General features: G+C 33.4%; 12 protein-coding genes across 37 annotated transcripts in view; 6 read left to right on the top strand and 6 right to left on the bottom strand.

Annotated features, from left to right (window-relative positions):
• Positions 1–5,684, top strand: part of LOC148226684 (endoplasmic reticulum metallopeptidase 1-like) — a 6,688-nt gene extending 1,004 nt beyond the window's left edge. Inside the window, exons 2-12 of the mRNA XM_088204393.1 lie at positions 395–1,098; positions 1,154–1,377; positions 1,446–1,748; positions 1,813–2,045; positions 2,110–2,293; positions 4,166–4,296; positions 4,365–4,457; positions 4,517–4,742; positions 4,812–5,027; positions 5,145–5,332; positions 5,404–5,684. Coding sequence (XP_088060519.1) covers positions 395–1,098; positions 1,154–1,377; positions 1,446–1,748; positions 1,813–2,045; positions 2,110–2,293; positions 4,166–4,296; positions 4,365–4,457; positions 4,517–4,742; positions 4,812–5,027; positions 5,145–5,332; positions 5,404–5,571 — 2,670 coding nt within the window. The 3' untranslated portion in view covers positions 5,572–5,684. The remainder of the gene's footprint in view (positions 1–394; positions 1,099–1,153; positions 1,378–1,445; positions 1,749–1,812; positions 2,046–2,109; positions 2,294–4,165; positions 4,297–4,364; positions 4,458–4,516; positions 4,743–4,811; positions 5,028–5,144; positions 5,333–5,403) is intronic.
• Positions 5,685–19,679: 13,995 nt separating this feature from the next.
• Positions 19,680–35,806, top strand: RIC-3 (RIC3 acetylcholine receptor chaperone). 19 transcript variants are annotated; one of them, XM_088203436.1, is made up of 13 exons: positions 19,680–19,886; positions 26,918–27,265; positions 27,850–28,013; positions 31,080–31,217; positions 31,464–31,596; positions 31,872–31,969; positions 33,215–33,300; positions 34,008–34,358; positions 34,427–34,522; positions 34,636–34,761; positions 34,822–34,897; positions 34,970–35,028; positions 35,098–35,806. In XM_088203436.1, exons 7-13 carry the CDS (start codon positions 33,259–33,261, stop codon positions 35,230–35,232), a joined length of 885 nt encoding a protein of 294 aa, XP_088059562.1. In that variant the 5' UTR covers positions 19,680–19,886; positions 26,918–27,265; positions 27,850–28,013; positions 31,080–31,217; positions 31,464–31,596; positions 31,872–31,969; positions 33,215–33,258; the 3' UTR covers positions 35,233–35,806. The 19 variants fall into 19 exon arrangements, 16 of the variants coding, with proteins under 16 accessions (XP_088059562.1, XP_088059563.1, XP_088059564.1 ...); XM_088203437.1 differs by having other exon boundaries at positions 27,850–28,061; XM_088203438.1 differs by having other exon boundaries at positions 27,847–28,013.
• Positions 35,807–38,075: 2,269 nt separating this feature from the next.
• On the bottom strand, positions 38,076–38,727 carry ND-B14.7 (NADH dehydrogenase (ubiquinone) B14.7 subunit). The gene has a single exon (XM_088203440.1). It carries the CDS (start codon positions 38,693–38,695, stop codon positions 38,159–38,161), a length of 537 nt encoding a protein of 178 aa, XP_088059566.1. The 5' UTR covers positions 38,696–38,727; the 3' UTR covers positions 38,076–38,158.
• Positions 38,728–39,551: 824 nt separating this feature from the next.
• On the top strand, positions 39,552–41,805 carry cpa (F-actin-capping protein subunit alpha). Its single transcript, XM_088203439.1, has one exon. The coding sequence runs from the start codon at positions 40,347–40,349 to the stop codon at positions 41,232–41,234; it is 888 nt and encodes a 295-aa protein (XP_088059565.1). The 5' UTR covers positions 39,552–40,346; the 3' UTR covers positions 41,235–41,805.
• On the bottom strand, positions 40,298–55,281 carry LOC148226680 (murinoglobulin-1-like). Of its 7 annotated transcripts, none has more exons than XR_015812203.1 (24): positions 55,100–55,281; positions 51,998–52,212; positions 51,776–51,848; positions 51,546–51,714; positions 51,306–51,437; positions 51,080–51,243; positions 50,816–51,017; positions 50,628–50,753; positions 50,371–50,565; positions 50,074–50,307; positions 49,739–50,011; positions 49,435–49,666; positions 48,913–49,367; positions 48,555–48,843; positions 45,788–45,900; positions 45,306–45,719; positions 44,989–45,241; positions 44,445–44,585; positions 44,223–44,371; positions 43,936–44,163; positions 42,007–42,145; positions 41,807–41,939; positions 41,492–41,673; positions 40,298–41,429 (listed from the first exon to the last, which is right to left on the bottom strand). XR_015812203.1 is itself a non-coding variant. In XM_088203418.1 (24 exons), the coding sequence occupies exons 1-24, from the start codon at positions 55,177–55,179 to the stop codon at positions 41,271–41,273; spliced, it is 4,746 nt and encodes a 1,581-aa protein (XP_088059544.1). In that variant the 5' UTR covers positions 55,180–55,281; the 3' UTR covers positions 40,298–41,270. The 7 variants fall into 7 exon arrangements, 3 of the variants coding, with proteins under 3 accessions (XP_088059544.1, XP_088059545.1, XP_088059546.1); XR_015812205.1 differs by having other exon boundaries at positions 44,449–44,585; XR_015812204.1 differs by having other exon boundaries at positions 42,011–42,145; positions 44,449–44,585.
• A 2,947-nt stretch (positions 55,282–58,228) lies between these two features.
• On the top strand, positions 58,229–66,440 carry dila (centrosomal protein dilatory). The gene is made up of 13 exons (XM_088203286.1): positions 58,229–58,490; positions 59,468–59,597; positions 59,659–62,035; positions 62,104–62,193; positions 62,262–62,499; positions 62,564–62,767; positions 62,832–63,037; positions 63,101–63,314; positions 63,378–63,589; positions 64,410–64,522; positions 65,532–65,590; positions 65,652–65,794; positions 65,856–66,440. Exons 1-13 carry the CDS (start codon positions 58,344–58,346, stop codon positions 65,965–65,967), a joined length of 4,245 nt encoding a protein of 1,414 aa, XP_088059412.1. The 5' UTR covers positions 58,229–58,343; the 3' UTR covers positions 65,968–66,440.
• Rme-8 (receptor mediated endocytosis 8) lies at positions 66,070–83,816 on the bottom strand. The gene is made up of 32 exons (XM_088203285.1): positions 83,362–83,816; positions 81,073–81,416; positions 80,750–81,004; positions 79,942–80,088; positions 79,759–79,858; positions 79,507–79,688; positions 79,240–79,447; positions 79,016–79,171; positions 78,706–78,948; positions 78,461–78,643; positions 76,921–77,115; positions 76,642–76,850; positions 76,415–76,574; positions 76,063–76,347; positions 75,786–75,988; positions 75,425–75,710; positions 75,007–75,360; positions 74,750–74,941; positions 74,348–74,668; positions 74,084–74,275; positions 72,167–72,346; positions 71,942–72,109; positions 71,644–71,877; positions 71,347–71,571; positions 71,103–71,274; positions 70,926–71,038; positions 70,696–70,868; positions 70,409–70,634; positions 70,054–70,221; positions 69,837–69,983; positions 69,536–69,776; positions 66,070–67,300 (listed from the first exon to the last, which is right to left on the bottom strand). The coding sequence occupies exons 1-32, from the start codon at positions 83,698–83,700 to the stop codon at positions 67,221–67,223; spliced, it is 6,681 nt and encodes a 2,226-aa protein (XP_088059411.1). The 5' UTR covers positions 83,701–83,816; the 3' UTR covers positions 66,070–67,220.
• A 1,162-nt stretch (positions 83,817–84,978) lies between these two features.
• On the top strand, positions 84,979–87,615 carry LOC148226677 (ankyrin repeat, SAM and basic leucine zipper domain-containing protein 1-like). Its single transcript, XM_088203452.1, has 7 exons — positions 84,979–85,228; positions 85,306–85,434; positions 86,170–86,393; positions 86,458–86,711; positions 86,874–87,119; positions 87,183–87,390; positions 87,457–87,615. The coding sequence occupies exons 1-7, from the start codon at positions 85,030–85,032 to the stop codon at positions 87,589–87,591; spliced, it is 1,395 nt and encodes a 464-aa protein (XP_088059578.1). The 5' UTR covers positions 84,979–85,029; the 3' UTR covers positions 87,592–87,615.
• Positions 87,616–87,645: 30 nt separating this feature from the next.
• On the bottom strand, positions 87,646–89,946 carry Nubp1 (NUBP iron-sulfur cluster assembly factor 1). Its single transcript, XM_088203453.1, has 9 exons — positions 89,910–89,946; positions 89,624–89,719; positions 89,384–89,544; positions 88,923–89,024; positions 88,766–88,856; positions 88,550–88,621; positions 88,292–88,485; positions 87,817–87,988; positions 87,646–87,752 (listed from the first exon to the last, which is right to left on the bottom strand). The coding sequence occupies exons 1-9, from the start codon at positions 89,920–89,922 to the stop codon at positions 87,727–87,729; spliced, it is 927 nt and encodes a 308-aa protein (XP_088059579.1). The 5' UTR covers positions 89,923–89,946; the 3' UTR covers positions 87,646–87,726.
• On the top strand, positions 89,145–93,669 carry LOC148226675 (tektin-3-like). The gene is made up of 9 exons (XM_088203451.1): positions 89,145–89,309; positions 91,122–91,261; positions 91,332–91,571; positions 91,632–91,722; positions 91,777–92,016; positions 92,078–92,330; positions 92,397–92,527; positions 92,586–92,740; positions 93,459–93,669. The coding sequence occupies exons 1-9, from the start codon at positions 89,265–89,267 to the stop codon at positions 93,667–93,669; spliced, it is 1,506 nt and encodes a 501-aa protein (XP_088059577.1). The 5' UTR covers positions 89,145–89,264.
• Positions 93,670–93,730: 61 nt separating this feature from the next.
• Positions 93,731–94,662, bottom strand: Cox11 (Cytochrome c oxidase copper chaperone COX11). Its single transcript, XM_088203454.1, has 4 exons — positions 94,499–94,662; positions 94,253–94,408; positions 94,027–94,194; positions 93,731–93,968 (listed from the first exon to the last, which is right to left on the bottom strand). The coding sequence occupies exons 1-4, from the start codon at positions 94,592–94,594 to the stop codon at positions 93,810–93,812; spliced, it is 579 nt and encodes a 192-aa protein (XP_088059580.1). The 5' UTR covers positions 94,595–94,662; the 3' UTR covers positions 93,731–93,809.
• Positions 94,663–96,431: 1,769 nt separating this feature from the next.
• LOC148226673 (ras GTPase-activating-like protein IQGAP1) lies at positions 96,432–104,152 on the bottom strand. Of its 2 annotated transcripts, none has more exons than XM_088203449.1 (13): positions 103,989–104,152; positions 103,535–103,788; positions 103,390–103,467; positions 103,180–103,324; positions 100,703–101,779; positions 99,812–100,638; positions 98,594–99,456; positions 98,303–98,528; positions 98,069–98,233; positions 97,818–97,997; positions 97,478–97,748; positions 97,022–97,415; positions 96,432–96,950 (listed from the first exon to the last, which is right to left on the bottom strand). In XM_088203449.1, the coding sequence occupies exons 1-13, from the start codon at positions 104,023–104,025 to the stop codon at positions 96,587–96,589; spliced, it is 4,881 nt and encodes a 1,626-aa protein (XP_088059575.1). In that variant the 5' UTR covers positions 104,026–104,152; the 3' UTR covers positions 96,432–96,586. The 2 variants fall into 2 exon arrangements, with proteins under 2 accessions (XP_088059575.1, XP_088059576.1); XM_088203450.1 differs by having other exon boundaries at positions 103,535–103,782; positions 103,989–104,138.
• Positions 104,153–106,277: the final 2,125 nt, after the last annotated feature.

The raw sequence follows: 106,277 nt of genomic DNA, 5'->3' as shown, positions 1-106,277 counted from the left end.
AATATGCTTATTTACTTATAGTTAAATCCATTATTGTAAAAATAAAGTAAAATCAAAAAATCAGACGTTTAATTTAAGTAATTGGAATTTAAAAGTGTCATTTTTATTTATTTTTTTGATAAATTAAAGTGGAATTTTAATTAAAACTTTTGCTTCAATGCATTTTTTAGTATATTTACTTTTATTTTATTTTTATCAACCTATGGTTTTTATACATACTGTATTCAACGTTACCGAATAACCATTTAGCGAAAATTAACATAAAAATACATATTTCATTTACAATACTTTGTTGTATCTTAAACATGAATTTCCACACGTTTGAGGTTGAATTAAGCTATTTTTTTATATTTAAAAACGATTTTCTTTAAAATGTATTTATTTTACTTTACAGCACGTTCGGCAGCGTGGATTCCATCAGTCCAATCTTCCGTCTTCAATCAAAAGTAGCACAACCATCAAGGGCAAATTTATAAAAAAAAATCAAAATCCACTATCGTTCTATCACCTGGTCGGGGTGTTCATTTTTGTAATATGTTCTATGCTGGCTGTGGTCATCATAGAGAGAAAGTTGCCTGCCGATTTAAAAATCTCAGACGAAGCCTTCAATCCGGACAGGTTCATAGCGCAAAGAGCTATGAAGCATTTGATAGAGCTGACTAGTTTCGGCCCCCGTGTGAGCGGCAGCTATGAAAACGAAGTGTTGGCTGTGAATTTTCTCAAAAGAGAAATCAACAGAATAATCGTAGAAGCTATGGACATACATGTAATCAAAATGGATATTCAACAAGCGAGCGGCTCGTTTCCATTGCCATTTTTAGATGGTTTAACCAGTGTATATCGTAATATCAACAATGTTATTGTGCGAATCGGATCGAGAATCGATTCCGAACATTCGCTGTTGCTAAACTGCCACTATGACACCGTTATCGATAGTCCAGGTGCCAGCGACGACGGAGCGGGATGCGCTGTCATGCTGGAAATTTTGAGAGTAATGTCGAGATCGAACCGTCTTCTCAAGCATAACGTGATCTTTCTTTTTAACGGCGCTGAAGAGAATTTGATGCAAGCTTCCCACGGCTTCATCACACAACACAAGTATGTTAAGCTTTTTATTTTACTTGAAAAATACTAATCAAACTTTTATTATCAGATGGGCGAGAGAAGTTCGAGCTTTTATTAATTTAGAAGCTTGCGGTGCCGGAGGTCGAGAAGTTCTCTTCCAAGCCGGACCGAACAATCCGTGGATAATGGAGATTTATTCGCAAACTGTACCGTATCCTTACGCCTCTTCGCTAGCTCAAGAGATATTCGAAAGTGGCGTTATACCGGGAGAAACTGATTTTAGGATATTCAGAGACTTTGGAAAAGTGTCAGGTACTGTTCATTTTATAATATTGATTCATCACTTCCAAGATTATTATATCACATTCGATATATTTTAGGTCTCGATTTTGCTTGGAGTACTAATGGTTACGTATATCATACAAAATTTGATAATGTGAATCAAATTCCGCTCGGTACTTTACAAAGAACAGGAGACAACATCTTAGCTTTGTCATTAGGGATTTCTAACGGGTATCAATTATCTGAAACGCCTTCTATGGAAGGACAACCAGTTTTCTTTGATCTTCTTGGTGCGTTTGTCATACGCTTTCCAATATATATAGCCGGATTTGCCGGACTCATCATCTTATCAGTTGCCATATCAAATATTTACTTAAATATCGCGGCAGCTAAACGACGAGGTAATAATCGATTCAAAAAGTGCCTTGACAGATAAAATGTTTTATAACCTTTATGATTTTTCAGAATTCATTAACCCTAGTGTATATATGTCTAATTTGCGATCGGCTTGCATAATCTTAGCTATATCATGGTTGATAACCATAGCATCGTGTTGCGGATTAGCCGCTTTACTAACCGGAATCGGTAGAGCCATGTCATGGTATGCGCGTCCAATTTGGTTGTATACTTTATACGTATTGCAAGTGGTTTTTGTGCCTGCTGTATGTCTATTAATAATAACCTCAAAACAAAGAGTGGTAGGTTGATTAAACTTATTTAATTTTAATATTAATCTTTATTCTAATAATTGTATTTTTTTAGAACGCCGATTTCACAGGATGGACATTGGTACAGTTGTACATTGACGCTTTTAGTTTATTGTGGGCATCGTTATTGCTCTTGTGCATGGCAATGCGTATAAGATCAGGATTTGTAGCAATGCTATGGGTTCTTTGCCCGGCACTCGTTGGTCTTTTAAGACATTCGCTATTATCTCATTGGAATGGTGAGTTATGAATAAAATTAAATATTTTACATATAATAGAAACGCATATGTGTTTCGTGTTCGAAGGTTAAACTACCTAGTAAAAAACAATAGATGATTGATTAGAATCAGGATGTTGTGACAGTTATTTGAAAACAAATAATCATAAAATAGAATATATAACATGATAAGATACATGCATCATCATAAAAAATATGATTTATAATTAATAAAATAACAACATTTATTATGCAACAAATTAAATGGTCAGAATTTAAACAAATTTTGGGTCAGAATAAAAACAAAATCTCGATCAGAATTTTATTAACTGCCTGGTTATAATTATATTATCCAGGGTCGGAATAAGTATCAAATGATTAGAATAAAAATATAAGACGATCAGAATTAAAATAATGAATTGTCATAATTATATTATTTAGGGTCAGAATAAATATCAAATGCTTAAAATAAAATAACATACGGTCAGAATAAAAATATAGGAAGATTAGAATTAAAATTTAGGACGAGCATAAGAATAAAAAAAAATATAACATTTACAAATATAAATGGGCAATAAATTATTTATTTTAGAAATATCTTGTAAAATATCTCACTTGCACCAAAACCGTTGGACAGGTTATGTGCGAGCGAGCGTTGGTCAAAACATTGAACACCCCATGAATAAATCTCAATGAATCTATTTAATTGTATGTAGGACGCGAAGAAGCGGGAATAATGACAGATCGGCGGCTGAGAGCACACTTTGCTTGTTGTGTTGACATCTGACAATTTTGTGAGCCACTATACGATAACACTATTGCCAACTGAAAAAATGATTCTGACTATCTGTCAAAATAATTCTTACCATTTAATATAAATTCTGGCCATTCCAATTAATATTCTAACCATTTAATATATAATTCTGACCAATTAGTATAAATTCTTACCATGTAATATTTATTCTGGCTGCTTATAATCTGACCTTTTAATATAAATTCTGATCTTTTAATATAAATTCTGACCCTTTAATATAAATTCTGATCACAACCCTACAAAAATTCTGACCCAAAAAATATGAGCCAATTTATTACATCATGTAATATAAGTCGGTGACTAATACCCATAAGATCTGAGTTCGAATCCCATATGAACTTTGGTATTTTTCAATTTCTATCACATCTAGAAGATCGCAATTAGTGATTATTATATTATAAGAATTTCGATCGATCATCACAGTATATGTTTTCCTAGATTTTCCTAATCTCACGAATGAATATTGTGATGATTAATTAAAATCAAGCTAGATCATACATATTCGGTATAAAAATTCTAAGATTGAACTAATTCAGCTAATAGAAAATATTATCTGCCTTTGTTTGCAATTTTTTTGCAAGTAAATTTAGCAGATGTCCACTTGGAAATTGTTTACAATTGTTTACAATCGACAAAAATACATCAATTAGTATTAGAAGCTTTTAGTGAGTCTTGTAATTTCAACTATTTTTGTCGTAATGGTTATGGATGAAGACTACATTCTTAGATTTTGACAAATTGTATATTTTTTATGATCTCCCTCAATTAAGCCCCACTATTGTGTGTCTAAAGATTCCGTAGTGTCAACTCACCTAATTTCACTGATATTATATCTCATAACTTGAGTTTCAAAACTTAAATAAAATTTTATACAAATATAGTATCCATCTTGTTTTATATCAAACCATATATTTATAATGTAAATAAGTTATCTTAGTATAACTTTATGACTATATGATTATCTTGACAATGATAAATTGATGGATAATAAATATACATATTGTTTAAGACTTAATATGTTACGTAATAATATTATTACTCCTGCTCTTATAAAATATTTATTTGTGATTTTTTTTCTAGGTTGGAAACGACTCCTATTATTTTTAGCTGGAATCATGTTACCTTTTATCCAGACCTATTATTTAGTTATCGGTGCGGTTTATATGTTTATTCCTATAATGGGTAGAGCAGGTGCAGACATATATCCTGAGGTACTTACAATTTTTCTGTGATATATTTCAAGTTTAAATATTACTTATAACGTATGATTTTTATTTAGCTTATCGTTGCTGCATTGATAAGTCTACTGTTCTTATTGGTTCTTGGGTGGATAGCGCCATTATTCCTCGGAGCCGAATCACCGTGGAAATTAGTATAACTTAATACATTAACATAAAACTAAAACTAATATTAACAAGTTAATTATTTCAGGTGAAATGGATCGTTGGTGTTACATTAGTTAGTGTAGCTTTAATAATACTAACACCATTAGGATTTCCTTATTCCGGTAATACGATGAAGCCAGCACCGCAGCGTTTCATGATAATGCATACAGATAGAGAATTTGTCGGACTAGACGGCAAAACCTTGAGCAGGAGTTCTGGATTTTGGCTGGTTGATTTCGATCCTCACAGTCCACATTCTGTCGACGGTTATGGTGAATATACTACGGTAATACAATTTTAACTATATTTATGGTTTATGATGATTTTATTATGTGTTATAGTGCCATCAATGAGATCAGCTATTCAAATCGGACCTGAGCAATGCAACAAGGAACTGTATTGTAATATGCCATATTTATTGCCGGTGCAAGGATTGATTTCTCATACACATTGGCTTGAAGGATCTGCGCCACCTTTGCCTTATAAAGCTGTCTTAGAACTTACTGATAAACAACACGTCAATTTGACAATGAAAAGATTACATTTTAAAGTAACTGGTACATAGTCTTACATTGTACAACTAACATGAACATATTTTGCTACAATATCCATTATAAGACTATTTACTTTGAATTTATTCGATTTATAAAGTTGATTAATTTTTTAACACTTAGGTCCTGACCATATTGGATTGATGATATCACCGATATCTGGAGCAAAATTACACAGTTGGAGTTTCTTAAGTGGTCATACTCCACTGAATGGACCTCGTTGGTATAATAACACACGGGATTCGTACTTCGTCTATCTTGCCGCAGCTTCTGAACATGAGATTCCATGGCATTTTCATCTAGATCTATCAGTATTTATTTTAGTTAATGATATATAGAGTTTTGTGTACAATGTTTAATACATTTTTAATTAAATTTTTAGCATTCTTTTGAAGTCGAACCTGAGCAGTGGTTGGACATAAATGTAGTCGGACATTTCATGCACGGGGAGCACAAGTCAAACAAGGTGATCGATTCGTTTGTGGAAAAGTTTCCTTCTTGGACGGCAGTTGCATATTGGAGTGGCAGCTTTGTACATTATGTGTTTTAAATATAACGACAATAAATTTGATATTACCAACATATATCGGATGACAATTTTTTTACAGGTTATTATATTCAATCAATACGATTGTAAAGTAACATATAAATGTAAAAAATACCAATGGTTGTTTGTTGCCTTAATTTTTGCACATAGTAAGTTAGCTTATATATATATCGATGCCTGATGAAATTTTACATTCATATATGCCATAAAATTTGTACATATTAAGAAGACGATTAGTTTATCTAGTAAATTTTATCTTGAATTTTAAATTCGGATCTCGTAGTCACATTTTAATCATTGTAGTGTAAATAGATCAATTTTTGATCTTTATTACGTAATGTTTATTATTGAAATTAAAAAGTACTTCTACCGTTTATCAGATATATGTATATATATATATATATTTATTATTTGTTTTAAATTCTTATACATACCCATAAGTATGTGCACAATCCTTATGGTAATAAATAAAATGATTTTTATTAATAAATAAGATTTATTGTTATATAAAGTTACTCATATCCGGTTCTCTATTTTTGTTCCTTTTTATAGATTTATTTATTATTTGTTGATCTTTTTTTTCTTTATGTTTTTTAGAATTAATATTATTATAATTGTACAATGTACTAATGCAGTAATTGCTCAATATTTGCTATTATGTATTTTCTAGAGAGTAATGTGTTTTTTTGTTGAAAAATTATTAAATTTTAAAAGTACAAATTGTAATAATGTATGAATCGTACATTTAAAAGTAATATTATTTATTTTATTTTGGAAGTAATATATGAATATAAAATGATTTCATTAGTTCCTTCAATGACTATTTTTAATATATAAAATTGTGATGCTCTCTAAAACAATTAAATATCTTACACATAAAATTAGTATTATCTCAATATTTAAAAATTCATTTATAAATAATTCGAAAAAAGAAAGCCGTCCATTGTAAGTTCTATTCGAACATTTTCGGCTGTGCTTTTAAGTTTTTAAAAATATCGACAGTACAAACAGTAGTTTCTTATTTTCAGTATTGAAACGTAGATTTTAGCTTATTTAAAAATAATACTTATTACCAAACGTAGTTCACAAATTTTAGATTATATTGTACACAACCATCAACCAAATTAAAATATTTATTTATATATTTAAAACAGAACTATCATGACAATGTTCATGCTTTAATAAAGCTTTCAATTATTAATAAATAATAAAGATTTAAAAATTAGTCAAATTTGTAAAATGTACGTTTACAAAAAAAAAAATACCTTATTGTGATATACTTTGAATGTAATATATACTGTATTACTAATTATACGCTAGCCTGATAGAAACACTATAGAGCAAAGTTTTTACCATGATTTTCTGTAATTTAATAATTCAAAATAATTATTACTATTTAACCCTTTGGATGCTATACAACGGTACATCGATGTTTGTCATTATGTAAAATAAATGCTAACAAAGATCGCTGTCTACGTCATGATTCTCGAAAAAGTGAATTGATTTGTGAACTTGTTACTCCATTAGTATGACAATGGCATGAAACAGTCCTTGAATGAATTTAATTATAATAATGTATAGGAAGAATTGAAGAATTTGTGAAAAATAATTTTTAAAAACACCGTAGCATCCAAATGGTTAATACATAGTAAAATAATACACCTTTTAACATGAATTGTAAAAACTATACATCATTATATCCCACATTACAATAATATTTAATAATGTTTTTTTTAAATAAATTATTAGTACAAAACAATACATAGTAATTTTTTTGTTGTACCTATCAAAACTAGTCTTGCTAATGTAATGCCACAATTTTTTGATATTTGCATGGTATTATGGACCGTTCGTTGCCTGTGCATATTACAATCAGGTGATAATTGAAAGCAGTGCTTCAATTCATTAGCACCAAGATTCTTGGCACAAAACCTCGTGAGTTACTGTTATATGTGAAAAATCTTAATTTTTTTTCATTTATATCATCACGTTTTGAACAAAAAAAATTAACAATTAATAAACTAAGCAAAATTGAACTTTCAGTATGTCAATTAAAAAGTACTAGTCTGAACAAAGTTAAATCAATAATTATTTTTACACATCTCAAAATGTATGTAAATTATAGGCTATTGATAATTTGTATTCATTGAACACTCCTTAACAATTTGAGGAAGAAAACGATGACATCATTAACTTTGAATGATTTTTAAAATGGATATAAATATTTTTTTTAATAATTTTGTTGTTATTAAGCATAATCGTTGGATAAGTGCAAGTATATTGACAATGCTCACTAGTTGGAAGCAGGAATAGCGAATCAGCGTTTTCTGTTTCTCAATCTTAAATTAAGATATCTTGGCACATTGGTGGGCACTTGCTTCCACCTTATTATATTTCGAAATTATATTCCGTCCATTCAATGCAGTCATGATCTACATGTGCTCATCTTACAGTCCATATGAAATGTTGTATTTTTATATACATACTTTATGGCGTCAGGCTCCTGATACAACTCGTACAGTTTGTTGATGTACTGACGACGTCAAGTACAATCCTCGTAGGTAGGGTTCATGCTTTTATGTTTTTTCATGCTATCTAGAATATCTGTGTCACACAACACATAGTATTGAAGGTTTATAAATATAAATAAAATTCATCATTATTTTTATTGCTATCAATTAAATACTGGCAAGCAATATCGACATGTTTTTTTACACCTTTTACAAGTTTTAAGAGAAATGAGTGCACGCAGACCAAGACAAGTGTTAGAAAATATATTTCACTAGTTCATTATTGTTCGACGCTAGTTATAGTTAATTTGATGAAATCAGAATATATGTGAAATTCTTCAATTCAATATTGAATGACGCATATCTGCGTCATTGGCTCTTAACGATTATTTTACAAAAGATGCATAATTAATTCATCGGTCTGTAAAGTGTAATTAGGACTTAAATATAAGTACTTTATATTCTAGCCGAAAATAAATGTAAATGATATCATACTAAGTTATAAATCGATATCGAATTAGGGTTAAAAATATAAGCTTTCTATATATGGAGAAAATTGTCTGTTAAGTTTAATGTTATGGTAACAATTGAATATACCGCAACCACATAGGAGTACGTGCATAGACCCACTTAACATTCCCCTTTGTCTTTTAATCCATTATCTATTTATTATTATTGTGTGTATGTGACTGGCCATACTTTCGGTCAAATCGAGGCATTCGTCACATTGATAATTTTATACACGTTTTAGTGACTTCCGTCGATGACGATCATAAAAGGATTCGAAAAAGGTTGAAACAGTCAACGTACATATTGTAACGATGTATACAAACTTTATATAAAAACTTTATACTACGAAATAGGCTTCACAGGTACATCTAATTCATTCAACTTGTCTTTCATCCAACACCGTAACTATATCTACGATCTCTTGCGCGGGATTCTCAGGTAAACAATTTACTCCACACGTGACTTATTTAATAATCACCATTGGATTCATTATATTATATTTTCTTGTTTTTAATCCCAGTTTTATATCAATAAGCGTTAGTATTAGATACTTTGAGAAACAAAGTTTTATAATTAAAAAGTGATGAAACGTATATGACGTCATTCGGTAAAATTATGAAAATAATCTTACAGATCAATGCTAAACAAAATGGCAGACTATAAACTCTGTATTCGAAACTGTGTTCGTTAAGAGTTCCATCAATGAAAAGTCGCCACCAAAACATGAATAAAGCTATGTAATGTATTACAACACGTTTTCTATACATACTCCATAAATGATCAGAAAAATGGTAGATAGTATAGTAGAAAGTAAAGGCAAAGACATAATTAAATTATGTGTTTTTATAATAAAATAAATCGATAAAAAATATTCAAACAATTTACACCAGAAATCTTCAAACGATTGAGGACTGCGGTCTATTTAGTGATGGAAATTCAAAGTTTTGGAAATAATGATTAACTGTACTCAATATTATAAATGTTATTACTTTCAAATTTCAAAAGTTAACCGCTTTGCACCCTTCAAGTCGTTCATATGTCCGGCTCACATGACAGGGTGTATAATATATTTAGCAGCGTATGATTTTGAATACAATTCATAATTTATAGCACTACCGAGTTGGTCTGGTTGTTTATGCTAAATATCTTACTGCAGCTTTGTAGAGACATGATTTAGTTATTCTGGTGCTTTTAAAGTGTCTTTAAAAGCACCTATTAATTAGTTTATCTACTAATTTTATCACTGATATTATTTTTAGAATTTATATTCCTATTTATCAAACTTTTCAATGTAAATTTCCGTATAGCTTAGGTGGAAGTGTTTTAACCATATATACTTTCGTCCATGACTTGGGGTTGACATCAGTGGTAATCAATAAGATTTAATTTATGTGAACCTGGAGACGATTACCCTAGTTATATTGTTTATTGTGTTTTGCAATTTAAAATGTGCTCTCGGTGACTATTGAGCTAAGCTCGAATAAATGTTATAATAATACAAATCAAGAGACACGGCACACCTGAGAACATATAAACAAAATTGCAAAACTAAAAGATGCAGGTTTGGCGGACGGGTGGTGACGGGTGGCAATTTGACAGATTGGGCCGCCACAGTAGTATTTTTATTGAAAGTTTACAATTCATGTTAAATCGATGTGAGTGGTCAGCGGACGAGACACCGCCGGTCGTCAAACTCCCGTTATGGTCCGCCAAATAATGTGCTGCCCGCCGCCGCTGTTACGCCAATGTTGCCAAAGTGCCGCCTAATATTGGCCATAATAAATAACCCCCTCCCCTACACACAAGTATCAGTACTTTTAGTTACATTGAGTTGTGGACAAAATACTGGAGAATAAAAAACATCAATTGATTTTCGAGTTATCGTAACAACTTAATGAGTGCACCGAATGTTTATGTTATGTAAGACCCATCCGTTGATCGCACCTGTCTCAGTACAAATGTGCGTTGACGGATTTACCAATTCACGTCCATAATAAATTTAAATATATTCCAAGAAGTATCTCCGTCAAGACAATGACTCTCGGTGACGACTCGGCACGCATCGCAATGTCTTCCAACACCAATATGAAAAAAAATGTTTACGCTCCAAGCTGCCCAAATGCGCTTCTATTCGCTTCTAGCACATTGTTAATTCAATATTAAATCGGATAAGATTCGCCTGTGAATTATTGAATAGTAAAAAATACTACGGAATAAACATGAATAGTTTTCGATAATAAAACTCCCACTGAAATACTTTGTAATAAAACTGTGAAATCAGGTGAAATAGAGTTTAGAATATAATACTTTTCGTTTTGACAACCCTGTTGTTATAAAGTCACGTATGAGCTTACTCCGGAAACAGGACAAGTTGAAAATTTAATATTGTATTTGGCACCGCCGTTTTATTCGTCGATGTCCATTTTAAGTGAACAATTCCTTTCACAAATGGCAATCGATTGTCCGTGATCGATAATCTTTCAGTCCAATATGGTAATGTGCGAGAACGATCCTATTTTCTATCAGTTTCATAAATTCTTTGTAATATAAACTACCTCCGATACAGTTTTGTTTATAAACTATATACATAGATATTACAAAAGTGTCATTAATTTTAAAATTCGTCTGATGATCATCCTTTCTTGTGCGTGATTTCCTGGCGGTAAAGTGTCCGGAAGCTACTTAAAAGGATGATAAGATGACAATGACTTTATTCAGCATTTAAATATAGCAGTATATATGTATGTAGTCATTACAAATTTAAGACGTCAGAGGACATATCCAATTTTTAATAAATATAGATTTGAACTTAGAATATGAGTGCAATACATGAGGAATACAAATTTCAATATAAGTATAAACGAATGGCAACGGCACGCTTTACCATTTTTCTTCTCTGTGAGTCAGTGGTAAATTTATTAAAATACTCTGGTAACATATTATTTTCTAACTTATATATAAATACTAAAACATTCATCATCAATATTTCTTGAGCATTTAATCATTCCAATCTATCAATCATCCTTCTATAACTAGTAAATCTATTTTTATTTAAACTACTCTCAACGCCTTATTTTGTAATTTTTGCAATATCATTTGATTTTTTTTTATTAAACATATTTAAAATTGTTGCACACTAATACTAACTTTTTTTATATTATTCCTTAACATATTTTTATAATTAATAAACATACATTTAGTTTAATTACATTATTTTTAAACATATTTATATTATATTTAATTCATTATTGAAATTATCTACAACTTATTAACCATTATCGCCTATGTAATGTAAGTGTCGTCCGCTAACAGGTGTATTTTACATTTTTTTTAATATTATTGATTATATCATTAATATATAATAAAAAATAGCAAAGGTCCCAATTTAGACCCCTGTGGTACTCTGTGAAATAATATTTTCTCTTTGAAGTATGCACAATTTATTTTAACTTTTTTTTTTTAAATAATTATTGAATCATCTCAAAACTATAACACTTATACCGATATTCTATAGTCTATTGTTTCGAAAGCTCTCTTGAAATCTCTTCTTTTTGCGCTCTTCTATTGGCCAAACTTCGATTTTGATGTACTTCTTAGAAGTCGTAATATGCTAAAAAAACTTCGCGCGGTCTAATTAATTCTTAAGGCAACTTCTTCGGTGTGCAGCTGCGCACTGTACGATGTCTCTGCGGATGCGTATTATCAATTAGAGTAAGCGTGTTGCGAAAACGATCCATGGTTATTCATGTTACTTACTCGGATGGACGTTTATGTCAATCGTAGAATGGACGCAGTGCACGGTAACGGAACCACGTTTTTAGAAATAAATTTGCACAATTTGCAAGCGTTGTTCTGGTGAAATGGAAAACCAAACTGAGCACAAATCAGTTGTCAGCTGTCAAATTGGCTTTCACTGGAAAAAGTGTACGGAAAACAAACCTCTAAAAAGAACACCATTTAGATAATAAATACTAATAAGATAACTATTAAATAATAAATACCCCTTTTTTGATAGGGTTGCCATATCGCACTGAATGTAAATGCTATTTAATTTTCAAAATATGTTACTCCGTGTCGTATAACACAAAGTAGTTATATTATAAGCGAAACCATTTATTTTTAGACAATTAGCTTGATGTGAAGCGTTTGCCGACGCGATTAGTGAAAATTGCGCGACAAATCACGAAATGAAGTTATGGTTTTATTCGGACGTAAAAGTAAATTATTTCAGTGTCGTGTGTGCTGCGCTGGGCCTGGCCGGCGCGGCTCGCGTTTCGGCCAATGCGCGGGACGAAACAAAGCGGAAAAGAGGAACCGCCGCCGATTATCACTCATGGAATCCGATTGTCACTTCATTTGGTGACGAGCTCGCCATCAGGACGGTCGCGCTCGAGAGCCTTCGCTTTTTCCATCGCGCTTCGCCCAAATCGATTCGATATATTTCGTCACGAGCGTTTGCACGCCTATGTTAATTTCTCTATTTGAACTTGTACTATGCTCGTTTAATTGTTTGTTTAGACACATTATTGCACAATGCCCGTATATTTTCACGCTTTGCGGACGCGTCGCGCATTTTTTTAATCATCGTGAAACTATGGCCGGAAAAACGCAGTTTACAGCCGAGACCGGCGGTAATTTTGAAAGTTGAGTTTTCTCTTTTTCATCGACCGGAAGCAAAAGGTGAGTTTTCTTACTTTACAATAACTACTTTCTTTCAGCTGAAAATTTATAATGGTGGTCGAAAGAAGGCAAGATGTCGGCATAGCTGATTGTGACTAAAATTGCGGCTGTGCCACATCAAGCCAGCTTGAACCACTAACAATCTTCAGAAGTGTGTGCAATTTAAATCCGGTCGTTTTGATTTTTATAATATTTTCTGTATGTATAAACAAATATGATGTCAGCGAAAAAAATGGTAAGTTATCCGTCATATTGTTGGAAATGCTTATTCATAGAGTTTGCTCTAGTCTCAGTTTAAAATTAACGTACGTATTAATTTTTATTATCAGTATTGATGAAAATACTGTTTCGTGTTTGTATGTTGTGGCAAAATGTGAATATTGTCTTCGTGTATCTTTGTTTATACCTTTAGACAACGAATAAAGGTGTTGTTTGAAAACTGTAAGAGTAGTGAACATATAATAACGTTATACGAAAATTTGGATGGACAAAATCCTGACTTTAATTCAAAAATTGTATTTGGAATTGATTCATGCTTTGATGCAAAAAGTTTTTATAAAAAAACATTTACTGCTGTTCAATTTCCATTTCAATTTATTAAAAGGCGCTAGCCCAATGTGTTACAAAAAAATAAACAAAATCAAGAATGGCCCTTATACCAAAGAGTTTAAACATTTCATAAGCAATAAGGTGACTAGACGTCTTCCTCTAAAAATTATCGTCTTTTGTCCACCTCGGACAAAAATTTCTGAGATGACTTTTTTTAGCTCCTGCAGCTTACATAAATAAACAAAAAATACTAAACAAATTTTTTTAGAGCCCTGAACGCTGAATATTCGAGCAAAACTGTTTGAGATGACCTTTTTTAGTGTCCCCTATCGATATTTTTAAAATCTAGACACTTTATATCACTATGTCAGCTCAATCATATACACACACACTTTAACACAAATATAATAAAAAAAAAGGTGAAAAACTGACACGTGCGCATAACGAAGCCGAGCATCTTCGACATCTTATCTAAGTTTTTCTGCAATATGCATACTAAATCTCTAACTATGTTGTCAACGTCAACGTCACTCCCAATCTTCGACGGAAGTATTTCTGATTAAAACACTTCCGCTTAAATTACAAGAGGGTTGAATCTGATTTTACTGTTACCCTTCGAGTATTATTATGAAATTAAATAAACTAGTTGCGTTGTTAAAATATTTTACATTGTATGTATCAGTGGCGTACGATGGGTGTTAATATTGGGTGTGCTATAAAAAATAAAAAAAAGTACATTTTTTCATTTTTATTAGCCGAGGTTTTGACATGCCTAAACTGCCTTACAGCTTTTTCCCATATATAAATAAATAAATAAACATCAAACCTAATCTAAAATATTATTATATAAAAATATCAAATTTCCAATAAACATAAACTTATAATTATTTATATATAAAATCTAATCTTCTTTCTTTAATCATAAATTTTTCTATCACGCTGTCATAAAAAGTGCTCTTCTTTTTAATATCCATAAGGATCCCATTTTCTATTAAAATCAAGCTAAGGCCACATAGCCTTTCTTGGCCTTGGGTACTTCGATAACAATTATTAATTCGTTTCAGAGCAGAAAATGAACGTTCTGCTGAAGCAGTACTGCTTGGAAGAGTTAATATTAGTTTGCCTAATTTATCTATTTCCTGAAAACCTGACTCAAGATTATTTGTTTTCATAAATTGTACAAGCTCATGAACAGATTTCTCTGCAAATTTAGGTAAATGATAAAGAACAGCAAGCTCATTTTTTAAACTTATATAATCAAATAATGCTCCATAGAATTGTTGCAGTTTGGTAAGTAATTCATTTAGAAATATTTCTTTATATTGCTCATATTTTTCTTTCCTGTTCATGTCTGAGTTGTTGCAAAATTTCGGTAGCTTTCTTACAGCAATATAATATGTCAAAAGATTTGGATTGTAAAATGTTGTATAACACATCAGTTTTTCCAAAAAGGTTTGAAAATATGTGGAGAAGTTTTCTTGTTTCAAAATCTTCCAAAAAGCTAAGAAAACCTCGTGCTTTTATTACAGTGTCGGGGTGCCATAGTTCACAATTTTTCACGACGTCTCGAAAAAAGTCCGTAAATTCATTTCTGTATTTTTGCACTGTGTTACTTAACCGTGTGTATAATTCCATCTTGTAGGTGTAACAGAAGGAAGTCTTCTAGCTACAAACTCTTGTAAAGCATTTATTCGTTTGGAAGATTTCGAAAAGAATGCAGACAATCCATTTAAAATTTGAAAGAATGATTTGCACACTTTTATATTGGAAAGACCTTGTTGTAATGTTAAATTCAACATATGAGCATAGCAGTGTGTAAAATGGCCAGTGGATAAACTTCGAGTACTTTGGCTTGCAAACCATTAATATGCCCACTCATTACACTCGCCCCATCATAAGTCTGTCCAACTAATTTTTCTTGAATTTGAAATTCTTCAATTATATTTACAACGTGGCAAAATAAGCCATCGGCTGTTTAATCAGAGTTAACGCCTGTAAAACCAATAAACCGCTCGTAAACTTTACCTTCATAAACAAAACGCAAAACTGTCGAGAGCTGTGAGTTCGTCATTATATCTGAAGTTTCGTCAAGAATAATAGCGACAAAATTTGCTGAATTTACTTCTTCCTTAATATGATCTTTAATAACATCACCAATTGCTTCAATTATGTCATTCTGTATGGATAGGAAAGTACCACGAAACACCGTTGCAGTATTTAAATGAGTATCCAAAACAGAATCGTATTCTCGAAGTGCATTTAAAAATTCAAGGTAATTTCCTTTGTTTAGTGAATTACAGGATTCATCGTGGCCTCGAAAAGGTTGTTCTCGTTTTCCTAGATATACTACTGCGTCAATCATTCCTTTTAATATTTCTCTATTTTTATGAACTTGTTCATTATGTTGACTTATATTAGCTTTACGTTGAACGTCAATCATGACTTCAATTCGTTGTTTTCCAAACATTTTGAGAGAGAAAAAATGATTGAACGTGTGACTGCGCTCTTTTGTGTTTTTTCAGTGCCGTTATCAGATGACTAAGGTCAGCAAATCCACTTTTACTCCACACGCTTCTTTCTTCGGAAAACAATATTCATGGCCAACAGAACAATCTAGATCGAAGTTCGCAGCCTGTTAACCACTCAGTTCGTTCATATGATGAAAATGAAAAATGTCTTGTATATTCACATTTATTGTCTTTATGCTTCATAAATAAATTGGGAAGAGGTGGACGTGGTTTGGCAATTTTGATTATCTTCAATTTAATTTCATAACTTCTTTTTGAAAATGGATTATTCAGAATATCTTCAACAGTATTCTTCATCATTATTGGGGTAAATAAAAAAATATAATCTAGAATAGAAAATTAAATATTGATCATATGTAAATAAGATAATAAACTATTTTACGCCAAAATATAAAAAATGAGTGACCTGTTATTGTGATATAATGTAATAAAAAAGCAGCGACGGACGCAAGAGTTTTTGAAGTTGGCGCACCAAATTCGAGACCAATTTTACTACTGAGCGCTGCCAGCCGACAGATCGACTTCAGCCGTTAAATCTCGGAACAATTTACTTTAGTCGGCGGCCGCGCGCAAGGTCGGCGCGTTATATGTGTTGTTCCAAAACGATCGCTCGCGCGAAAACGTTCAGAGCGAATGACAAATACCAATGCATACTATACACTGCATATTAAAATTTTATAATTTTGCATACTACTGTATGCAAAATGATGTCGCTTTACGCCCTAAATTTTCTAAATTTCTAAATTTATATTTTAGATGGTTTTGCGGGTGTGCGCCGCACACCTAGCACACCCTGAATATACGCCCCTGGTATGTATACGAGTATTTATAAGACCTATTTAGGGTTTTTATAAGGAACAAACAATATAACCACGTAAAGTAAAAATACATAAACAGTTTTGTTTTTCGCCCACTCTCACTACACGATCTGCTTACAGATCGCTTCATATCTTGGCAGGTATCAACGAAGAGATGTCGTCATATATTATTATCGCCTATTCATCGTTTCTCCGTACCCATTTCGTATTTGTACAATACGAGTAAAAAACACTAACTTTATACCAGCATTTTAATAGATTTTTTTATCTAACGATTTATCGAAATATTTTTAGGTTTTTTATGCGCTTGATAAAAATAATTTTCATGACATTTTACACATAATTATGTACATGTGTATTTCGTTATATCATATACTTAATTATAATGCAAAGTTGCGACTGTGACTTTAGTGTTTATGTGCAACAATGGAAAAGTACTGAGTTACATTCTCCATTACAAGACAGAATCGACGACACCTAGAGGAGCGAATTTTTCATTTTCTACATAATGACTCAAACTATTTTGCATTTCGCAAATGTGTAAGCACTTTTAGTCCCAGAACACTATTGCGACTCTTTAATTGCAGCAAATTCATATTTCGCTCTTCCGTTTTAGACAAATTAAATATGCAGTCATTGACAAACTGCTATCCTTTGTTTCAGTTCCGAGAAAGAGTGATTAATTAACGTCGTCGAGCGTTTTGTGGTTTTGATATTCATCTCTTTGTTTTATTTCAGAGAAGACGAACAGTTTATTAAAAACTGATAGGGCTGTAGAATTTCAGTCCGAAGACTTTTAATTTTATTATAATAAATCTCCTGATACAATAATATAAATATTTATTGAGGAAAAGTATACGCTATTCTTGATTACAATAGCTAATATAATTATCATGTTAAAAAAATATTATATAATAAACAACTTTTTTTACTTTTTCACTCTTACCCTACTGAAACGAGTCTCCATAAAAACCCGTTTAGATCAATTGATCTTGCCAACATTAAAATTTTTTTTTATAATTTAAAGGGAAAGATAAGAAAAAATTCTCCTTTCCCTTTAAATAAAATATTTATCGCCAAAAATATTTATTAAGTCTTTCTAAAGGACCTAATAAATATTTTTAGTGTCAGTATCGTTTGCAGTTTGACAATGAAATAAAAAGGTGCTAAATAAAAATAAATTCCTTACGTATTTAAGCTGAGATGATATTTATCTTTTTCCGGAGTTTAATATTTTTTCTTTAGAATCAATATTAACGAAGAAACGATTTTTTAATCTTTGAACATTCGCCATTTAAAAAAGATAGAAATTGTCCCTCTATAAAACTACAGATGTTTCCCCCGGAACACGCTCATGCGTTACGATCTCTCAAAAACGTGTTCCATTGTTAATTGAAATATCTGCATATACATATATGTAGATATATTGAATATTCTGTACAGGGAATCGGAGAACTTTCTAATCAGACATTGATTTCGAGTGAGTGGTCCGAAGTGTGAAGAAGTGACTTCCATGATTTAAATTACGCCTGCAGTTTGTCAGATTTTTCTTCGATTAATTAATCCGAAGGAGAAATCCATCACTTTTGGTAAGGACCACAGTTGCATCTTAGCCTATGTATTACTTTAGGGCGGTCAGCCATAATAGCACAGTGATCATAATAAATCGTTTTGCTCGACAGTAATTATGAGTTTTCCCACGCGCTTCTATGATAAAGTTTTGCTTTGTTTTTTTATCAGGGTTGCCAATGGACTTTTCAATGGCTTGATCCCCGTTATTTGCTGAGATTATGGGGTGATTTCTCTATTAGTAGATGACTTTATATATAATAATTTCTTTCGAGTTTTATGTATTTTTTTTAATACATATAAGATATTCCCTATGAGCTGTATTATCTCAATATTAGAGAAGTTTCAATACCAGATATGTATGACCTAGCTCGATTTTAATTAATCACTATTCACTACGATATTCATCCGTGGGTCGTAGGTTGCGGATTCCTGTTATAAAACATTAGTATTTTTTTATATTTTTTCTTTTTTAAGATCAATATCATTGGAGATCTGAATATTTTAAGCATCCGCCATTTTGAAACAAGAGAGCTGAAAATTTACTCCATTTTAGTTATTTTTATTTTATTTAGTATTGTACTGATCGATTGATTATAATTTATTTATTAGATGAAACTGTTTTATGAAATACAAACAAGCGATTTATTAAAACTTAGATGCAACGTAGTTAAGTGCAAAGGGTCAATATCGCCCCGGAAAATTGATCGCTGCACTTTTCTCCGAACGTCGCGCATGCGCAAAATGCGAGAGCGTAGACTAGAAGCATTTTTCAGTTAATGGTCGATTAGTTTGATGTTATTTTTTATTTAATATGTTTTTAAAAAACAAAAGATATATTGTCGGTAGGCGATCGAGTTAAATTTCGTTCGTGTTCCCTGAAAGCGACGCCGCGCATGCGCAACGCACGCCTTGCGCCGAAAATAGGTCGCTCGCGTATCGCTGTCAGTGAGCTTCATGGCCGGCGGCTGACGACATGGCGACGAGGACTACGGGGGCGCTGGGCCCTAGAGGCGCGCCGGCCGCAAGGGCCGAGTCCCGCACGCTAGGCCCGCGCGGTTCCGCCATCGCCTTGACGGTAGTTGGCATCTGTTTGGCCATTCTTTGGCCGAAGATCTTCGCTCCGCAGCTTCCCTCCAGATCGGGAGAGCCAGGTAATGCGTTCACCCGAGAATTGCACCGTCCGAGTGTTTCTCTAGCGAAATCGTCGCGAGTCGCGCGAACGCCCACGTTATGGTCTATTTTTGAATCCAGGCAATCGGAAAAAAATATTTAACAAAATAAATCCACCATTTTTTATTTATACGCAATGTTTTTTAAGCGGTATACTACGTATTTAAATGTTTGTAAAAGAACGCCAACGTTCGATTCGGTGTCGTTTCATCTTATTTCGGGAGTTGTTTTCAACAAAAAAAATGTGTATACGATGCATGCATTTTAACCAGATTTTCCAAAAGGGTGCGCGGGCGCCATGTTTACTTGGCAATAATCGACGTTTTATTGGCCATAACATAATGATGATCGATTTACATCCACCCTATCTAAAATGCGCAGTGGCGAATGTTGACAAAATATTCTACATATAGAACTTTATTACATATTTTTTCTATAACTCTTCGTGCATCATCTAACGTGAAATGTAATTTTATTATACAAAAAAAATCACATGAGGTTTATTTGCGTTGTTCGTATCTTTGTTCAAAAACTGCATCATATGTATAAACTTTTCAGTCGGATTTGTGCAAATGATACGGCCAGAAAAATGCATGTTATTTTAAAAAAACGACCATTAACCAGCCAACTTTTGCCACCCCCGCCCCCTAGAAAAAGCTAAGATGACCTAAACCAGAAATTCTCAGGTCATCACTAAAAAGTCTAAAAAAAACAGTCGAATATATCTCAAAAATATTTTTATAACAATAGGTGAGAATCAAATGAAGCATATGTAAACCGAATTTTGACCAATAGGAGAGCGCAAAAAACCCACTGCTACGGCGCCGGCACTATTTTATTGCTTTTGACGTGAGTTTTTTTTTGACTTCTTAGAAATGATAATTGTTTTTATGCCCTCCTATTGACCAAAATTCAGTTTGAATACACTTTGACGATTAATCTTATATCAGAAGTCTGTAGTAATATCGGTAAGGATAGCTACCATATTTTAAAAACATAGTATACACTAAACAACTATAATCAAAACATACACATAAAATACTGTACTTTATTTCTTCAGCTTATTTTTCCTTGAGAGATGAGTTAGCTTAGTTTGTATTTTGGACTTCCCTAATAAAAGTTCTAAAACTATAATTATATCAAGTTGGGTTTGGTTAATTCGGGTAGATTAGGTTTGGGTTTGAACAGCAAATGAACGTTTCGCAACTGTTTAATTGGGTTTCATAAGCATTTTATGGTTTACGGTGTACATCTAATCCGTGCGACCTTTTAACTGTGAGGATTTTTTACACGCAAGAATTCACACACAAGATATATAAATTTTATCGATGTAGCGTATTTAGATCAAAAATAATTTCAATGTGCACAAATGTAGACAAATATACCGAGGATCTCTTTTTATAAGTATGGAATAAATACAAAGCAGATATATTATTTATTATTTAAAAAATAAAATATAAGTATGTATTATATTTACATATGAGTATCTTGGAATATAAACATTATCTTTGATGATAAAAAAACAGTCTCTATCTTTCTGTAAACAATTTTATACACATCCTTTATAGCCAAGATTTTCGCAGCGGGTTAATAACTCTTTTTCTGAATGTGTTGGCATGGGATTCACATTATCAAACCGTACTTCAGGAATCCTTATTTCATAATAATTAATTTGTATCTATATGTAAGTAAATAAATAATCTTTCCAACTTTATAAATAAATAAATATGGAACAGAGTAAACGTTTCAAAGTTCAATTGAATAAACAACTAAATAATGTTTATTAGCGCACTCGGTTAAGGAGCATGTTTTGGATTATATGCCTAAACCTCTCAGTTCTCCGACTAACAGTACCCTCACCAAATCGCAAATTTATATTTCTCGTGCCCTGCGTCGCACTGTGTTTCGGTTTGAACTTGTACAAAAATATACATAAACATTTTGTTGCCATTATAATAGGAGCCCAAAAAATAAGAAAAATATAAAATATGAAAAAAAAATTGTTATTTACTAATATTTAAGTCTTGTTGCAATCACGTATCAGCTTTATCTCATTAAAATATACTTTTTTAATAATAATTTGATTTTTCGAAATGAGTAGAAATTATTACTTTCGTCAAAATCATTTCGTTGATTAAATCTTCGCAAGTTTTTGTTAAAATGTATTTTATAAATCTTTGATCTTAGAGAAAAGAATCATCAAATTACATGTTATAAATAACACAAAAAATCGTAAAATGTTTAATAAATGTAAGATTACTTTTTTATATATTACATAGTATGTGATGTTTTCAATGAGCTGAATTAGTTTATTATTATATTTTATATTAGAGAGTCTTTATACTGCGTATTATGAACGCAATACTTAAAAATATTAACACAATATGCATCCATTAGATTAGAAAAATCTAGGAAAACCTAATCTATAATGATCGATCGATAAAATAATTACATAAAATTGAATAATTATAGACCTTCCAGACACGATAGAAATTTAAAAAAAAAACACTTGGTACGAGATTCGAACGTAACGAAAGTAACGTATATTACTATATGCATAATATGTAATGTCATATTAACTAATATAATACCAATTATTTTCTCACATACTTTTTTTATTATTGTAATAAGAGTAAAATTAGGTTGACTCATCAGCAAAACTTGATCTATAAAATGGCAAAATTTTATAACTTTATTTATCTTATAATTTAAAATATTTGTTTTTAAGATTTATTTCGTTAAAGGAAACATTTTATTTATATAAATTATTTAAAATTAAACAATTGCTTATGTCATAGCTGAACAAATATATAGTATCAATTTAGATCACGTCTTTAGATGAGTTATCGCGTCTTTAGCATAAAAGCTACGCTCGAAATATAAATTATCTAGCGAGCTACATACATACTAAAGTATTTTTATTCTTTTGTATATTAATCAAGGACAAAGCCATAATTTAAGAATGGAGGCGAGGGACTAACTTTAAAAGATAAAAATTCCACCTAAGACATAAATCGAGTAAAAATATTTTTTTCTTTTCGTGGATTTTTAGTTAAAAAAAATGTTAAAAACGCGGTTTATTTAGTTGAAATTTTGCATACTTCCATAAAAACATCCAATTTTACATTAATAAATTGTCGCAATTTATCTAATTAAGTCTTAAAGATTTAAACACTGATCGGAATGATTTTAAAATAAAATACATTTTTACTCTTGATGTAATACACACTACAATATATCATAAAAGCAAAATCTCGGAAGTCGATTTTTCGCTATTTCCTTCACGTTTTCTTTTATCTGCCATTTTGAAACATTCAGTTTGCATAAAACCCTTTTTAGAAGGACGTGCCATTTTAACACAAATAGTTTTATTGAAACGTAGATTTTTATTATCTTAATGTATATAAACTTTTTTATGAGATAAAAAAATCATAAAATTACCTGATTATATACAAATTTACTTTAATTGAATAAAAATAACGTAGATATTTTTTTGCAATAAATAACGTTTATTAAAAATAATTAGGCATCAAAATTAAATTGCTGTGAAAAGGGGATAATGTTTTAGATGCGCTGATATGTAATATATATGTTACATGAATAAGGTACGGATCGCATTTCTATTATATACGTATAAATGAGTTTTAGTATTTAAATAACTATTGGATTGTTTTGTGATTCTTTTGTAAACTCTGTTTTCGTTTTACAGCACTTACAAATTATAGACTGCCCTCCAGAGCATAGTCGATAATTGACCTCGACCTTTAAAACGAATCAATATTTTGAAAATATTAAAATCAACATAGCACCTTTGCTAAAAACTGATCAAGTTGATTCGCATGCTTTGGTGGTGTTTCCTTATTTATCGAATATCTTAGTAGGCCTTTACGTTCAATAAAACTATTGTGCATCTAATAATATTCGTTTACATGAATCATATCTAATAATTTCTATCGTTTGTAATAGGAATCTACTTAAGTCAGCGATGACCAAATCATGAAGCATTATGCGATTAGTAGTGGAGCTATATTGTATATATTAAAATATTGTTTCTAAAGAGCTTCATGTAAAACGCTGTCGTTACTTTGTTGCCACACTATTTTATTCATATAATTAACTACTTTAATAATAATTCATTTTCATAAATCAGAAAATCTTGACTGGGCTCTATTTAGATTAGAAATACTAACAAACAAAAAATGCTCATAAACGATTATTTTAGATTTAACAATAATTTTATGTAACTGATATATTCGTATGTATAGTATTATAATTAGTATAAACTATACAAATAAACAAAGAATGAGGCTACTGTACGTACGAATTGTTGGCTATTTGCACCTACAGTACGCCACTAGCGAATTTTGTTTTAAAATATGGTTGTAGTGCGATACATTAAGACTAAAATGTTCCAAGCATAGTGAATAAATACAGTTTCACTGACTTTGACCAGTGGAATTATAAATTAATTATTATAAACATTTTAACTGGCCTAGTTAGTAAAATTATATATAATATAACTTCACTGTAACAGTTGCGACTCGTTCATTTGCTGAAAGTTCTAAAACTAATTATAGTTTTAACTTAAACGAATTAATCTAATGGTTATATAGTTCAAACACTTCATTGGGTTAGGTTTGGGTTTAAACAGCAAATAGGCGTTTCGCAACTGTCAAATTGAGTTTCATAGACATTTAAACCTCTTGAAATACGTATTGATTTAAATTTTGTCACACCGTCAATTAACCAATGAATATGCTAGTTTTGTATATATTAGTGTAGCCAACGTAATGGACAATTGTTATACCAAATACATATAAATGCAAATAGCCAATAATTCATACCTAATGTAGCAGGGGATGGGGGGGGGGGTCAAAAATTGATCGTTTTTATAATATTTCGATTTTATTAAGATTCATAGTATTTTTAATTAAATAACATGCATTTTTCTAGACAAATTTAAGTGAGGAGACAAACGCCCCCCCCCCCCTCTCTTCAAATGACGCCCCTGTTTAGATTTCACATAAAATGGAAGAATTTTTATAACAATATTACGACTTAAAATAAGTGAGAATCGAATAAAGCATATAAACCGAATTTTGACCAATAGGATAGCCGTCGTAGTGGGAACGCTGCGATGGCGACGGCACTATTTTATTGCTTTTGACGTGAATTTTTTACTTCTGAGAAGGGATAATTGTTTTTGCGCCTTCCTATTGACCAAAACTCGGTTTGAATACACTTTGACCAATTCTTTAATATCTGAAGTCGATGGAAATATCGGTAAGGATAGTTATCTTATTTTTAAATCAATTGCAGATAAACTATGGAGCAATATGCGAGATGCGATGTATGTACTTCTTATTCCGCTTATTTTCCTCTGAGAGTTGAGTTGGGTTAGTTTGTATTTTGGACTTGAGCTAATGAAAGTTCTCAAAAAATATAATTAGTTTTAGAACTTTCATTAACTTAGGTTTGGACGTTTCGCAACTGTCAAATTGAGTTTCGTATATATTTTAGCGCAGCATATAATTTCACTAGCGGCTAGGAATTAAATTAATTTTCGATGGTAGAAATATATAGCTACTGGTGAAAATGTATTTGGACTTCACTAGTGAGAATATAGCTTCACTGAAAATACACATTCACTGTAACATTTATACATCGCAAGTAAATAAATAATGATGTATGTAATAGTTGAAATCATACAATTTTACTAGCACCTGCCAGATAAATTATATTTTTACTGATGAAAATACATACATATCTACAAGTTAAATTGTATTTCAATGTAATTTCATTGAAATGACATATTAAAAAAAATATTTTGGGAATATATTCGAGACTGTTTTTTTAGATTTTCGTTGAGATATAACCCGAGAATTTCTGGTTTAGTATCAGGGACGTCATTTAAGCTTTTCAGAGGGGGGGAGGGGCAAAAGTTGGCCAGTTAGTGATCTCTTTTTTTTAATATTTCGATTACATTAGGATTTATAGTATTTCATTAAATGACATTCCTCAAATGGGTTCAGTGATTATGAAAATTTCAAATAGCAATAATTTTGATCATAATTTTATTATCAATATACAAACATGTATATTTAATAATACGTCAATATATATAAAAAAAAATAATGACTTTAATTTAAAAATATGTTTTATAATATTTTACAATTATATTAGCATTAGATGCACATACATTTCATATAATTACACATTTTCGTACTTATAAATAGAGCAGGTATTAAAATTAAAATATATTTGACAATAAAACAATTTCCAATTAACAATTTTTATTTGCGCATTAATCCGGTCACCCTCTAGATCAGGCCTCGGCAACCTTTTTTGGCTGCGGGTCAAAATAATTAAAATGTGACTATTAAAAAGACTATTCGGGCAAGTGAATATTTTTGGTCCTAAAAACCATATACGTGGTCTAGTCTTGACATCGTAACACGTTAAAAAAATGATATTTGCAGAACTGAAATGGATCACTTCAAATCATCAAACGGGTCACTTGGTGACCCGCGGGTCATAGGTTGCCGAGCCCTGCTCTAGATAACGTGCCTGTACTGTAAATGCAAATAGCCAACAATTCATACTTACAATAAGTGCAAACAGCCACATCCATAAAGATATTGTATTATGGGATGTGTAGCTTATTGTGAGATCCTCTTCGTCTATAGAAATTGTTGTTCAACCTTTTGGTAGCTAATCTTGCATATTTTAGTAGTGTACTATACGGCGTGTGTGGTAAACGTATTAATATTATAATTCGTAGCATAAATCTACGAAATTGTCGATACAAAAGGTACATGATCGAATCTGCTAACGTCGGCGTCGAATACTGATTTACGTTAATTTTCTAAAACACGAACAGCTCTTTCGTTGAGGTCACAAAGCGTGTGTAAACACAAAGCGACGGTCCGTGAAATATTTGCGTTCGGCCGAAGGCTAACCCGTCGAAAAGAATCTCGTCCAACTGACATAAAAGGCTGTTTCCCTCCCTAAGGATGCTGCGACATATTCGCCGAAAACGACGTCACCGCCATAAACGTGATATCCGAGATATGCACGGTTATCCTGCAGAAACGCGACGGGAAACCGCTCGCGATCCTCGCTCCCGGGAAGCTCACCAAGGAGACGATCTCGACGTGCAGGCGAGAGGTCAACTCCACCTGCGGGATAGACATTGCCGCCTTCCTCGACCACAACGTGCGCCTGGGCAAGAGCTACAAGCACATCCTGGACGAAGTCAGGACTTACAACTCGTCCAACTGTCTCAAGGAGAACTACGGAGTGGAACCTTGGTCCTTGGGGATCCCGCACTCGGTCGGAAAGTTTTGGGTGCAGGACTTTGGTGCGGATATTTTCAATCTTGACTAACAAAACTCTTTGGATGGATTTATTTTTAAGAGATGTGTAGACGTTTTGGCCCGGACGTTGTCCTCCTTCCGATACGAGACGCTAACCAAAACGTCAACATATACACCGTGTGCGTTTTATTTAATCTTGTGCATTAAGGCGAAAAAATAAATCGCGCCTCCCCCGCCGCTGTTTGGCTCTGTGTGATCGTTCTATTTATTAACGATGATATATTGAAGGCTATTCTTAGATTTTAGACTAAACTTTGGATAAAAATAATCTAGATTTATATCTGCGCACGCGTGCCATATAACAAGTTTTGATCATTCGATCCATCCTCTTTTAACGCCTTTATTTGATTGACTGTGTGATTTATTTCTATATTAACTAATCTCATGATAATCTAGTATTTATTCTAATAGCCTCTACGCCCATCCTGTGTTGTATCATATTAATTAAGTACAAAGTACTCAAAACCCCATTATCCTTGATAATACTACCCTTGAGATAAGTGCGTTGAAATAATTATTCATTAAGCACCTTGCTCCAAGTTTGTTAACCTCTACGTTGTTTTAGCAGGTGTTCGACAGGAGCGTCCGCCTCATTTGCGATCGGCACCTTTGCATCCTGCGTTGAGAGAGAGAGGTCGCGCTATAACTCCTACGTTGCCTGCGAGCTCTGCCCCGATGGGTGCATATAAAGCCTCCGGCCCTGTGGTGCAGCGAGGTCCCAAAGAAGGAAGGGTAATGTCAACTCCACTAAATGTTTACTATCTCAGAGACGAAGAAGAGGTGCGTTTAGATTTTAAGGCTGTTGCCGATCTAACAGCTATAGTACGCTATTCCTGCGCTACATTTAATAATCCTCTGTAGAAGAATAATCACAATTATTGACACAAGTAATTTAATTATGTGAGAAGTATATAAACTTGTCAGAAATGTTTGTGCGTTTTTCGAAAGATCGGAAGTAGTGTTTACACATCGGCGCGCGGAATCCGCGCAGCGCGATGACATAAACCCGATAAACTTGACTTTGTGTGCAAAACGACCAGAAAGCTACCCAAGATTTTGGCAGTGGGCGCTCTTGCACCTGATCCGCCGACCGGCGAAATTGGCCCTTGCATCGCCGGTAACCCAGAGGCGACATTCGCGTATCTTCCCGTTCGTGGTCACCGCGTCCGCAATTCTGGGAGATGTCTATTTTCGGGACTCCACTCTACCTACTGGCCTCGATAGCTCTACTCTTCTTGGAGCGCGCCACGCTACCACTGGACTAATTGTCATGCCGACTGGCGAACGCGCGCGGTGAAACTTTACGCATAGGAATTTTCAAGAGTTTCACTTCGCGCGTGAGCCACTGACGGATTGCGGAAAATGCGCGGCTCGTCCTTTGGCGGATGTTTCCGAATGGAATATACGCACTGTCCCTCATAAACCAGCTCATCGCAGCTACCGCAGAAAACATCTTTCTATCCGATGAGTTCACTGAGATTTATTTATGAAATATTTTTTTAAATACGTTGAAACTTTGAAATATTTTAAAAAATCACTGAAGCTCGTCATCAAAGTAGCGTATATAAATATCATGTATTTATTACACTAATTTAAAAGCAGTTCTCATTATAAAAAATGTCGATCCACCCCAAAAAAAGAGCAAATATTTTTTAGACAATTCGTAAAAATGTATTTTTATATATTTTGCCTAATGTACTATATCTCCTCTAATAAATTTAAATGAATTGAATAATGTATTCCGAAATGATTTCATTGAAATGACATATTTAAAAACATATATTCTGGATAGATTCGAGACTGTTTTTTTTTAGATTTTCATTGAGAGATAACCTGAGAATTTCTGGTTTAGAATCAGGGACGTCATTTTAACTTTTTTTTTGGGAGGGGGGGGGGCAAAAGTTGGGCAGTCAGTGGTAGATTTATTGCATTTTTCGACTTTATTAACCCTTTGTGGAGTATCGCCGTACATGTACGGTGGTCGATCTTTATCTGTTTTGAGATACTTTAGATAGTTATATAATCGCATATATAACTGAAGAAATAATAAATATAAAACACTATATTATTATATTTTTTTTTAAATTTGATTTAATGTAAATGATTTCAATAGAAAACAATACTAATAAATTAAAGAGTACGAAATAAATAAATATAATTTTTAATATTTATTAAAAAATATTGAGATCCTCTGAATTGATATAAAAAATCCACAATAGCCGTATATTATTAAAAAAAAATAATAATACATGTTAATATAAAAAAGTAGTAAAATAAATCAAAGCAATGATACGTTGAGAATCATATAATTTAATATAAATGCAATATAAAATAATAGTAAAATTAATCACAAAAAAATGTGTATAAATTAACTCACTACTCAAAGGGTTAAAATTCATAGTATTTCATTTAATAACATGTATTTTCTGCCCCCCCCCCTTAAATAACATCCCTGACTGACTTTTCTAGTCATTTTTTGCAATAATTTATTCCAAGTAATCATTGTTAGTGAAGTTTCGCAATCGTCTTAAATATGCAGATATTTTTCATAGCTTTTAGTGGGCTGATTAGTTTTTAATTTTAATTTATACTAATTTGTATTATATAACTCTTTTAATACTATTGTAAGTATATATGCATCTGCGTTTGCTAACAATCTAGTGTTACTTAATATGTAATTGTAAAAATTTTGCAGTCACTCCGTACGCTTAAAAGAATCCGACTAGATTCCGTGTGAAGTTTCTAAGAAATATGTAAACGCTGCGTTCAATCGGTTAATTCATTAACTCAAAACATCCACGAATAGATCGCGTGCAGCGCGTACGACAAGATGACAACGATGCTTAAATTTAGGATTTTCATACGTAATAAAATGGCACGCGTTTTTCGGCGTGACATCATTGTTTGCGCCAATTTTTAGGTTTCGCTCGTTCAAGTTTCCTTTTTATCGTGTATTTTCATTATATTTACGTGTACCAAATTAGTATACACAATGACGACACAGACGTGTTTCAATGCTCATTCGAAACTAAATCCCTTAAAAGTATACCACAACTGCAATCTTTAAAAATGCGAAATTAATGCGTAGAACATGTACATAATTATAATAAATAGAATATAAACAAATATAACAATCGCCCTGTGTACTTACACATGCCGGTAACTCCCTCAGAGCGACCGATCAATCACAGAGCAGAAATTTAAAAGCACGTGGTGATCATTGTTATTATAAATATACTGTAGGTATTTAATTTTGATTTTGAAATTTAGTGATATTAATATTATTTAAAAGGCGTAACGTTTCTGCTGTACTTTTGCAAAAAATGTACAAAAACAAAGATTATCGGAATAATCAATAAAAAGTTGTTCTATTGAATATTTTTTACACAAAAAATCCGCGTAGATATAGATATATGCGACACAATGAACCGCAAAGTTGTATAGAAAAATCAATCTAGTATAGTTCTGCATTTATTAAAGTTTTACTAAAAACATTGAGAAGCGCCAATTCGATTATTTGTTTTAATAAACAATTATCTCGGGATTTATAACCTGTCAGGGCCAACTACAATGCAAAGTCAATGTACGTACTGGTTTAGGAAGCCAAAAGTGTTTGTTTAATGAAAAATAAAAAAATAAGTGCCCATTGAGTAGTCGTCAAATAATAAACAATATATTATATTTATCTGATATTAATAAGCATAGTGTGGAGCACCGTATCTAATATCGCAGCATTAGTGTTTTTTGTTAATAAATCAACTTTATGACGAATTTATTTTAAATTATGTATCTTCACAGCCTATGCCGATTGGAGGCATGAGACCTCCAATGGGTGGAGCAGGTGGAGTGATTCCTCCTCCAAAATCGTCAGTCGGATTTTTGATGCCTCTGTACACCTTATGCATAGTCATATTCTTCATGTACACCGTTTTTAAGGTAAATAATATTTATATAAAAAAGCGATTATAGTAGATAAACACGTAACGCGTGAAGTAAGCTGCGAATGAAATAATAAATATTTCATATATGGTTCTAAGCTTGACTAAATAAATTATGTATTTATATTCATAGATGTCTTTCTATTTATTATAACATACCGTCTATTTGTGTGAATTAAACTATTATATACACATTTTATTCATTGTTTTCAATGTTCTAATACTACCCTTTTACACTTTATAGATGATATTCAGAAGGCAAGAAGAGGATCCGTCTAACACATACGAAGCAATAAAGCCTGATCCGGATTTCAGGAGAAAAGTTTTCACCGAACCGAACCGAAACAACCGAAGCACACCGGAGAGCAACAAATTGGGTTCGTGTCACAGCTTCGTTTGAGTTCCTTCTTTTATTCTAATACTTTCTTAACACGCGCGTAAATCATTTGTAATTTGATTTTATCGCTGCGCAGGACACAAAGAGAGAGACGCGAGTGAGTTCATTCGATTGATCATTTATTTATGCTTTTATATAATATAATTCATATTCGTATCATTTATCTCACCGTCGCACATAATAATGATGATGTTTAGTATGTTCAATGATAACAATTACTCACCGTGCCATTCCATCCCGCCCCGTTTTTGTTAGGGGACGACGAGATGGACGTACTGAGGGCGAGACTGGCGGAGACCGAACGCGTCATGGAGAGGATCGTGATGCAAATGCGCGGGCCTCTCGCTCGCCAGGTCAGCCTTTTCGCAAGGCTCCTAGCCTTTTTCCATTAAGGAATCGTGAACAATTCCGAAATGACCAATTTTGAAGCTTACTTTTTATATATATATATACATATACTCTATCTCATATAATATAAACTTAAGTCGGTTTACTGTGATGACTAATTGGGTTTTTAATTTTTAGAGTAGTATACATATTATTGTATCACATTGGATAGTGTTGTGTTTTACTTTTTTTTTATCCTCTACGACAATATTGACCGACAGTAGCGGCTTGTTTTGTTGTGGCATGTCATTTATATTTATATATTATATACAAATACAGATTTTATTAAATCATATCAACGACCACATTCATGTCACATCTTTCAATCACAAGACCAGTAAAGTGTTATGCCGTTACTCCAAAAAATCGTAACTAGCTTAGTAGTCCAATCTTTCAATATTAAAATACTAAAAACTCAACTTACGTATGATGAGGTTTTATGGCATGCGAATAGCGACTTAACCAGTGTAGCATTTTAAGGTCTTGTGTTATTATAAGTTTTAACAACATTAATGATTGTTATTATGATATACAATTTTACAGAATTGATATTCCAAAAATACGTATAAAATAAATCTTTAGTACAAAATTCTCGAGTATTATGTAAAATTGTATTCTTAAGAAATTTAAAATATAAATATATGCATACTGTTTAATATAAAAACACGATAAATTTTATTTATCGAGTATTCCTGAGTAAAACTAAGATATTAAAAACAGTATCAATTCCTGGAATTATTGTTATTTCATTAAATTTACGATTACACCGACCTTGTTACGTATAAATGATAAATATAATTAATATTTCATAGTACTGAGAAATCCGATAACTGTTTATGAATTCAAAACAGAAGCTTTCTATTGATTTTTTTTTAATAACCATGCACTCCTGATAAAGATATCGTACATAATATTTTTATTAACTTTGAATCAAATAATCATGGCAACTTGCAGATAAATATAGTTATACCATAGAAACAATAATATAGAGAAGCCCAATTTAATTTATTTATTTCAGAACCGAGAAATAAGAGTCACTTTTTAGTTTTACACCCAAGTTTGTATGCATATATTTATAAATGTATTTAAACAAATATATTCATAGACAATGGATCTTATTTTTAAGCGCTTGTATATATGCATATGTATAATTTTTGATATTAAACGAAATGGGTGTCTTTTTGTTTCTTTTTGGCGGGCTACGGTTGCAGTTGTAAATGCCATCTCAGGTTTGGTAGCTGAAGTTCGGCAGCAGATGGAAGACTCACACCAGGTCGATCGCACAAACTTCACCCAGGTAGTGAACACAGCCATCTATCCGTGCCTCCAAGCATTTTATAATTCACTACCACTAAGAAGCATGTGATTTATCCTTTGTCAATAATTCGTCAATTTAACTGCAACGAAGCAATTAAAACGAATTAAGATAATTATCCAAGGAAGTCTACAGCCACAAATTAAATAAAAATTAACTATTAATTAAAATTAAAATAAATCTATGTTGTAAGCAATTATTTATTAACATGTTATGATTTAGACTTCAATATTTTTATTATTATTTTTTATTAGAATAATAATTGCAAGTATGCATCATTGAACAATTTATGCCGATTTAGCTACCAAGCCTGAATTAAAACGTTTTTTACTATTATTTAATGTTTTGTTTTCTAACGCTTCTTTTCAGCATGATTGAAATTATCAAAATCATTGAAGAATAGTCTCAACGATGACATACATTCATACACATTTTAATAACACTCATTTCAATGAATTGAAAATTTCCAAAATTCACTAATCGCAATCTGCCATGACTGAAAAGAAGAACACTTTTTTTGCAATCTTGATATTTTTAAAAGGCAAATACAAATATGTGTGCATATTTCCTCATTTACGTGCGTGAGGTAGCTGTGTTACTGTATTTATTTTACTTTTTTTATTTTAAAAGCTTTTTTATTTTATATCGTCTGCCGGCGGTCTTGAACGACAACTCTTCGAACGTTTCAGGATTCCTCTTGTCCCCTCACAAACGGTTCGGTGCAACACGGACAGACCAACGGTTCCGTACAACACGAACAAACAAATGGCGCGGTCCATCCTGACCTAACCAAAATCACCGACGAGTATCTGTCCAAGAGAGAGACTACGCCGCCGTCGTTCGAGGATTCGACGCCGGTATCCGAAAAGCCTTTTACCGCACCGAAAGAACGTTCAATTTCACCTGCTCCTGTAGCGGAGAAGGTTGCCGTCTCAGATGATAAAGTCGACAAAAATGAAATGGCTAAAGAGAACGAAGAGAATAAAACCATTGAGAGCGATCCTCAGATCGAGAAAGAAAAAGAGAAAGCTACCGTTAAAGTAAGACTTATACGAAGCTCGTTATAATTGTACAGTTCGTAAATTAATCTTATTATTTTTTATTCAAGGTTGTCGGAATGGAGATGACTGCTTCTTGCGAAGGTTTTCGTAAATGGTCGACTCGCACTCCGACACCCCCGATAGTTCAGGCGCCTCATCCAACCGTTAGTGATATTCTTTCACCATAAAACTAATTTAATTTATAATAAAGGCCTTTACTGTCTCGGAATTTGTATATTTAATTTGATTATATTTATATTTTTTTCTGGAAATTCAGGCGCCAATCACCGAAATTTCTTCAATTTATTTGGAAGGAGCGTTACCTCACCAATCGAGACTCTTGGTATCCGAATCGGAAACACATACAGAAGAAGCTTTAGATGGAGACGAAAAAGATGCACCTGTAAATAAATTTTATTAACTTCTCTTTATATTATTCGTCATTTAATACAATCATTTTTAGATCGTCTTGAGTGGAAAGATGACTTTATCTTTAATCAACGACGAATTGAAAGAGTTACTGAGAGATCTCGAAACAGGTGATTTAAAATAAGCATAAATATTTATACATCAGCATTATATATTCACAATTTTATTTATGTTTAAAATAGGTATCGATTTCGAAGATGATGAATTTACAACTGCCAGTGCTATGACAATGCCTAAACAAGTACGTGCATTTCATCTGCCTTATAAATTTTAATAAGATCAATATTAATCCTAGTAATAATTATTTTAGGAAGACACTACGGTAGCGTCTGGGGAGGAGGAAGAAGAAGAAATCGAAGAGGAAGTGGAAGAAGAGGAGGAGGAGGAGGAGGATGAAATTGAAGAGTTAGAATTCGACGATGAGCCAAAAGCCAAAATTATTTAAAAAAACCCTTTCCAAATAATTGAACAATTTTATAAATACATGTGATGATTTAACTATCATATACGTTTTAGATAAGTTTATACTAAAAATGTGACTATGCTTTGAACACTTTCATACCTATTTTAAAATCGATTACGACATGAGCTTCCGCCGAACGTTTTATGCTATTTTTCTTATCTCCGAACACTATTAGAGTGAACTTAAGTTTTACATTGCACAGTTGAAGCATTTTATTTTGCTAATTATACTTTAATAAAAAATCTTCTTCACCGCCTTTGAGTTACGTTTATTGGATAATTTCTCGTTAACATATTACTTATTTAACATAACGTGTATGAAACTTATGATAAGTTATAATTTAAGCTTTTATTTATTATCGACCGTCTACAACTAAGGCTTTTCCTATTAAATAGAAGGAAGAACATTAGAAATGAGCATTTTATATTTGCACGTAAGTAATGCATAATTATCGTTCTACGTATGATGAATGTAATAAAAATATCAAAAAATTTATTAACAATCATTAATTTGTATTTATTTTAACCATAGTATAAATAAATAAAATAGTCATCGACCGTGCTTTTTAATTTATACCATTCATCATAATGCCATAAGAATAAACGAGCGTAGTTTAGTAAATAAAATATAAAAATATATAAGGGCTGTTTGAAAAGTTCTAAAAGATCATAAAATTTTGGTTTCACAAATCCAGGGATGTCATTTCAGCTTTTTCCGGGGGGGGGGGGGGCCAGTTAGTGGTCGTTTATATTACTGAAATGCATTTTTATGGGGAAATGATTTCACTCCCCCTCCCCCAAATGACGCCCCTGTTTAAAATCCGCGTCAAAAACAATAAAATCGTGCCTACGCAGTTTTTTCATAACAATATTACGACTTGCAAGAAGTGAGAATTGAATGAAGCATATCTAAACCAACTTTTGGTCAATAGGAGAGCGCAAAAACAACTATCACTTTTCAAAAGGCAAAAATTCACGTCAAAAGTAATAATAATACGTGAATTTTTGCCTTCTGAGAAGTGATAGTTGTTTTTGCGCTCTCCTATTGACCAAAATTCGGTTTGAATATACTTAGACCAATAATCTCATATCAGGAATCCAAAGTAATATCGGTAAGGATAGCTATCATATTTTTTAAACATAGTGCGGAAGTGCAGACAAACCATGGAGTAATATGAGAGATGCGACATCTTTCTGTACTTCTTCTTCCCCTTCTTTTCCCCTGATAGATGAGTTGACTTAATTTATATTTTAGACTCGACCTACTGAAAGTGCTGTATGGGGCCCATTTATATTTAGCTATATTATGACCAAAACTTTGTGTTACTCTGGTAACACTTGCGTGAGGGACACATTCTCTAGCCGACTTTGGCGGACTCGCAACGGCCGGTCTGCCTGGTTCACCGAACATCGTTTATTGTTGCTGCCTATTTATATATAGATTTTCATTATGGCCAATACTTGGCGGCACTTGGGTAACACTGGCGTGACGGTTTCTCTCGACTGACAATCTTCGACGCGTTCGGTATGCGCGCCCCGTATATTTACTAACATGTAACAACTTCATATCATAATAAATTACTACTGCAGCGGCTCTGTGTCTAATTGCCACCTGTCACCATCCCGTAGCCAAATTATTATCAAACATTTAACTTCATTAAATCTCAATAAAAATACTACTGCAGCGGCTCAATCTGTGTCTACTTGCCACCCATCGTCAAAGTTCAAATTTTGAATCAGAAGTTGCATTAAGCTAGGTTTTGTTTTGAACAGCAAATGGATGTTTCGCAACTGGCAAATTGAGTTTCATCGACATTTTAGATCAGCATATAATTTCTTAATTTTTGAAACACCCATAAAATAACCAATACAAACTTTAAGAAATTTGTTTAATGTAGTAACAAAAACTCATTTGCACAGCTTATTGTGTCTGGATTTTCTAGGTAGATGCAACTCGCTCTAGTTATGGATATTTACCAGGAAATTGTTATGAGATATGTGTATTAAAATAAATACTTTGTTCCATAAAACGAATTGTTTGTGCATTTATGTAAGATAAATCTTCGGAAAGGGATTCGTTGCAGAGTTATTCATAAGTGTTTACTGTTTCGCCAATGCTCGCTCGCACCTAATCTGTCCAACAGTAATGCACAAACAATTCGTTTTATGGAATAATTATTTTATATATTGCTAAAATATCTATTTTACTGTCAAAGACAAAATGCCATATTGTGTAACATAATCATATGAATCCAAAAATATCGAAATCCCAGGAGGAGCCGGGTATTAAAATACTAGTCAATATAATCATATACGACACAAAAATCAATGACATTTTAGGCTTGTCTATTGCAAATATAGTCAATTAACTTAAATAATTGAGGAATAAAACAGGTTAATTTTGCAGCGCAGCTCAAAAGTGTTATGCAACAAGATAAAAGCTATTCATCATAAGAATTCGAAATATTTTCTACGTATACTATTGATTCAACTCTTAGTGCGAAATAAACTATTTTTTTAACCCTTTGTTGCCAAAGATTTCTGGATTTATTACGTAATAAAAAAATGTTTTTTTCGTCTGAAGTAAATACTTTAGTCCATTTGAGATATTAAACAAAAGCAGAAGATTGAATAATTTTTGAGACATAATTAGCTATTATTTTACCAATAAAATATTATTTTCCTTAAACAAAATATCAGATACCTTACTGAACGAAATAAACATTTTGAAAACGTTTGACACAAAAAATATTGTAAAATATACATTATTTAATGAAAAAAGGTCAGTTTAGGTATACGTTGGTGAGATAGAAAGAATAGACTATATGAATCAATTATAGCGTTTATTTACAATTAGAAAATAATAAAGGATAACAATCTAGCTATTTGCGGAGTCTATCCGTTGCTTTTCAACGCTCGTTGGGATCCGAAGTCCAGTTCCTGGGATACTCGCGGGTGAGTGTATAATCGTTGCGGTAAATGGTACCTATTTCTCTCCGCTTGGGCATGGGGAATATTTCGATTTTGTTGTCGACGCAAAGCTTTTTGGCCACGCCGATCACACCCAAAAGCATTCCGATCCAGGTGCCCTTCCAGCCGCACTTGAACACGGAGCCCCAGATGGTCCCGCAGGAGAGCCCACCTATGAAATAGTTTATGCTGTCGTCCTTTCCGCGCAAGTTGGTGGACAAGAACGTGGCGGTGGTGAAGAAGGTAGCGGTTCCGAAGACGGGAACCGACACGATGCAGAACCTGCCCAGGGCGTGCGCCACCGTCTTCGGTTTCGTGAACACCATGTAGTCCAGGATGCAGCCGGCGGCCGACAACCCGAACGCGATGTGATTAGTCGCCAGCAGCTTCATCGTAAGGTCCTGTCCCTCGGGAGACGCGTAATAATTCCATCGTCTCGGCGGAGTGGGAAAAATCCCTTGGGTGTAAAACTCCATTGCACAACCTGACAGCTGCCTCGCGCAGAGTTGCCACTGCAAAAAAATATTCAGATATACCATTCGTTTCGGTATTGTATTACAATATTATTTAGGTAGGTAATGATAACAAATATAATTTTATTATTATTTAATAATTATTTTTTCATTTTTAATAGCAAATTTAATATGTATTATTGCGATTGTTTTCTATAATATATGATACACCGAACAACATATCAACTAAATCAATAACTTCTGGCAAAACTACTATTTTTTATCATTTGGTTTTCTTTATTAAGCTCATCTAATTAAAATACACTAATATTGTATCGTAATTCCAAATAATTTCAATATAAACAGTTCAACATTTTGATTCTTTTTAATTATCTGAACGTAGGTTACAACATTGAACACATCATGAATAATTCTGAATTGATTTAATTGTAATTTGAAATTTAATTGTATGTATTATATGAACAATGACACAGCGGCGGCTTGTGTTGACATCTAATGCAAGTAATTGTACTTGTACAACATGTAAGCTCCATAAATGGACACCGCCTTGTCACCCGTACGCAAGAACATGCACTAGTCATTTTGTGTCTTGGATCAACTCCACCTTTTGTTCTGTTAAAAAAAATATTCACCGGTGGTCGTTTGTTTTTGCTGCTTTCACTATCTGTATTTAAAACTTTTGTACTGAGTAACAGAAACGTGTGAAATATTTTGAAACACAAGACGCCAAGCACATGTTATCAGTAAAACCAAACATACTACTATACAATTCTTTCAACTTATCCTTTAAGAAATCCTTCGGTATTTCAGGCTCGTTGGCCCTCAATGTACTAGTAAGAAATATATAAAAAGCTTCCTGCAAAATAATATATATTTGTCATATTTTTTTATCATAACAAAATGTTGACACTTCGATAAATGAGACATATTTGATATGAATATTTGATATATGTATGTAATGAAAATTTGTTACTACTGCTTTTATAATAAATTATAATTTAAAATGTAAACGTGAAAAGTACATACTTCGTAATTGCAATAATCTTCATCTGATTCCGATTTGAACATTTCAATCACGTATTCGTTATCCGAGAGAAGTTAACCTTCAAAATCAATTATATTTTTCAGCAACCGCTATAAATACTATTTAAACTAAAATAAGTTAATATTAAAATTATTTAACGAAGTAAAAATATTCAATATATTGGTTAAGACGAAAATATACTAAAATCATCTCTCTCTTGCGAAATTCTCTGATAAAGCGATATAACACCAGTAGCTCAACAAGTAAATTTGAATTATTATTACATGTAGTAGTTAGCTATGAATAATTAAAACGATATAAATGAATATTGTGAATATAAAATTAGTTATTTTTGCATGTGAATAGGTATAATAAACGGCACAGTAATGCATATTTCATTTGGCACATTAAGGGAAATACAAAGTTTCACAAAACAATAATAGTAATAATAAATAAATAAATTGAGGTTTTAGTAATTATTTGTATTTTATTTGTATCGGTACAAGTCGTTTTAGGGCGGTGACGTTCGCGAACGAGCGCTAGCGAGTTAGTGACGTCGCGGTGCGCTCGCGAACCCCCCCGGGGCGGTAGGTAGGTAGGTGTGCGGCGACGGCGACGGCGACGGCGACGATGGCCGACGGCGAGGACGAGGCGGCGCTCGCCGAGAAGGTGCGCATCGCGTCCGACTTCATCCTGCATTCGCCGCCGGGCGAGTTCAACGAGGTGTTCAACGACGTGCGGGTGCTGCTGAACAACGACGCGCTGCTGAAGGAGGGCGCGAGCGGCGCCTTCGCCCGCTACAACAAGGATCAGCTGACGCCCGTGCGCGTGCCCGGCTGCGAGCTGCAGGCGCTCGTCACGGAGCACAACGAGCTGGCGGGCGGGCGCTTCGTGGACCCGCGCGGCCGCCAGTCCTTCAAGTACGACCACCTGCGCAAGGAGGGGTCCGAGTTTCTGCCGCACGAGCCGCAGCCGGGGAGCGCGGAGGCGGCGGCCGAGCCGTGGCGGGCGGCGCTGGATCGCGAGGTGTCGGCGTACGCGGCCGACCGCTACCGCCACGGAGTCAGCGCCGTCTTCGCGCTCAAGCCCCCCTCCGAAGGCTCGCTGTCGCTGGTCGCCTGCCTCGAGGACCACCAGTTCCAGCCCAAGAACTACTGGAACGGGCGCTGGCGCAGCGTGTGGTCAGCGCAGCTCGACCCCGACGGCGGCGGCGAGCTGCGCGGCGTGCTCAAGGTCCAGGTGCACTACTATGAGGATGGCAACGTGCAGCTGGTCAGCAGCAAAGAGTCCCCCTCGCACCGCGTCGCGCCCGGCTCGGAGGCCTCCGTCGCCAAGGAGCTAGTGCGGCTCATCGCCGATGCCGAGTCCGCCTACCAGGCGGCCATCTCCGACAACTACAAGACCATGAGCGACACCACCTTCAAGGCGCTGCGCCGCCAGTTGCCCGTCACGCGCACCAAGATCGACTGGACGCGCATCGTGTCCTACGGCATCGGCAAGGAGCTCAAGAGCCAATGATGGACGAAGCGGAGGCGCCCGACGACGGACCCGCTCCTATTGCGCGACCCACGTCTCCGCGTTTCCCTCGACGCCGTCGGGGAGATCCAGATCCGCCTCCGAATCGACGACCGTCCAGTTCAGAAACCGCTCGTCGACCGCGCTCCGAGTGCCTCTCGAAGGCGCCCCGCCGCGGCAAGGCTCCACCGCGTACGTCTGTAACAGAGAACCGCGTCAGCTCCTCTCGCGCCTCGCTGCCGTCTCGCTCCCGAGCTCACCGTCGTTCGCGACGACCGCGGCCGTCGGTAGTAGTCGTAGATCTCGACCGTCGCGGACGACGCTCGAGTCCCGGAGCCGGTCAGCCTCGCGCCGTAGCACTCGCCCGGCGGCGCAGCACTCGTCGGAGACAGATAAACGTGCGTCGTTCGCGCGTCGTCTTCCTCTTCGATCCTTCTCAACACTGAAAAACGGTATTAAGCGTCGAACGAAACGCGAGTTATTGTTATATATCTAAATAAGCTAAACGTTCTTTATTTCAAATATATTTGTAAACTAATATGTTTATCGTGGAATTAAATAGTTATATTACTAACTCGTGTTTCTTTTCTCCATCAGTTGACTTCGCATACTAGACAGATCGGCGACGTAGCCGACGGGCGTTTCGATTTTCAGCATCGCCATCTCGGGGAAGCTCTCTCCGGCGCGGTCGTTCCAGGACACGCAGATCTGGAGCGAGCGAATCGGCGTTAAGACGGCAACGTAAACGCCACCAAAGAGACGCATCTCTTTTTACCTACATTCAAAATCACCGAACATTTACACCTCCGACGGTCATAGTCGCATTCCAATATTTGCTGATTTTTAACGGCCGCGTATAATCCAAAAGATGAAGTACTGGCCGGGTTCGTGTGCTTGTTGTATCTTTGAGTGACCTCAAAAAAAACATTACAACGCTTATTGCCGTCGCTTCTACATTAAAAAAATGAGCAATATATTAAATAATTGGACAGATCAGGAGCGAGTGAACACATTAAATTCCGTGCGCACAAATTTGTGCGTTTCATCATTTCAACTTCATATAACAAAAACACGCATTAACTGTGTATTTACCGTAACCAATTTATTTATCGCTTTAGTCACAGGTGTTACTAATATCATATTAACCCTTTCACCGCGGATGGCTTCTATAGAAGTCATTAAAAATATCGTCAGTAAAGGTGCCAAATCTAATAATATTGAACCATAATATTTTTAAAAATATGGCATGAATAGGTGCCCCCACGTATTAACAAATTTCGAAATGGTGTGCAAAAATATCTGCCGCAGTGAAAGGGTTAATTTAAATAGTTAAAAAATCGATATCAATAAGGTCTTGATGTGCCTTTATTTTGTTTCTGAATACGAAACAATGAGACGCTCCTTCTGAACAAAAAATAATGTTTATCTGCTGTATCTACTATGACTGAAATTCGCAGAATTCGTTCGTTGAATGAAACAAAATGTCAGAAAGGCCCACCCTTTATTATGCTTATCTCAATAACGGGTGTGTGTCACAAATTTTTGTGAAGCTTGTTTTACGTTTTTGTATTTGTTGTTTAAAACACAAAAATTATATTTTAATCAGTTTAATGATTCGATTGCGGTTATTTTATTTCTAGTTATTTAATTTATACGCAAATCCGCACAAAAAACGCCAATACAAATTCGATCTTTACGTATATCAAATTCGTTCCAAACATTATTATTATTAGCTATTTGTATAGATATGCAATAAATTAGATAAAATTATGTATTTAAAATGTTCCATAATTTTTTCTGAATTAATTCAATCGCAGCTGATCTTAATTCTGATGATTTGAAAAAGCTGAAATGCCTTTTCCTTTTGAGGCCCTCACTGATCAGTAATTCGCACAGCATTGTGCTATGGATATGTAACACAATTCAAAAAGTATTAAAATAATTTTTACTAACCAATAATTATTTTTTAACTAAATACTCGTTTTAGCCAATTAGTTGATTTTCTCCACCATTTGGTTAAATAAAATTATATCGACAAAAACCAACAAAAAAATTACAAATATGTTTGAATACTAAATATTCGAATAATTGAGAACTCTAATTTGAGACAGTTTTTTTTAGATTTTCATTAAGGGATAACCCGATAATTTCTAATTCAGAATCAGGGATGTCATTTCAGCTCTTTATAATATTTCTGTGTCGTTTAGATTCATATTTAATTAAATATCATAAATTTAAAAAAAAAAAAAAACAATAAAATTGTGATGGTGCTGACACGATTTTATTGCCTTTGACGTGAATTTTTTACTTCTGAGAAGGGATAATTGTTTTTTGCGCCCTCCTATTGATCAAAATTTGGTTTAAATATACTTTGATCAGTCCTCTCATATCAGAAGTCTATAGTAATTTCAGTAAGAATAGCTATCATATTTTTAAAACATTAATATTTAAGTGCAGATAAACTGGAACAATGTGCAAGATGCGATGTCTGTCTGTAATTCTTTTTCCGCTTATTTCCCCCCCGAGAGATGAATTGGCTTAGTTGTATTTTGGACTTGACCTAATGAAAGTTCTAAAACTATAATTAGTTTTAGAACTTACATTAGGTCAATTTTAGACATTACATATCATTTCCCTCACAAAGATAAGGATTATCTTTCGTTTCTGTTGACTTTAGCGAATTGATATAAAAGTTATCAGTTACTTGGATAAAAACGCATCCGCTTCCTTGTGCGGTGACCTTCAATTCGCTGGTTGCGTTCAGATTGTTAATCGATTTGATTGTCTTTCTGTACAAGTTTTGCATATCCGTCGGTTTTAAAGTTATGTTCCATGTTCTCCTCGGTCCTTTCAAGGTTATTTTCATTGACGGCGGATTATTCGGCATCACTCTACTCAAAGCGCATAAAGCTTCGATAGCCACCAACGTATCCTAAAATTAATATTTTATAAAATTATAGCACTCTTGCTGTATATGTATACAATCGTTACTTGGGTTGATAAGAATCCTCCTTCTTGGTTACGATGCAACGATAACCACCTAGCGGCTGCTACAGCATCTAAGACGTTTTCTACGCCGCCCACTTCCAATAAGCTCAAAATACTGTAAGCGGTGGTCTCGATAGATACCGGGAGAGATTCTGAAATTATGAACGATATTCAACAATCGATCGGACAGTCGGGTTAACAATTTGTCGACTCGGCGATCGTAACCTGCCTCCCACCACATCATATCGCCCTTTCTTTTGGCCATCTTCTTCAACAGAGAGACAGAGTAGACTGAACCTTTGGCAACGAAGTTATCTTCTCGGCCGGGAAAATTGACATTCGGAAGGTTTTGCCGAAATTCATTTTCTATATTGAACGTAATAAAAAATATATTTAACACTAAAAGTACATTAAGAACTAACAAATAAATATACCGAAAATAATAATATCAAAAACTAAAAGTAATTTTATATATAAGTACTAAAGCTTATACTATAAACATGAATTACAATCGCATCGTAATCTTATCGTACTGAGCGGAAATTTCGGAAGATTAGTATGTATTTTTTTCCCTGAAAATAATAATCACAACTTTTTAGTAGATAGTTAAAACGACTAGCTTTAAAATTACAATGAAATGGGAAGTAGAATATTTTTTTACTATAACATCAAGGCATGACGAAATGTGTATTAATGCATAATTTCACCAAGTTTTTTTATTATTTTTTAGCTTTGCAAACAGCCTTCGATATTAAACTGGAAAAATTACCATTTCCTTTTCTATGTGTAACTTTATAATTCCCTCTATTCTGCTTGCGATACTTTTCAATCTTGATTTGTGCTAAAACTGCCAACGCGAACGTGTAGACCTTTCGATTGTCATCTTCGGGTTTCAACGCCGTCAGACAAAAAAGCAAGTTCTCAATCACCGCCGGTTTTAAAGATGGCATCTTTGAATCTATAAGCGATATCGCTACGTAAGACGCTAAAGCGATGTTGGAAGTATCATCGAGCAATCCACCCTGCAATGTTTAATGATTTCATTACAACGGAGATCTAAAATATACGTTATATTTCATTTTAAACCTTCATCTCTTCGTGGAATACTTTTCCCTCGTTCTGAAAACATCCGTTTTCCAGTTGTTTCTCCGCCAACCACTTTAAAGCTTTCTCTAAAACCTTCTTATCTATATTGATACCCCATTTGTGATACATGATGGAAAAATATTTTAAACAGAACGCCGTCAGCCAAGTGGAACCGCTTTCGTCGTCGTTGCCGAAAGCTGAAAAAGCACCGTTATCCGACCTGCGATAGTTCAATTGCCTTTCGTAACCAGATAACAAATTATTCATCGCCGTATTCTTCGCGTCGTTTGTCGCTTGCTTCTTCATCGTCAAGTATTCTAAAGTGACGACGTTGTAAGCTATCAAAGCCATGTTTTGCTCTCCGCAGCCAGTCGGCATAGATAACAAATTCTTTGTATTCTTAAAAACGACACTCTTACACATGAAGTTTAAAGATATTAATAAAGCCAGTAAAGTATGCATATCGTTATATTAAAAGTTACCAAAGTCATCGGACCAGCGATGTCACCGGCGAAGGACACAATCATACTTTCAGAGTTGTTGACGCTGTCGACCCTTTCGAACACCCAAGAAATTTCCGTTTGATTTGTTTGTTCTAAAAAATTAAGAATTAAAGAGTTAACCTAACTAACAATACACATACATAATATTAACTATGATATAACCAAAGTATAATATAAAAGTAATATATTATATACACCAGGTGCGTGCGGTGAGATATTTTCCCTTTCGCTCGCTCACGTGTTAAGTGACGAGAGTGAGTGAGAGATAGGAACGCGTGTAACGCATGCTTCAATTTTTTTTCCTTCAATCTGGAACCTAAAAATTCTGCAGATTCCTTAAGAAGATCTAAGTCATTTAACTCGGATTGGGTGAAAAGTTTTAGTTCATTGCTGACAGAATCATATTAATCACTACTACCGTCATCGCTGAATGTTTTGGGCAGTGTTTCGATATCGTCTAAAATATGTTCTAGTGTATCTGGAGGGAATGGAACAGGTATTTCAGGTCGTATTGGTGACGGAATTTTAGAATATGAAATCTCCTTTTTGTTCTTCAGATTAAAACCTTGCATATTACTAGAGCAAAAGTAACACTCATCACAATGATTTTTTGGCTCCCTCCAAACCGTTACTATACCAAAGTGAAAAGATTGCTTTTTACCATAAAAGCACTGCCTCAGTTCTTCCATACAAATCGAACAAACTTTAAGCCCAAGGCTTGTACAGATCCCCCAATTTCATGCCAAAATAAACAGAGTACACTTTTTCCACAAAATCTGAAACATTTTATTGTTGTTTTTTAAAGAAAAATTGCCACAAATACAGCAAAAATAATCCGGTGAGTTAACATATCTTCAGGAAGCCATATTCGTTTAAAAAACACTTGAGTGACACTGTAACTAAAAAGTAGCTTCACAAAGTTCGGAGCACAATGACACGTGTACTGCATAGAGTTTAGATACACACTGCAAGTGGACGAAGGGACAGGAGAGCATTGAGATGGAAGGGGAAAGGGAAACAGATGGGCGCCAACAGGTTAGTGAACTGGTTTTCACTAGTTTTATTGTTTAATTATGCTAGTTTCAAGAGGACAATCCTCCTTAAAGAAGGACGTCTGTTTACTTTAATATTGTACATAAAAACCGTTTTATTGTACTTTTACCCCTTAACAACTTACGCCTAAACTAAAAGGTGATTTCACCAAGCAAAAAGATTTTGAAATGTAACAATGTGATACTTGGCAAAGTATCAACCACGTACACGACTTCAGGTCTTTCTATCAAGACAGCGAATCTGCACTGTTGTGAATATAATGAAATACTTTTAAGTTGCCGTTGATTAAGAGGAAAAAGAGCAGATGACTCAAATTCAGGCACATCATTTTAACTTTTTTCCAGGGGGGGGGGGGCAAAAGTTGGCCAGTCAGTGATTGTTTTTATTATGACTTTTTATAACAATATTACTACTTAAAATAAGTAAGAATCGAATGAAAGATTTTTGACTTCTTCTCAGAAGTCAAAAATCCACGTCAAAAGCAATAAAATCGTACCGTCGCAGTGGGAACGATCGTTACCGAGAATTCCAATCCATTTGACCAATAATCTCATATCAGAAGTCTGTAGTAATATTGGTAAGGATAGCATATTTATAAAACATAGCGCAGACAAACTATGAACAAATATGCTAGATGCGACGTCTGTCTGTACTTATTTTTCCGCTTCCTCCCCATCTGAGAGATGAGTTGGTTTAGTGTGTATTTTAGACTTTTAGAATGTTCTAGAACTTACGTTAGGTAAGTTAGGTTTCGGTTTTAACAACAAATGGCCGTTTCACAATTGTCAAATTGAGTTTCGTAGACATTTTAGAGCAGCATATAAATTCACTGGCGCCTATCAGTTAAATTGTATTTTCGCTATTAGTAATGTATGTATATCTACTGGTAAAAATGTATGTGGATTTAACTAGTGAATATATAACTTGACTGAAAAATACATATTCATTGTAATATTTATACATCGCATGTAAATAAATAATGATAAGTATGTAAATATATATAATACTATGTATAGAAAAATTTATATTAAATATTTTTACTGACAAATAAACTATATTTTCAGTAGTAAAACTATATATATCTAACTGTGAAAATGTATTCCGATATGATATCACTGAAATAATATATTTAGAATAATATTTTCGGGATAGATTCGCGTCTGTTTACTTTAGATTTTTTTTGAGAGATAACCCGAGAATTTCTGTTTTTTTTTTAAATTTTTTCAGAGGGGGCAAAAGTTGGGCAGTCCGATTGTTTTATTAATATTTTGATTTCATAAGGATTTATAGTATTTCATTAAATGACAAGCATTTTTCTAGGGCGGTCAAATACCCTCACCCGCCCATCACCCCAAATGACGTCCTTGTCCAAATTATAAACCTGCGATTCTTCAGAACGAGCGAAATACTCGACGGAGCGACAAAATAGAGCAACACAGACGAAAACAGTGTCGTTGGTTCACTAAAATCTGCTGACAGTGATTATGTATATTTATGTGAAATTTTATGTCAAACAAGTCAGCAGATGCGGTCTACAGAATCTATTGATATAATTTAAAACATTCTGTATAATTTTCCAATTCAATAGAAAAATCTCTACCGATATCGGTTTAGTCAATCTTAACTTTTCAGATGAAAGATATTTGTGTTGTATATAAGTAAGAGATACTACTTTATATATGTATATATTTACCATCAGTGCATATGAACGCCGACTTTTCAATTTCCACCGGAAATCCTTCAGGCAAAACTTTAATTTGTCTGACAATTTTATCATAGTTGTTGTAGACATCTTTATTTTTAATTTCTGGACAGCCTTTGTTGTTCACCACATTCACTGTCGCCGTCAAATTGATCACTTTTAACTGTTCTCCTTTGATATTGAAATAAATTACGAAATTTTCTTCAGGTGATACGCAATATTCACCATTGTCTTCAAGAGAGATTGTCTGTTTAGACGTCGCTTTAATATCGACTTTAATCTACATTAATAAGCGTTTTAATAATGTTGACGTTCATTTCAATTGTAATTTCAAATTTTAAACACTCACCGGTAAATCAACTTTTAGATGATTGTAAAGTTTGAAGATTATCTGTCCAGTTTCTCCTCTCTTGATGCTTTTCGGTGTAATCAAGTCTATGAAGAAAGGCTTTAAGACTTGTAGTTGTGCGTTAAATGACACTGCGAAACCAGAACGACCTATACAATAAGCTTGACTATCCCACGTCGTTATATCGTCTGGTACTGTCACTGGAATTTCTAATATTCCACTGGAATTCATGCTGTGAGCTTCCCACAGCCAAGTTTCAGGGAAGTAGACTCTCTCTTTCGTTTTTTTATTGTTGGACACATCTGATATTTCTCCTAACTGATTATCAATATCATCGTTAATATTTGAGCATCGATCAATCCCTGGTATCATATCAGTTGATAATGTTAGTCCAGAATAATAAAATATATCCAAAATATCACTGTAATACTTTAATTCAGATTTATCGTTTAATTCTGAAATAGTTTAAATTTTGTTTGGGTTTTATAGCAATATTATAATTTCTTAACTAATATTACATACCTTGAAAGCACAAGTTTTCATCCAATATAATATTGTTACGTCTAGATTCCATAAAATAGTTTATTTTATCTAAAATATCATCTTGTACTGACTTAGCTGGTGCAATTTGATTAAGGGCAACATTTTTAACACCGACCATACAATATAACGCTTCTTTTTCCTTCGTCGATGATAATTGAAGAGTAGTAACATTTGCTGGAGTTGTTTTATTTGGAATCCACCGTTGAATGATCTGAATCAATTAAACCAAACTGTCTATACTCTAAAATATTAACTTTATCAATTGCAAAATATATATACACACCCTATTAGGAAAGCAAACAATAGAATTGATCTTCTTATCAGCGACGATCAATTTTCCTCTCGAAGTCATGAAATATACGATCAGATAACTATATGGACACATCTGATGTGTAACTTTCACTTGTAACATTGTTGTGTAAATCCCATTTTCTGCATAATTTTGATCGCTGCATTCAGTTTCAATTGAATTCGAATCGTTTTGTGTGTCGTTCATTGGATTAACACATTGTGAAGATATGCCCCAATGGAATAAAGTTCCAGCTCTAGTTATCACCTTCAAAAATAATAAATATATTACAAAGTAAATAAACATAGATAAATAGTTATAATACCTACTAAATAGTGAATAGTTAAACGTTTTACTACATCTTCCGGTCTGAGTTTCAAGAATATCGGAAACGCTCTTATAGGACCAAGTCTAGCGCTGAAAACTTTGCTAATCGATTGACCGATCTCCATATTGTAACCGAAATTGTTGCGATTCATGTTTAAAGTAATTGAAACATCTGCGTATGATGTAGCATTTTGTATAAGCTCATTACTAATAAACGGATGTTCAAATACAGAGGCCTAGAATATAAATTTATTAAAATTGCTCAATTATTTATATAATAAATATTTTTTACACTATACTTTAAGATTTATATAATCTGAGTTGTAATTTAAAGGCAGCATAAATGATAACGTAGCTATTCCTTTATAGTTAGTATATTTCTCCGTACATTCATTAATTATGGTTTCAAGACGTTGAGAGTTCGTCGGCAAAGTTACACAAAGCCGAACCTTAGCGTATGGGACAATTTTTTCTTCCCAATTCGTGACTCTTAACTAAAACAATATTATCTTATTATACTCTACGCTTGTAACATCATAATAAAATCGTTACTTACATATACTTTTCGCGATATAGCAGGAGCATAAAATTTCTTGTGTTTATCGACAAATTCAATTTCAACGGCGTGATACTTAACTTTAGATATTGTCGTATGGTTTTTCCACATACCTGTATCTAGTTCCTGTTTGAATAAAAATTATGATCACTTCACATGAAAGTTTTATCAATCATTAATTTACACACTTTAAACGATATATCAGCTATGATCAACTTTGGCTTGTTATGCATTTTATTTCCAAATCCAAGAACATTTGTGTCAACGACATGGTCAAGACATGAAGACGATCCGTTCATATATGTTTCAAACTTGTCTATTTTCGAACGTACAACGTCAGATTTAACGCTAATCTTTAAAAGTCCTAGCATTGGCTCACCGTGTGAATATCTATTACATAAAAATATTTTAGTTACTCATATATTAGTTTTTGTGCTGCCTTTTTATCTTACTTTACGCAGATGTTCCAAGTTAACGTTCTGAAAGTTAACAAAACATTCTTATGATAATCCACGTGTATATTAAAGCGCGGAAGGGCATAATCGGCTACGTAAAACTTTTGCTCAACACTAACAGCATTAGGTCCTCCTGTCTCAGCTATAATATGCCACTCTCCCTACAATTTTACAAATAATCACAACTTATCATAATCAATTTTGTAAGTCAATAAATGCTTGCCTTAGGTGCATATTTATCCAATTTATGCTCCTTTTGTAAAACTCCCATATTAGTACTCGAGTTATACCATTGCATAATTTTAATAGCATTGCCAAATATTTCAGACGGACCTTCAATTGAGATTTTATAGATCTGAAAGTCATATGTCAATACAAATTATTGATAATGATATTAAAAAAAAACATACCTAAAAGTCATATGTCAATACAAATTATTGATAATGATATTAAAAAAACATACCTGAGTATTTAAAGTAGATAAATCATTCTTTAACTGTATTACTCTAAACATAACTTTTTCACCACCCCTGTACAACGGTTTATCTGTTTGTATCACAATTATATTTCCGTTGTGTTGAATTGTGACATTTTTGTAAGTATCAACCTCATAGTTGTATAGTTTATCAAATCTTAAATAAAAAATAATTATTAATAAAATAATTTCGATATAAATAAGTATATTTTAATTACCTGATTTTTAGATATAGAACTGCTTTTCTATAAGGAGTTTTTGGTACGAATAAGTCCAAACAACCTCCATTTCCTATATATTATATTTACATGAATTATGTTAAAGTAATATGATAAATAAGTGAAGGAGAATCTAATGGTTATATTTTAGATATTTGTTTGATTTATTATATAACCATTAGTTCCTCGGTTTCAGGAATTAATACAGTAAATCAGTATTACCTTCAGAAAAAGACTTTTTTGTTCTTGTTATGTACTTTTGCTTGAAATGGTTGTTGTTCAGAAAATGATTCTCTTTGCCTGATGCTACAGGGTTTAGTTCTACATGTGCTAAGACATTGCCGTAAACCGCAGAACCAAAGCGTGAAAAACATAGTTTGTTGGATGAACCCGAGACTAACCGTGAAGGAGAGACAAACAAATGTTTTGCCTCTTTGCTTTAAAATAATAAAATACTATTAATATAAAAAATTGTAAATAAAATGTAATAACACAATAAATAAAAATAATTTAGTTAAATAATGAGTGTGTAAATTACACTAACAAAAAAGCAAGGTTTAAACGCAAAGCGCGAATTAATGAGCGCTTAGAGCTAAACAGACACCGGTAGGCCTAGATTCTAGTCACAAGTAATGTCAGACGTTGTTATAAATAAATAATGACACAATGAACCTTAGAAAATACCAATATTATAAAATTGTGAATTATGTGACTATAATAGCGTATTAGTAGAGTACCAGGCTCTTATAAAACATAATAATAACGGTTTATACGTATATTATATATGTTTTCATCATAAAAAAGCACGTCAAAAATATCGCTTTCTACGAATTGACAACCCGTAAAAATTAACAAGAAATACTGTATTTTATTGAAATTTATTTATTAGAGATGAAAGTATTGCATTAACAGAAACAGAAAACTCATATAATCAATATTAAAAGTCATAAATTACAAAAACTTTAATTATACAATCAAAGTTGAAAAAGACGGATATGAAAGATGCGTCTCTAGAACCTAAAATCAGCTGAGCATGAATAATGTTGTTTGAAATAGCTCAAGCAACAGATCATTTTGTGTTTAATTGTATATATTATTAGTGTACAGTTGTGAAAATTTCCGTATTTTTGTTGGAGGGAGGTATTGAGTATATTTGAGTAAAGTCTTCAGATCTTTATTTAGCTTGGCTATACATGTTTTAATATCCATATTTAATGTGTTTAAGAAAAAAAAATAATGCATACTTTGTTTAAATGCATTATTAATTGTTTATGTGGCTTATTTGTAAAATTAATTATGAATCATATAAGCAAAAACATTTTTAATGTGTTGTGCTTGATCTTATTTGTTTATAAAAACATATTTACCACTGCTCTATCCTTATTTATTAATAATATATAATAATTTCAATTTTATTATGTGCTGTATCTAGTTGATATACGTGTTTATTTTTAATTACAAAGTTTTTAAATAAATAAATTTTAAATTACAATAATGCAATAATGATATGTTGAAACACTCTTGAAGATTGTGAGTGATTGTAAGGCTGGACCAAAACGAGTTATTATCTGAGTCGATTTGGGGTAAGCTCTGTTTGGAAGTGATATTCAAACTCAGAAGCGAAGTAGAAAATCGGAAGTCAAGTTCCAAATGAAAGTGAAGAAGAGTGGAAGAGTTCTAGCTTTATTACTATTCCTCGATCCTTTGGCCAATGTAATTGATTTGGGGCGGAAATAGAATCTTTGATTTGTCTAGTTCTAGTACATAGACAACAAAATATGCTTTTTGACTCATCGGAGTAGCTGAATTTCGTTTGAAATAGTAATAATGACGACTTGTCGGTGACAATATCCGTGGCTGACGGTTTTAAGTGCACATTCTTCTGTAATTTGCGTTGACACTATTGCTCCCGTCAATTCGTCTTTGCGTAAAAAAAACGCTCTGCTTTTATGGACACAAATCCATTAATATGAATTTATTTAGCTAAATTGTTTACACACTAAACAAATTTAATCAAAACATACATATAAAACATAATATAAACATAAACAGAACATAGAAAAGTCTTCAATGTAATAATTTATTTCTTAATGTACGAAGTTGTTTTTTTATTCTATTGGGGAAGCCCGTTATATTTTTATTTTTGCTGATTGCTCTAAGAATATGATTCTACAAATTCACACCTCTGTACATTATTCCCCTGGCCGTACTCGTTTTCTTGCACCTAACTATCCTTAAATTGTCTCTATTTCTAGCATTAAATCTTATTAAATACTTATTAAAATGGTCTGGCAACATATTATTTTTTATATATAAATACTAAAACATACATCTTCAATATTTCTTGAATATCTAACCATTCGAATCTATAAATCGTACTTCTACAACTAGATAATCTATTTTTATTTAAAACTACTCTCATTGCCCAAATTTGTAATTTTCGCAACATCGTTTTATCTAATATTATTGCACAATAATTAAAATCGGGCAATATAATACTATTGTAGATTTGTTTGTGTTTATATCTATCATATTTCTCATCCTAGATGCATAATATACCTATTTTTCTATTTTTTTAATATGTAATTACAATGTTCCTTAAAATTTCAATTTTATCTACAATTACTCCTAAATATTTTATATTATGTGTTTGACCTTTTAACAGGCTTTTGTGTTTAATATCTATTGTATTAATATGTTTGACTTTTTAACAGGTCTTGCACAAATAAAATCCAACGATTATGGATTGTCCCAGCAATTGGAAATTTAATTACAAGATGTATGGCAAAATTTCATACAGATTTATCCAACTCACAAGACTTATTATTATTATTCACAGTACATGTTTACAAACATATAAAATATATTAATCATTAAATTATAATTATAACTAAATTACTGATAAAATGACGAAATTATTAATAAAAATTGTTTATTATATATACAATGTAGAGAAAGTGTAATAAATTTATACAGTTCAATTACATTTATGTGGGTTTATCTATAAAAAAATACCATAATTTAAGTTTATTTTTTAAAGTAAAGTTTATGTATTATTATTATAATACATAATAAAATCAAACCATGTTATAATATTTCAATGGTGTTCAATTTAACTTATGTGTTATAATAGAGCTATATTTTTTATTTCGAATTTATACATGTGTTATTGTTACAACGAAAACTGGTTAACTTGCCTAAAAACTAGTTTTAATGCATGTTATATTGTTTTTTTTATATTAACAATAAGTCAGTAACGAAAAAATTCGGTTCAGGGTCATTCAGAGACGACATAAAAATATAGTTGGAAAATCTATAACTTACCTGCTGAAATATACACAACGACCTACGGCCACAAATTGAATGAGAACCAAGATCGGGAACATAACTGTCTTTGATAACATCTCGATGGCGAATAGTTAAGCTCTTCTCTTTTTTAAAACACGAGCTCTGCTCAGCGACTGACCTTCTGCACTTGTAGATAAAATAGAGACTTGCGCTATACTAACTGTACACACGCTGGACTTGAAATTGAACTCATTGAGGTCATCATTACGCTACTCACCGATAATTGCGAAAACAATTATTATAATCGTCATCATAAAGTAAATAAAAAAAGTTCAACAAAACTATTGTTCGGTGTCAAACTACGGCAAGATTAACTTGCTTTATTAAAAATATACATATGTATGTATTGACGAATAAAAAATCTTATTATAAGCGATTGGTTCATTGTTATGGAATTTTGGCTGGTAAAAAAATATTTGTTTATTTTGAAACCTACGTAAAATACAAGATTAGACCGACATTCTTGATACGTATTCGTCGTAAATATCTCGATGATTTAGCTTGTAAAACGATCATTAAGTAGCTCATTTTGGTTCATGAGCAAAACTATAGTGTTTTCGGAAATAGTGGGTGTTAAAATTCGTTTAAGTTAATATAAAAATTCAATGTAGCTGAATATTAATGTTGCGTTAGACGTTAGAGTTTAGATCCCGGAAATTAACATCAACTGTAATAATTATTACAGCATAAAATTAAATTACATTTAAATATAACCTTGTTGTTTTTGTCATAAACAAAAATGCTATGTTAATAAAACTGTTATCCATATTGGACGCATAGTTTGTTTCCGACGACGCATTTTGTCACGCTCGGCGATTTCTTTATTTTGATAATGACGGTACAAAGAATTTGCATTAAACTTTGTAATGAAGTGAATCGGCGCAAATGTAGGGGCGTTATTTGAGAGGAGGGGCAGATGAGGACATCCCCCCCCCCTTGAATTTGGCCAGAAAAATGCATGTCATTTAATGAAATACTATGAACTTTAATAAAATCTAAATATTAAAAAACAACCATTGACTGGGCAACTTTTGCCGTCCCCCTGTAAGATGGAATGTCATCCCTGATTCAAAATCAAGAATTTTTAGGTTATCCCTCAAAAAAAATCTAAAAAAATACAGTTTAGAATCTATACCAGATATATTTAAAAAAATATTATGTCATTTAGTTAAATCATATCGGAATACGTAGATATGTATTTTTACCAGTGAAATAATTTATCTGGCATGTGCTAGTAAAATTACATGATTTCAATTTTTTCATATACATTTTTTATTTACATGCGATGTATAAATGTAAATAAAAAATAATAATTTCTATTGCATAAAAGAAATACAGAACAATAGTTATAACATCAGTCTTCAGTATGGGCGGCACCCGTTTGCCATGCATTTCTGATTTTTCTATATGTATTAAATGTTTTAGAACTCTTATGTAAGCTCTCGAGTTGTGCGTGTTAATGATTCAACAAACTCTTACAATTTCTCATAATCAAATGAAGAAAAACAGACGTATTTCAGCTATAATTTAGCGGATGTTGGTTTTTAGGTGCTCAATCGTTTCGGATTCGCCGGCGTAGACACGACTCTTAGCGTAACCTCATAAAAATCAACGGCGTTAAATCACATGAACTTGGCGGCCAGTTGACGTCAATAAAATATGATATAATGCAACCTGGGAACTTAGCGCAAATCATCAAACGTTGCATCTGATGTGTAGTAAATTGCGCTGTCTTGTTGAAACCATGTGTCTTCCACAGCAATATCTTCGATTTCATGCCAAAAAAAATTGGTTACTATGTGCCTACAGCGCTCACCATTAACTGTTAAGTCTGAAATTCATCGTTTTCAAAAAAGTAAGGATCAATGACCCCGCCTGACGACAATGCGCACCAAACAGTCACGTTTTGGGCATGTAATGGTCTCTCGTGAATCACATAAAGATTTTCCTCGTCCCATATATGGCAATTTTATTTATTAACATACCCAGAGAGATGCCTCATCAAAGAAAGGTCTGCATCAATTTCCTGCTGTTCTAACACCATGTCCATGGTCTCTGTGCTATCTGAAGTGTATACGGGTGTATGTGCAAGTCTAAATGCAAAATGCGCCAAAGGGAGCAATAATAAAAGCCCATAAGCTGAAACTCCGACGAATCGACCATTCTGGCCAGACTTTCCCTTATAGCAACAATATTATTTGTTGAACGGGCGCCACGATGCCTTACCCTATCTCCAACGCTTCCAGTATTTTAAATTTTTTTTTCTACGTTGCATATTGTTCACTCAATAAGACGATGAAATTGACCATAATCTTCCTGTAAATTTCGAAACAGAATTGTTATTTCTGTAGAACAATTGAACAATTTTAATGTGTTGAGCCATCCATTTCCTAAATGTGTTGTTGCAAACTAGCATTTGACACTTTGAACACGCGTTATTATTGACAGCTGTCTGATTTACAGTGCTGCCAGCGTAAAAAAATAAAGGTAAATTTAATCAAATAAAAACCACAACCTAATATTTAATATAATTCACGATCTGGAATTTAATGAAAAAAATCGCAAAAGCAGTAATACTAGTTACGTATAACCTAACTTATTTGAAACAACATTTTTCTCATTACTGCTAATAACATAGAGCAAACCTTGCGAATAAGTATTTTAAGCATTATACCGGATATTGCTTTGTTATTGTTTTTAATAATTTGATTTTTAAACTTCAGCAATAATACAGTTATTTTTGTTATTTTTGTTTCATTAGCAAGAAAATTACGAGTCCCATTATTCTTAATGTGAATAAACTAGAATAATAATTAATAGTAAATGAGGTAAAACCTTCTATCTTATATTTACATTAAAACTTGAAATCGACTGAACCGTTTTTCATGCGAATTGTATATCATATCGTAAACTATATTTATTTAACTTAAATCTATATAAATTAAGGCTAGAAAAATGTATATCAAATTTACTCACCCATTCTCTATCTGTAGAGAAACTATTTACGATTTTCGATAATACTCAATGCTGCGAACGCATAGTGTTTATTTAAATAGATTTTCAGAATGCCAACTAGCGATTCATGTATAATATAAAATGCAATTTCATCGGGTACTTCCGAACTGTCGTGGGTGTTGCTAGGGAGCTCAAACATCACAACAAACAACGCCTGTAGCGTCGGCCAACGAAATGAAGTCATTATTCGCAGAAATGTGAGAAAATGGATGCTAGAGATGGAGAGAAAAAGGATTTGAAGCTTTGCGGCGAACACATCAACTTGGTGAACAGGACTCGCTTTACCGAAGACACAAAGAAATTGAACGGCGTGAAATTCAGGCCAAAATCTGCACTGTACTCATCAAATAAGGTATGAATATTTAATTTGACTGTCATCCCTGTTTTTAATAATGAGATATTTAAAATCCTAATTGATTACTTCATTCGATAACTGATATAATACAAATAAAAAACATTTCCCTTGAAAAATAAATACATAAATATTTATTTAATTATTTATTGTAAATCTTCCGTTGAAACATGATGTTCGTTACCACTAGGTAAACACAATCAACAACTACTAAGTAGTGAGACACCAAAATGTGAACCAGAGACATATATTTTATTAATTATAAACTATTATTAGAGCTTACTATCACTGTATCGACTTAACTCGATTTTAATTAAATTATAAATAACGATATTCATCAAATCTAGGAAAATGTCATCTGTAATGATCGATCGAGTTTCCCAAACACGATAAAAATAAAAAAAGACACCTGCCTCCCCCCCTCCCAGCAATTAACGCTAATATATAACGTAAATATTTTTGACGATAAAGAGTATTTCTACAAATTTATTTGTTTATCTCTGAAATATGTTTGAATCCAATGCGCCTTACACATAAAACACTATCTTATAACTAAACCACTATATAATTATGCTATAAATAAACACCGCTGGGGTTAATTACCCGATTTTTATACTTGTTTAACTCAAAATGAGATGCTATTGGAAGCCGTTAATGACGTTTCACGAATGCGTAATTGCTTTCTTTTCTCAATATACAACAACATATTCATGTTTTCCTCTGTCTGACAAAAGATTGGTGACAATATTAAAGAAACAACAGCAACATTTTTTAATTACATTTAGCAGTGCATTGAATGATGGGTAAATCACATAGACCTATTAATTTTCAACCAATTTTGACAATAGCTTTTAAATATACTAAAACCTGATCGTAATTCCTGATCATCAATTTGTTTTTTTTTTAAATATGGATGAAAAAATTACTGCATTTCTTGAATTTATTAGTATTATTATAAGAAATGTTAATTTTTACAGAACGTTCCCGAATATAACCGTCGGCCCTTTTCTGCTGGAACTGAACCAACATCACCAAAATTACATTCGTTCCTAAGACACGTTCAACCAAATTCCGATTTCCCCAAATTTGCTACAAACAAGAACAGCGGTAATTATTTATTATTAAGGCTAATATTTATGCTACTATAAATATATTTTACATTTTTCAGAATTCTTCAGAGACTTTGTGTCCATTCCGGGAACTGTTGAATCTTCTCTTCTGTGCGATAAGCTAATCAACGATCCCATCGTTGAGATTGATCAATATTCAGAGTTTAGGAAGAACCGTTTTTCTTATGATTTATCACCACGCAACGATAATATCTCTGAAAACGGCTCCGAAGACACTTGTGTTAGTCTCGGCACTAAAATAAAAGTGAAAGCTCAGTGTGCTGACAAATTGTTGGACAATTATGAAATAGATAGAAACAATATTTTGAATAAAAAGCTCAGAGGACAGATTAATTGGTCAGCTAGAAAGAGCGAGGATATTAAAAGTCTGACTCCCGCAGAAAGGGACATAAGCGATATCAGCATAAAGTTGCAGTATTCTTCGATCAATAATAAAGAAGAAAATACCAGTAGTGGTGTTTCAAGTTCTTCTGACATTAATTGCGTTGGAACGAATGAAAGCAAAAAGAATAAAGAAGATTCGACTAAAGTGAATAAATCGAAGAAAGGTCAGTCGTCATCAACTGAATGGTTACCGTCGAGTGTTTCTGAAAATATTAAAATTGATGCAGAAAAGAAGGTGGATAGTTTAGCAGGAAGAGTTTCATTTGGAAAGCCGTCGCATTACGAGCAACCGTTATTAAGTAAAGATTTCTCAGAGCATTATTTGCCCTTCAACTCTCCGCTTTCATTGGTGGAAGAAGAATCCAGCCAAGATTCGGATACTAGTTCCAAATACATGTCATTGAATTTCAAGACTATCAAAAAAGATTCAATAGACGGAAAGTACGTTGGTTCTTACGAGAGAGATTCTAAGATGAACTGTAAAAATGATCTTTATCAATTGAAGAATGAAAATTATGATGAAACTGAATTGAAGTACAAAGCGTTAGAAGAAAAGTACAAAAATGAAATATTAGAACTGAGAATGAGTACATCAAAACCTTACAGTTCAAGTACAGTGAAAAATAATGATTTTGGCTCAACGAGTAAGCTTAATGAAATAAAGAATGATAAAATAGATAGAGAGTCTTATAATAATTATCATCAAAATTCTTCTTCCGGTGATATTTTTAATGTACCTGTTACTACAAAGGAAAATTCTAGAGATTTACCGGTAAGTAATATGAACAGTTTGAATTTTGATAATGTAAAGATGAATAAAAACTCGCCTGAAGTTGAATTGAAAAATGATGATTCACATAGTGAATCGATAACAGTACCAAAAATATTAATCAACGGTCAAGATACAAGCTCTGATGATAATAAAAACGGTAATGATAAACATGATACGTCGCCAACTATTGATTATCCTTTGTATTTAGAAAAAAATCAATCTAAAACTTATACCACGAAAGTTATAGAAGAGTATAAGAAAGAGATCAACGCTATTAATAATTTTCATGATCTTACAATTAAAGATTTGAGAAAGAAGTGCGACGATCTTAAACCATATACAAATAGTCCGTCACCTAAGCATACAAATAATAAATGTAGGATATCTTCGAGTGATGATTGTGATGAAGAAGAAATTGATGAAACGTTTGAGAGCAATTACCGAGCATCGAAACCGTTGCTTAACAATAAACAAACCAGAAAGAATGATGTTTTAATAAATCATAAAAATGAAGGCGCTCAAATTGTTCCAAGCGTTAAAACCGATACTGATTCAACTGTGAAATATAAAGCAAAGACTCTTAAACCAAAAATGAAGAAGAAAATCAAAAAGAAGGAGCCAATATCAAACAAGATTGAATGCAAACAAGGCACTTTAAGAAGAAATGTTTATGATGGCAAAAGAAATTTGAATGACGTCAATTCAAATGGTAAGAAGGGAGTCGTTAAGTTCAAAGCGCAGAAGATCACCTTTTCGAAGAGTACCACTAAAATTAATCACACAATGTACATGAACAACGATAGAGATATTGTCTCTTGGATGGCGACTAGAGTCGATACTCCGTTTGATGACAATTCTTCTAACGACAATTTAGAAAAAACGATCAATCGTGAACACCATCATAGTCGTAACTCTGTTCATTTCGAAGACGATATTGTGCCTGTTATAAACGAACACAGTGAATTACCTGATATGTCGAATGATTGTAATGATTTGGAATCTTATGAGAACATTGAAGACGAATCGTTTCCGACGACTCCGGTAACGACGAAAGCGTACGAGTCATTCAATTTCGATAAGTATTTGCTTCCCGATGATAATAATGAAGATGATAAGTTGGATTATAATAATTTTCTCAAGAATAAAACTGTGATAAATACCGGTCATACAGATGTTGATATTTTGGTAGAAGGGTCAAACAATACTGTTGTTAGAAAGAGTGTTGAAGAAGCGAACGATCACATGACTGCAGAATATGAGTAAGATTACATATTATTTGTTTCTCTAGAAAGAAAAATTTGTAAACTGATTATGATTTTTGTTTTAGTGACATAATAAACTTTTTGGAGAAAGTTGAAAAGAGTGCAAATGAAGACAATCTGGCGCTATCGCACAATCAAGCACCGTTTGCTTTGAAGTGAGCCATTTTTTAATATTTGTTCTTTAGAATGTGTATGGCTATTATTTTTGATCTATATATTGCAGAGTTGAAGAGCTGATGGATTTGAGCAAAGGAGAATTGGCTCACCGAGTCGTAGTCGGTGCGTTAGCAGCCAGTAAAGCAGCTACTTCAGCGGCTGGATTCAGAGCTACTCTTTTAAAAGCTGCCAAAACATATGCTGCACGATTGAAAGCCATAAAGGCTACATCTAAGCATCAAGCAGCTTCTGCTTCAGCTCAAGCTGCTCATACTATACAGAGACATCAAAAGTTTATAGAACAGGTTAAGAGATTTGTTTTTACTTATTCTTTTTAGAGATCATATACCCATTGTGGATTTGTTTTAGTTGGTAGACGAAAAGAAAGCTCTCACTGACCGTATAGAGCAGTTGGCTGGAACTGCAGCCGGAGCCGAAGCGAGACGCGCTAGAGCCGAAAGAACGGCAGCTGAACGTCTGCAATTGGAGCTTCGTAATCAAAGACAGCGTTTAACGACAGCTCATCAACGTGACAAGCAAGCGTGGCTTAAGCATCACACTCAAAAGATTAAAGTGAGTAAATAAACATAATAAACTATGTTTAAAAATTAAATTAATATGAATATTTTTAATGCAGGAAATGACTGTGAAAGGCCTCGAGACCGAATTGCATGAAATTGAAAAGAGTCATGCCGAGCAATTGATAAAATATCAACAGCAAGGAGAGACTTCTATCATAGATCTTAAAGAACAACACGGTAAGGAAATTAGAAAGATTAAAGACGAAGCAGCTAGGCATTTGGAAGATCAATTGGACAAAGAACGTCTTATGTTTGCTGAAAGGTATGGTTATAGTAATTTTCATTGACAAATACTGATGTGCTTTTCAATTAATTAAATTTATAGATTAGAACAAAAACGTCTTGAATGGGAATCAGCTATTGAAAGTGCAGCAGAAAGGGCTGACAAAGAAGCTAGAGAAGCTGCTCGTCGGTCTGAAGAGATGATCAAAAACACGCGTCTGCAAGCTGAAATGTGGAAAGCCGAGCAAGAAAAAGAAATTGGACAAAAAATAAAGGCAATGGAGAAACAGATGGATAATAAAAAGGCTCTGATGATGGTATTTGTTTTAATGAAGACAACAGTAATACTTTTATTGTTTATTTACTCAATATTTTTGTAGGAAGAAATGTCACAACTGAGGGAGAAAATGATGAACGATTTTGATTGTTACAAAGATGAATATATTAAGAAACAAGCTGTCTTTTTGAAGGAGAAGGAAATGGAGATAAAAGCTCTGGTGAGAAGGGAGCGCGATAGAGAAATTGAGAAGGCTATCGATTGCATGGAGATGGAGGCACAAGAGGGTCGGAAAGAGACACAAGATGCGATAAGGTATGTCTTACATCAGGGCTTTGTCCTCGGACGGCATTGGAAATGCTTAATGCAATATGTAACTATATAGTTTATTTGAAAATATTACCGTTAGTAGGCTCAGTAAATCCTTTCAAAATGTATTGAAAATACATTTTTCAATTAAAGAAAATATACAGTAGGGGGCCTATTTATTTATTTAATTATAACCAAAACTAGGCGGCACTCTGGTAACACTGCCGTGACGGCGGCGGAGGGCGCCTCGTTCGCCGATCACACACATAATTAAATAACATGTAACTAAATTGTAAACTTTCAAATAAATTCTACCGCAGCGGTAATTGACGCCCGTCGCCATCCGTCCGCCAAAATACAAAAAAATAATAGTTTTAATTAGACCTTTATGGTAGTTTGACTATCTCGGAAACAAAGACACGCAGTAAGACAACGACGTCCTTCTGTCTTAGCGGTTATGTATCTTATGCAGGCGCACGTAGAGGATATTTTTCTAGGGGTGTTCTAGCTATATAAAACAAGTAGGTTAAACAATGGGACTCGGACCCAGTTACCCGGACCTCGCTATAAAACAATTTAAACCCATTTTTAGGTGCATATTCTGAAAACAAAGATGAGAACTTATACAATTTTTTATTCTTCTTTAAATATTTATTTTATTTATTGCAAAGTTAAAATTATGATTTGACTTTTTCGCGTATAAAATACAAAATATATCAGAGGTCTGCGGGCAGTAAAGAATCGCTTCGTGGGCCGCGTAATGGACAGCCATGTCTTACATTAAAATATGTTTTATTGTCACTATCTCATTTGTTTCACATTTTAGAAGAATCAAGGAAAAATATGAAAATGATATAAGACTGTTGGAGGAGAATGAGAAAACAACATTGCAAAAATGCAAAGAGCTCAGAGATCAAGTGCGAGATGTCCAGGAATTACGTGAGTATTTAATTTATGTTGAGCTATACTGTAAGTACTGTGTAGTCTCTTAGTCGTATCAAAGATTTAGCTTAACTCTTGGGAATTCAGATATTCCGTACCGGATCCGATAGTTGAACTAGAAAGCGACTACTCTTCTTGGGCTCTGAGTTTACCTGAACTCTCGTAATTCTAAGTCGGAAGCGAAGTTCAGAAATGCTAACTACAACAGTGTTCTGCCTTATATACCCTTAAAAAATAGGAGGGAGGGTGTCTAATGCCCCAATGCAAATTAAAATCTTAATAATTTTATCACGTAATTTATTCTACGATGATGGTACAAAATAATATATTTTTCTACAGTTTCTATGGCGTTCAAAATAAGTTCTCCAGCGCTTAAAAAGTTAATGGATTTCTAAAAAAATTTACTTGTTACACCTTTTTGTCGGACTTGAACCACTTTGAGCAAGATGTGACAGTCACTGAAAGAAAATGCTGGCATTGTCATGTTGTAATAAAACACCTTTATTAAAAAATCCAAGTCATTTTGTTTTGCTTGCAGGTTTAAGACGATTCTTAAGAAGACTGCAACCCAGTCAGTATAACTTTTCCCGCAGTATCATTAGTTTTACTGAGGAAATGTCCATTCCTTACCATTTCAAATGCTGATCTGACTTGGTAAAGAAGAGTATGTTATTAAAACTCATGTCGTTTCGGAATTTTAAGTTCACTTGTATACTTGCTAGAGTGACAGACATGCATCACCATATTGAATCAAAGTCATTGATGGATTTTATTTGTTTTCACCCCTTCGCTACTCACAAAAGAATGACAGAGCGCTGTTCCACTTTGGTGCTAGTGATGTGTCTTCGTATTGAATGCCTGATTCGTACCGCCACTCTTTAAATTATACGTAACACTTCTGTCAATTTACAAGACAATAGAGCGGTGTTCTCGAATTTTTACTTATATGAATATAGTTGAGAGGAATTGTCTTTTTATAAATTTGACTGAATCATTTTTTTTATAGATACAGTTAATCAGATTACAATCACTCAATTGGAAGGAAAGCTGAAACAGTGCAATGAGGTAATATTATCAGGTTATATATCAAGTTTAATATTATATTCCATACACCACTTTTTTATAGATGAAAATTCAAAATGAAGCTCAGACAAACATTTTAGTGAGAGCGGCTGAAGCAAAGGGTCAAGATGCCGTTGAAGATCTTAAAGTTCAACTACAAAATTTAAAGCAGCAGCATAAGGAAGAAATGCACCAGCTTTTTGCCAAGTATTTGTTCAATGTGTTTAAGTTGTTTTTAATTTTGAACTGAACTTATGAATTGTTTCAGAGTAAAAGTGGTTGTAGCGAGGAAAGACGATGCGGTAATATTAGCGAAGCGAGAAGTAGCAAATCTACGCGAGCGTTGCATGAAACTCGAAGCTAGATTTACTCCGAGATAAGAACTGTATTTTTTAATAATAACACTACATCACTAATTGCTTTAAAGTCTTGTGTGCTGTATATACATACATATAGGTAAAGACGAATTAAAAACAGCAATAAAATATACAAATATATTTATTTTGATATATGATATTATAAGACATTTAGTGGATGATTGCTTAACATGAAAGTTTTTTACATATTGTCATCTATTCGTGTTCATCGGCTGTATACACCGTTTTAATAATGCTTTTTTTTAACAAATCGTAATCGCCAAGAGTGAAGTTAGGTAGTGGCATAGTCAGTCAGAACCTGATATCGTTTATTAACTATTCGATGATTTTTTAAATACGCCTTATTAATTTATCAGTGTGATCTTAAAAAAGAGAGTACCTGGAAAACACTATATAGCCTAAAATCGCTTATATTATTATATATAATTGCATATTATTAATTTTGTATCGATCTGATTAATAAAATATGGCCAAAATTGTGTATCTTTCATGTGTATATAATGCAATCTTTCGTTATCGGGAATATTATAATAATTATATCTGCGTTTATTTTTATACAATATATAATATTATTAACACAAAAACTTTTGAATTCACAATTCATAAAATACATAAGTTCTGTACAAGTTTGTGGGCGTATCACGCTTTTATTGCAGATGCTGCGGTCAACGCAGTTTGTTTTACGATATATCGAAATATCCTAGCTTTGGTATGTGATTTACATTTTAAACTATCGTACATACATTTTAATGGCAATCGAGGCATGATTATGGCAATTTAGAATTTTACAAAAACAAAAATACATTACAAAAATACAATTCTGAGAAATCTAAAGAATGCGGTGATGTGTTATGAATATATATATAAATAAACGAGAACAGATTGAATTAACCTATTAAGTCGAATACATACGTATTTCTTAAATGAACCTTCCATATCACAATATAGCAATTAACATTTTTATGTATCACAATAAAATTATTGTTGAAATAAAACTTTTAAAATCTATGATATATAATATATGAAAAAAATCGAGTTGTTCTTGAATTGTGTCAATAAGATGATGACGATGAATAATGAAAATAGAAATTTACAAAAAAATTTGGAATGGTAACAGTAGTAAAATATATGCGTATTGACTCAAAGCATGGAACATGAAATATATATTTACAATAGTAACTTTATCTTTCTGGATTTTTCCTATCACGTTGGACCCTCTTCGGAGTATTTTGGTGTGCTGCGTCAATGATCAACGATCATTCGACTGGTGGCGGTTGTAAGGTTATGTTTGAGCCTGTTCCTTGAGTTAAATATCCGGCTGTTTGTGGTATTCCTCCTAAAAACAATATTTAAAATCGTAATTTTTATTGTCTTTGATATTAATTATAGACTTAAAGAATAAAGACAGACGTAGCTAGTTTTATAATTTGGTTCAAGAGAAGAACATGATTTAGTAATAATGTGGTATATATATTTCAAGAAAATTTACAATGCTATTTGCATTTAATGATGCTCATTTTAATTTAAAGTAATATTGAGCGTGTTTGCAAAAACTAAAATTTGAAAATATTTGGTGAAGCTACAATAACTCTCATGCAGTGAGATCTGGCGTTATGAAATTTACACAGCTTATTATGTCAGTTTGCAACATTATTTTCATCATGAAGCTCTGAAATATCTATTTAATTATGGCAACAAATTAAATGTTATGAATTTAAATCAACTCTCGGTCAAAATTTTAGGAACAGCCTGATTATAATTATATTATTCAAAGTCAGAATAAATATTAAATGGTTAAAATAAAAATAGCATACGGTCAGAATAAGAATATAGGACGATCAGAATTAAAATAATGAAAAGTCACCCCGTGAATACTTTTCTGAAGATTTACCTTACATAAATGCACAAAGTATTTATTTTAAATGCACATACATATATATCTTAAAACAATTCCCCGTTAAATCGCACCTTAAAAAAATATATTTAAATAAATTAACATATTACCGATGGGGACCTTTACTGGCTATAGCTCTGAGGTGAACGAATTGACTTGATATCAACATAAATAGGTTGTTCCATAATCTACGTTCTTTTTTCTTACATTTGTAAAAACGTATAGCTTTTCGTAAATTAATAATGCTCTTTAGTAATAATATATTTTTTGTTTTGATATTTTCAGCCCTAAATCAATAATAGCAGTGGAGATAAATATACTCAGTTAAGCTATATTATGCTTTGAATTGCAACTTTTCAACATAATGCGACATTAGCAGTTAAAAACATCTGTAATACAATTGGTAGGGATGCCATTAAATTAAGTGTCAAAAAAATTTCGTTCCGGAAATTTTGACATTGAATATTTACGTAAGGGCGGTTTGTTAGTGAGGTTATTAGGGCTGGCATCAAAGCAGATCTAAGATTAACGGTACATAAGCTAGCACAAAAACTCAACGTGTCACCTACATCAGTTCACAAACATTCAAAAACAGCAACAAATTAAATGATCGGAATTTAAATTAACTTTGGGTCAGAATAAAAATCAAATCTCAGATGATTAGATTAAATAAATAACTTCAGTCAGATTAAAAAGATAGGACGATCAGAATTAAAATAATGAATGGTCATAATTATATTATAGGTAAAAATAAGTATCAAATGGATAGAAAAAAAAACCAAATGGTCAGAATAAAAATATATGATGTTCATGCGAATTAAAAAATATTATAACATTTATAAATATAAATAGGCAATAAATTATGTATTTTAGGAATATCTTGTAAAATAGCGCACCCGCACAAAACAGTGAGCACCCCATGAATTACTCACAATGAATCTATTTAATTGTATGTATGACGCGAAGGTATTCAATCATGTACGTCTGAATGTATTTGGAGTTCACTAGTGAAAATATAACTTCTACAAAAAATACACATTGACTGTAACATTTATACATTGCACCTAAATAAATAATGATAAGTATATAAATGTATATATTACTACGTATGGAAAAGTTGAACTCATATAATTTTACTACCTGCCAGATAAATTATATTTTTACTTGTAAAAATATATATCTACTGGTGAAAATGTATTCAGATATTATTTCACTGAAATGACATATTTTAAAAAATATTTTCCAGGTAGATTCGGCTGGTTTTTGTTAGATTTTCTTTGAGGGATAATCTCAGATTTTCAGGTTTAGTATCATTTCAGATTTTTCCAGGTGGGGGGCAAAAGTTGGCCAGTTTTTTTGTTGCTACTAACCACTTGCTCGTCGCAAGTAGTTAGTAGCAACCCTAGCGATGATGAAAAGAAGCCATTTTAAGACAGCTGTTCATTCGGTAATAATTTTAAAGGTTTCTCCATTGATTACTCTATATATACCTAAATAATCTTGTAATATTATTTAGCAGAGCATAAGTAACAAATTCTGTAAATGCCCCGTATGTGGCGCGTGGCATTAGAACAGTTAATATAAATTCTGATCCGAAAAATACGAGCCTTTAATTATTACAGGACCCCATAATAATTATATGAAAATATGAAGAATTGTCAAAACAGTGAACTATACCTGTTAGATAGCCGGATATGGGCGTATCGGCTATAAACAAATCGTGTCTTTGATTTGCGTACTGCTGCCAGGCCGGTGACGCTACAAGAGCTGCACGAACTTTCTCCCCGTATGGTGTCGATTTAGTCATGGCTTTGAGAGCGGCGACGGCTTGAGCGGCAACCTGGCTAGAAGCCGGAATGCCTTCAAGCTTACCTTCTAGCAACAACAGCAACTGTCCAACCATATCGGTTTCCAATGCCTACGAATAAATATTCATATAAAAATATATCCAAACATCGTCACTCATATTATGTATTACCTGATGTACAAGCTCATCCGTGTTAGCAGAACTAGTAAAAATTCTAGAGAGCGCTTCGCATGCAAGCCCGACCAAATCTCTCCTAGTTTTGATGGTCTGTTTTATACCAGCGATGCAGTCGGTTTGAGATAATGCACTCACACACAACTAAAATGTTAATCAATATTAGATTAAGGGTTAAGTTTTACAAATAAACACGCAAAAATACGGCCATTACATGATTGTTAGCAATCGTATGCAATATTGGTAATGCATGGTGAGGACTTCCCGTCAAATAGCGGCAAAGTCTCGGTAAGTGACCCCTTCCGGCTACTAAATCGGCGAGAGCCGGTTGAGCGTTCAATAAACCGCACAAAGCTCGTCTGCATAATTCTATTAGTTCATCCTAAAGGAATATATTTTATTATTGCATTGTTATATAATTATTAGTCCAGGTAATAGCATTTTATTACTAGATTTTTTGACCTAAGCTCACTTTTTTTGGTTCAAAAGAGTTGAGCCATCTGCTCGATCAATCAAAGCCCGAATTAACTAATTACTACATTTCATATAAAGCATAAATTATTATATACCTGTCCATCTTTCTGCAAACCGGCCATTATAGTGTCCAGTAAATCAGCAAGGAATGTACGTGGACTACGTAACGTCCATTGTGGATTGGCTACAAATAGCCGTAAATATACTCCACCAACGACAAATTCACCAGGCGGAGTCCAAGCTAGGCCAGAACTGACTTCGTTCGCATCTATCGTCGCACTACATGATACTCCAGGGTCACGGACTTGTATGGAATAATGTCTGAAAATCAATAGAATCGTCAATATGGGTAAAAAATTCAAAAGCATGAGAAGGATCTTACTCATTTTTATGTCTTGCAACAATGGACGAAACACGGTCTTTGGCATCAATGTCCCACACTAATTCCGGATGTTGCTGAGGCGTGTTTAACATACGAGCTGCTGCAGAAGCTCCTCCCGAACGCATAGCGTCGGCGAATATCGCAGGAAGGTATCGACACAAAGACAATTTCACCTTAAATATTATTTAAAATTAATATATGAATATAATAAAATAATTACAGAGACATACTTTAGGACCGTGAAGCTTATCGGCGATCATCTTTGCTAATAAATCGGCTGACGATTCGACCAGTTGCTCGACGTTCGAGTTGCAAAACAAATCTAATAAATATATCACAGCACCTAGAAGAACAATTATATATTTAGAAGATGATATATTGCCTTTATATTATTAGTCACATAATACCTTTGTTAAGAGCTTCGTTGACCAAAGACGTATTAGTGAGCAACGGCGATAATGCGTCAACGGCGATTGATTGCAATTGACCAACGGCGATCAAAGGTAATAAGTGTCCCAAGAGTCTTCCAGCTGCTATATCTTCGACGCATTCAGAGCAACCAGCACTCGAAATGACCACCTGAAAGCATGTGTATATGTAGTTTATGTATAATTATATATAATAATAGTTTGCCATTGAAAATATGCATACCCTCAACGCTCGTTTCTGTACTTCCGGATAACTACGAGCGCTCAACAATCCGAATATCAATCCAAAATGTCCGATGCATTGTATTTCCACTCCCGGATTGATCTTAATAACGTTTGCTAGAGCTTCCATGGACATGACCATATTTTCAATGATTTGTTCAGTCAATTCGCATTGGGATTGCTTTCCTAAGAATTCCAATAAATCTAAAGTGAAACCTTTAGGATTCTGAAATAGAAATATCCATAAAAAATAATTCAATACATCAAGCATCATTCGTAAACATTGAATCAAACTCACTTCGATCGGAAACATTGGCTGTTCGTTGTATATTTGAATGAAAATATCACCAATCACCAATTGACCTTCGTGTGCCGAATACTTAAAATCAGTGCATAAAATTATATCATTATCACTATCGTCGTTAACGGCATACTGTTTTCTATTTCTAAGAAAATCTGAGAGCTCAGCCCGCGTGCTATTGTCCCATATTAAATACGGAGTGCGCCAGTTGGAGTTCAATATTTTCAATATCTAAACGAAAGTAATGTTAAATATAACATAACACATAACGTAAAAATAGCAATTTAAATCGTACTTCTTCTGGCTCGCTTTTGCTCAATTTTGACGAAATATATGGTGTGAGTAACGATTGGAAAGCGTTGCACGCTAATTGATTGCTAGGAGTTTCGTTATCGCCGGTCTGATAGCCACCGAGTCTTGCGCACGCAGTGATACAGAGTTTCGCCAATTGATTAGCGACTTCCTAAAATTTAGTACAAGCTATAGCGTAAGTTTTGAATATTATAGATAAAAAATATACCTGTTGATTGGCTTCTTCCGATCGTTCGACTCCGCCTTCGTCTAAAGTGAAATCGTAGCATAGAGTTGCTTTCATCAATGGCCATAAAGCTCCGCAACGTAATAGTCTGGTTTGCAAAACTTCGTCGATGCATAGAGCAGCTACGCATTTTACGCCGCTGCAGCATAACGTTCCCAAGTGCTAGAAATAATAATTATACACTCCAGCAATATGATTTTTTGACAGTACGTTCTACTTATATATTATATCATTTGTGGCATGTTTATTCAATTGACAACATAATCGGCGAAGAAGAAGCTAAGATTACTACAGTGCAAATAAGCAAAAATGTTGATAGCCCTATTAGGCTGCTGAGGAATTTTGATCTACTTATACACTATAGCAGAGGAGATTGTAAATATATTTAACGATCCTAACTGGTAATTTAAAGGCGATTTTCCATTCAAGCAGTTTCAATTCTAAATTCGAATTTGAATAAATCGCAAGAGCAGTTGTTATTCGCAACGTCACACGTGGGAACAAATGTGCAAAGTTGGATACAAAAGCTGGTAAAGATAACCATGAACATATGTAAAAATTATATATCTGTTTTTACTGAAATGCTTAATATCTTACTGATTTTAATAGCAATATCTCGAAAGCTGTTCTACACTCTTAGTTTTAGACTTATTTTCGGATTCAGCGTGCGATTTTACATAAGAAATGACTCAATGTCATGGGTCAAAATCGCTGTAAGCTATAGTTATATGTTGACAATTTATCTTGTTTACTACCATCCTAAATAGGGAGGTAGTGCTCTTTCCAAGGCCCTGCCATTAGTTTCAGCCAAGACGTTTTTCTTCTTCCTGGTCATCTGATAAAGTGTAATAGTTAGTATTTTTCAGGATGACACATCATGTAGCAAGGTAAGTTTTCTTTTTTTTATTGTTTGCATTAATTCTCAATCTTTCTACACAAAAAGTAAACTATATGAATCTAGGCCTGCCGGTGGCGGCTGTTTCGAAATAAATAAAATAGTTTAAATCACTCTTCACGTGACATGCGATCTTAATACAATGCCGGGTGTACTATATTCACTTTGAATTGCTCAAAAATCAATTTGATAGAACTAAACAGTGATGTAAGTTGTTTCCAAAAAAAATTTAACCTCCCCCCCCCCCCACCACATATTTAAGGATATCTAAAGAATTTTTTTATTATTCGATTATTTTATGTAATTCATGGGGGGGGGGGGGACAGGTGGGAGCACCTTTTACACACAGCAGCTTTAACTTAAAACATTAGTTTTAACTTCTGAGAAGGGATTATTATATATTGGTCCAAATTCGGTTTAGATATACAATATTTCATTGATTCTCAGTTATTCTAAGTATTTTAATAACTGAGCATTTCCACTGCAATGGCACGATTTTATTGCTTTTAACAAGGATTCTAAACAAGGACCCCCTTGAATTTGGCCAGAAATATTTTTAAAAAACGACCACTGACTAGCCATCTTTTGCCCCTTCCTGGAAGAATCTGAAGTGACGCCCCTAGCCAAAAAGAACCATAAGAAAACCCAAAAGCTACGAACGCCAACAAATCGACAATTCCGGATGTTCGGCCTCACTTTCATTCACAGCAGCAATATTCTCGGCTGAACATTGCCTCGAATGCACAGGCCTTACCCTATCTCCAACGCTTCCAGTCTCTTCAAATTTTTTACTAAGTTGCGAATTATTCGCTCAGTATAATGATGAAATTAACCATAATTTTCCCGTAAATTTCGATTGTTATTGAAAGGTGGTTAAGCAAACATTTGACACTTTCAACACGCGTGATTATTGACAGCTGTCCGATTTAGTGTTGCCAACATAGGAAACTCGAATTGGATCACCCCATACAAACATGCACTTCAAAATTAAATAAAATACATACGTTGAATTGCAATATTCTGCACAAGTCAATTATCAGATTAGGCATTTCTCCGATGACGTCTCTGCAACTTGGGAATCCGGCTGCCACCGCATAACATTGACTTATATGATTGCAGACTTGAACTGCCACATCCGTCGATTTCGATGATAATGTGATAACGGAGACACATCGCGTATACGCCTCCAATAGAACCTGAATTACAAATATGCATATTATATAATAAAAGCATTATTTATTATTCGATTATTTTGAAATATGAGTTACCTGGAGGCCGCCTTCTCTTCTTAGTTCTTCGGCGTTTAACGCTGAACACGATACTGTATGATATGCTAATTCGCAACCGGCCGCTAATAACGGAGCCGTTTTACTAAACAAGGCTTCATCGCTCGTTTCCATTGTGATAGTTTTTATCAACTGAGGATAGCCGGCATACTTATACGGCTCTAATTCTTCAGAATAACGACTGAATAATATACTTTGCGCCCTCAAAACTAATACAATGTTATTAGGATTTGGTCCGTTTCCGGACCAGACACTTCTACTGCACAAAAACTCGTAAGCTTGATTAACCGCTTCGAATTGATCCTGAAATTGTATTTAAATATCTAAATAAAAATGTACTTTATTATTGAATTAATATGATTATAAAATGAAATTATGGCATACCCGTCCGTGAGGATTCTTATCTGGATGGTATTGTTGAGCTAATTTATAATACGATTTTCTAACTATTGATTCGTCGTGATGTTTTCCAGAGGGTAATCCTAGGGTTTTAAAAGCTTCGTCTACAGTCATAACTGGCGGTTTCTTCTCAACTTCTTTCTTCCAAGCTTCCAAGACATCTTTCAACAATTTTACCTAAATTAAAAATAAATTATAAGTAACGTCAAGTATTTTATATATTATAATTTATATATATATACCGAATCTTGTATTGGCCAATCTGGGAACCGCACAGTGTCACATAAATGTCTAAGATAAAATATGTTGCAGAAGAGTTCTGCGTCCAATTGAGGATATCTAACGGCCGGAATTGCCAGGTAAGGATATCGAGCGCCGGTATGAGCTCTTAAGCGAGGAGTGAAATCGCCGATGTGAGCAGAGACTTTCAAGATCAGCATTCGTCTCATTTCGGCGTTCCAAATGGCTTCGGGCGTATCGTATTCGCCGAGGAATATTTGAGCGAATTTCTCGGCACCGTGATTTTGTAGATAGCACACCATCGCTTCGGGTAAAAGTTGGCCGAGTATTGATCGTTGCATAATGTCTGAAGAGGTCTGAAACATGAACACAAATATAACGATACGTCCAACTCTGAGGTACGTATAATACGAAGATTACATCTTCGGCTCGGAACGCCTGCTTCATGTGAGTGAGCTGCAAGAATCTAGCGATGGGAAGAACGTTGCTTCCGGTATACATCAGAATAAAGTAGAACATGCCAGTCAAGTATAGTTTAGATATTTCTGGGTTGTCTTGCATGACTTCGCATAACAAAACAGCGACTTTTTCGACGAGAACTGGGTCAAATGTTAACAGGACTTGAACGACGTGGGCTAAACAGTACGAATCGGAGAGCAATCGTTTGATTTTGGGCAATGGTCTGACTATCGCATTATCGGTGTCTCTGAAATAAAGCAATTTAATAAACATCCAGATCCTAGTGTCATTGAATCAGATGTTTTAAATCAACTCTCAATACCTGCTCGGAAAATATTCACAGCATTTGATGAGAATGTTCAATATTTGAGTAGCTAAATCAGATTCGTTGAACACAGCAGTCCCTTTTGCCAAAAGAGTCCATTTTAACTGCGGAATGGCTTGAAGCATCCTCCAGCCATCCATTCCGCTAGCCCAACATTTTGTCCTCGCGTTAATCTTTTGATCTCTATACAAATCCTTGATCTGCAATAATCAAATTACAGAATCATTAATAAAAATTCTTTTCATCAAAATTATTAACAATTAAAAGAATATACATCTTGAAATGAAACAGGACCCGTACGTTCCACTTGATTATTAGGCTTTTCTACGTTATAATACCATTCTTTATCCGCATTAGATTGGCCGGAATTTGGCGCCGCTTCTAATAAATTATTTTGAGCTGGAACGGTAGCTCTAGACGTGTGTAAATGAGCTAGTGTCATTAAATCGACTAAGATGCGTATTCCATTATAGTCCAAAACATCTCGAACGTTCCTCCTGTGTTGGATTAACTTGTGCAAAAATATAACTAGTCTATCACGTTCCATTCTATCTATAGACTGTAAAATAAATTATTAATTAGAAATATTTTTTCAGATTAAATACACTTTCAATAAAAACAATTACCCTTTCTAGCATTTGAACTATGTATCTAGTATCACTGAACGGACCAATATCTTCGTAATATCTTCCGTAGACTATTGACATGGCATGTAAGCACATACACTTCATTTCTATCTTAGTAGTCAACAAAAACTTATGATATAAATCATTAAAGAATTCATACCTAAAATTAATAAAACAAATAAGGAACAAAAATTCAATAAATAATCACATAGATTCAGTCAACATACGATTTCCTGATTGGCGAATCGGGCGAATCTTCAGCTTCCAGCAGCAACCGCAAATAATAATCACCTATCCGAACTTCATCTTGTAAGCATTTATAATGTATTTCTAGTTCTGTATGATTCCAAGCTACCAGAGTTGCGCCACTCAGCTCTCTATCGGAGTTGAACGTTCGCAGTTCGCTTTCTAACGAAGATCGTAATTCTTCTCTAGTCTAAAACGATATTTAGTAAATAACATATACTGAGGAATAAGTTGAAAAACAATGGACGTCTGATTATTACTTTATGATTCCATATTAGATTGGGTAATGCGTGATCTCTAGAAAACTGATAGAAGAACATAGGCCAATTTGCGTCCGCTTTGATCTTTTCTCTTCTTTTTCTCAAAACAATGGGACGCTCTCGTTGTTTCTCTTTACGCTCAATGATGATTCCAGTGTGAGCACTCCAATGCTGTAATGCCTTTTGAGTGTAGTGCTACAAAAATATACTTAATTATAGCATTGAATATTTAAGAAGATTCACAGTGTGGCGTTTCTGCTAGAGAAGATTTGTATTTAAACAATTATAATGACACTTAAGATTTAAATAACGAATAAGTAATCAATGATCTCGACTTCATACATTTTTCCATTGTACTCAATAAGAGCGAAAATGCAAGTCACACATTTCGGTTGTTAATTTATATCGGCGGTGTAAATAAATTATTTGAAGTAATTCAGCAAAATTGATGGAACATTTTATATACATAATTTTATTAAATTTATTGAATATACAATAGCTAATGTTTGAAATAAATTTGATCGAACACAAAGATCGGATCTACATCAGTATTTATGAAGATTTGCCTAAAAATAAATTAATCGTGATCAAATTATTGAACTAATTGATACAATATCTTTGTGTCTTGAAATAATAAATACAAAAACGTAACATGAACTTCACAAAAATTTGTGACGCATTTGTTTTTGAGATAAACATTCAACGATAATAAAGGATGGGCCCTTTCAACATTTCGTTTCGTTTAACGAACGAATTCCGCGAATTTCGGCCATAAGAGGGACGGCCGATAAACATTCTATTCACAAATGTTTCTGAAGGTTTTTTTTTTTGTTGAGAAAAAGCATCTCATTGTTTCACATTTTGAAATAAAGTAAAGACGCATAAAGGATCATGGATTTTGGAGTGGAACTATTCACTCGGGTATATTGAGAGAAAAAAATAATTTCATGAAACAAGTGCACTCGTCACATTATTGTTTACTACATAATAATTGTCATTTAAAAAATGTGAAGAAAATTCCAATAAAATTTGACTGCGGTTCATATTTTTATTTTTGATTCTGTACATAGTTATCACATATAAATTTATACGATTTTTAAAACAGCCCGGCCCAATTCATCGGAAGTTTGTGGACCCATCACAAATGCACGAGTGAGAAAGACCAATATAGATAAAATATATCCAAGAAATGCAAGATAAGGGGTGACTCATTGATGGAAATTTCGAGTCATTCAAATTTTGTATTGTTAGAATCCCTTCCATTCACCTTATATAAATATTGATGGATTCGAACCATGCTCGGACTCATTATAATTCTGATTATCGAAGATGTTCAAAAAATTCAATCAAAGAATTGTCCCTTTAAGAGCAACTAATTTAGTTCATAACAGAAATCTTGAGACAATTTTATAGTCCAGTAATGAAAATCGAACTCTCACTAAAGAGTTTAATATATTTATATATTTATATAGACATGTAAGATATAATAAATCAAATTGATATTGGAGTCAAGAAAGATTTGAATTCAATCATAAAATACCTCTAAATGTTTCTCAACAACTCGTATTTGACGCTCAATAGCCTGCCATTGAGGCCCTTTCTTATTCTTATTCGCCGCATCTTGCGCCAACTTTAAATTATCACGTTCATTCAAATCGTTTTCATCCTGAACCGATTGTGGCACTTTATCCAGAGAATCCAAGAAACCCAAAAGACCAGGCGGCTAAAGTACAAATAAAACATCAATACATTTTGATTATAATCATATGCGAATTTTCAACGTACAAATATCCGTCTCAACAGAGCCATGGCTGGGGGATGTCCAGTGGCCCACAAACCGACCAAATGACGTGATAAATGTCTCAATTGCGGTCTCGCTGTTCCAAAAAGAGCGACTAGCAAATGACGAGGCAGAGCGGCTTCCGCCAGAGCCAATTCTTGCATCTTGGCCCCCAAGTCTGAATTACCTTCTTCAATCAGAGCTCTCATAACTAGGCCGCCGCCTTTAACTATGGCCATTGATGGATGCTAAAAAGATCAAGTATTATACATCTGGAATAATGTAAAATCAGTAATAAATCTGTGAGTATAATACCTCAAACAATTTAAAAACAGATCTTCCCCTAACGGCGACTAGTTCTAATAATTGATCAAAGTGTTTACTGTCCGTTGTCTCGCTATAAGGCACACATAGTGAAAACGTTAAAAAATCCAACATGGCGGCTACGACTAAAGCACCACTCCCCTGAACCTGTTAATAATAATTTATTCTAAGAAAATGTAGCATTATGTGATATGGGATGTAATAAGATAACGTACAACATGCTCAGTCCACATATCGAGTAGTCCTTCGAGAAAATTTTTCGATGATAACAAGCTGGATTTGTTGAGTTGCTCTTGACGCAGATCATAATCTGCGTGCATCGGATGTAAGAGCGCACATAGTGCATCTAATGCAGCATGAGCAACGCCTGGATCGCCTTTTCTAAGAGCTGCGACCACTTTATTTCCTAGCGTTTCACGAAATCTACAAAAAAAACAATAGTCAATTATCTAATTTTCAACCGTCAGATTTATGTTACTAACCCAGTGATTGTCGTGAAGGCAGCAAACCCAACTTTGCTAGCGCCTAATCTTCGCAACGCATGAAACTGCGCTTCTAAATCATTCGTCGTATAACTACTCATGCTATCTTTGCTTTCGCCGATTTGAATGAGACTCTGAAGAGCTTGAGCTATTAACTTTTCCTTATTTTCAGCAAACAATCGCTGAAAAATATCATCAAACCGCAATTGAAACAATGAAATATTGCGTTTTATAGAGCCATGAGTAACTTACATCTTGATTTACTGAATATAACAACCCACTATATGCTACGTTTGCATTAAATCTCTCAATCATATCACTTCGAGATGCACCAAGAGCTGATATCAAGAATCTGTCAAATTAAATTTACATGTATATCAACATATGTTTTCATAAAAAATCTTTTTTGCACACTGAAGCACAAAATTTACTCACCGAAGATTATTAGATTCTGTTTCTTCATCAACTGGAACGTGAAGAGGTCCGAGTCTTTTACCCTTATGAGTCGGTTGCATTTTAACGTGTACATCTCTATTTCCAGAGGATCTAACACCGTCCAAAAGACTGGCAAGAAGAGCATCTCTAAAAATAAAGCATAATTAATTAAAAAATATATTATATATATTTTAGCAATGCGTAATTAGTTTTTTACTGAAACTTTTCCTTAAAAAATAGCCTTTCTACATCACTACAATATCAAAAACGCTTCCTCAATGATGTCTTCAAAAACAAGCAATACTTGCCCTAATAAAATAAAAATCTCAATTTGAGAGATGTCAGTTGCAACACTTTCATTTTACTCAATGAAATATATATTATTGACAAAGAATCTGAGTTCCTTAATTTCCCGAATTCAAGCTGAATACCGCAGCACCAACTAAATCTCAAAATTAGTAGCCATATTATGCTGTAGAAAAATTTAGATTGCATTTGAGGCAACAATACTAACTAGAATACCGTATTTTTTCTATAAGCGACTTGAATAAATACGTCGCTCAATTTGACAGGAATTTACTTGAGATGAATGCTTCTCTCATGGGCAATAGCATGTCGCAATATCAAGAGCGGAGCATCTAAACCTCATAAATATAATTAACAACATAAAATTAGTGCTGTAAAGCGCAAAACAAATACATATATTGAACAAAAACTAGTAATATTATGCCGAAAACTTTCTGGTAAAAACTAACGACATTGTCTAATTTTACATATAATTCCATTATAAAAATATACAGGATCGTACCGTTCAGCTGCTAAGTAACATCGTAGATGACCATTCATATATTCGATGAAAAATAATTGAGGATTCGTTGGATCCCTAATCAGCGCCCATATATCGGCTAAAGGTCTCAAACAACACACGGAATACGTTTGAGGATCTCGTTCCAAGATGCACGTGTCCGAGAGGCATAAGGTTCTACGAGGCGGTTCTATGTGTCGCAAAGAGTTTACTTTGTGAACTACGAATTCGCTGACGGACGTCTGATGAAGATCACCGCTGAAAAAATAATGCAATAAATTACGACCAAATTTATTATACAGTATTATTTAAGCAACAAGTCGAACCTATATTTTCCGAATCGCTGACTTTGAAAGTCGTCCAACGTGATAGTGGCCGGTAGGACTTTTATTGCTATTCCTAAATTTGTCAATGCGGCTTCCAGCATTTTATTGCGTATATCGGCATGTTTCGAAGAAGCGAACAGATGCAATCTGCTGATTCCTCCGCATGCGATGACAAATCCGCCATCGTAATCCTGGACGCCGATTATGCCTTCGATTTCTCTGTAACCGTAACTGGCTAGAGGCGTGTTCGTAACCGGATCTAACTGATCGAGGGAGCACGGAGTCACTTCTAAAACGACGGGTAATCTTGTATCGCTCCAATGGTGCTTGTATGCCTCATAGCGCTACAAATAAAAACGTGTAGGCATTACATATCAAGCCATATGTCCAGATAAGTGACACAAATTGATAATTTACATAACACAAATCACTCAGATAAGAGTAAACGAATATAATTAGTAAAAATTAACTATAAAATATGACATATACATAAACTATTCAAAAAGATTCTGTACTTTCATCATTAAAGAAATAATCTGATACATTTTTAATGGGTTGTATGATACTTGCTTCAGAGGCAAATAGCATTTTTTCCAAACATACAGTATTTTATTATGTAATACATCGATATTTAGATAGTAATACCAAAAAGTTTGGCAACAAAAGGGTTACTTTATCTTATTTTTCTCCATACATTGTAATATTCTCTATGAGCTGAAGTAGCTCATTATTAGAGAATTTTGTATACCTAATATGCAGTGCTATCAGCCCAATTTCGGAACAACGGGTTTCTAAAAATAAATTATATATAGTTTTAAAAAATCATCTGCAGGTAGTATCAAGAAATTTACGAGGATTTGAAAATAATAAATAGATTATCTTATAAGGGTAAATCCAGAATAATCTACTGTTAGATATGACTGATAATTATGTTTTTGGACCAATTGTAAAGAAACGACAGGTTAGATTAGAATACAGCAGCGACGAAGACGAATTATTAAAAAATTTATCTCATTTTAAGTTATATACATATAAAGAATTGTTAAGTAATATTTTTGAGTACATATTGTTATTGTAAAGTAATAATAAATAGTAGTTCTACCACACTGACATTTTTTGTATTGATATACGAGAATGTATGATACATACATATATAATTGTATGTGTTCTTTACGCATTTTTTTGAAACCTATGTATCTCCCAATTTTGTATTGAGTTCTAAGTCTTTATTAACACAGATTTTTATTATTTGTAACCTTCCTTTCACTATTGAATGTGTTTTATGCCTCGATTTATGCGAATTCGATTTACGCGAAATTTCGCGGAACCTTTGCATAAATAAATTCATTAATGTTCCAAATAATTAACCAAATATTTGATAGATTTGAACTACGTTTTCCACTGAGTAATAATATAATAATTGCATGTCCATACTTGTTTTAACTCGATCGGTTGTAGTATGTTTGTGTATCAACCGTAAACTGAGTATCATTATTTCTCATTTATCGGAAGTCTTAAATCATCATTGGCTGTCGTAGTGTGAACGATCTGTTATTCACAATATGTTTTCAACTGATAAAGCACATTTTCATCTTTCTAGTTTTGTATATAAGCAAAATTATCGGTGAGACTGTTTTTTCTTAATCACGTCATGTTCAGGAAAGGCCAAATTGAGTGCTCAAGATTAAGTGTTTTTGGTACTTTCCTGTTATTAGGGGTCAAATTTATTCTAAAAAATATTTATTTATTTGTTTATACATTTTATTTATTGATATACAATTATAAATTACATTTTTTAAGTAATTCGTTGCTGATTTATTCATGGGGTGTTCACTTTCTGACCAACGCGTATCGTTTGCACCTAACCTGTTTAAATTTACGTTTTAAAAATACATTTTAAGATTTAAACAAGTTAGGGGCTAACGAGTGGCTTGGTCAGAACAATGAAACCCCATGAATAATTTTCTGCAATGAACCATTTATAATTGTATATAAATAAATAAAATGCATAAACATTTTTTAGAATAAATTTAGAGAGTACCCTGTTTTTCTATACTTGAGATTTTTATAAGTTTATAAATACTTAAGAAAAACATTTTAAATATATTTTGAGCTTTTATAAATTTCTCGTTTAATAAAAATATATAGAACAAAAGTTTGGGAACTTTTTGATAAAATGATAATCGGCTTTAGCTGTATAACTAATTTATTATTTTATAGTGAAAAGCAGCGTCTTTTATACTAAACTTCACGAAGTGGTGTTTTATCAACATTAAATAATAAACTCACATAGGCTTCTTTGGGTTTCTCGGCAAACACGTGCCTGTACTTGTACGCCTCGGTCAAAATGATGTTTTTGTGTTCGGAAGAAAATTTCATCGTGTCAATTTTCCGCTCCTTTCTCATGACGAGCGAAAATTCGTTGACGGAGGCCGGACTGTGCCTGCCCGACGACAGCAGGCTGACGATATCCGAGTAGGGCCATCGGTTGGTCACTTCGAGCTTGTCCGGGTTGTAGGTGGTGATGCCGAGGGTGCCGATTGAGAAGATTCTTTTGTACTTTCCCTTCCATGAGTGCTTGGTGACAAGGAAGCAGGCGATGTCGTGGTTGTCTTTGATCGGAATCATCTTGGTTGCGCTACGGGCTTCAGGCGGGCGGCGGACTCCGCATTGCGCCCTTCTACTGAACTATCTCTATCATCGAGTCGCCGCCATACAAAACAAAATCTGACACATCGAAACCTGCGGACCGGTAGAATATAACGGCCATTGCATGATTTAAAAAGCACGCATTTTTAGCCATTATAAGTGATTACAATTTAAATATCTCTACGCCTAATTTACGGTAATTATTATTAACCAGTAAAATATATGGACAAATTTAAATAGAAGTTTTTTTGTCTGTGGAATCTCATAAATTATAGCCTTATATGTGCATATGCACCTACGGAAGACGAATTAGAAGATGAAAAAAATAAGAATGTTTCAGATTTGAAATACGCATAAACAGAAAACATTCAAGAGACTTCAGATATTAATTCTACTTTGATAAAACCCAGAGGCGTTATTCATAAAGCATCAGAAAACCAATTGGGAAAATTAGGACCACAAAGAAGACCAGAATGGTATGATAAAGAATGCAAACAAATAACTATAAATAAAAACCAAGTATATAAAAAAAATGCAACAAAGAAACTGTACAAGAATGTTAAAAAGAATTTTGAAAAATAACAGTCGGATCGATTGAAAATATTAAATAACAGAAATGAAAGTAGACTATTCTACCAAAACATAAATAGATCGAGAAAAAGCTGTAAATCACAAGTAACCTGTTACCGAAATGATAGTGAGGAGATATTAAACGAGATATACTTAAATAAAAATCTGAATAATTTTGATGATCTGCATATTCTATCTTAACTGGAACCCCAACAGCTACAAGCTTATTCTGATTAAATAACTATGGCAAAAGTTAGCAAAGCCATCATGAAGCTAAAAAATAACAAATCACCAGGTACAGACGAAATACCTGTCGAACTGGTGTAATACGGCGGTAATCCAATACATACACGACATAATTGTAGAAATATGGAAAAATGAAGTATTGGCCGATAAATGGAACTTCTTAAATGTTAAAACTATATAGAAATCACCCTTTTAAATTTTCGATATAAAATACTCTCATTTATACTGTGTTAGAGGATACTCCCATATTCAAATCTCGTAATAGAAAAGTACCAATATGGCTTCATGAAGAAACGTTCAACAACTGACCAGATACACTCGCTGCGACAGATATTCGAAAAATTACGACAGGTTTTGTTTGATGTTTAATTTTTCTCGGCTTGATGTTGGGCGCACATCGCTACATATAGTATGTTTGTAATGTAGTAGAAAAATAAGTTGTTTTTTGACGCTGGCAGCACTGACACCCGCCGTTTTCGAAGTAATGTCAAAATGGCCGGTTGGGACCGCAGGAGGAACGTCGAAGACGATGATTTCGGTGGCTTTTCCGATCCGTTCGACAGCAGCGACGAAGGCTTCAGCGATCAGTCTGAAGCAGTGTTGTTGGCGCACCGCGATTTGCCTCCCAAACAGAGATGGCAGCGTGCAGCCATCGACGGTAACCTGCAAGAACTGAAGAAAGCCAAAGAAGGTTATTTAACAAATATATATTTCGAGTGAAAGTCTTAAGTTTATCTTAATTTCTCTATTACATACTTTATTTTGCAGATGGCTTCATTGACGTCGACGTACACTTAGACGGAGGCTGGACGGCCCTCATGTACGCTTCTTCGTTTTCTCAGCCGGAAATCGTTAGATATTTGATGGAGATTGGAGCCAACCCCAACTACCACTATGGTTAAACTTTCAAAATTCATTTATATAATTATATATCGGTCTAAAAAAGTAAAAACGTTAAATTTATCTATGGACACTAAAACAATATACATAATTTGAAAACATGTCTTTAAAATTAAATATTGTATCTAATTAAATTCCAATAAGTTTTTTTTTATAAATAAATACATCAAATCAAGAACATTAATCTAATGTTGAATTGCTTTTATCATTTCTTGATACTTTTACTTGAGTCAAGTAAAAAACTGAACGCATTACACAATTCACATGAATTCCTAAAATATCACAGAATCAAACTTTTTGGAATTAAACTTTAATCTAGCCAATTACGTAATTTTCATGCAATTAAAATTAATTCGGTAGTAAAAAAATCCTGCGAAAATTAGAATTGTGTGAATAAATATGTGTTTTTATTAATATTTATAACAAATTTCTTAATTAATGAACATTTTCATGTAATTTGGTGAATAAAAAAACTTGATACAAATCAGTGTCTAACAAGATCAATTTTTCAAAAAAAATTGGTGGAATACTGTTTAGTACAATGGTAGTTATCAATAGGTACGGATATAAAATGCCAGTACTGAACATTTGTTTCGAGAGTATTCATTTGAAAGAGCACACAAAAGTCTAGTGGATGTAAAAATGATATTTTTTGCTCTTTGAAGAGAGTGACTTAATTTATTTATCAGAATTAGTCTTTATGCTTTTATATATTGAAATTTTAACTTTCAGAAGCTCTAACGCCTTTGATGTGTGCTTGCCTGAGCACGAGCATGTACGAAATATGCAATTTCGCTTCCGTCAAACTCTTGTTGGATAACAACGCCATGATAAACTTCACCGACAGATACGGACAGACGGCGTTGATGAAGGCCATAGAAACTGGGAAGAATTTAGTCGTTTCAATTTTAATACCTGTGGCTGATTTAGAAATCAAAGATTCTCACGGAAAAACGGTACATAGCAATATACATTGCGCAGTTAATTTGGCACAAAAACATGAGTAAATTATATTTTTAGGCAGTTTTTTATGCCGTTGAATACAACCGCGAAGAAATCTTGGAATGGTTGATCGATGCAGGCGTAGAACTCAATATTGCCGATAAGCACAAGACGTCGCTGAAATCGCTCGTATTAAGTAAAGATTATAATCCGATCAAGATCATTTTGAAAGATTTATTGAAGGATGAAGAAGAGTTAAGGGCCGATTATTTGAGGCCGTATATGTACAAAACAACTTGGCAACAAATGTTTCCTAACATACTTGACAGCAGGTTATAAAAATTACAACAATACTACTATCTTATTAGCGAAGGAACTTATTGCATATTTTATTAGTTAGATATTATGACTAGAAAATGTCTCATTCTTTACCTGGGTTTGTTATTAGGATGCTTTAACTTTTCTGAATTATAATGATCTTTCAAATGTTACAGTCCAGCATATTTTTGCGACATCCCTAAACTTTTAAATGGGATGTACTGCGAAAGGCTTGCGCCATTGTTCGAACAACACAACGTAGATTTAACTACTTTCTTGACTATGTCTGATGACGATCTCAAGAATATAAACGTAGTATTTCCATATCAAAGAAAGTTGATACTATCTGGTATTTATAAATTCCACATTTACCGATGGAACACAAACATCGTATTGGGAATTTCTAAACAAAACGAATTCGAGTATGTCATTATTTTTATACATACGTAAAAGATGTTTTATGAATGTTTTATTTTAAATTTTAGATTTCAAAATTACGTCAATTATATAGCAGCTCATCTCAAATACATGAGAATCGTCAACTCATCGATGACTTACATCAATAAAATGACTAAACTGAAACTGGTCAAAGACAACACGCCATCAAATTTAAATCCAAGTATCGATGACATTATAGCAGAATTGAAGAAAATTAGATTGGAAGTGGAAAAGTCTAGGGTTATAATAAATGAGGTGATTTATTTTTTATTTTTAATCAACTATTGTCGTTTTATCAAATTGCTTATAAATTTATTTCAGATTAACAAACAGAAAATACCATCTGGTGATTTAATAAAACCCAAAGAATCAGTACAAAGGAGTGTCTTGAGTAAAAAGAGTTTTATATTCATAACAACTGTTATTGTTATTGTGTTCACAATTGTTAAATTATAGAGTAAATAAATATTTTTAGGTCAATTTAGTATTTTTAGTATTGAAAAACTAATCTTGTATTACAATGCTTTATTAAAAATAATAATTATATTTTTTGGAATTTAACATAAAACAGTAATTATTTAGTCCGTGTTATCACATCTTGCATTGAAGAATTAATTCTGAAAAAAAATTTTTTTAATAATTAAATTTGCAATATTTATTTCATTATTATATGATAAATACCTTCAACTATGGAATTTAGTGCTTTAATAGTTGGCGTATCTTGCATTTCTAACAACGGATCTTTACCAGTATCGCAGCATCGAGCTAATCTTGGATCCAAAGGCATTTTGCCCAACAAGGGTGCATCAATCTTATCATGATTATTATCCGATGGGAATATTTCATTTTCCGTCTGAAAAAGTTTACATATATGATGTAATAATCTATTACTACTATGGCTATTCAGAAAGTAATCAAAATCTGAATTGTTACAAAACATAGGAACACAATCCGAAATATCGAGGAGTAATTTTATTTGAAGATGCCAAAGGTTTGGATTTGGAAACAAAAGGAAAATTTGGAGTTCAAGTTAAGCCCACCATGATTAATTGAGACGACTAGGCCACGTACAATGTGGCCGAAACACCTTTGGATTTATATCATAGTGATTAAACAGAAAGATTGTCTTTTGTTAAGAATTTTCAACAAATATTACCTTACACTTTGGGCACACAAAGGTAGACATATTTTCAATTAGTCCCAAAATAGGAACATTCAGCTTTTTGCAAAAGCTGGCTTCTTTCCTGACGTCCAACAATGCGACTTCTTGCGGTGTAGTTACTAAAATAGCGCCTGTAACCTCTGCTTCCTTCAGATAGGACACCAGTGATAAATGTTCATCAGACGTGCCTACAATAATCATTTAAAAATAACTACTCCTTAAAATACTATGACATCATTTTTATGCTTTTACCAGGAGGAGTGTCTATCAACAAAAAATCAAGCTGCCCCCAATCGACTTCAGTGAGGAACTGTCTGATCATACCTGAAAAGAGCTTCGTTTTTATACTCATTATACAAAGAGTTTTTTGTCAAAACTTCCAATGTTACAATATGATCGAAAAGCTTAGTGAAATTTCCACTACTTTTAACAAATCCATGACGATATTCATATTTATAATACACTTACCATTTTTCTTAGGTCCTCTCCAGATAATTGCATCATCAGGACTACCGAGCAAAAATCCAATTGACATCAAAGATAGGTTATCTTCCACATACTGTATTTTAATAATCGTATTATTACAGATTATATAAATTTATTTCAATTGAATAATTGAACTTACTACTGGTGACCAACCAGATCCAGAATGATGAACTTGTTCTCCGATCGTCCCCAAGACTCGAGGCTGACTCGGCCCGCAAATATCGACATCAAGGACACCAATCTAAATTAAACACAGAAGCTTATTACATAAAAAATTATTGATTTTCGAACACCAAACAAAACTTTTGGATACATATATATATAATGTAAGAAATGGGTCAAAGTTAACCGATCGGTGCAAGGAGTTTGTGACCCAAATTTAACGCGAAATAGAGGTAGGGCTGTACCAGTCAGTACCATCCGAACTTTCCGCAAGAACGCTTGTCACTGGTGCAGCTTAACAGCTAGTTAATAAGTTACAATGAATTTCGGTAATTCTCTCGAGATCAGGAGTAGATACAATAGGGTAAGTATTTTTAAATATATGTTATGGGTATGATCAAGTCAATTGAGAAAATAATCGATAAATTAAAGTATTACGTTTTTATTTGGATACTTCGCGGCCAAAGCTCTTCCGAGGAGTGCTGATACGGTGCTCTTTCCGACTCCTCCTTTGCCGGATAATATTAATATTTTGTTCTTAACCTCGCTAAGACGTTCTTTTACGAGTTGGATTCCGGGATCTGGTCCTGCAGCCACTCCTACGATCATAATCATAATGACAATGTTGTAGTTCCTTATATATTGGTTCCTTATTATAAGTTATACAAAAATAGTTACCAGCTGAACAAGTAGCTTTTGCCGGGCAGCCTTGACATGCTGGAGCCTCTCCTGGTAATAACCCCGGAGCACCGCCAGCGGCTGGGCATCCTCCGCCTTGAAAATTTATCGTTCTTATAATATTACATGGAAAAATATACATGTGCGACGTTATCAAAATATATTTAACTACAAGTGTCATAAATTATTATATAAATGCTATTACCGAATGTAAATAACATTTATATAGTGCATATTGAAAGTAAAATGGTTAAAAACCCTTAAATATTTATTATCAAAAACTCACCATCAGTCGCCATTTGTAATTATACGTCAGAAGTGTCAAATTTGAAACTCAGTGCTGCCAGAGTTCAAAAATGAATTAAATAGCGAATTAAAAGATAGATGATTTATTTGCACGTGAAGTTGTTATTGCATTAGGCGGCTTCCGTAAATTACGTCACATGATTTTAGTATTTTTTTACCTCCTCCCTTCCCTCCCTGTGTCACAAAATTTCACTGAGCCAGACTCCTATTTGTTTCACAATTCCGCTGACCCTCCCCCTAAACATGTGACGTAATTTATAGAAGCCGCCTTACGAAAAATTCGAAATTGTGCATAAATTAAATTAATGTTTTAGTTCACAAATTATAAATAATAGTATAGTTTACAAATTATGAATATTTTATTATTGATTAGATAAGCGCTATCCAATTGGCGGCCTGCGAACTTATTTTTGTAGTACGCGAACCAATTCGTGTCTTTAAAAAAAGCTAAATAAAAAGTTACCTCGGACATATTTTGTATTTGTTCGTTTACCCAGGTATGGGGTGTACAAACAAAAATCTCCGGAGTGACCTTTTTTAGCTTTCAACAACAAACTACTTTTTTCTCTTCCTTCTCTTGAAATGTTTGCAAAAGAAAAAATAGCCCAGAAAAATGGGTATACTTACCGTACGATATCCCGAAATTCTCTGACAAAGCGGTATAGCATTGACGCGTGAAAATTGTCCATTTTTAGTTTTACTTTTGAATTGGTTATAAATAACGTGTCCAGCATTTGAAAATATCAAAGGAACACACTAAAAAAAGGCTATTTTGGAAATTTTTGTTCGAGGAAGATAAATTACTGTGGGAGCTAAAAATATATAATTTCTGAAATTTTTGCCTCTTTCCTCTGATTCCACTCTAACAACAATGAGTATTTTAATTCGCTGGAACTGCAGACATTGAAACCATACTTGAGGACGCTACAAGTTATCGCAGGGTTTTCTAACCTTTAGTAGTGGCTATCTACTTCTCTCTATAAAAGATATGCAAGGAGCCTATAATATTTTTTTATAAGTTCATCATTCAAATAATTTTGTATATCTTGAATTCAGACAAATACGTATATCCAAAACAAGACATTAATTTTTAAACCGAATTTATAAAGATTATGTGTTTATATCATAAGACCTGTTTATTTATATAAAACCATACTTTATAATACGTACAATTATTCAATTAATGATGTAGCAACTACAACCATGGAATCCAGTGAGAGAAGTAAGAACTGCAGTAACACCGCCACCGAAAATATTCGATGGCTATCAAACGTCCAGAACTCATCCCTGGAGAGCAGATATGGGTTATGAACGCATTGAAAATAAGCCACTGTTTGTACAGCATTATTTAAATGATAAAAATGCATAAGATATTTTAATTAATTTCCATATTATTTTTTAGTCCTTCACATTCCATAACAAACAGATTCGTTGAACCTAACACTGGTGGATCTGAGCAATTAAGATTTCCAAATCTAGTAACAGGATTTGAAGAGTCACCGACGCACGCAACAAGGGCGGCTTTATACACCAGATATACTCCACACGAGTGGGGGCAAAACACAATCTCAAATTACAACGATTCGGACGTTAAACGAAACTATTCTGAAAGAATGAGAAACGATATCATGAGATGTGTGCGGTGAGATATTTATTTCAAAGCAGCACTTTTATATATTTGTATTGTGTATTTTTGTTGCAGAGAAGCGGACGAGAAGACAGTACAGGGTCAAAGAGATGCCGGCAGAAGGATAGGTGAAAGGATTACTGATACAACATTTTGGAGAAATGAAGTATGTTTATAAGTTATGAGCATATTTTGATTTGTTTAATTATTATTTTATTAGTTAAGTACAGAATCAGAGAGATTGGTGAACGAAATGGAGCAACTTAATAATGTCCGTCGTCAAGTCGAACGATCGTTGCAAGGATGCGAGGGTCCGTTGCATGTCGTTCAAGAGTGTCTCTATCATCGAGAGAAACGGCAAGGTATCGAGCTAGTTCACGATGATCCAGAACAATCTCTATTGAAAGAAGTTGAGAATTTACATAGATGCCAGAATGATTTTCGTGATATGTTAAATAAGGTAAGTTTTATATTTCTATGTAAATGTTTGTAATACTTATACATAATATGATTTATCTTAGATCAACGCACAATTAAGAGATTGTAGAGCCGCACAGCATGAATTAGAGACAGATATTAGAAATAAAGAAGGAGCGTTGGGTATTGATACTATATGCCACCAATTAAATAATGCTTCACGTGGTATTCAATACTATGCCGGAATAGAACGATTCGATCCGACTATTAGCGTACCGCCGTCTTGGGCCGAAGCTAGCTCAAACGTCGTTAGACGCTCGCAGACAGAACGAGCTCGATCATCTCAAATGAGATCTGGTATTATTATCTGTGTGGTATTTATATATTTTTTGATTAAATTTATTAATGAAGTAATTAATTAAGATGCTGAGCATTTGATAAACGTGTGCGCTTCACACATATGGGATCAATGGAGCAGCACAAACAATGCATTAACAAGAAAAACTTCACAAACGCTCGAAATGAAGAATAAACTTCAACTGCATCTACATAAAGTATTGAAATGTAATTATAATATATAATTAGCATCTACTAATATATATTTGTTTAAAGGTTCAACAAGAGATTTTCGATGTGGAAAAAACAATTGAGATGTTAAACCGTGCGATACAGGAAAAGACTGCACCGATGAAAGTTGCTCATACAAGACTTCAAGCGAGAACAAATAGACCACATCTTGATAAATGCCGAGATGATGCACATAATAGGTTTTTATTATAGCTATAACAGCGATAGCGAACTTTTTGAGTCAAATACTGAGTAATTTAAAAAAATAAATTAAAATATATTTAACTTTTAATTCATCTATAATATAAAAATTAAAAATCAAGAGCTTTACTTCATCAAGGTAGGTAACAATACAGTTTATAACTAATCCAACAAAGATTGTTGTACATTCTTATTCTATTTCCTTATCTGTTATCCTAGTTTACAAATTAAAAAAAAACTTTAATTTGACAGCATTTCTTATGTAAAATTACGAGTTAAATCCAAAAATGAAGTCAAAATTAAAAAACAATAGAACAGTTCTCGAGATAATTCGTATTTTTCATTCTGAAAAAAGTGTTTTTATTTAATTGCACATATCTTTGCTTCCAGTTGGCCAATTGTAAAGCACCGAACGTATATCTGTATTGTGTGCTTTTTAGTACTAATAGAGGTGTAAACCCTTTCTCAATTATGAATAATGATGAAATGCATGGCTCTCGAACTGACTGTGTTAACGCAAATATAGTATAGTTTTGACAGTGACAATAATAATGAAAGGAAAATCAAATGTCATGGTAGTGGAAAGGATGCTGAATAACTGATTAGTGTCATATTTTTTTTTGTAATTTACAAAATGTTGGATCACGAGTTTGCATTTGCTGGCATATAACATATAGCTAAATTTAGATCATGATATTTAATATTACTTTTATATAGATTGGTTTTAGAAGTGTGCGACTTACAAGACAGTATTACAAGATTGCGCGAAAAACTTGCCAGAGCTGAATCCAACCACCAAGCTCTATTATCTACACGTGCATCTTTGGAAGCCGATCTCCAAAACAAAGTTTCAACTCTGTTCATCGATAGAGATCAATGCGGAGGAATAAGAAGAGGATATCCAGTCACTGCTTCGATTCAATATTAAAAATGCACTTTATAGTTACTGCACCTATTACATTAATGCACAAAATTACATAAATAAACTATTTGAATATTAACAAAATTATTTATTTTTCTATTTTTAACAATTCATAACAAATAATAAAACTACTTATCGAATAAAAACTATGAGAAGTTCCCACTTTTCATATACGCTGGAAGAGGTATACTGAAACCAGGTTTAGCTTCAAAAAATGTGTACGACAAAATAATTTCATCTACAAGTTCCATCTTTGGATCATCGTGGAAATCGGGATCTATATAGAAAAATACTGGCATATCCACCTAAAATAATCATAATACATAATCAGACAATAAAAAAACCATAATAAATACAACAAACCTGTTCGCGAGGATTCAATTGCTGTTCTTCAAAACAAAAACATTGTATCTTGTTAAAGTACTGTCCGGCCTCAAACGGTACCACATTATAAGTGCTTATACCGGCTACGGGTTTATCACTGGGATTTTCGGCTGTGTAAAAGGCTAACGCAGTTTCACCTGGCACAACCTGAAATAACAGTTCAATTAAAATATCATCGAAAGAAAAATCTAACAAATAGCAATACCTCAATTTCTGACTGTTGCGGCTTAAAGTTCCACTGCATAGCTGAAGATTTATCTGCATTGAAGAATATTTTAATCGGTCTGTTGCGAATGGGTTTCATCGTTTCAACTTTATCGGCGTCATGTCCAACCACTGTCGTTCCCGCATAACTGGTAGACTAAAATTTAGTTGCAAATTAAATATACTTTGAAAAATTATGTAAACATCGTTGAAATACTTTTGTTAATATATAGATTAGATAAAGTACTTGACAAAATATCCTATAAAGCGGAACTGATGCGTAAGAAAGTCCTGCAAATGCTACTCCAGTAGCAACGAGATATCTCGCCGTATTGGCGGCCATGACGATCGCGAACGACACTGACAGAACTATTTTTATAATATGGTCTTAACATCATATATATTAAGCATAAGTAATTTTATTAAAAATATTTTATATCAGCGTTCCCCACTAAAATTAAAATGCATATTCCCATACTGAAAATTGATTTCAATGTTTCTAAGCTTAAGATTCATATAAAATAATTTAAAAAAGCTGAGTTATTATTGCAAACTTTTAAAGGAGAGAAGCTCTAAATACGTGTCTAATAATTACACTAGTCTACAGTTAAAAACCAAAATAGACGAATATTACTAATTCAAGGGTGCTGAACAAGAATCTGATCTTAAAATATAAATTATGTCTATTTAGTATCTACATATAATTCTATGTTTGTATTTTACTTTATTATTTATATATTTATGATATATATGGCACCTAATTTGCTTTTCTTTCTGCTCCTATTTATAAGTTATTGTATCAGTCAAGGAATTCTCTCATCAGCCTATTGTTCAGAAAACAGCTGTCAAATGTCAATAACAAGCTATGGAATCTTGATCAAAGAACGTAGTAAGTACATTCCTCATTGACCGCAATTAGATCATATTACCAGCTTTGCATATAAGATTTGGACTCATGAAGAATGTTGCCAAAGCCGTGAACCGTAAAAGCACAGCATTTCATTATTTCAGAGAAAAGTTTCCGCCAAAGTTAAAGAGGATATATTCGTGAGTCCACAGATTTCCAGGCTCTTCAAGGATATACACTTCGATGCTGTACTATATGGTGATGAAATTATTTTAAGATGGTAGCAAATAATTTTCTTGGAAATCACAAAGCTGAGAATTACAAAGAACTGGTGAACAATATGGAAATCATGTTAGGAAAACATGCAACATGCTAGAACAATATCATGTTAGGAAAACATGCAACATGTCTTTAAAAATACAATTTTTACATTCTCACATTAGCTTTTTCCTTGACAACTGTGGTTCTGTAAGCATTGAGCATGGCGAACAGAACATCTCTGATATAGAGAGACGTTACCAAGGTAAATGAAGTCCGTAAATGTTAGCTAACTACCGTTGGAATGTCACGTGTGAAACACCTTTAGATTTATACAAGAGGGCGGTACAAAGACGTCATACATGCAAGTATTGTTCAGTTTACATTGTGCTGTTGTGTTTTTCATAATTAGAAAAATATATTAACAGTGCTTGTGCTGCAATTAGCTTGTATTACATCGCAAGCATGTTTGTAGTTTTATTTTAAAAATAGTTGATATATCTGGTAAATCTGAGTTAATCCAATGTTTTCATTTTCATTTTCGAACTTAGAATGTCAAAATCTTTAAGAATTGGCATACTTCCTATCTAAAGCAAGCAAAACGTTGAAATTTGTCGACTAGTGTTATCTATTCTCAGCGCGAAGTAGTAGTCCAAGCGTTGATGTGTAGTGGAGTTGAGCGTGCATAGTTCAGGTTGTTGTGTATGTAAAACGGATACCCACTTTGCATGTGGAAGGGATAGTAGGAACGTGGCGTTCTCATAGACAGTTGCTAGGTTCAACGGGTACAGTTCACGAAACTTCAGATTCGTATCTGCCGTGTCTCTTGACTGGTGTTGTGCATGAATTGCTATTCTTAATTTTCCATCAAAGTAAAATATTCTTTAAGAATACATTGCACTTCAATTGCTTCAGCAATGATTTACATTTCTAAAATAGATAATAATAAAAAACAAAATTAATTTTATTTGAGTTTATTATAATTAAATAATAATATTATAAACTGCACGAGAAACAATTTTGAAAATGATAATCCTAAAATATTTGGTGCATTCAACTTAAACTAATTAAATTATTTTTTGTGCAAAGTAATTATACGAAAGTATCATCAATTAAAATATATATATACATACAAAAATATTCTAAAAATCTGTACAACATTGAATTACATCACACGCAACATAATACTAGTACTTATTTGGCATTCTCCGCAGTTACATAGTACTAAGCTTATTTTAATTTACCATAAAATTTGCTATTTAACAAAAATAGCAACAAATTAATATTGACTTTAGCCTTTCCAAACAAATCCATAATGGCACATCCTTCATACTGCAATTGAAGTAAGTATTGGATGTCTAATTCTATCTTATCGACTTCCACGCCCATGAACTTTCCTTTGATTGAGAAAATTCCGTTGTGTTCAGTTGGAATGAATTCAAAGAGTACATTCTTGAACTGCGATACAGTCAAACCGTCGATCTCAATCAATATTCCCTTATCGTAAAGCTTTGAAGCGGTATACTTGACGCTAGCTTTAGATTTCATTTTGCGATTTTTTGAACTTTTTCTATCGAACAATGAGTGAACAGATCTGAAAATTAATAAAATCTTATGACAAAAAACAATCAAAGATAATAAATTCTATCATAAAAGAATACTTACTTTTTACCAGCATTGAGATTTTCTAAACATTTATTTATGTATTGATTATAGTAATCGGATTGATCTTGATAATACTTAAATTTTTGATCTAGAACTTTTTTTGTGTTCTTCATCATCTGAAGGGCTCTAACTTGATTCCGCCTATACTTTCCTTTGTTGCAAAGATCCAATCCGATCGCTGTAACGATGCTCTGATACCCATCTTCCCTTGTTACATATCCCTTGTCTTCTAATCTATTCAAATATTTACGGAGCAACGTTATATGCTCTCTCAAAGTCATATTCTCTTCCGGTTTGATCATTCCAGAGTATAACTTCTGTTCAACGTACGCCTTATACTGATCTTGCTGCTCTTTTGTTGTTCCGATGCAAAGAGCTTCTAGTAGATGTTCGCCTAAATAATTAATCAACATATTAAGCAAATATATAAAAAATACTTATAAAAAAATGTATTACCATTCAAAAATGGTAGAACTGAGACACAAAGTTCTTTCGTTTTAATAAACAATTTGTTTATATCGGTCAGATCTTCAGGCACTGATTGGTCTTTATCTATGAGAGTTAAACACACTTCGGTGGAAGTCGACGCTACTAAATTTGCTATCGGGAATGTATCGCTGCAATCCGAAGGGCCGAGATGATCAAGAATTTCATGCAACTTATCGTCGATTTCTGGAGCTATTATATCTTCATACTCGACGAGAAGACTGTGTGTATCGCATATTTCCTAAAAAAATATACATATATTGTAATAACACTCTTAATACCAGATCTAATTAAATATATTATGACTCACTTGAACGCTGATATATATTTGCGGTTTATACAATAAAGTAGCTTCTGAATACTCATCCATTGAGAAATATTCTTCTAGAGTTGATCCTTGACAGCATTTGCGGAAAAACTCCTTCATTTTTTCATGGCAATCGATGATGAATGGATTCAGGCATTGTAAATGAGCTGATTCTTCCCCAAACTGTAATACAAACGTTCCAGGTTCAGTATACAAATACGCTAATGATGATTTAAAAAGCAAACTATACAAACCCCTTTCTTTGAAGCTGAAAAGTGAAGTATCTTAGCGACAGATGCGAGGTTTCTGCGTTGATCGTTCGTCAATGGCTGATCGTGACGCAGATTCACAATTTGGAAAGCGTCGGGTGCTACAATAGCTGCGTTTATAAATTGGTAATACACTAAATGACCGATGACCTGTTTTAAGAAGAACATGTTTAAGAATACAATAAGGAAAAATATATTACGATTAGAAATGAGGCATACTTTTAAAATTTCTTTTTCTTGCGCTAATGGGAATTTCTTAATCAACGTATGATGAAGTACTCTAGCCATGTAGATAATAGAAAATGGCAAAGAATCGTATGAATTGATGATTTTATCAAGAAACAATTTTACAGTTTTGGTTAGAGTTTCCAGGCCTTTGCGTAATTTGACTCGTACTTCTTCGTAAGATAAGGCTTGATCTTGTGTGACAACATATGGTAAAGTTCTACAAATAAAAATAAATCAGTTAATACTATCGGAAAAAAGTTATAAATTTTGAATCATACTTACGACACTTGTCCAGTATGAGATTCCATCTGATTTCTCCATGCTTTATAGATATCGACGGGACTCGTCTCGATGCTTATGGTTTTATCGTTCAGCATCATCTCGACCAAAGGTCCAATTATGCTCCTCAAATTCGCGAGTCCGTTTTGTCTGGAATGATTTACGGCCATCTTCAACACGATCGGATTTCCAGTTATAACCTCCATCGGTTTATTAAACTTGCAGTCGACCTCTTCTTCAAGACTGCATCGGAAAAGCTTCAGTAACAGATACTCGTCTCTGGCGTTGGATCCGAAGTTGTACAGAGTCAGAATTACGTTCTGAAGGAACTGATTAGTTCTGTTTTGTGGAAGACAAAACAGCAGCTTTGATAGGTATTTAGGGTTCGTTTGCAAAGTGTAGAATAAGTGCTGGTATCCGTCCAAAATTTTTCGACTTTCCTTCGTCAGCGATTTCAAGCCTCGCATGCTGGTGGTGATGTGAGCTTGTTTCGGAGCCCTCTCGTTCGGCTTCATAGTATCCGCCGGAAGAGTTAAGTTACTCTGTTTGGCTAAATCGTTCATTTTAGTTCTGTGAACGAGCACATCTTGAAGAGTAATCCTGTTTTGGATCAGTAGTCCTATTTTAACGTCCATATCGTCTAGTTGCTTTGATAAGCTTTGATTCTTGCGTATGGTCTGCACGGCATCTGCTCTCAGTGTTTGCAATAGAATCTCCTTCTCGTAATCCTCAGTTGAGAAATCGAGAAGCGGTACAAAGTATTTAACGACTTTGAATTGTGGTTCCTTTGTGTGAAACAATGAAAGAAATGCTTGACGAGTTTTTCTGCCCCTCCATAAAGCTTGTATACGAATTATATCATTTACCTAAAACACAAATTGTTCTGTTAGATCAGTCTATACCATGCATACATGCTAATAATACATTTTTAGAACAACCAAAGCATAGAAAGCTACGATCCTAAAGAAAAAAAAAATTAAAACCAGTATCACATTGAATACCGGGCATCATTCCACATGCAGCCGTGTGGCGGGGCTTATTAGCTGGCCACACACGGGCGGATCTGCCCGTCGGATTTGTCCGAAATGGATGTCCGACGGACAAATCCGCCAGTGGGTGGATTTGTCCGTCGCATAATTTTTGAAGTTCCAAATGTCGTTTAATCTTGTGTCCAATGTGTTAATAAAAGAATTTTTATTTTACTAATTCCAAACTACTTACATTTTCTTTATAATGAAGCCAAACATCCTTCGGTTTCTGCTTCTCCATCTTCTTCTTGGCAATCCTTTCTCTAAGTATGTTCCCGTATCTTTTCTGTATCGTAACAGAACGCCACCATGCTTGAATCCTGATAATTTGAGACTGGTGCTTTTTATAGTAAAGCATCTCGTGTATCATTTTACGCAGTATATATCCTCTGATTTGAGCTTGAAATCTAACCAATGAATCAATCGCTTTCTTTTGCTTCATTTCATAATGCTCGTTCTTATAATTTTCCAATAAACGGTAGATATCCTTCATGGAAAGGTACCGAGAGTTTGGAATAAAGTCTCTAGGGGTGGACCACGAATGCGAATAAGTCTCGACATTTATATAAGCCGTTTTACCGGAAAGAGTATGGAAAACGACCCACGGACATTCGTTATTTTTTCGATTTACTTCAAAAGCATTAGAGAATATCTCGAACACTTTTTTCTTAGAGTCCAAATCGTCCGATATGGTTACGTCGAGTTGGTAAATGCACCTCATGAAATCGTGACAGTTCATTCTCAACAGAGCCAGATTGCTCTCTACGAGCGTTTTACAGATGGACTCAACTTCGGCCACTTCGTTCTGAGCTTCGACCAATATCGCTTTAATGTCTTCCAACCAAAGCTCTGTATTGTGCTTTTTTTTCATGTACGTTTTGAACAGATTCATATATAATGTAGATTCTTCAACCTTTAACGGCCGAAAGCAGTCGAAATTCTCTAAGCTTAACACATCCATCAGAAGTTGTTTATCGTTATTTCTGACGGCCTTGTTTAGCATCTCCAGCTGATCAATCACTGAAAATTAATTGAAAATATTTTGATTATGATAATGCGTGATAAATAAAATTGATATACTTACAATCTCTCGTTTTATCGTCTTGCTCATTTACGACATCGACACATTCTTGGATGTCCATCAACGTCAATAAAGTGCACTGCAAACCGGCCTGTTGCTTGGCACGACGTGCAGTTTTCAGACCTCTATAGTATTCCTGCAAGGCCTCTTTTCGCAAACATTTTATTTCTAAAATATTACTATTCAAGAATTCCCACATGATATCGGAATTGTTAACATCCAATAGCTTAGATATTTGAGCTACAGTCGAAAGAATCCTTATATTCTTCAAGATGTCTTCATAACTCAAGTCTCTTCCGTAGTCAATTTTGTTTAATTGTAGTTCTTCATAGAACAAAGGCATGAAGAACTCTTCTATATCGATGACGTTAGCATTTTTATTCAAATTCTTGAACCCTTCGTAAAGATTTGCACAACTATTTTCATCCAAAGCTTTATTAATGCAACTTACGGCTTCATTGATTGAAGATTCGACATTGGCAGTACTATTGCCTTCGTATATTATAGTTTGAAAAACTTTACTGCAATCTATGTGATTCATGGTGTAATCTCCGTAATCTTTTCTAAATTTCTTTAGAAGCGACATGTATGCTTTTCTATTATTTCTATTCAAACTCTTCAGATTCATCCACGGTTCTGATAAATTATTATAAAGCTTAACGTCATCATTATTTTCGAGATATTTAAAGATTTTCTCCAAAGTATGCGATGTGTTAACTGTCGTGATGTAGCCTTGTATTTCAACTTGATTTAGATGCTCATCATATACGTCAGCAACATAGCTTTCGTCAGCAGATTTGTTGAGAAAATTCTGAATTTTATTATTTCTGGCTTGTTCGAGTACTGCTTGATATGTCGACAATAGTTCTGGTAGTATGTAACGTATTCCAGCAGCAGGATTCAAGAGAGAATTTTTAAATGATTCATTTGATTCGATAGATTTGTTTACGTTTATGATAGCTGCATGCAAAGCTGCAAAATCTCCGACATCGGAAGATAAAAGTCCGCCGATCTTTTGAAACGACGGCATAACGATTCCGTATCTTTTTAATTCTTTACTCATACTATTGATTTGTTCGTCTAAAATAGATATAAATAACATGACATGAATAAAAATAGCAATCAACGTACAATAGATATCAGTGGTGGTGCATCGGTTATGACTAGGGATTGCAATAATACTGAGAGAAAAGACAGTCAATACCAGTATTGACATTAATTGACTAAAAAAATAATCCGAGTACCGCTCGCATGATTCACCATGTTTATTGATTAGCAAAACCAAAGCATTCAAATACCCCGGCAACTATTGTTTTTTTACAAATTTTTCAAATACGTTTTTTATTTAAATATTATTATTGAGACTTGTTTATTCCTTATAAATATAAATGTTTAGGCGCCATGATTTTATTGCTTTTGACGTGAATTTGTGAAGCGTATTCTGTGGATTATTTGGGTAAAAATATGTCTGAATGGAAATACAAATTTCGTGAATGCAATATCTGCTTTTGTTTTCACTTCTTCAGCCATCCTTATCATAAAAAAGGGTCGGCAGGCCGCAGCGGAGCGGTCATTTCTCTGTTGTATAACAGAATTACTGGGAACTGCTAGGTACCGTTAGACTCAGGGCCGGGCCAAGGGGAGAGCAGTATGGGCGGTTGCCCAGGGAGCCATTTACTCATCGGAACAGAACGGGACAGGAACGGAATTAGCAAAAATATTAAGTGTAGAATAAAAGACAGGTAGAAAGAAACAAATGTTTGATTACGAATGCATAGATGAATGCAGCAATAGCTCGGGAAAAAAATAAAAAAATAACACATAACAATTAAAATAATTTAAGCTAATATATTATATTAGTCTTTAAAATAAAATTTAGGATTAATTCTTACAGATAAAAATTAAACTGATATAAACGGCAATGATTTGTATGGTGAAATTTAAGAAAAATGATTTGTACGATGAAATTAAATTGATTTCTGAAAATAAAAGCACTCCAATAGGGCTTTTCATTTTTTTTAAATATGAACGAATTACCAAACGTCTTGCTTAATCTGTGGAGTGATTTTTTTAGGTAGTGGTCCCAACATATAGAACGGGTACAGAGTTTACCCTAAATAAATGATATATGAATAATATGTAAGAAATTTAACTTTTGTGATTCAATGAAATGGACCACAGTGGATTCAATAAGAAAACAGTTTTTGTCCGGTAAAGGTTAAATCGGGTTTTAAATTTCAATAATAGCACTGGTAATATTAAATGTAAATTTTTGCACCATACCGGTATTGCAATCCCATAGTGTTTTATTACAATTAAAATTTTACATGCAATATTATTAAAAATAAACAAGTTTAGTTTAATGATTAGATTAGATTAAAGAATACATATTTGAAATTGATTAGGGGAAGCAGTGCTTTAGTAGTTTGTACTAACGCATCTCCACTGATAGAGATATACAATATAATATAAATAGTAACCTGTAAATTGAGCTTTTCCGTAAAGATCCTCAATTCTTGGTGCTTGTCCCAATTTAAAGAGATGCGCACTGAGAGCATGCAGACAATATATCACTCTTGGCATATTTTTCTTGTCATATACATCAGTAGTTTCCGGATGAAATGTCTAAAAATGGCAAATAACATTAAAAACTTTCTTAAGTACGATAGGCGTATTTTAAATGTTCAAACCTTTGGTAAATCCGTATTTTGCAACACTTTTAACCATTGATTTATATTATCTGTGTGTCTAAATTGTAATCCAGCAACCTGAATATATTAAAATAATTAGTACACAGTAATTTATAATATATAAACAAAATCTACAAAGTATTACCTTATAACGGTTTTGTTCAATGTCATATATCTTGTGTTTTAGTAAAGTTTCCGGCGATATAAAATGCCCTAGCTTCGCTAGATATACTCCATTACGAAAATTCTCCTCCAGATCTGTCGTAGAAGGTAGCTTTTCCTTCAAACATGCTTCGAGCCAAACTTTTGTTTCCTCCAAATGACACAAATATTGATACGCCAAAGTTCTGTGTCTTATCTCATCCATTTCGTCAGCAGTTTTTCTCGTACATTCTGTAACTAACGAAAGCTTTTCTTTATACAACAAAAAACTCGAAATGATGAATGAAACATTAGGCTGCTTCTTATATCCTAATATATTATGTTTCTTTATTTACAATGAGTATGTATTTATTTATTAAATGCCATCTTAAACCAAATATGGTTAACGAGTTTACAGTCTGCATATAATATGTAAACAATGTAAGTTAAAATCCTACCTCCATGATCAAACTTGGAAATGACCGCAGTACTCATGATGGCGGATTGAAGGCACGCTACGCCTTTAATTATTTGAAAAGGCGATTCTTTTGTTAATATATCTTTCGAGCGATTTCGGAACAATCACAACCGCTATTCGCTTTGAACTGACCGTTATAACAGTAGGCGTATGGAAATCTCGCGCGAGAATGACAACCCTTTTCGCCACCCAACATTTTTTTAATTATAAATATATTTTTTATATTTCAACTAATATTATTTATTTTATGTTTGTTGAACAATCACTGTGGGTATGTGACTACACCAATAGTGATTGTTCTGTTTTAAGGATCTTGTTAACTTTAGTATGCCAGAGCCTCGTTCTAGTGAAAAGTATTGCGTTTTCATAAAAATAAATTTTTTTTTTTCGTTTTTGTGAAATAATGCGAACACAAAAATGGAACGGATTATTTCTATATTACGGATATTATTATTTTGCAAACATTTTGGACGTCAAGTAAAAAGGTAGGTAATGGAAAAATCAGTTATTATCGCTTCAAAGGTTATTTTATTTATATAAAGAAAATAAAGAAAAAACAGAAGTAATTAAGAATTATTAAGAAAATATTGTTTTTCTTCGCGGATTACAAACATATTTTTAAGGGTTGCTAATTAGACAGAGTACGCTAAAAAATCAGTTTGTTCTTATTAGTGCCATGAGTGCTTAAAAAATGGTTTATATGAAATCCGATATGTAGCGCTGTTTTTTAGTGTTGTCAGGCTCAAACGCGCTCGTGATAATTTTGACGTCATATCATGTCACATCCCCGCCGACTTAATTTAGTATTAAATACTCGCATCCTGTCACGTACAACCCATAAATTAAGTTTTAGATGTCGCTGCCATTCTAATTTTAATGACATCGTACACTTTCGTCGTCACGTAGGTCAAAACCGTGTAGAATATGTATAAAAACGGTATAATAAATTGAATAAAACACAAAACCATTTAGCCAGTCAGGCGAAGCTGAGCTCTGATTTCGAATGTGTATTTCATCAAATAATATTTTTTTGATATTCAATTGTTAAATAGTAATTGTGATAATTGATTTTCGGCTATTTTTATTGTTATTGTTGCATAATAATGCCACTAAAACGGCAAAATATTGCTCGTCGCACAAATAGAGCCAAGAGAATGAGAGAAAGAGACGAAGGGAAACAGAAACAGCACAACGAAAGGAACGAAATATATTACATATTTTACAGTTACTTGCTACTAAATCATCACAACAACACAAAGCACGAAAGGAAGCAAGTCGAGTAGGAATTAGAGGATTAAGACAAAATTTTTCATATGCTGATCGAAATGAATTACGTGAAAATGATCGACTACGCATGCAAACGAATCTATTGTATTTATTTAATTAATATACATATGTACTCAAATTTAGCAATAGCGAAGCATTACCGGGTACGCTAGTATCTTATAAAATATATCTCTCGCACCAAAACTGTTGGGACAGGTTAATTAATCAGAGTTAATCAAAACATTGAATACCCCATGAATAATTCTCAACGAAACTATTTAATTGTATGTAGGATAGGTATTCAAAGAAACGAACGAAGCGGGAATAACAACAGAGCGGCAGCGGAGTACGTTATACTTATGTTGACATATGACAGTATTGCGAATCCAACCAAATAAGTTGGCTCTAAAACACCATAATAATGATAATGAACTGCCGATATGCGAATGGCAGATCGACCAGTTGTACCAATTTTTAGTGTCACAGTAATAAAAACAATATACGATAAAACTATTGCCAACTGAAAAAAAAGATTCTGGCCAAAATAGTTCTTAGCATTTAATATAAATTCTGACCATCTAATATTTATTTGGCCGCTTATATTCCGACACACCATATTAAAATTCTGACCCAATAAATACGAGCTTTTTTAAGCGGACCTCGAAACTTACAACTTGGCAACATTGGTTCGATCAAGACATCTGTCATCGTTCAACTTTCGGGGCTGCTAGGATGAACATACTTTCAAAAATACTGCAAGTTTCGCTTCTTTTTAATTATGAAGAAAGACAAATTAGTATAAACGTTAAATCCGAAGTCCGACAATAAAAATTAATCACTGATATCTTTTAAAAATATGTATTCAAAAATCACACTAATATAAAATAAAATTAGGGTGGCCATATCGATCAAACCAAATTATTTTATTGCTTAATCTTCATGAAGTTCATAATAACATAGGTCAATATTTGTTGTGCTAAGACCAAAATTGAACTGTCAAATA

This window comes from Plectrocnemia conspersa, unplaced genomic scaffold, assembly GCF_051122295.1.
Source record: "Plectrocnemia conspersa isolate PC_06_02 unplaced genomic scaffold, ASM5112229v1 ptg000014l, whole genome shotgun sequence".
Lineage (NCBI taxonomy): Eukaryota > Metazoa > Arthropoda > Insecta > Trichoptera > Polycentropodidae > Plectrocnemia > Plectrocnemia conspersa.
The sequence above is the reverse complement of the archived record's forward strand: the minus strand, read 5'-3'. Positions and strand labels throughout refer to the sequence as shown.

What these genes read in the sequence shown, in the direction of transcription:
- RIC-3 (XM_088203422.1), top strand. Translation starts at nt 19,709, where the DNA reads ATGGCGACGAGGACTACGGGGGCGCTGGGCCCTAGAGGCGCGCCGGCC. An exon ending in CTCCAGATCGGGAGAGCCAG is followed by an intron (nt 19,887 to 26,917) that starts GTAATGCGTTCA and finishes TCCCTCCCTAAG; the next exon opens with GATGCTGCGACATATTCGCC. An exon ending in AAGAGAAAGCTACCGTTAAA is followed by an intron (nt 34,359 to 34,426) that starts GTAAGACTTATA and finishes TTTTTATTCAAG; the next exon opens with GTTGTCGGAATGGAGATGAC.
- ND-B14.7 (XM_088203440.1), bottom strand. Translation starts at nt 38,695, where the DNA reads ATGGAGTTTTACACCCAAGGGATTTTTCCCACTCCGCCGAGACGATGG.
- cpa (XM_088203439.1), top strand. Translation starts at nt 40,347, where the DNA reads ATGGCCGACGGCGAGGACGAGGCGGCGCTCGCCGAGAAGGTGCGCATC.
- LOC148226680 (XM_088203418.1), bottom strand. Translation starts at nt 55,179, where the DNA reads ATGTTATCAAAGACAGTTATGTTCCCGATCTTGGTTCTCATTCAATTT. An exon ending in TGGATAAATATGCACCTAAG is followed by an intron (nt 51,244 to 51,305) that starts GCAAGCATTTAT and finishes GTAAAATTGTAG; the next exon opens with GGAGAGTGGCATATTATAGC. An exon ending in CAGATTATATAAATCTTAAA is followed by an intron (nt 50,308 to 50,370) that starts GTATAGTGTAAA and finishes TTTATATTCTAG; the next exon opens with GCCTCTGTATTTGAACATCC.
- dila (XM_088203286.1), top strand. Translation starts at nt 58,344, where the DNA reads ATGGATGCTAGAGATGGAGAGAAAAAGGATTTGAAGCTTTGCGGCGAA. An exon ending in ATCAAAAGTTTATAGAACAG is followed by an intron (nt 62,500 to 62,563) that starts GTTAAGAGATTT and finishes GATTTGTTTTAG; the next exon opens with TTGGTAGACGAAAAGAAAGC. An exon ending in ATCACACTCAAAAGATTAAA is followed by an intron (nt 62,768 to 62,831) that starts GTGAGTAAATAA and finishes TTTTTAATGCAG; the next exon opens with GAAATGACTGTGAAAGGCCT.
- Rme-8 (XM_088203285.1), bottom strand. Translation starts at nt 83,700, where the DNA reads ATGATTCCGATCAAAGACAACCACGACATCGCCTGCTTCCTTGTCACC. An exon ending in AGGCGTTCCGAGCCGAAGAT is followed by an intron (nt 75,361 to 75,424) that starts GTAATCTTCGTA and finishes TTCATGTTTCAG; the next exon opens with ACCTCTTCAGACATTATGCA. An exon ending in GCAAAAGCGAGCCAGAAGAA is followed by an intron (nt 71,878 to 71,941) that starts GTACGATTTAAA and finishes ACTTTCGTTTAG; the next exon opens with ATATTGAAAATATTGAACTC.
- LOC148226677 (XM_088203452.1), top strand. Translation starts at nt 85,030, where the DNA reads ATGGCCGGTTGGGACCGCAGGAGGAACGTCGAAGACGATGATTTCGGT. An exon ending in ACTGAAGAAAGCCAAAGAAG is followed by an intron (nt 85,229 to 85,305) that starts GTTATTTAACAA and finishes TTTATTTTGCAG; the next exon opens with ATGGCTTCATTGACGTCGAC. An exon ending in AAGATTCTCACGGAAAAACG is followed by an intron (nt 86,394 to 86,457) that starts GTACATAGCAAT and finishes TTATATTTTTAG; the next exon opens with GCAGTTTTTTATGCCGTTGA.
- LOC148226675 (XM_088203451.1), top strand. Translation starts at nt 89,265, where the DNA reads ATGAATTTCGGTAATTCTCTCGAGATCAGGAGTAGATACAATAGG. An exon ending in CAACATTTTGGAGAAATGAA is followed by an intron (nt 91,723 to 91,776) that starts GTATGTTTATAA and finishes TTATTTTATTAG; the next exon opens with TTAAGTACAGAATCAGAGAG. An exon ending in TTCAACTGCATCTACATAAA is followed by an intron (nt 92,528 to 92,585) that starts GTATTGAAATGT and finishes ATTTGTTTAAAG; the next exon opens with GTTCAACAAGAGATTTTCGA.
- Nubp1 (XM_088203453.1), bottom strand. An exon ending in CGAAGTATCCAAATAAAAAC is followed by an intron (nt 89,025 to 89,383) that starts GTAATACTTTAA and finishes TGTTTAATTTAG; the next exon opens with ATTGGTGTCCTTGATGTCGA. An exon ending in GTTGATAGACACTCCTCCTG is followed by an intron (nt 88,486 to 88,549) that starts GTAAAAGCATAA and finishes TGATTATTGTAG; the next exon opens with GCACGTCTGATGAACATTTA.
- Cox11 (XM_088203454.1), bottom strand. Translation starts at nt 94,594, where the DNA reads ATGGCCGCCAATACGGCGAGATATCTCGTTGCTACTGGAGTAGCATTT. An exon ending in TTTATAGGATATTTTGTCAA is followed by an intron (nt 94,409 to 94,498) that starts GTACTTTATCTA and finishes ACTAAATTTTAG; the next exon opens with TCTACCAGTTATGCGGGAAC. An exon ending in CGCAACAGTCAGAAATTGAG is followed by an intron (nt 94,195 to 94,252) that starts GTATTGCTATTT and finishes CTGTTATTTCAG; the next exon opens with GTTGTGCCAGGTGAAACTGC.
- LOC148226673 (XM_088203449.1), bottom strand. Translation starts at nt 104,025, where the DNA reads ATGAGTACTGCGGTCATTTCCAAGTTTGATCATGGAG. An exon ending in GGCTTCATTATAAAGAAAAT is followed by an intron (nt 99,457 to 99,811) that starts GTAAGTAGTTTG and finishes TTTGTGTTTTAG; the next exon opens with GTAAATGATATAATTCGTAT. An exon ending in AGTTCTACCATTTTTGAATG is followed by an intron (nt 97,416 to 97,477) that starts GTAATACATTTT and finishes TTAATTATTTAG; the next exon opens with GCGAACATCTACTAGAAGCT.